The 121,896-nt window shown below is 40.7% G+C and overlaps 2 protein-coding genes across 6 annotated transcripts; both read left to right on the top strand.

Annotated features, from left to right (window-relative positions):
• Positions 1 to 5,916: 5,916 nt before the first annotated feature.
• On the top strand, positions 5,917 to 38,794 carry SEL1L (SEL1L adaptor subunit of SYVN1 ubiquitin ligase). Of its 2 annotated transcripts, none has more exons than XM_065685910.1 (21): positions 5,917 to 6,174; positions 13,368 to 13,405; positions 13,760 to 13,982; positions 16,692 to 16,859; positions 17,444 to 17,549; positions 18,929 to 19,091; positions 20,683 to 20,736; positions 20,833 to 20,892; positions 21,540 to 21,621; positions 21,940 to 22,094; positions 22,834 to 22,890; positions 23,950 to 24,018; positions 25,222 to 25,299; positions 26,023 to 26,085; positions 26,533 to 26,620; positions 26,894 to 27,042; positions 27,588 to 27,753; positions 29,369 to 29,440; positions 30,545 to 30,717; positions 34,261 to 34,389; positions 34,787 to 38,794. In XM_065685910.1, the coding sequence occupies exons 1-21, from the start codon at positions 6,102 to 6,104 to the stop codon at positions 34,988 to 34,990; spliced, it is 2,370 nt and encodes a 789-aa protein (XP_065541982.1). In that variant the 5' UTR covers positions 5,917 to 6,101; the 3' UTR covers positions 34,991 to 38,794. The 2 variants fall into 2 exon arrangements, with proteins under 2 accessions (XP_065541982.1, XP_065541981.1); XM_065685909.1 differs by having other exon boundaries at positions 5,957 to 6,174; positions 29,366 to 29,440.
• An 8,573-nt stretch (positions 38,795 to 47,367) lies between these two features.
• On the top strand, positions 47,368 to 120,341 carry STON2 (stonin 2). 4 transcript variants are annotated; one of them, XM_065685911.1, is made up of 7 exons: positions 47,372 to 47,561; positions 63,089 to 63,301; positions 63,716 to 63,970; positions 70,185 to 70,382; positions 107,380 to 109,215; positions 114,347 to 114,549; positions 115,830 to 120,341. In XM_065685911.1, the coding sequence occupies exons 2-7, from the start codon at positions 63,214 to 63,216 to the stop codon at positions 115,911 to 115,913; spliced, it is 2,664 nt and encodes an 887-aa protein (XP_065541983.1). In that variant the 5' UTR covers positions 47,372 to 47,561; positions 63,089 to 63,213; the 3' UTR covers positions 115,914 to 120,341. The 4 variants fall into 4 exon arrangements, with proteins under 4 accessions (XP_065541985.1, XP_065541986.1, XP_065541983.1 ...); XM_065685912.1 differs by lacking the exon at positions 47,372 to 47,561 and adding an exon at positions 48,153 to 48,210; XM_065685913.1 differs by lacking the exons at positions 114,347 to 114,549; positions 115,830 to 120,341 and adding an exon at positions 111,788 to 112,424 and having other exon boundaries at positions 47,368 to 47,561.
• The last annotated feature ends 1,555 nt before the right edge of the window (positions 120,342 to 121,896 follow it).

Genomic DNA, 121,896 nt, shown 5'->3' on the forward strand with positions numbered 1-121,896 from the left:
TTATGTAAAAATTTTGGTATCTTCATGGGAAGTGACAAATGCAAGGAAAGAGAGGGATAAGAATGGGAAGGAAAGAACAAAAATAGGACATTTGTCTGAGCCCTACACTTGATCAACACAGTGTATCCTGTCTTCTTATTAAATCCTTTTACTGACTTCACCTCTGTAATCTCACTCTACCCTACCAGACTGCTACAACATCCAACTGTCAGCAGCTGGAAAACAGACCATGGGTCACCAGGCCTGTAGATCCAGGTGCCAAGAACAGAGACACCAGAATACAACAGAGATCTGGGTGCAGCAGCTGGAGAAGGGACAATGCACCATTGGGAGTGGGTGTGTGCTGTGGGGGTATAAATGCCAGCAACTGGAACAGGGACTGTGGCTCACAGGGCCCATAAATACAAGTGCAGCAGCAGAAGAGACCAGGCTATTTCTCTTGGGAATTTAACTGTGTGTACACATGTGCATGCAAGTGTACACATACACATAATTTGCTTACAAACCTTAAACTGGACTAGCCAGTAAAAGACCTATATCTGGAAAGACCTGCATCTGGGTCTAGGTCAATAATTTGGTGGCCTTCTATGATGGGGCTACAGAATTGATGGACAAGGGTAAAGCAGTTGATGTCATCTACCTGGACTTGTGCAAAGCATTTGACACTGTCCCACACAACATCCTTCTCTCTAAATTGGAGAGATATCAATTTGATGGATGGACCACTCGGTGGATAAAGAACTGGCTGGATGGCCGCACACAAAGAGTTGTGGTCAATGGCTCAATGTCCGGCTGGAGACCGGTAACGAGTGGTGTCCCTCAGGGATCGGTGTTGGGACCGGTCTTGTTTAACATCTTCATCGCTGACATGGACAGTGGGATTGAGTGCGCCCTCAGCAAGTTTGCCAATGACACCAAGCTGTGTGGTCCAGTTGATATGCTGGAGGGAAGGGATGCCATCCAGAGGGACCTTGACACGCTTGTGAGGTGGGCTGATGCCAACCTTATGAAGTTCAACCATGACAAGCGCAAGGTCCTACACCTGGGTCGGAGCAATCCCAGGCACAGCTACAGATTGGGCAAAGGGATTCAGAGCGGCCCTGCAGAGAAGGACTTGGGGGTGCTGGTTGATGAGAAAATGAACATGAGCCGGCAGTGTGCGCTCGCAGCCCAGAAAGCCAACCATATCCTGGGCTGCATCAAAAGGAGTGTGACCAGCAGGTCGAAAGAGGTGATCCTGCCCCTCTACCCTGCTCTTGTGAGACCTCACCTGGAGTATTGTGTGCAGTTCTGGTGTCCTCAACATAAAAAGGACATGGAACTGCTGGAACAAGTCCAGAGGAGGGCCACGAGGATGATCAGGGGACTGGAGCACCTCCCATATGAAGACAGGCTGAGGAAGTTGGGGCTGTTCAGCCTGGAGAAGAGAAGGCTGCGTGGGGACCTAATAGCAGCCTTCCAGTATCTGAAGGGGGCCTATAGGGATGCTGGGGAGGGACTCTTCGTCAGGGACTGTAGTGACAGGACAAGGGGTAACGGGTTCAAACTTAAACAGGGGAAGTTTAGACTGGATATAAGGAGGAAATTCTTTCCTGTTAGGGTGGTGAGACACTGGAATCGGTTGCCCAGGGAGGTTGTGAGTGCTCCATCCCTGGCAGTGTTCAAGGCCAGGTTGGATGAAGCCTTGTGTGGGATGGTTTAGTGTGAGGTGTCCCTGCCCATGGCAGGGGGGTTGGAACTAGATGATCCTGAGGTCCTTTCCAACCCTAACTATTCTATGATTCTATAATAATAACCAGGTAAAGGACACGGCACTTGTGCATGGACATTAGATCACCACCTAGTGATCTGCTATTTGAGGGTTGCATGAGCAAAGGGTGTCTGTGAGAACAGTACATGAGTGTGTGCATCTGTTTTGCTACTGAACGTCAAGCCTACCTGGTAAGTAGGGAAAGCCCTGCATACTGGGTAAGGGCCAAGGGTCCAGGCACAGATAGCAGAGCCTACACTGACATTAGTAAGATCTGTGGTATATTTGGGAAGCTAGACTGCAAGAGCTGAGGTTTTCACTAATGAGTTTTAAACCGTCACAGCTGGCAAAGAGAAACAGGGCTGAGCTATTTGCATTTCTGTTTATGTGAATGCTAGTAGTTCACAACATTGGCGTATTACAGATTGTACCTCTACAATTTGTTCCTGGTCTAGACTGGATGACAGCTCTTAGAGCTACTTCCTTGTTCCTCTTGACTGGAATTCTCACGAAAGCCATGCCAACAACTTACTTTCTAACATGAAGTGGAAGAATGTTCCTTTCTTTCTCCACCACTGCTTCTTTTCCCCTCATTCCGTGCAACAGGGTACTTGAATATCACAGACCAGGTGATATTAAGCTTGGTAATTCTCATGTTTTCTCCCTCAGGTTGCTTAATTAACATTTGTATTGCATCTCTTACTTTGCCTATGGGTCTTGATAGAATCATAACCCTCCTACAGCCTTGAATACATGAATATGAGATTTAGGAATATTATTCTTCTTTTAATTTATCCTCAGAAATAAGTGCCCAGAAACTTCAAAAAAAAACAGTAAGTCAAAGAAAAACAAATTAAAAAAAAAAACAAAACAAACAAAAAAAAACACAAAAAAAAACAGAACAAAAAAACACAGCTAAAAAGCTATGATTATGATACTTAAAAAGTCTATATATTTTGCATTCTAATAAATAAATAAAGATAAATAAATAAAAAATCTGTCAGAAACCTAGTGTATTTTGGGACAGAAATCTTCCCTGAGAGGTGGCTGAAGTTTGCTTCTTTTCATTTTTTCAGAACAAGCTGAAAAAACTCTGAGAACATTCTGCAAGGCTGATTATTAAGAAACAGCTCTTCAAGATGTACAAAGTTTCATACTTCTCCCACAGTTTTGCATTAAAAAAAAAAAAAAAAAAGTCATACAAGAAAGTTTTCACAATCAGTGTAAAAACCAAAAGAGAAAGCTGTGTGATCAAATTACAAAAGCAAAAGCCAAGCATAAGAAATACCCTGAAAGTTATCACACATATCATTAAACTACTCAAAACGTAGCTCAGGTACTTTCATTCTCTTACCTGAAGAATGACTAATACTACATCATGCCATATAAATACTAGGCAGTATTTAAATAGGTCCAATTCAAATATCTCTTGAAACTCTAGATAACTCTTTGAGAAATTACACCTAAGTATACCTAAAACACAAAGGATGCAATCTGAGCCCTTATGGTTTGTCTGGTCACTTGGACACTCTGGCATAGAATAGAGAGGAGGAACACAGCTGTCCACCTAAGCTTCTATTCAAAGCTTCATAGGAGACAGTGTAAAACTTATTACAAAAAGTAATGGGAATTTTATGGCTGCTGCACACATAAATAGAAAGGCAGCAATAAATCTACCACACTCTTGGAGTGCAGCACATACTAAATTAATTTGAATTAACTCAGTCTGCAATATTATCTGATTTTTTTTATAGGGAAGGCAATTATGCAATTCAGAAAAAAAAAATCAAAAAACAAACCATTCCACCACTATTTTTTTCTTCTCATTCTTCCATTTCACGTAACACCCCCTCTTCCTCCAGCTTTAGATGTAGAATAAATTTGGTTAGAACCAACCTCTGGAGGTCACCTAGTCCAACCCCTGCTTACAGAAGGATTCGATCAGGATGAGAAGAAATTTGTTCCTTGAAGACTAGAACACCTGGCTGTGGATGGAGTTGACACACTTCACTTGTAAGAGAGAAACAACAGTATATTTATAGATACAAAACAATTTTGTGTCTATAACAGTAAGTTTAATAGTAAATGTGACAGTGTTTTAACAAGATTCGGTGGCAAGGTACACTTGATTATTTGCTGCATAGAGGACAGGGTCAGCTGAAACTACCAGAGAGACCTCCTGTTCTCATGCGGTTCAGAAAGGAGCCCCTTGCATTCTAAGCTCCTTCTCAGAGAGAAGTTTAAGTGCAGCTGGATCCAGACTTTGCCCCAAACTTTGCCCCAAACTTGGTCAACAACTTATGCCTAACGGATTATATGTTCACAATCAACCCTTTATATCACTTAGCTAAGATTTCTAAGTTTTGCACTTACTGGGTATCTGATGCAATAAGGAATCTCTCAGCCTCGGGGAATAACCTTGAGATACATCCCTACTCGAGAGATCCTGGCATGCAGCCCCCCCCGTGCGCAGCAGGACCCCCCGGCCGCGGCCCCTCCCCTCCAGTCCCGCTTCAGGCGGCAGCGCGTCCCGCCCCGCTCCGCCGCGGGCAGCGGAGTGCAGGGAGAGGCGGGCTTGGACACCATTCTGCTGAGCGCGGCAGAGGTTAAAGTGGCCTCAAGGCAGGGTAACGTACTTGGAAAGTCCCCTCAGTTCGTGCTGCCGCCGCTGACTGCGCCGTTACAGGTCCGCAGTAGCGAGGACAGCTTACTGGTACTTAAGCGTTCTCCCGATTAGGATCAGAACTACTTATGAGACCTGCCCGAGGCGCTCACACACCGTTCAGACGCCTCCCGGCAGAAAAACCCTCATCCAGCGCCGGTGGGTCCGCGTGTCCCTCGGCTCCTGCAGCTGCCCCCCATCGCACAGGCGAAATACAGCCGCTTGGTGGCGTGGCTGCTGCCGCCCCGCAGAGCCCCGGCTCTGGCGCTGCAAGGACGTGACGGCTCCACGCTGTGGAGGGCAAATCCACTTTACAATTCAGCACAGCGTTGCGCAATAGCACGGTCCGGTTACACACGCAGGCAGATTTACTGCCCAGTCGCCTTTCACTCCGCTACAGGTTGAGACTCTGGCTCTCCTTCCTAGTTTGCATTTTACTTGACCTACAGAATGATCATGGAATCATTGAATGACTTGGGATGGAAGGGACCTTAAAGATCAGTATACTTCCAGCCCCCTGCCATGGGTAGGGACACCTTCCAGTAACCAGGTTGCTCAAAACCCCATCCAACCTGACCCTGAACACTGCAAGGGATATGATTCTTAGGGTGCACCAGCGTTGTGTTCACAGTCCTCAATCCCCTCGCCAGAGCTAACACCTTTCTGAAATTGAAGTTCAGCCAATGGCAGCCTTTGAGCCTCACATGCTTCAGCTGTGTTGATTTAGGCATCTGATTCACTGCTGCCCCCCATACGTCTTATCAAGAAAGTGTGGCCTGGGATTCTCTTATTCGATATAGGGCTCCCTGTTGCAAACTGAAGCCACAAACCACACTTTTCCATTGGAGGGGGAAAAAAGGTTGACATAGAAGCCTAATGACAGAGAATAAAAACGTTGTAAGAAAAACAAGAAGCCGGCAAACTAAGCTAAACCCTCAAATTCCCTTTGCAGGTGCCCTGAAAAACCGGCTGGAGCTACTGTCTTGACTCCAGCTGTGCCTCAAGACACAGTCAGCCTAACGCAAAGGAAAGCCGGTCCCGCAGGCGCTTACTGCGTGCCTGTGGTGCTCCCTCCCCTCCGCCCTCAGCTACCGAGGCTTGTGGCGCTGCCCGGCCCCGCTGTTCCCCACAGCCCCAGTCGCGCACCGAAGGGCCACCTGCCCCTGCCCGCCCAGCCTCCGCGCTTCCAGCAGGAACGGCGCAACCGCCGCCAGACCCCGGCGCCCAGCTCGGACCTGCCGCCAGACCCGCAGTTTGGCGCGGGGGGTTGTGGGAAACGTAGTCCCTACCGCGCCTGCGGGCGCTAGCGCCGGAGACTCTCCGTGTCCTTCGCAAGGCACTGTGGGTGTTGTAGGAGCGGGCACGCGAGCCAATAGAAGCCGTCGTTTCCAAAGCGCTCACTTACGTAGGCAACACTAGCTGAGGGACGTGGTTTCCTTTTCTGCTATCATTGGCCAATAAGAGGGCGTGACAGGCGAGAAACTCCTTTCCCGAGCCAATCGGAGTGGGCCATGTAGAGCAGGCGGCTCCCCGAGAGGAGTGCGTGTGCCGCCGCTAGCAGCCGTAAGCTGTTCGTCAGCGCGGCCGGCAGATTGGTGCGGAGGGCCGGTGGGCGGGGCGAGGAGGCCGGAGTCCGGAGGCCGGAGAGAGGGCCCCTCGGCGTCGGTGGCCCTTCGGGAGCCCGGCGGGATGGGGCAGCTGGCGCGCCTGTCGCTGCTGCTGTGCCTCGTGGTGCTTTGGGCCGCAGGACTGGCCGCCACCGGTAAGTGCCGTGGTTCCGGCTTTCCGCGCCCCGCTCGGCCTGGGCGTTGCGTTGGCCTCGGCCCCCGTGGCCTGCTGCGGGGGAGCCGGCTGCGCGCTGCCGTGCGGTCTGTGGGGGTCGTGGTGCCGCCGCTGGGGCGCGGAGGCGGTGGCAGCGGGGGCGGGGTCCCCTGTGTCTTCGCTGGGGCTTTGGGGAATGAGGGGGCAGCTCTGTCCTGGCCAGGGCGCTGAGGCGGCGGAGGGGAGGAAGGGAGCTGAGTTCCTGTCAGCTGCTTGGCCGCGAATAGCCGGGCTGCCGGGGGGCGGCGGGCCCATAGTTCACCTTGTACCTGCTGTTTTCCGGGGGCTGCTCGATAGTTTAGCTTGGCCTCTGCCTTTAAACCGCTCGTTAGAAGCCTACTTTGTAATGGGTGGTCTGTTCAAAGCCTAAATGAGACTTTTTTTCCTTCACTAGTACACATTTTCTTGCTGAGGAGCTGATAATGCTGACGTTAGTGTTATCAGGATAGTTTTCTTACACGTATATAGAGAGAACATTTCTGGGGCCTGCATTATGTCGCAATAAAACCTTTTTTCCAGTTTCTTTTGTTGTTATGCAGCATGGCTTTTGTATGCTTCTCATGTGTTGTCACCTACTTCCTTTCCTGGGGTTCCTACCTCCCACACCCTTCTTTCCACCACGGGCTGGTGGGGGGGATGTGCAATGCATTTATTTATATAGTGTTTCTAAAGGCAAAAAGCACTCCTTTAATAGACAGCTTTATCCACTGATACTGGAGATGTACTTTTAGGCTGTCAGTGGTGTTTCAGGAAAGTAACTTACGGCTTTCTCTAGAGCTAAATTGTGTGGTTTGGGGTTCATTACTAGGAAGTTGAAATTTAAAGTTATGTTACTGAAGTTCAGATTCAGATTATGTAGTTCTGATATCAAGCACAGTTAAATGAGCTTTGTAGGTATTGCTACAAGCCAGCGGACTCTTGGCAAGGTCTGGAGAAGATACATGAGAGTTCTGTAAAGCCGGAGAGATGTACCTAGACTTCTAATGGCATGTTCTCGCAGATAGTGTATATAAAGAAAAAAGCTAAGGTGAAACGAGACTGTCAATGTTGGATGAATCATCTGCTGTGTACATGGAAGTATGGATGTTAGGTGTCAGAATTAAGGTCTGTTCAGGTGTGCACATATGCTGTGCAATTCTTCTTTTGACTGTTTGTCCAGTATCACAGAACTGCATGACTATGAAGTTCCAATAGCTTAATTCAGCCTTTCAAAACTGTATGCTTAGAATCAATTGAACTAATAACAATTAGTAGGCCCAAGAAAGCATATGGTATGGTATATGAAGGATTAGGAGCTGTGGCCAAACTTAAATCACTACTGTGGGGTAAACTGTTGATTAATAGCCAGAATTAATATGGAGAAGGTGTACAGAGTCCAGCTTTTGGCAGCAAATGGTAACAGAAGCATCTTTCTTGCTCAGATTTTTGTCAAGAATCATTCTGAAATAAAATAAGTCATCACATCGTCAGTGTTTGGATTTCCTACAGTAACACAACCCCTTTCTCCAGTCTGGTACAAGCTTAGAGGCTGTGTGTTAAATGCTTCCTTAAACACTTGTTCATTCCTAATGTCTGGTCTGGAAACAGAAATCTAGAATGCGAGTACGTTGAAGGGAGAAATTTTAAGAAGGATGAGTAAAAATGGTTTAAGTATTGCATTTCCTGACTTCAGAAGATGTTTTTAATGAGGATTTTTTTTTTTTTTTTTAACTGATGGGTCTTTTAACTATAGCTTTAAACCCTAATTCTGTACTCATAAACTTTGCTTAACTCAATTTATTGAGAGCTGGAGGTGAATGCAAGAAAACTCAGGCCAAAAGAAATGGGCACTATATTTTAAAGTTATGATATTATGCAGAAGTTGCACACTGGGGCCTGAGGAAAGAATATTAAGGAGTCTATGGGCAATTGTCAAAAGCAGCAAAAAAATGGTGACTGTGTGTGTGTTACAGATGAAGCTGCATATCTTCTACTTATCACAGCAGCGATGGCCTGCTGCTGCTTCTGTTGATTGTTCGTTGGGAACATTGAAAAAAACTTCTCATTTTTTCCTGATTGCTGATGCTGTTTGATTATTTTTTATTTTTCTCTTTTTCTCAGACAAAGTAGTAGAAATTCTGTCAATCTACCTGAAGAAAGCAGAAGTGATTCACATTCTGACTGTCCCTCACCTTCCATGGTTAACTTTAGTGATAGGCAGAGGTTTTCATACTGTCTCATTAACTGGTAGGACAAATGGGCAGTCACATACTTGTAGGAAGCTCTATACCTAGTCTCTCAAAAGACAAAGCTCAGTGACTTTCCCTGACCCTTCTGATTTTACTTACTTAAATGAAACATGTTCCCTAAACTTGTTGCCTGATAAGGGATCTCAGTTCCTACAGAGAAACTGCTGGAGAGTAAGCTTTGTAAATAGTTATCCAGCAATTGCAAGGGGACTGGAAAAAAAAGATTTGTATTCACTGTGAAGGTTGACCTATATCTTAAACATGAAGTTGCACTAAAATGAGTACACTGCACAGATTGTAGCTGGGAACAATTTACTTGCTGCCAAGGATATTTGAAATCAGTCTTGCTGAATAGATGCCACTTAAGGATTTTGCTTAACTCACTGCATGCTTTAGAGGTGTGCATAGTAGGAATAGCGTCTATGCTATGGAGTCTGTTTCTGTGCTGAATTTAAAGTTGAAAAAGTCATGAGAAGCGACCTCAGGTAATATTTTTCTTAAAATTTCTTTTTTTCCCGCAGGAATAGGATAAACAGCCTTTGCATTCTCTTTTGAAGTCTAACTAGTCAGTTTCACAAAAAGAACATTGAAAGAAATAACTAAAAGTGCCACAGAAATATCTCTGGATACTCTAAAGCAGTTGTTGCCAAGCCTTTTTTGCTCATATACCCTTCTCAGTAAAAATAAAAAAATAAAAATAAAAAAAAAATTAAGCACGCATCTTCAATGTTGAACTTATTAAAAAATTTATGTGTACTACCATACTAACGTATTATGCACATCATAAAACCTGAACAAAAACAGAAGTGAAAAAATGTGATAAAGCTGAAATGAACACTCTATTAAGAGAAGTTTTTATTAGTAGTACAAAAAGTATTTTCCTCCTGCATCCCCAATGGGTTGGTTAGCACACCCACTGGGATGTACATCACTTCAGACTCTTACCAGTTGCTTTGTTGTAATTGTGTTTGAAGTTTGAAGAGATTGGCAAAAACTGAAACTGACTACAGTGATAGGGCATTCATCAGAACTTTGGGAAATAGCCACGAAGCTTTTAAATGCAAGCTGCTGGCAATTTCCCAAAGGTGAGTGACCATTCTGACATTGAAGCTAATAGTATTTCTTGTCTGGTGGTAGCAGTCATTTTGATTTATAGATTGTCAGTTGATTTGGTCTTCTAATACTGCAAAACTTTGGAAATGTTGGGCTCCCTCAAGTGAGTGACATTCTTGCTGATTCACACTGTGTAGCTAGCTCTTCTTGTTTCTACCCCTCTCTCCATAGTGCGCTTTTGAAAATGGTAATTCTCACAAAATGATAGATCTTTATCCAGCATATGGTAGGATCTTTTTATCTAGCATAGACTGCCAGAGTACTTTGCTATATTTAAATTGACTAAGCACTGGTATTTCTAATTGAGGAAAAATGAATAAATTTTAAAACTGACTTTAAATATATATGAAGTCATGGATGGCTGAAACAAGTGTTTACTGCTCTGGAGTCCCAGCTGGGCATGAGAGCACCGAGTAATGTCTACAGCTCAGCAGTGTATGTAAGTGAAGCATTCCGTACAATGCTGGCAGCTGCCCATTTCAACCACAAGTGTTTTTGCCTACTTTTTGCTTTTAATATATTATTGCATCTCCCTAATTCATTTAACAAATGGTAGGATTAATTTCCAATTGGCCTTTTCAGAAGAGGTTTATAGAATTAGGCAGCCTTAGTAAGTCCCGAATTAAAAAAAAAAAAAAAAAAAAAAAAAGAAGTTACTAATTTTAATGTAACTGTGAAAACCAAACTAAACTATCAGCTTTAATCTCTGAAGCAGGTGTACAACCATAACATCTGTGACTTTGTTCAGTAGTTGAGCTTTGACTAGTAAACTGTTCCTAGGTCAAACTATGACCTTCCATAGATCTTTCATTAACACTTTCAGAACAGTTTTCTTAACTGTTTCTTAGAAGTAGGCACACTTCTATGAGTAGCGGGTATGTATTAGTCGGCACTTCTGCAAAATAACAAGGCTATAAATGATCCCTCCTCTAGTCACATTATCTGTCATCGCTGCAACCTCATCTGCCTAATTTAGAAGGAAGTCCCAGAGCTGAGAAGAGTTAAACTTATATTTTGTTGTTGCTTTAGTGCTGTTTTGGAACCACTGTTTTGAAAACAGTTCTTCAAGTACAACTTCTTAGGAACAAAGCTGGCTCCTTTAGAGAGAATTTAAATGATGCAATAGAAATGAAACAGGTTTATTTATTTTCAAGGAGGAAGAGCAAGCGTTTAATGAGCTCTACCTTGTGTTGCACAGATGTCTCTTACCTTTCAATTCAGTAAATCTTTTTCTTTCCATATGAGGTTACAATAAAATTGTTCTTTGATAAGTGTCCATAAATGGTATACCCTCTTTATATTTGACTTTGTGTGGTCATTTCTTGTAAAGTCAACCCTCCACAAATTGAAATCAGTTAATAAAGCCTTTACTAAGAAGTTAGAATGGTCTAGTGCTGTCAGTCACGTAGGCTGATTTTAAGCAGAGCAAACAAAACACCCTTGCTGGTATAGCTGTTAAAAACAACATGATGTTTGTTACTGCAGGAACAGGTATTGTGTAAGTGCTTTGTATATATTAATAGTAGCATACAAGCTACTTGGTAGGTTAACCCTGTTTTCGTTTTCTTCCACTCCAGAAGCATGTATGAATCTCTTGACAAGCTCTGGAGTTTGAAGTTGTAGGAGTGGCATTTGGTTTTAAGGTGGTAGCATGTAATTTGTAGGAAACAAGGTAAATGTGACTTTGTCTCATGGTTTCAAAATGCAAAGGACCAGCAAGTATCATAAATGCATATGTACTTTTACTGTATTAAAATAAACAACTGTTACATGGTGATCTGAAGTGTTGAAATTCAGTGATAGAACTTCCTATGACTTATCACAATCAGGCTTATCAGTTAGATTCCTCAAACTGATAAGCACTATGGTCTCTGCCAAAAAATGCAGCTGTTTTTCCCTTGTTTTTTCCTTATGCTGATTTTGATGTTTTTTCCAATCGTTGTGTGTTCTTATGCTGTCTTGGTTGCTACTTGCAGGGCCTGTTTCATCTGGAGTGACTTTTGCTGTCTCTGCTAGTTTTTCTGAAGGGCTCTACATGCATTCATTTTTGAACCTGTAGGTTACAGCTGCTTACCAACATCATCTGTTCTAGATACTTTGTGATCCTGTGTCTGCTGGCTGTCAAACTTTTTGAGCTTTACATACTCCTCATTATGTTCAACAGAATATCATCTCTTTGTCTCAGTTGCACTATCAAACTCATCACCTTACTTTTGCAGCTTCACTTGTAAGTCTTTGCATTCCTTCTTGATTTTTATTTTATGCTGGTTTAGCTTGAGTTTGATTCTCGTCTTTTTACTTGTTCTAATCAAAGGTTATATTTCAAATAACAATGTGGAAATCACTTTCTGGAACCTGACTTCCAAGATTAGCCCCAAATACACATGGTTGCACTGTTATAGTCTTCAGGACATGTACTGAGAGTGTCATGTCTGTAGCTTGTCACTTCAGAGATGATATGTCTCTGATAAGACACTTTATTTGCATGAGGATTAGAAGCGTGTAAAGCTTGCTGCCAAATGCTTATTGAAAGTTAGCAGAATTCTATAAACTTAATTTTGTTGGCATTCAGTATTTGTCTTTAATAGCTTACTGTAATGTATTAAATGGTGTATTTCATGTACAGGGCACTAACTTCTATCAGTTTTAAGTACTTTTCCTAGTCACAGTGCAGGTCTCCAGCCTTTCAGTGTCTTACCGCTGCTATAGGGCATTATACATCTCAGAGTCTGAGAAGGGGGTTTCTAAATGTAGTAGGAGTTAGTGACAGATTTGCTTAGTTATCTATTTATACTTTGAGCTTTTATTTTGGTTTAACTGAGTTGTGTACCAGAGGAAGGGAGGTCTGTAGCACTTTCTTTCAAATGTGTGTGGGTGAATGGTTGTTTATCTAAATGAGGTAATATCAGATACTGATGACTGAGAACAGTCATGTTATGGCAGTGATAAATTTAGAGGCTTTCAGTCAAGATGTGTATGAACCACGTTGTTTGAAGCACAGGGAGTAGCCCATTTAAGTTGCAGGAAGAAAGGAAATGAAACACAATTCTGCAAGCAAGTGGTAAAACTATCATAAATAAGATTTTCTGATTATCTCCTCCCTCCTTTTCACCTGTATTCCTTTACATCTCTGCCTAATAGCATTTCTTTCTTATTTAGCATTTTTTTCTCTTTCCAGTCTTTCTAGTCAAATATCATAGCCCATTCAGATAACGAAGATGACAGTTAAACAGGGCTTGCAGCTCTTGAATGATTGTCTTGAAGACAATCTAGTCTCTCACAGTTGTGGAGAGAGACCTCTATATAAAGGTTTGAATATGCTGGTCAGGCAAAATGAACTGGCTTTCTGTAAAGAACAGTGGTTAAATAGGGTGGTGTTAATGTAATTTTGTGGTCAGTACTGAAGCTGTTTATATTAAAGTTGATTTGGTGACTAGAAACCTTAAATTCCATTGATGCTTTTCAGTTGATTCATACCTCTTTACGTAGTTTAGTTGGACTGGATTGACTCAGGCTGTATATCAATCTAGAGGATTGATTCGGGTTTAAAAAAAAAAAATTCCACACTTTTTTCCAGTGTTGGATAAACAGTTGTGTTGGCATAACTTAAGGAAAAAGAGGATCATCTGTGAAACATTTGATTCCTCCTGACAACACTAATAGTCTTTCTGAAGTTCATTAGTCAACTTAGTACATTAGAGTATCTTAGAACCATGTACAATAATATAGCTAAATTTATTGTTAAGAAAATAATTAATGGAAAAGCTTTTCTGACTTATGCCATCTTTTCTAGATGAAGAGGGAAATCAGGATGAATCACTGGAGTCAAAGGTGAGGAAATAAGTTTCTAGTCATTCTGTTTTTCTTGTGGAGTGAGAGCAAAGATCTGAAATTGAGAACTATAATTTGATTCCTATAGTAAACTGTTCTGTAACTCTTGCTGTCTTATTAATTTATTCTGTGCATCATAAGAATTAATGTTGTGTTATGCTTGAATAATTTTTTTCCCTTCAAAGAACTGAAAGGGGTAGGTAGAGTTAATGAGAGCTGATAGAGGTAGCTCAACTTACTTTTTATGCTACTGTTTAATCTCTAGTATTTTAATAATATCTTTAAGAATAATGTGGGGTTTTCAGCTGCTGGTCAGTTTCTAATTGTCTAAATTATGTGGCTGCTTTCCTTCAGACTTTATCTGCAGAGGACCAAGTAAAGGACCATTCCACAGGAACTCGAGTGGTAGCAGGTCAGATCTTCCTCGAATCGGGGAAATCGGACTCTCAGTCAGAAGACGAAGAGAACTTTCACAGTCAAGAGGAGGAAAAAGAAAATTCACTAGAAGAATTGAACTCTCTAGAAATGTCAAATCTATTAAATAAAGACTTGGAAGAAGCTGAAGTACAGAGTCCAGGTAACTACTCATAGACTTTTGAACAAGTGGAAGTAAAGATGCATCTGAGTAACTTTGGCCTGTGAATAAATACTAAAATAGTTAATTTTGAACATAAAATAACTAGCGTCTTAACCTTTCTGGAATGGAATGGTAATTTCTGCCTTTTCCATTAGAAAATAACATCAAAAAGTTTTCAAGTATTCCGTGACTGAAATCTGAGTGGTTATTTTTAGATGCATTTGAAACAGTTTTCCATAATTCTTGTTTCCATCTTGTTGGAAAGCTTTAACTATCAAATGGAGAAAACTTGATTTCTTCAAATAAGACTCAAGTATGCATACTATGCTGTGTATACATATACCAGCTGTAGAAGGAGAAATTGCATCAGTGTTTCAGCCTCTAGGCTGTTTGCCTGGAGAGGCAGTTGAAGAGAAGGAATAAATAGTGATGCAAAGACAAGCTTCCTATAACAGCATCAGGAGCCTTAGGGCAATATCTAAATTGCATGTAGACTTCAGTAAACTTTTAAATATAGGTAAAACCTTATGTCCTTGTGTATAAATTCCCAGAAAATCCTAGTATTTCTTTTTTACTACTAATAAAAATATAAACTTGATATCATTTTTTTGATACGCAGTTAATATTAGGTGATAACTAAATGGTACAGTTGAGTACCCTAGCCTGTGTAGCAAAGACTTTTCCTTTTCACTTGTTCATAAAATGCAGATCATAGAATTGTAGAATAGTTAGGGTTGGAAGGTACCTTAAGATCATCTAGTTCCACCCCCCCTGCCATGGGCAGGGACACCTCACACTAAACCATGTTACCCAAGGCTCTGTCCAACCTGGCCTTGAACACCTCCAGGGATGGAGCATTCTCAGCTTCCCTGGGCAACCCATTCCAGTGCCTCACCATCCTCACAGTGAAGAATTTCTTCCTTATATCTGATCTAAGCTTCTGCTGTTTTAAGTTTTATCCCATTACACCTTGTCCTACCACTACAGTTCCTAATGAAGAGTCCCTCCTCAGCATCCTTATGGGGCCCCTTCAGATACTGGAAGGCTGCTATGATGTCTCCATGCAGCTGCCTTTTCTCCAGGCTGAGCAGCCCCAGCTTTCTCTGTCTTCATACAGGAGGTGCTCAGGATAGTTGAATTTAGAACCTTTAAAAAGGTGAGGAAGAAGGAGTGTTGCAGAGTAATTTCATAACTTTAATGTACAGCTAACTTTCATGCAAAGCACTATAAAAATATTTAATGTTCTATTACTCTCCATACAAGAGAACAAGGTACTGAACAATACAAGTAAAATTTCAGTTTCTCAAGTAATGTTAAAATCCTGGGCCTGGAGTTTGTTCAAATTGCAGTCTTAAGTGGTCCCATCAGCTGCAGTTATATGTACACTTAGCACGAGTTTGTGCATCACTCTGTGGTTAGCAGATACCTAAATTCATTCCAGGCTAATTGCATCTGGGTACATTATTTTTGAATGCAGCCTCTGAAAGTAACATTTTTCCTTCTGTGTTATGGGGTAATTAATTTGGAGTGGTGTGGTGAAACATCTGCCAAGGAACTGAATTACGAAGAGCAATTTGGAGGGCTAACTAATCCTGGAGACTTCCCTATGCTTCAAAAAATGAACATGAAATTTTATAATTAGTATGGTCTGTAGGCATTACAATTATAAACCTTGAAAAAAGAACTAGCTTTCTCTATAACCACAAGAATTACAAACTTAGCTTGGAAAAACACCGTATAATTGAATAATTAATATTCTTAATTTCATGACTTCGCAAATGTCTTCAAATGAAGCAGAACGCAACTGCTGTATTTAGCTTAGTGAAAGAGAAAAATCTTTATAAAATGCTAATTGAAATAATTTCTGTATCAAAAATTGAAGATAATTCTTAGTCTTCATAGAAGATTGATTTTTATTTTAAAATATTCCAGTATTAGAATCAGTAATCTTTGAAGTCCTAATGCATGACAAATAATAAATCATGCTGTTCAAAGTAATTTTGAATGCAACTTGAATATATTGGCGAAGTGAAATAAAGTTTTTAATGTAAGTATGCACAACAATAGAAAAATACTAGACTCACGACTTCATTTAAGTCTTGTCTTACAGTTGTATGTACAAAGTGTACTTCCTAGTGATATTCAAGTACTTTCAGTGTCACATTTGGCGATGTGAGTCGTTCTGTCAAGATTATGTCAAACCTTGGGGCTAAAAGGAATATATGTACTAGAATGCATTTTAAGGGTGGTCTTTTCATCAGGAAGGGAGTGCAGAGAAGACAAAGTGAAAGGAAGGGCAGTTTATTTTGGTAGGCAATAAAAATGTAACGGATTTGCCTTCTCCAGTCTCAACTAAAGTATTTTCTGTTGTGACGTGTCATGGCAGGGGGCTTGGAACTAGATGATCTTAAGGTCCTTTCCAGTCCTAACCATTCTATGATTTTTGTTGCTTAGAACTAAAGGATATAAGAAACTTACACTTTCTGTTTCATTTCCTAATTAAAAATAAGAATAATGTTCTTTTAAGTCCTGTTTAGAAGAATAATTGCTTTTCCAGGCTTTTGTAAATCACAAATTTTACTGAAAACTTTATTAAATGAAGTTCACAGAAATTGAAAACAATGTATGAGTGCTTTCCTGAATATAGTAGGTGACTTCAATTTGTGAAATAAAGGAAATCAGTCTTAATTCCTGAGTGTGTATTTGCAGTTTTGACAGCTATAGGAGGCACTGCAGATGGTGAACCTTGCCACTTCCCCTTTTTGTTTATGGAGAAGGAATATCCAGAGTGCACTGCAGATGGGAGGGAAGATGGCAGGCTTTGGTGTGCAACAACCTATGATTACAAGAAAGATCAAAAGTGGGGCTTCTGTGAAAGTAAGTAACTTGATGTCTTGTTCAAGTCCTTAATTGTTTTAGTCCTTTTCATGTTCTTTATTTCAGGGTCTAGAAGTCCCTGTCATATATTAATGTAGGCTTTATACTGTGAAATACAAGTAATTACAAAGGCAAAGTTCTCATGATGGAAGGTTATAATGCAAATGCCACTTCCCAGAACTATTTGGGAAATCTTGCAGTGGAGGCATCTACAAAACTCTTTATTTTCTGAGGCTGTCAGAGTATCACGGTTTGACAATGTTTCCCATTCTATACATTGACTTGCTGCATGAAGGCAACCCTTCTCTTAAAAACGCCCTCCTGAAGGAGGAAAATTTTTTTCCTTGCACAGCTTGTTGTAGAGCAATTAAAAGAATATTTTAACAGCGAATTTGTACATGGACGATCTCATGTGAGAAGGAGCTGTCTACCAAGATGCCCAACACACCTTTAGACAGCTGTTTGTAATCACTTTTGTCATTTAGTAGTCTTCAGAAACATACTTCTGGTTGTATTTTCCCTTTAGAAAGAACAGCTGTGTAATTGGAGCTCTTAAGATACCTTTTTTTTTTCCTCTTTTCTAGCTGAAGAACAGTCTAATAAGAGAAGGCAGATGCAAGAAGCTGAGGATGTTTATCAGACTGGAATGAAAATCCTTAATGAAAGTAGTAAAAAGGCTCAGAAGAAAGAGTAAGTCCACCTTCTCCACCCCAACAAGAAAAGAGTGACATAGCTGGTCACTGTAGCTTAACTGGAAAAGAACTTGAACGAGTTGCCCTTTATAGGACTTGGATCAAACTATGCAGTGTTAGTACTGAAAATAAATAGCAATTTCAGGGTATTTAGAAATAACAAATTTATGCCTGCTTTCCTCTGAATCCACTAAAAATTGTATAAGACTAATTTCTGAAGAATGAGTGTTATCAAAGCATTGACTTAATCCTTGTAGATGTGAAAAAAAAAGAATGAAACAAGTATTCTGCTCATTCTGGTCTGTTTTCTTTCTACTCTGTGTATATCCAATAACTGATGAAATAGTTTGTCAGCTTACCACTATAATTAAGAATAGCTATGTTAATTTAGAAACTCCTTGGTACTCAAGTTGGCAACTTCATCAGTAAGTAGTAACTTCAGGCTGCTGACTATTATGTGAGCACTATTACAATATTAAACTTCTTCATGGAGATAAGGAGTGTATTTCTACTTCATCTATCAGGGAAAGAGAAGCACAACTAGAAGTTGTCCATCACACCTTGGCAGAGACAAGTATCTGTCAGACTCTGACTGGTATTCTATTATATAAAATAGTATAGGAATTGTAAAACAATATTAGATCTTTGTTCTCTTGAACACTTCACCCTTTCTTAGAAGGTGAAGTTATGTGAGGAGCCAGGTGTGCCTCTGCTTGTTCTAAAGAAAGAAAACAAGTCTGAGAATAGAACAGAGATAAAGAAAAATCTTGGAATGCTCTCAAAGGTCCATGAGCATGCTTGACACTACTGTGTTATAATGTTTAAGGTTATAATTTTTTAAATTGCTGTGAAACCAGATGCTGTGAAATTATTTTAGAGGACTGCTGTAAGTTCTAAGGCTGAAATAAAGGGGAATTTCCAGAGAACTTTATCATTGTTAGAATGATTGTTTCATCACAAAATTGATTATGTATATAATTGCCTTGCACCCGGTCCTCACTGTAGTGTTCTCATTTGAATGATTTTGTTCTCAACAAATCAAAGAGACTCCGTAGACTTTAAGGCTTCTTTTTTCTGTTATGATGTGGAGCTCTCGGTGTAGTAGTCCTACATGATATCTAGTACAAGACTTAAAATTCTTGCTACAAAGACATGATCACTTTCGTAAGGAGTGAACATTAAAATCTAGTTTGTCCGTTAGATAAATCATATGAGTTGTTGCATAGGTTGACAGTTCAGAGCTGGAACAGAGGTAGATGTATTTGTAGAAAATAGAGGTTAAAACAGGGGAATAAAATGCCTCCCCAGAATCTTCAGGTCTATGAATGGAATCTGCTTCTTTGTCTTGAGGTGACTAAGAAATTCTTTTCTTTTAAGAGCGTATCAATATCTTCTGAAAGCAGCTGACATGAATCATACCAAGGCAATGGAGAAGGTGTCTTATGCTTTGTTGTTTGGGGATTACCTGAAGCAGAACATACAATCATCAAAAGAACTATTTGAAAAATTAACAGAAGAAGGTTCTCCTAAAGGACAAATGGTATGTATGTCCTTAGATTCTGCAGAAGTTCTTACAGGTTTATAAACTGTTTTATAGATTGTACTTACTGTAAGGTGATTTTATAGATTGTTATTGTGTCCAGAATAGAATGACAACAGTAAGTGGTATCTATTGCCTGGTTAAAAAATATAGCAGACAGTTCTGCTTTTTTAAATTGTTTGAGAACTTGCTGTAAAACATCTGATTCAGGGAATGTATTTTATTAATGCTTGCCTAAGCATTTCCTAACCCTGACTGCTTGTTGCTTTTATCTTTTCAAATGCCACCAGTGCTTTGCTTTGTTTCAGAGTTTCTGCTTTACTGGGCTTCTGCATGCTGCTAGCATTACTGAGGGTGCAGTAACAAATAGCACCTGCACCCTCAAGGTAAACACATGGAAACAGTTTTTCCCTTTTGAGTTAAAAAAAATCATTAAACGGCCATTTTATGGCTTATTATAATATAGTATAGTGGCAGTCTTGTCATTTAATTTATCTGTTCTGTCACTGACTAGATTGGGTGTATAAGTCAAAAAATGGGTAGATACAGGAGACTCCAGCCAACAAATCTCCTCTGAAACTGTGTTCTATTCTTGTGGTTTGTGTGGGGTGTTGTGGCTTTTCATATGCAATTTTATCTTTGACTGTAAGTAGATACACACACACACACACACACACACACACACACACACACACACACGTTTATAATCTAGGAAGTTACAAACTCCTAGGAATCTTGAAAGCTGTTTACTGGAATGGGACTCCCTTTGTCCATGTACCTTTGAACATCATAGAACTGTTCATATGTATTTGTACACATGTAATGTCTTAAATTGTGGATGTTACCAGTTTTAATGTCTCAATATCTGAATATACTTACTGTTCTTTTTTGTTTTGGAAGTGTCAGCTTCTTTAGGAATTAATCCTGTTTCTTTTAGATCTGTGGCTACAAAGTCTGCTGTTTCCTGTTTAATGTTGAAGTGCTGATTCAGCATAGAAAGCAGAAACTTGTTTTCTCTAGAGATTTTGTATCTTAATGAAGATCTTGACTTTTATTGGTCTAGAATTCAGTAGTGTCTGCATGAGGTGATTATTTTTGTGTGTGCACTTTCAGAATTATCTGGAATAGTCTTAGAACACTGTGAAATATAAACTGTTGTCTTCTGTGCTGGTAGTTTCTTTTCTGAGCAGCACAGCTGTAACAGGTGTTATAGATAGAGCAGTAATTATGTAAATTTTAAGAATAAAAATAGCTTGTGAAAAATCCTCAGCCAAACAGCTCTGTGCATTCTAACTGCTTATAGTCATAAATACAACTAACCCGTGGCAGAACGTGTGCAAATTACGGAATTCATCTGTGAGACAGTACATCAAACCATAAGACTTCTATGCTAGTGTCATAGGCAACTGAATAATTTAGGAACTTAATGTTTTAAAAGGGTCAGGAAAGGCACTAGATGCAGGAGGTACGAAAATGAAGGTAGAGCTTGTCATGTTCTTTGCAGCTTTGAATCATTGTTTGACTTTATACTTAAGTATTCCAGGAAAACTGGTTTCAAAGTATGTGCTGACCAACTTTATTTTATTTCTAGGCTCTTGGATTTCTATATGCATCTGGTCTAGGAGTCAATTCTAGTCAAGCTAAGGTAACATAGAAATTTTCAGCATGTGCTCTTTTATTTTATCTTGAAGGCAGATGTTATCTAAGTAACCTATGATTTTTTTTTTTTTTTTTGTTTAAGGCCCTGGTGTATTACACTTTTGGAGCTTTAGGAGGAAATCTAATTGCCCATATGATCTTAGTAAGTAAGATAGTTTATTAACTTTACACATGCACAAACATTTTTGTAATCTTAAGTTTTTAATGTAAGGTTTGCATTCATGTGAATACACTGTCCAGATGTTAGATCATGATGCTTGCATTGCGTGGGCAATAGTATCCTTCCTGTTATTCCTTGTTAACTTAAGGAAAAGTCTGCTTATTTTAAGCTGTATACCACTATGAATTTAAATGGACCATGTTTGCATCTCTTGACTTAAAGCAGGAGTGTCAGATTTTTATAGGCTAATAAGAACTAATAAGCCAGAAATATTTACAAAAGATCTTTATAAGATCTTCTATATAATTATGTATATTAATATAATTAGTATTGTGAGATTTAACAATAATGTGTAATGTGTAAGTAAAAGGCTTTAGGTTTTCATCTGTAAGTATCATTCTGCTTATTTGCTCTATCCTGAATGATATCTGAAGTATATTGGCTATGCTTAAACTTTAATTATATCGGTCAGTTGCTTTTAATGCAGACACAATGGACTCGTGGCTTTTGTTTTGCCTATTATTGTGTCATCAAATCTTGCTCAGGTGAGGTGAAAAAAGTTAGTAACCTGGCAAGCAGTATGTTGTCAAATAACCGGCAGTCCCGTATTTTTATATTTTCCTTTCTAGGGTTACCGGTACTGGGTTGGGATAGGAGTCCTTCCAAGTTGTGAATCTGCTCTCACTCACTACCGACTTGTAGCTAATCACGGTAAAAGCTTGTTACTCTGCTAACGTTCTCGACTTCATCTGTATTTTTATATCGTTCACCTAGAAGATACTATAAGTACTGTCAACACTGATAGTATAAAAATAGAGAATTCCTGCTATTAAACAAGTTATCTGTTTGGCTCTGTGTCATGATATGCTATTTTAATCTCTTGTCTATTGAAATGTCTTTAATTACTTTGACATTCTCTAAGAATTAATTACACGTAACAGTTTGAAGCTCTGTAGAGATCTGTTTTTACTAAGTAGGAGTGTAATATTTGTATTGAACAAAACTGAAAATTTCTTACCTGTTTTCCAGTTGCTAGTGACATTTCTTTGACTGGTGGCACAGTAGTTCAGCGAATTCGCTTAGCAGATGAAGTAGAAAATCCAGGAATGGCAAGTGGCATGCTAGAAGACGATTTGATTCAGTACTACCAGTTTTTAGCAGAGAAAGGAGATGTACAAGCACAGGTAAGATTAAGTTCACATGATGACATGTAGAGGTTGTCAAGAATTACAAAAACCGCTTTATGAAATATGGAAAGTCATTGGAGCTTTAGTTTTTTTTTTCTTCCTCCTACGTCAACCTGTTTGCTATTTCCTGTTTTTATGAGAAGAGGCTTATATCTTAGTGTGTTTAAGGTAGAGCTTGGACTCTTTGTGGAAAATAAATTCAAGACATTACAGCTTCAGTATCTTGGGAAAAAGAATATTGGCTTTCACTAGAAATCAGCCAGAGTAGTTTAAAGTGTTTAGGTTAAGTAGTTTAGGTGTTGTGGAGGAAGAACTGTCCCTGTCAGGGGACCTCAATTTCTTGCTGTATCTGTTCTTACATGTCTTCTGCGTGCTGCAGGCTGGCCCTCTTCTAGACACAATGCAGAAGGGGAGGACACTAATGCAGGCAAATTGTCACAGTTGAAGTTGCTCATATATGACTTAAGAATTAGGTAGACAGAATTCAAATAAACTATAATTATTTTGTTATCTAGTTGTGTCACTTTTATCTTGGCTAAATGTCTGCTTAGGCTAATGTGGAAAAATAGGGCTCTACTGTAGTTAATGAAGCAAATCTGTGCCTTCAGACTTTGTGGCATTTTTAAGACTGATACAGTTTGTCATTATGCATTTAATTAGCTCACTGGTATCTGAATTAATGGAAAAGAAAATCCCTGAAGAAAAGTTAATTATTTGCAATGTAAATTTATTTTAGGTTGGCCTTGGACAGTTGCACTTACACGGTGGAAGAGGAGTAGAGCAAAATCATCAGGTACCCTTTCTGTATATCTTTTATGCATATTACCCATGGTGGAGAGCAAAAAAGTATAGCTGAGACCACAGTGAAGCAGAAGTGTTTTAAGCACCACTGTAAGGTATTTAATGATTTCAGAAGTCTTTTTTTATAAAATTTAATTCATTCAATAAAATTTAATCTTTATATGACTAATATATAGAGCTGATTTTCTTACACAATCAGTTTTAGACTAATAATCTTAGAAATGAGGAAGTCAGAAATGAAGACCAGGTTTTCATCAAGTACTACTTGAAACTGGCTGAGCTTTTGTACATGTAGTAGAATCTCCATGACACATTGTGTGTGCATTAGCGATGATAGACTAGTTTGTGGTTTGCAAGAAAAATTTGCTTCTATAGGTTAAACAGTGCAACTTTCAATACTAAGGGTATTAAGTGTGCATGGAAAACAACTTTTGCTGATGTTGGCCAATCTACATACTGCTTATAGAAGTTAAAATAGTTAACCTTTTCTTAAAGTATGCATTGAAAAAATGGAGAACTGAGGATGTGCAGTCCTAATAATTATTGCAAACTCTGCTACCAACTAGAAATTATTTAATGGTCATAGCATTAAAAATATCTTAAAACGATTGCTCTAGGAGAGTTCAGAGATTGTCAGTGGGTCAGAATTAGTATAACCAATCTCTGTGTAAAACTGAATAGGAACTGGCAGATCTGTCCTCTTCTAAACAAGGTTTTGGAGCTACAATAAGGAAACAAGATTTATCTGTGTAGCTTGTGCATAGTGGCAGTTGTGGGAGTTTTTGGGTGTTGTGGTGTTGGTTTGTTGGGTTGTTGGGTTTTTTTTGGCTGGTTTTTTTTTTTGTTTGTTTTAGGTTTTGTGTTGTTGTTTTTCTCCTCTGCTAAATATTGTAAGTGGGGAACCCTGTTACATATATTAAATTAGGTGGGATCCATAACTCTTGTCCCCAGAAGAACCTGGTAACTTGGCAAACAGCTTCTGCTCCATTTGCAAGAAAAGGTACTCAAATCATAGTTATGGTGCCTAAAATTCTTGTTTTCTTCTTTACAGCGAGCATTTGAGTACTTCAATCAAGCAGCTAATGCTGGCAATTCTCATGCCATGGCTTTTCTAGGAAAGGTAAGATGAACACTCTCAAAAGCAAGCAAATTGTCTTTCAATGAAAAATAACAAATATTTCCTACTTTCTGATATCAGGCAATATGAAACTTAAATGCTGGATTTGAAGCATTTCTATTCTGCTATGGGTTTGAATTTTCTTGTTAGTCTGGTATGTCTAGTCTAATTTTTCTATTTTAGGATTTTTTGTCTTTTCTAAATGGTGCTTGAACTAGATTTAAAAAAAAAAATCAAATAGTGAAATGCCTAAATGTCAATTTCTGTGGTAGAGTTCAAAATTCAGAGTAGGCCTCTGTGCCCTCCAGTGTGTGGGACAAAAGTTTGTCAAAATTTTGTTTATTGGGAAATAAAAAGTTCAGGTAGGAAAGGGGAAAGCCATCTGTATTCTTACTCGTTGTAGAAAACTGAGGCACCTCAGTCAGTTGTCAATGGGTCTTCATGTACTCTGAACCAAAGCTTGAGTCTGTCTCCAAGGTGGGCCATTGTTTCAGTTTTCTCAGATTTAAGTCCTTATTTAATATAAAACATGATAGACAAGCTGGTATTTAGGTCACTTGCCTAAGATCTAGGTTGCAGGATAGCTTCACCCTCTGAGGAGCTAAATCCTTATTACTCTGTTTGAGTACACTTTAAGGTTAGGCTGCAGCAAGCAGCAGCTCTAGCTCATCTTGAGGCTGTCACTGCAGTAGAGATGGAAAATTCATGTCCTTGAGCATGAAAAAAATAACATAATATGCTGGTCAAGGCACCCAACAGAAGGAATTGCATGTTTCTGCTTTCCCTACTGCTTGAGTGGTTTGTATCTAATAAATGCTGAAAATGAACAGGGTTTAGTAACTAATTTTTGCTTTGTTTTCAAGAGTTATTTTAACTGCCAGTGTAGTTTGACTTCTACTCATCTCACAAAATTTTTGCTTGTGTTCTTTACTGCACACTGGTAGAACTCAAAGATGAAGGGTATTATAATGAAAACTTTCTAATTTTATGGGAAATTCATTCTCCATTTTGACAGTTAAACCCTCTGAATCTGAATTTTGCAGTATACATATGTGTTTTCTGCTTCTGGGCAAGTTCTTTAATGACTCTTCAGTAATGCAGTAGTCAGACTAGTCTAATACCTCATGCGCAAAGTGAAGATGGTTCATGATCTCCATGCTAAACTGACTTCTTCAGTTGTTCTTCAGTAACACCTTTCCCTTTCAGATGTATTCAGAAGGAAGTGATGTTGTACCTCAGAGCAATGAAACAGCTCTTCAGTATTTCAAGAAAGCTGCTGATATGGTATGATTATCTTTAAGCTAGAAATACAGCATACATACTAAAAAGCTGATTAGCTCAGAAATGATGCAAATGCTTCTTTTTGTGCACTTCTGCATGCATATATCTACTCCCAACTTCTTTCCCAGATTAACCATAATTAAACCATTCTTGTCTGAATATGTCAGAAACTGCCTCCATTTGGTGGTCATGGTGGTTAATGAAGCTGTGTTCAGTACAAGGAGTCTAACTCTCATGAGTGTATGAAATACTGACCACCTATCTAGCCTGACATTCTGTTAAGTGTTAGTTTTCATTAATCTGAAGCTGTATTGTCACAGCTGCTTTTAAATTGAAATGGGCTCCCAGATTTCCTGTAGTTGTTTTGGGAGCTTCTGTAGCATCTGGAACATTCTCAAAATTCAAAAAAATGAAGAAGAATAAGCTATTAATGCCCCACCTTTCTGTGAGTGGGTTACACATTTCGTATGACAGTTTGAAAGTGCACAGTAGACCTTGATAACTAGTGTTGAAAGTTTTCCTTTTTCCTTTCAATTACCTGTGTAGTTACTGCATAAAAGTTACCAAAGATGCTATTTTCTGCCTACATAACTGTTACTGACTAGGAGCAAAGTTAAAGCAAATACACCTTAAGCACTGCTTGTTTTAATGATTTTAAAGGTAAATTTGAAAGATGCAGCTGTAGGTTTTGTCTTTATTTGCAGAAGTATTTTCCTGTGTTTTCAGGGTAACCCAGTTGGACAGAGTGGATTAGGAATGGCTTACCTTTACGGAAGAGGTGTTCCAGTGGTAAGTCATCCTTGACTGGAGGAACACTTTGAAATTTTTAATTAGTCCATGCTCCTTGTAGCTTATCCCATGAGAAGGTTTCTTGTCAAAAGTTTTATATTTAGCTATGTGAACGGATACTCAAAAGTTGTGTTAGCCCAAAGCTGAGAAAGTAAGTTAAATAATTGTTCTAGAAACAGAACAGGGCACCCGTTCTGTGACATGTAACTATTGATAGCAATTCTATATGCCAGTTTTGAGATAACTACAGACTTGAGACATGTCAATATCATTGTAGGTGTTTCATTTTTTGTTTCCAAATTTTGACCAGATGAATAGAACATATTGCTGTAATTTTTTTCTGTAATACAGATCTGTCCTTACATATGCGTACACGCCTATTGTCTGTCTTTATGTAAATTGTGGTGTGTTGCAAGGCTCTAATGAGTGGACCAAATCTTCCTGCAGAACTATGAGCTAGCACTGAAGTATTTCCAGAAGGCTGCAGAACAGGGATGGGTTGATGGACAGCTTCAACTGGGTTCTATGTATTACAGTAAGTGGCATCGAAGTGATGGTTTGCCAGGTCTGAGCATCTGCCCTTTCAGTAACTGTTCACTAGGTGGCATTAGAAGTGTGTGTGTGTATGTGTGTGTGTGGTTACAGCCTGTAGTGTGGGCTAACTAGATTGACTTTATATTTTATTGTTTTTTCCTAACACTTTCACATTATTTTTCTTTAATAATTTTAAAGACTAAGTACATACTGTATTTCATACAATTTTGCTTTTCAAGAGGAATTAATAGCAATGACTTAATCTTCATTTTAGATGGCATTGGAGTAAAGAGAGACTACAAACAAGCCTTGAAGTATTTCAACTTGGCCTCCCAGGGTGGTCATATTCTTGCATTTTATAATCTGGCTCAGATGCATGCTACTGGCACTGGAGTGATGCGATCCTGTCATACTGCTGTTGAGGTAAGGTCATCCATTTATAGGGGTCAAATAATACTGGCTTGAAGTAAGTTGGATATAACCACATTAGCTTATGTAGCAAGTCTGTCTTGGCTAAAATCCACTGGTGACTGCAGAGCCAGGGCTAGCAAAAGGCGAAGTGATATATTGTTATCAAAGTCCTATGTATCTCACAAGAAAAATCTTTATTTCCATATATTGTTATGGCAAGTTTGTATTTGTTTTATTAACTTTGAAGAAAATCAAAAGAATGTAATATGAAGTAAATATCAGTAAGTACCGAATTCTTCATTTAAGCATGTGTTTAACAGAAAAGCTCATCTTAATAATTCTCAGTAAGCATCTGAATCTTGGCATGTGTTTGCTTAGTAACCTGTATCTTGAAGTAAGCCTGTCTTAAGCAGTGAATTAATCTATCAAGTTTTTCTTGAGAAATGTGAATATTTTGAACAGGCACTTGAATGTTAAAGGTTGACCTCTTGTAAAACCTACATTTCTGAAGTTCCTAACAACCAGTCTTCTCCCCAATTTGTTTTATTCCCCTGCAGTTGTTTAAGAACGTATGCGAACGGGGGCGTTGGTCTGAAAGACTTATGACTGCCTACAACAGCTATAAAGATGGTGATTCAAATTCTGCTGTGGTTCAGTATCTTCTTCTGGCAGAACAAGGCTATGAAGTTGCACAAAGCAATGCTGCTTTCATATTTGACCAGAGTAAGGACCTGAATCTACTGAATTTTTTCTGGAGTTGGCCTTCAGTAGCCCATTTAGTAGAATGCTAGGATGCTTGATGATACAATTACTCTAGTTCAGTTAGAACTTCAGTGAGATTGTTGTCCTCTTGCCTGCTCTTCACACTGGAAAGCAGTCAGTTTTAATTTTTACCTCTAAGGACAGCTTTATGGCCTAAAAGTTAGAATACACTTACATTCTGACTTACAGGATTTAAAAATGGGATAGGGAGAGAATGTTTTAGAAGCTTGCACAGTGCTGAAAAGTCTCTTCCCTGGATTTCCTAAACATACCTGAACATTTTATTTTTAAATCTGTGAAGTAGGAAAAGTAGGAATTGCATTAGTTTTACCTTTGGCCTTTACTGTGCCTTATCTACAAGCTTTGGTTTTCTTTGTTCTTTATCTTGCAATGTCTTTTCCCAGCACTCTTCCCTCCCCCTCTCCCCAGAAGTTTTTTGTAACTTTACTCGTACTGCTCTTGAAACCAGGATGAAGAGCTGGGCAGTTGGTTCTTAGACTTGAAAAAACTTGTCCTAGATCTCTTAATGCAAACTAGGTGGCTAGAACTTGGATTTCTTAGAGTTTGAGGTCATGGGGAAACAATGGAAGTACATGTGACATCTTGCTAGAAACTACAAAACCCACTATTTTAAACTTTCTGGATCCCAAATCCAGAAATTTAGGACTCCTATTACCATCTTTAGGGCTTTGTATCTTAATACAAAAATTAGCCTATTGGCCACCAGTATCTGTTTTAACACCTTAATTTCCTGTTAATGTTTTTCAGAAGTGCCTAGTGACTCACCTTTAGATAAGTTACATCAATGATGTCTTGACTGGGAGTGCATACTTGCAAAGAAATAACCTTTCCCTGAGTTAAAATCTGATTTGTGATTACTCAGATATATCTGCATCTTGACTGGAGATGAATTTAAAATTATTTTATACACTTTATGCAGAAAATATATATGTCAACTGTGAGATCGTATAGCTGAAACCATACTTAACAAGACATGAAAAAGAGTTTATCCTATAAACTGTCTGAACTCTTGATACTTAAGCAACTCTCAGTTTATGATGTGAACAAGTAAAATAACTTCTGAAGTACCTGTAGTGCTGTTGTGTAGAATATTCACTCACTGGCTGGATAAAGAGTTTAAGCCTTTGTTTTACTTGATTGGTCTTGGGGTTTAGATGGTCAAACTATAGGTTATACTTTAGCCTTGTATTTGAGTGCACTTTTCTCAGAGCCCAAATTGTGTGCTCTTGAGACTTGCATCTTCTGGCATTCCTCAAGTATGCTCAGAATCAACTACAGGAATGGGAGAGAAACTTGGTAAGGAATATTTCAGGGTGAAATAATACAATTTGTTCCTAGCTCTTCTGTGAGCAGATACATGGAAAGACCATATAAATGAAAGTGTTTTTTATAGGTGTCAGATGGGTTGAATCTTGTTTGTGCTATACCACAGATGACTTAAAGTTTTTAATACATTTCAGCGGATTGACTATAAGCTTAGGGTTTGGGGTTTTTTTGTGGTATTGTGTACATATACCATGCTCCTATTTAACTGAATTACTTTCTCCTCTAGAAGAAGCTAGCATAGTAGAAGAAAATGAAACCTATCCTCGAGCTTTGCTTCACTGGAATAGAGCAGCTTCTCAAGGTATATCCGTACCTCACAGTTCCAATTATTTTATTTTTAGTAGAGCCGTTAATGTTTGTTTTCATGTTTTTTATGAAACGGAGGGAGGGAAAGCTTACCTCCTTCAGTTCAACATTAGTTGTATTTGACATAGTGTAGTTGCTGTTCTTTGTTCCACTCTCAGCTATAATGCCATTGCAGTATGCATGCAGTCTGAGCTGTTCTGAGATCCTGAAGATTTAAAGGTCTAAAACACAGCTGTACAATGTGTTTCTTTTGCTGTTCCATACAGAATTATAGAGCAGTGTTAAACAGCATTAGAAATGTTTACACTGATTTTTCTAAAAATAAATCCACTTGGAAAATAGATACAAAAGTACTCTTCAGGATTTTGGTACTTGTCATATGTAATTTCTTACTCAAAGCTCAGTCATGAAGAACACAGTCTTGATATCCAACAAACCGAAGTTTAAACTCTGGTGCTTGTTATCCTATCCTAAAATAAGCAAAATTAAACTTAATCATGAAGTATCTCAGTGTGAGGTCTCTAACTTCCATACAGGTGCATCTTCATTAATGTCAGTCTACTGGCTTTTTACTTATGAGCAAGTGCATCATGTTAATGGAGCCGAAGAATTTTGTCTGAAATTCTTCAGACCGACTTGGCTTTTAGTAGAAAGTTAGAAATTGAGATAATGGAATGGTTAAGTATTTAATTACCAAATGATGATGAGAGACTTTATTTTTCAAGTTTTAAGTGCCTCTGTTTCAAAAACAAAGACCGAGCCCTTACTGACCACATAGTTAATCAAGTTTTTCTGTAATAAGTGACTATGAAAAACATGACATAGCTTTTCAACTGATGCCACTAAATAGCAGTAAAAATATTGGTAGGGTTACTGGGGAAAAGACTTCCCTGAAAATAGAAATTAGTTGTGTTTTGGTTAGCTAAAACAAAAATAAACAACCCAACAAAAACAAACTGTCTGTGGGAGAGGGAAAAGGGAGACAATTCATGGAAACTGTAAAAAGTAATACTAAAGCCCTTATTGCAGCTTCCTGTGAAACTAACAAGGCTTTCTTTGCCTACCTCTCTGATCTTTTTTGTTGTTTCTTGATTTATAGGATATACTGTTGCAAGAATTAAACTTGGAGATTACCATTTTTATGGGTTTGGTACTGATGTTGATTATGAAACTGCATTTATTCATTATCGACTGGCATCAGAGCAACAGCACAGTGCTCAAGCAATGTTTAATCTGGGCTACATGCATGAGAAGGGGTTGGGCATCAAGCAGGTGAGTAAGCTGTAGGCTGATAGTCTGCTTTTTTACAGCGCATTTACTAATATTAGATTAAGTCCATAACCGCTACTGGGCTTTGTGCACTGTATAACCGCTTAGTAGGAATTAGCATATCTCCAGATATGTTGTCCTGTAGCAAATGGATAAGTATGTCCACTTCACACTTGCCTATGTGAAGAAATGAGGGAAAAAAACTATTTGCCCAAGATTGTGAGGATTGGCAAAAAGAGTGTCGTATGCTTGAGTAATGTTTTCCAGACTTTGAAGTGTAATGAAATGATTGCAGATAATTTCCAGGTTCAGAGTATTTGGCACAAGATTGTTGTCATCCTCCAAAACACTGGATAATTTGTTCTTTACCATGACATTTTGAAAACAAGTTCTGTGCATCTTCAAGTAATAAGCCATAAGCACAAACAACAACATGGTTATTAGCTATGGTTTTTCAAATGAGGCTAGACCACAGTTTGCTTTGCAAAGTACATTGCCTAAAAGAAAGCAGTATATCTGGTTCTCTTAGGAAGCCTTGCTTTGCTGTCCAAGAGTTAAGTGAAAATAGTGCAATCCAGAGCAATACGTTCTTGTATGTGTCAAAATAATGTAATTAATAATTGCATACTAATTTTGAGCAGCCTACCTTAATGTTCAACTAAGGCATGCAATTTATGTGTTAATTTAGCAGTATCTTCTGTGTTACCTGAAACTGCAAAAAATGGTCTCATTTTCCTTATTTTCAGTGAGCTTCAACTTTTTTTGTGTGTGTATGTACCTTTTAATTGTTTGTCTGTTGGAAGACCCATTTTTGTTGGTTTCCCCTAAATTCATGGCAAAAGGTCAGAACAGTGAAGGGCAAGTCTTAAGGTCAATATTGTTACTTTGGGAGCACCAAGCAATCAACATCTGAAAACTGCTTACTGACCTAGCTGTAAAAGTGACAATACAGTACACAAACAGCATTATTTCTAAAGCTTATCTTCTGTTTTTATTTTAGGACTCTTTTCTAAAAGCAACAGTGCTATGGTTTTTCTTTAAATAAAAAACCCTTTCAGGCATGGACTTTTTTAATTTCTTTTGCTTCTGCCTTGAAAACAGCCCAATTTAGAGCACATAATGAAATTTTGAAAATACTGTAACATCACGTTCAGTTCAGCTGTGAAGAATTTGAGAAACCTGAGTCCTGGTGCTGTATTTGTGTATTCTCCAACCTGAAGCAGAGATGGCTACACATAGATAGCTGAAATGAGTACACAAAGGCTCATGATGAGCATGTGTGCAGCCTTGCTTTATGCAGATGAATAATACCCTCTCATACAGATCCACTGTTGACGGAAGAGTTAAACCAAAATGACGATAGTTAATGCAAATATGGGAAAGAACCACTGAGAATGTTTAAGCAAGGAAGTTCTATGTATAAAACCAGACTTGGTAATTCTGGGTATATAAAGTCTTCACTTGCTGCATCCTAAAACTCTACAACTGTAAGATGAGAGGATGGAGATTTAGGGCTGACTAAATAAGACTAGGGCTGGGCTTAGGATGTTCTGAAAAAGGCTAGGACTGAATTTTGAATGAAGCAAAAGAATATTTGGCTTCTTTTTCCCAGAATGGGCACTGTTGAATTTTGAGCACCAAATGACTGACAGTTTAAAAAAAAAATCATGCTTCCTGATATAGCAGATGATATGTACCACTGAAGTCTGTTCTTCCACTAGAGGCCTCTGGAAAGGACATACAAAGATATTTTAGCACTATGGTATCTAACAAATTGGGATTTAGTTGGTCAAAGACAGGGGTGTGTACTCTTACTTCCTCCCCACCTGTGTCCCCATCATTAAGACTACAGGCCCTCTAAAGTTAGGGAGAATGATTGAATAAGGTGGCCTGCACAATTTCCATTCAGGTCACTGTTCATTCTGGTTAATCCTGAATCAATATGGTATTTTTTTACTGGGTTTTGTTTGGTTGTTTTTTTCCCAAACAGCTTTTACTTTATTCTTCTTTACTTATTTAATAAGTAGTCTTTCTTACATACAGCATTCTATGCTGTATTTCCTATACATAGTTGGTTTTCAGACTCATACTGGGTCAGTGCCAAATATTAAGCCCTTTCAGAAACCTCACACGGGTACACTGTTACACACTTTTCATACATTGAAATCTTTGATTTGAGTAGATTCATAGATTCTGTAGATCTTCATAGTTTCAATCTATGAAAAGTGTGTAGCAGTGTACATGTGTGAGATTTCAGGCTATCCAGTTCCTGAGCGTGCATGTCAGAATGAAGACTGTTTCCATATACTGCTCAAAATAAGAACAAATTAATTTTCTCCTGGTCTTCTCTCAAGATTTGGCATGGTATTTCAGTGCCATTTGTGTGTTAAAGCTCAGGTTCCGGCAGTACTCGCTCTCAAGTGAGAGTGAAGAATGTATAAGCAGAATGAAGCGCTTGCTAATTAGAAATTAAAATAAGCCATGATTCTGCTTCTACGCTGATACTACCACAATATGAAGAAGATAAGGAAACTCTTTTAAACAGTTGTACAGAACACAGACTTTACAGGCTCAAGGATTATTCAGTTGTTTCATTAAATTAAAATGCTAAAATTGTGAGCTAGTACATCTCATTCATATAATGTGATTTTCATACTATTACTTCCATATGTTATGGAACCAAGCTTTACTGTCTCAATGAACAGAAAATCTTTATGGTATTTCATAATCACAATAAAATTATCAAATGAACATGTGGCATGAAGTCCTGTAGATTTCTGTTAAGTGTCCAACTTGGAACACTTCTAGAGGCCTTACACAGGCCTGCCCTTCACATCACTGAGTGAACATAAGCAGTTTATATCCAGGTATCATAACATTGTGCAGTATGTGTCAGAAGCGAAGCCAATAAAACAGCCCCAAAAAAGGAAAGTTAAACTGTTCAGGTACATGTATTCCTTGTTCTTCCTACAGTTACCTTCTTGTTCCAGCTAACAAAAAAGAGAACAATAATTTAAGCTCTTCCTAACGTTTGTGCTCATGCTTTTGCCAGGCTGCCCTCAGTAATGCAGGTTATGTCCATTTTGGGTAAGGAGCGAAATCTAATTTAGGAATACACGCAGAAATGGGTAGAAGCTGCGCTATGCAGCAGGCATACTTTGGTATAACTGGGATGGGTTGCTGCTGTGTACTCTTTCATGGCTTGTGCTTTCTTAGTCTTTCATGTTTGGTGTGGTGTTGGAGATGATACAATGTACCAGAGTTACCTAAATATGTGCTTTAATTTACAGTGCCTGGGTTGAATATGTAAATACTAATCTCTTTGTCAGCTTCAATTCTAGCATCAGCTCAAAACTTCCCTTTACTTGTCTAGTCAAAGGTGAACATACCTCAAAAAAAGGTGTAATTTTACTGAATGGATGTTTAACTTGACTGAAAACCTTGCACTCAAATGACAGTGTATAGTAGCTTATAGTAAAAGTTCTATATTTTATGGTTTATTTTTCGAGTTCTTCAAAATTGAGCTTTGTATTTTCTTAACTTTAGGATCTTCATCTTGCAAAACGCTTCTATGACATGGCAGCTGAAGCAAGCCCAGATGCTCAGGTTCCTGTCTTCCTAGCGCTTTGCAAACTTAGAGTGATTTATTCCTTGCAGTATGTACGAGAAATCAATGTAAGTTATGCAGAATAAAAAAAAAAAGCATCAAATCTGTTTTCCGTTTTAAAAGAAGCTTGACTTGTAATGTTACTTAAATAGAAGTATAACTTGAGCCTTATGAAAACTTTAGATGTGTTTTGTGTTCTTGTTTGCTAAGAACGCTACTGAACCTGTGATGCCTATTTCTTATTTGTGCAACTGTACGAAACTGAAATGTGCACAGCTGTTCTTCCCTTGACAGAAATTTCCCTAACCTGTTTCACTGGTCTTATCTGTGACTATCTGCTGTCAAAGTTAAGCAGATAGCAACTGGTACTTGTACCTGTAAAAAATGTTACAAGTCAAATTTAAAATCAAAGTAACTTCCCATTCCTGCTCTTTGACATGATGATGTGGACTTCTTGTTTCCTAGATAAGAGAGGTATTCTCACATGTTGATATGGACCAGCTGCTGGGGCCTGAGTGGGATCTTTACCTTATGACCATCATCGCCTTGCTTCTGGGAACAATTATAGCTTACAGACAAAGGCAACATCAGGCAATTCCCAGACCAGCAGGACTGCGGCCAGCTGTGCCTCAACAAGAGCCACCACCAGAGCATCAACCACCACAATAGCAACAAAAGCCTCAGTGAAAGAACTGGATTTTTCCAAAAGGAACAATTTTCATTGTGATTTAGGACTTTGGATCAATGGTCCCTCCCCCAAAAGAGGCGCAAAGAAGTTGAGGAAAACAAAAAAAGTCTGAAAGCTGCTTAGAATGTTGCCTTTTTTCAGGGATAAGAAAATTCTATTGAAACTGATTTGAATGTTATTTCAGTGCCAATGGAATAACACTATGGCTTTTTTTCATGGAAACACAAGAGTGCTACTACAAAATTGTTGCCTGCTGTATCTAGTTCCTCTTTATTCAAAGTCCTTTTCATCTCTTAGAGATAGCAGAAGGCTAGCAATGGAAGGCTTTTGTGTGCTTGATAGCAGTTGCCCTCTATAAAAGTAAGAACAATTTTATGGCCAATTCAAGTCCCTAGAAGCTGAATGACACTGAAACTCTAAAAATACTAGAGCTGTATAAATTTATATTCTGAGCGCCATCCCAAGCATTTCTACAATCCTTATTTCATTTTCTTAATATTTCTACACTTTGGTCTTTTATGCTGCCATGGGTGGTTTAACATGGATTATTTATAAATTCTGTAAAACTAGCCAGCAAACATACCACTCTCTATTTGTGCTTTTTTGTTTTGAGTATTTTCCTCTGTTCCCCTTAGACTAGACTAGACAGTTCTCAGCAGACAGTATGTAGCCCAGGAGGCAGACTGGGACAGATTGGGTCTGTAAAGCTCATCAGTTGAGAACTATCCACATGGTGCCCAGATCTTGCATCCTTCTAGAACTTTTTTGGAGCCTGTGTACTTGGCAATACTTTATAACATAAAACCAAATTGGTAGTGTTCCTAAACTATTTAAATTTACTCTTAGAAAGAGGCTGAGTCTAGGTTGCAGAAAGCACCAGTATTATTGTGGACACTGAAGAAAGGACAGAGCCATAAATCTCAGTGAGTTAGCTTACGTTTTTGTTTGGTTTTAGAGGTGGAAGTTTTGTATTTAATTTTCAGCAATCCTGTAAGTGATCTTCACTGCAACAAGTTAAAATATGGTATCTCATGAATGCATCTGTTTAATGCATCTACAAAAAAGGGCCCCAAAGATCTTTACTAAATGCCAGTGATGCTACTCCAAAGCTTGGCTGACTGATAAAAATTGTATGTTGGATTACATCAATTCTCTGGCTGTCTCTAACCTCTCTTGTACCTGGCATACATGAGAAAGTCAAAATAACATTTGGCTGTGCCATCTGGAGGACCCATTCTAACAAGAAAACCCAAAGAGAAAGATGACTAATGGTTTATGGCTTTCTGATACCACCAGGTCATTGCAGAGGCCTTTTAATGAATGTAAAGAACGTGACCTGTGGACTGATGTTTTTGGACTGCAAGTGGAATCTTCACTTAGTAAGGATTTTCATCGAATTATAATTTCAGGATTTGGGGGTGGGAAGCAGTGGGGAGTAGCTTAGAGGCAAAAAAGGAAGCTTCTGTTCTTCTTTACCAATGGCAGTGAAATACTTTTTTCTGTACTAGCATTAAATCCTCTAGTGTCTTAAAGCTGAATGAAATACAGTTGAAAATGAGGAGGCTTTAGCTGCTTTATGAAAAAACCTGTTGTGCTTAAAGGGTTAAGGGCTTCTTTTCATGCAAATTTTTTTCCAGTAGATTGGCAGCAACATATCATTTCTCTTTATTCAGAGTTGAGATTTTGTTATGGTTTCATACTTAGTACATTTGCAAGGAGACCATTGCACAACAGAGCTGTAGTTTGGGAAAGGAGATTAGCAATACACCTTTTTGTAAACTGAAATGTCATGGATGACTAGTATTAAAGTATAGGTAGAACTTCTCAGTACTTCAGAATGCTTATGCTGGTCACATGAAGACAAATATTTCATTTTAGTTTAGAGGGTTGCAGCATGTGATAAAGAATGTCTTGTTCAGTGTTAATCATCATTAGCAAATGGAACAGTATTGAACTTTGGTGTCTAAAGTGTACAGCACTCCCCAGGTGCATTTCTAAAATGTGTGATTTCTGAACACTCCCTGTGAAGTATTTTTGCCTCTGTCACTTAATAGCTTTTTTTTTTTTTTTTAGCTTGGCATGAATAAATTAAAGATTATATGGAAAATGTTTTTCAGTTAAATAACATTGGTTCATTGGTATTGGTCTCTTAGGACATTTAACAGTTTTGTTACTGCATTATTAAAATGTTTTGGTGGTTTGATCTACTAGAACTAAATTCTACAGGCTCTGTCCTATTTGCATGAGAATCTCTCATCATTGCTGCTATGTGACAGTCTTATAGCTGACTTTCAGTGAACCTGATGCATTTTTACATCCCAAGAAATCGGCAGAAGAAAATGATTGAAGATCAGCAAGTTATTTCACTTTAAAGAACTGCCTTTTGAAGAAGCAATAAGGAAGTCTTTCTCCTGCTTTTTTCCCTTCCACCAAATTATTACCACTAATTTTTCAGATGACATTCATTTGAATGAAGTGGTAGTAGTAGAAAGGTACTTACCATAAGTAATGGTGAGTTAACTCAGGGATTAAAGAAATTAATAAATTCAGATTGGTTATCTCCAACATGAATTATGTTTTTGTGACAATCCCTTGCTACTCTGTTCTGAAACTTGCATTTGAGGGTAGTTAACTTTTACTAGCAATATATTTCTTGTTGTGCACTCAATTAAGCAGCTTTTTTCCTGAAGGAGCTGGGTTGCTCAGTTTACTGCAGTGAAGAACTTGTTCCCTTTTGGTTGCACACAGGTTGTCTTGCAGTTTATATGCAGAAGTATTTTAGAAGGGAAACTTAAGCCTTTCTGGTTATGTTCAGCATGCTTTGAATGGAAAAATTGTATTCTTTGTAGTAATGTAGGCCAAAGCCTACCTATTAGACTGTCTTAGACACATGCTTTTCTTTCTTGGCACAGAGAATGAAACAGTTACAGAGCAGTAACTGCTGTCGGTGGGAGTTTTATATGTACGACAACTGTGGAAAGATATGGGGAAAATCTCGTTCTGCATCTCAAATTATTAATCAGACACACTTGCTGGTTGAAAAAACACTGAACTGTTGAGAAAACAGGATTGTAGTTGATCATTCTGAAACCTGTCCCAGAGCTGTCTGCTGAAATATGTCTGTTTTTTTGGGTTTTTCTTTATATTGTCCATCATGGCACAATGCAACAGAAGATAAGGCTTCTGATACAAACATCCCAATAAAGCTGTTATGAGACAGTTTTACTCAGTTTTTAGTCATCTTCCATAAGTCAGCTGCTCTTAAGAAAAAACAAAACCAAAAACACCCAGCTATCAGATGTTATTCTTTTTGTAGAACATTAAAACGTGGATTGTGAAAGGACTTTTAAGACTATGCATTATCTAATTTACACCTATTGTATGCTAGTTTTGGCCTGTAAAAGGGGAATACACTATAAAAGGGGAACACATTCACCTCTGTAAGTTGCTTCCTTTTTCGATAGGCAACAATGAACTGAAATTCTATTTTTGTTTCAGAGAATATTAAACTAAAAAGATTTAGTTTGATTTGAACTACTGCAAATGCATATGGCAAATAGGAACTATTGGGGGGAGGCCTTTGTTTTTATCAGCTGCAGTTCTTTAAAGGGTCTTGTAGGAGTTTTGTAAATTTATTTTGTATTTAAAATCAGTATAAAGGCTGGTCAAATGTAATATATTTGTGTAAACAAATTCTGTTAATAGAAAGATGTACAGATTCATTTTGTACTGTATCTTTAATCTTGTGAAATAAAGATACCACCTGTGTGGTTACCCTCAGTGTTCACAGTGGTTATGATAACAAAGGATGTCAATTGTTAGTCTTGTGTACTGATATATGCCACTGCTAAATACATCCTGGATTCCTTTAAGGATACTCACATTTCTATTCCTCTTCAAAGATAAAATAAATCTGTTAATTTTGGAGGTGCACAAAAAGGAGAATAGAAAATTATGCATTCTATCTTCAGTTGTGCTAGAAACTTGCCCTCTGTATATGTGTGCATGTGTGACCCTTTCTAAATGTGTACGGTGTCCATACTGTATGTGGCAGACCCAGAGCTGCTGTGTGGTTTGAGAACAGTGACCAGTATCCTTAGGATTACTATTGCATTTTCAGTCGTAATACAGGGAAAATACAGCCACTAGAAACAGTTCCCAGGGGAGGCACTACTCCAAGTAGACACGTTTGCTCACTTTTTAGGTCTTTTTCAACCTACTCATCACTTCGCACTCCCTCGTAAATTCATTATGTTGGTTTGCTTTCCAATGTGCTTATTAATTTGGAAGAAAGCAGTTAGGGAGAAGGAAAGTATGGAGGGTGAAGGAGCGAGGATAACAGCTGCAGAAGGCATCAATAGGTGAACAGCCTAAGTTACTTAGTTTTCTGAAGTATCTGGAGGCTCCCTGCCTTGTCAACTGTTGCCAAAGTACTTGTTCCAGGCAGGAAACAACTGCTGGTGCTAAAACCAGCCTGGGTCTGACTGATGTAGCTAAAGCTTAGCCAGACCATCCCCACCTTGCCAAAGAGCCTGTGGCTTGACATGCAATGTGTTCAAGGTCAGAAGGGTAGATACCCTATTTTGCTTGTAGCCTGTATCAACAGGGAGTTGTTTTCTGCAGTGGGCACCGAGTAATGAGTATATACATAGCTGTGAAAGGGGGGGGAGTGTTGGATTTGTCTGCTTTGGGGGGTTTTGTCTTTGAATTTTTTTTTTTTGGGGGGGGGAGGAAGAGGGGGGGTGTTTGTTTTTTTAATAAAGAGCCACTGAATAATGCTCATCAAAAAACAGTATATTTGGTTTGGTTTTCTGGCTTGGTTGGTTTTTATGCTGCTTTCCTCTCAGTCTAAAACACTTCTAGTAAAATGAAAATAGAAAGTGTAGTTTGTAAACCTGTGATGCCTGATCTATTAGAATGTGTTATTTGGTATAATGCCAAAATGTTCTTCCTCATCTTTAAATGATCATTTGCTTAATGGCATTTCCGAATCCTGATTTCACTTCCTATGTTTATAAAGAATTATTGAGGAAGAAGTCACTCTAGTCTATTTGTTGAAAAAAAAACCCACCAAAAATCGTGAGACTGTATATGACTTCTTCTGAAGCGAAGTTGAAGGAGGTGTACCGTTATTCCAGGTAATACTTAGAATCATAGAATAGTTAGGGTTGGAAAGGACCTCAAGATCATCTAGTTCCAACCCCCCTGCCATGGGCAGGGATACCTCACCCTAAACCACATCACCCAAGGCTCTGTCCAACCTGGCCTTGAACGCCGCCAGGGATGGAGCATTCACAACCTCCCTGGGCAACCAATTCCAGTGCCTTAGCACCCTTACAGTAAAGAACTTCTTCCTTATATCCAATCTAAACTTCCCCTGTTTAAGTTTTAACCTGTTGTCCTATGACTACAGTCCCTAATGAAGAGTCCCTCCCCAGCACTTCTATAGCCCCCTTTCAGATACTGGAAGGCTGCTATGATGTCTCCATGCAGTCTTGTCTTCTCCAAGCTGAACAGCCCCAAATTCCTCAGCCTGACTTCATACGGGAGGTGCTCCAGTCCCCTGATCATCCTCATGGCCCTTCTCTGGACTTATTCCAACAGTTCCATGTCCTTTTTATGTTGAGGACACCAGAACTGCACACAATACTCCAGGTGAAGTCACACAAGAGCAGAGCAGAGTAGAGGGGCAGGATCACCTCCTTGGACCTGCTGGTCACACTCTTTTTGATGCAGCCCAGGATACGGTTGGCTTTCTGGGCTGTGAGCGCACACTGAAGCTGGCTCATGTTCATTTTTCTCATGAGCCAACACCCTCAAGTCCTTCTCTGCAGGGCCACTCTGAATCTCTTCTTTGCCCAGTCTGTAGCTGTGCCTGGGATTGCTCCGACCCAGGAGTAGGACCTTGCACTTGTCATGGTTACTGTGACATCTAGTCTTAACTTTCATTTTCAGAAAGAAAAGTAAGCGGTTGTGGAGCACTGTTGTAGTTGTATTTCAGGTAGGAAAAGGTGAATGTGAGTTAACATCCACAGCACAGTAGCTGAATTCTGTAGTGAGTTTCAGGCAATGTTTTTACCCAAAAACGTATCAGTGCCACTGCCAATTTTTCTGGTAAGCTTTTCTGAGTGCATCAGTATTTCAGGCAGACCTTCACTTTAAGGGGTAGGTTGTTCGCATTTTTATTTCTTAGCTACCCAGCTTCTGGGGCTTTCCACATAACAGGGGCTTGCAATTCCAGATTTTTGAAAATAACTTGGAAGAAGATTAATTTTTGTGTCAGGAAACACTTTATTCTGTTATTCCAATTATATCAGGCATTTTCTGTATTCGCTTATTTTTTTGTTTCTGTGCTTGTTTTTCTTCATCCTTCCTCCTAAACATGGGCATAAACTGCACTGTAGAATTAAATGTTCCTGTTCCCATCTGTTATTTATGAATGTGACTCTATTTCTGCACAATATTCATGCAAATTTTGTTCTCTTTTTGTTGCTTCTAATTACTTGCTTTTGCAGGCAGAAAAATTTGTGCCTGGTGTGTGTGTTTTCAGCCACAATGGGGCAGTAGATATCAAATGGTGACTCAAATGGAGTTGTTAAAAGTATTTCAGGCCTCAGCGATCATGAAAGAAATAACCCAGTTTCAGCCATTGTTACATTGTGGGAGCACATGTGTATGTGCACACACATGCATACGTACTGCAAGAGAAAAGACTGGTTGCAGGAGCTTCAGAAACTTACTGAAATTAAATAATTCAGTGCTCTTATTTCTCATAGTTGCAGAGCAAAAGTCCAAAATTAAAAATCACTGTAGTTTCTGGAAAGACCCTGTAAAGAATTACCTGCCCTGGACTGGTAAAGGGTTTTTAATATGTATGTCCATCAGCTTGCTGCCATCCTGGTCTGTCTTGCAACATCTTTTAGAATATTCTGTACAGATAAAATATGTACTAGTTGGGCATAGCTTCCAGGATGGTGGCTCTTTCACAAAGTTAAACCCAGATTTTCTTAGACTACAAACTCCCACTAAAGTAAGTGAAAGTGTTTAGCAACAGGTGACGACGAGTCTTTTAAAATCACACTTTCAGGGAGACCATCTGATGAAACATTTGAGCTATCCAAGTAATTGGAAATTTGTATTTTACAATATTTTACAGTATTCCTTTCTGTGGAATCTTAAAGTTGGTAGGCTCTGGACTTTGCTATATACTGACATTCCATTAATGGCATTGGAGGTGCTTGTAAATAAGATTTTTTCATTATTATTATTTGGAAGGTTTCCCCAGATCTATTTGACAATGATGTTAGAGGAAAAGCTTGCTTGCATTACTAGTATTAAAAATGGATGTGTGAAAACAAAAAAATCGAATACACTTCAAGTCATTATTATAGCTGATATCAAAACTGTGGCACATTTCAGATTAAGGCTTTGGATTATAAATAGGATATTCCTTAGAGAATCATCCAACTCTGAATTTTTAGACTAATGTCCTGAAAATCTACATGTTTGATAAGTTTTTCCAGTAGTTGATTACCTTTGTTACTGATGCTGTGAAATCAAGAGGACTTGAATTAATTCTTTTCCAGTTGTATTTATTTCCATCTCTAGTTTTCTTTATATTGTTTGTAGGATAGGACAGTCCTAATAGCAAGAACAGCCACACCAAAATATGCATACCAAAATGATATATATTGCAGATTCCAGAGTGTAATGTTAAATATGCATTTGTAACTGGGTAACTAAATGATTTTATATATTTTACAAATAATTTTGAATCTGACTTGATTGTCAAAATCTGGGAAACATTGCACAAAAGGGAGGTGGCTATAGTAAAAGAATTTAGCCCAAGTGAGATAAATGTGATCTCACTGCAAGCAGCTGTGTTGGCTTTTTCTGCCCCTTTCCTAAACAAACAGCCTTAATGAGTTTCCTACTAGAAGTCTGATCTTTGTGGAAGGCAAAGGGTGCAAGTAGGTAAGAAGTTTTCAAAAGAGAGAAGGAAAGAGGGGTTTCTTCATGAAGGTTTTCTCTATCAACTAACAAATGATTTTAGCAAATGCTGTACAGTAACTATGTTAGCCTACTCTGTTATCTTGTGTATTCAGTTGAAAGCTCCATAGAGATACAAAAAAAACATATTTACTTTGCACGTGTAACATTTCTTTCTGTTGCTGTTTTGGTTTGGGGCCTAATTATTACACTGAGTTTGCAGGCTCTCAAAAGTTTGTGTTTCACTATGTTTGTCATTCTTAGTTCAGGTCCAAAAGATGGATTGATGGGAAATACTTTTAACTGTTTCTGGCGATACTAGTTCAGCATCATAAAACAGAGCTTTTATAAAGAGTTGGCAAATAATCCCTTGCCTGAGAACTGAAGAACTCTTTGGTAAATACTGAAAATGAACAAAGGTAACCTAAAAATAAATCCCCTTTTCAAGTCTCATTAGCTCTCTCTTTGGTACTGTGAAAGGTGCTAGAAAAATAGATAGACTGTCAGTTCAAAAAGCTATTCCTTATCCAAATACAAATAAAATATGTTTCCACTATCTCCTCTGGATTTCTAGATGTTAAATCATAGACTTTTTGCAGCTACAGAAAAGGAAGTTTTCAAGTTACATAAATGAACATGTTAAACCTTTCTTTATCTCTCCCTGTGCTGCTTATATTAAGTATTTGGTACTTCCAGATTTCTCCACTAACCATAACACTCCTAGCACTGCTATTCTGCAAACACTTCACTTGGTCAAATCACAGGCAGAACATGCTCTGCAGCTACCGAATGGTTTGGTTTGCTGTTACATGGCAAAGCACAGGTCTGGACACTTGAGCAATTGCTGTCCTTGGGGAAAATACCCAGCCTATGAATAGGAAAGATTGACAGCCGACCATGCTGGAAACAGTGCCTTTGTCCCAGAGCTATGGATTTTAAACTAATCTTGCCATAACTGAGACCTACAGTTACATAAATCTCTCCTGAAATACGGTCTTTCAGGCTTGGCTGTATTGGCTGAAGCAAAAGCTGTTCATGTGCATCTGCATATGTACAAGGTAAGGAAGCTAAGCAAACGATCCTTTGTCACAACACACTTATTTTCTCTTACTGTTCTTTGTGTTTTGTCAATATCGACCCATGGGCTGAGGATCATACATGAACTGTAAGGCTGTACTTAGTGATATGGTATAAAGTATGTGAAGTACAGACTTCGCTGTGGAAGCAGGTCCAGATGAGTAAAAAATTCTGGAAGTGCTTCTGTACACTTCTGAATGGGGTCTCTGTTGGGATACCACCAAGGTTTAATCACACTTCCTCACTTCATTTAATACAATGAAGCATATTGAATTCTGTTAACTGATGAATTCAATTAAGTCTAAAGTAAAGCTTGCTTGTGAATTGTTGTTCTGTATCGGAACAAAAGCATAATTAAGAGTTTTCCAAGAAGAATTATTAATAAATTTTCTTTATAATGAAATATTAACGTTTAAAACCCTAATTATCTGTCAGGTTGAAAGAACAAAAAATCAGGTGATGAGTTAGAACTAGGATTGTCTAGCCTTTAGTTATTAAGTACATATGTTTATAGTTATAATGTCACATGCTCTGATCCTGTAGAGTCTCATCATAAATACATGTTCAACATAGGTCAGAATGTCAGCAACAGAATATTGTATTTTTATGGTTAATATGCAACATTATGTCATTCTAGAAAATGGAAGGATATAATTGTTGTTCAAAGCCAAATTATTTGAAGTAGGCAAATCAGACTCTGGAGTGTGTGTGATTTCACCACCACCACTCTTTCATTGGAGGGAGAGGAGGGGGAGGGTTCAAGAAGAGTATCCTAATTTCCCTTGCTATTATATGAGTGTTTTCAACCAGAAATTAAATGCATAGCTATTTGAATGTAGTTTAAAATATTACATCAGGGACCTACAATGACCACCTAGTCCAACTGCCTTACCACTTCCTGGCTAAACACAGGAACACAGAGCTCTGTGGCTTCAATTTAGAGAAGGCTTGAAAACATAAGAAACCTGTAGCAGGTATGTTACCTCCAAGTCCTTCCATTATAGATCTTACTCATAAAAGTATTTTGGAAACAAAAAAAGTAAAAATTTCTTACAAGTCCAAGTAGCATAATGGTATTAAACATAGCTGTCTGATACTGTGGTAATGGTGTAATAACTTTGATGGAATGAGTAGTTGAAGAGAACCAAATGTCCTAAATCATCTCCTTCTCTCCCCCCCACTCCCATATTTAAAAGGATGTTGAATGCAGGAACTTCAATTTATTTGATATCAGAAAAAGTAATCAGTGCTAGAGCCAGATTAAACCTGTTAATATACATAAAAGAGGGAAAAGTGCTAAAAAAGCAGTACATTATATGACAGCCTTCTTCCTTTAATGTCTTTTTAAATGAAGAAACACGACTTTCCTCAACCTTTATCTAAAGGCTATCAGTAAACACACTTGAGAGTGAAAAGGACAGCAAAGTTGGAAAACATAACCTGTATTTCTAGTAGTGGGTCTTAATTACAACCTGACTGATGAAATTTCATGCTGTGTGCTTTTAGCAGTGCAAGATATGGCAACTATTGCAGCCATTGGACTGTTCCTGGCAGCATTTGTAGCTGCATTTGTGACTACAGGCTCACAGTACTGTTGGGCAAAGTTACTCTGTAATGGCTGATCCTGATGCTGCTAGTCAGAAACAAATGAGGAAAAAAGAAGAAATGGGGTTCAGGACTTGACCAAAACCAGGAAAGGATTGATGGTCCTAGAGTGTTTCAGGTCAGGATCTCTCCCATGCTGGTACGTCAGCAGCTGGTGATGTTATTCTGGACCCTGTATTTATTAAAGATGGAGGAGATAGAGGGAAATGCCTGGAAAGTTAATCTGTATTTCTTTCGTCCCATAAATTAATTACGAGTAGAAACAAAGGACACCAGTTGTACCTGAGCAGAACTATCTTGTGTCCTTGTTGTAGTTAACCTTTACACATGTAAATGAGCATGGCTACCAGCCTTAACTTCTCATAGCAAAGTGGGCTATATATGCAAATAAACACGGGGTGGTTTTACACTTCTGGGTAAGACTATGCACGATGTACGAATAGTTTAACAATGTCCGAGTTGCATATTATTTTCTCTCAACCACCTCTAGCTGGCACTCTTGTCAGCGTTTTGTGCCAGAGGGTATCCCCACTTCTACCACGGGTGCTTCGGTTTCTGAGTGGCGTGTTTCGTTTGAGTGGCGTGTTTTAACGCATGTCCCCAGAGTAGTATGTACCAGTAGTAAACCTTCAAGCCTCTTTGAAAGCTCCTGCGAGACACAATCAAGTGAAGCAGTGCTGCTAAACTGCCAAGCAGAACACCAGTTATCATAACTGTGTGGTTATTCGGCACTTTTCACCTGAGACTTCCCCAGTGTTTTACATGAGCACCTAAAAAACTGATAGTTCACCCAGAGAAGAGTTATATTTCTGTAATATTTTTTTTACAGTGATCCCCCACTACTAATTAAGGCTCTTATGATAATGTTGACTGCAGTTCTGGAATCATGGAATGGTTAGAGTCAGAAAGGACTTTAAGATGTTCTAGTGCATCTAATGAAGGTTATTAATCTTTCTCAGTTTGCAACGTTCAGATTTGTAGGAAGCTCTCTGGTGACTTTTGTTGCTTCCTCAGCTCCCCAGAGTCATCCTCCGAATCCACCAGTGAGTGTGCTCGCATTTGTGTGGGGTTTTGGCACACATGCTCATCATCCATAACCTGCCTTTCATTGGAAGCTTTGAAATTGTAGTAGGGTTACAAATTAAAGCCTCCATAATGACATTTGCATATACAAATTGCAACCTGAAATCTTTCAAGACACAAATAATAGTTTAGCTATATGTTATTATGTCTGTAATGCTACTACCACTTGCCAGCTTAAAACCAACTTGGTTCACAGATGTTGCTGTTCACTTGATTAGTCCTGACTGGTACAAATCATGGGGCTATTTGCTGATCTGTGTAATTCATCGTCTAACAAAAGACTAGAGAGACACGTCTGTTAATTTGCATTAGAAGCGGGTACACAAAGCCATTACTTACAAATAACTACTGTCGTATTTAAGCATGCCAGTGGAACGAGCCCGAGCAGAATGAGGTTTCTGTGTTGTATTTTTCGTATTTACACGTTCGGGTTTTGCATTTCTGCAAGAGCGAGCGGCTGCCGGTCAGGCAGCAACGCGCGTCGGCTCTTGACTCGTGTTTAACAGCAGGCCATGCACCTCTTTATCGTGGACCCGTTCCGGGAAGAAGGATACGACCGCCTGCTCCAGCCCTCCCACCGCCGAGGGCTGCACCGGCCGCCCGCCGAGTCCCGCCCGGCCTCTCGGGCCGCCCTGGCCAATGCGGCTCCGCTGCCCCCCGCGTCGCCGGGGAGCGCCCAATGGTGTCGGCCCTGCGCTGCCGCTGCCCGGGGGCGGGACGAGACGGGGCTCCGCCGGCGCAGCTCGGCGCTGCCCGTACCGTGCCCCGCGGAGCGCTGCGCTGTCCCCGCAGCCGCAGGTGGGTCTGCGCGGGTAGTGGGGAGCCGTGGGGCGGGGGTGCGCGCCCCACCTGATAGCCAGGGACGGGCGCAGCGGCTCCGGTTCGTCGGAGCGCCGGGGCAGGCGGAGGAGTCCCGGGCACCGGAGCAGGGGAAACCTAAACAGAAGGCAGGTGGCGGAGCCGGGGCTGCCGCTTTATCCCGCTGTACTTCAGAGAGGGGCTGGCCTCCGCTGCGCGCCCGGTGGAGCCCAAGTTCGCCTGCGTGCCCCAGCCCCTTGCCCCGGCCGGGGCTCACGGCTCCGCTCGCGGACCTGACCGGCAGGACTGTGCATCTGAGTGCCCGCGTGTCCCCCTCCCGCGGATCTCACACCCGCCTCATGGCTGTTTTCGAGGAAGACTGTGATAAGCAGCTTAGCAACCCCCAGCCATCCGCTCCCAAATCAGGGCTGTCCTCTAGGGTCTGTACTAATGCACGCTGTGTTTCCATGCAAGCCCTAGCAACTCATTATTCCGCGTCTGCAGAAGGGTTAATGAGTCATTAACAGCGGCATGTGGAAGCTGCATGTATCCACCTACCCCTCAGCTGCTCCATGCAATTACTCATGTTTTGGATTTTTCCTTGCTTGAGTCTACTGAACTGTGCTGCTTTTGAAACATTTTTCTGCGGGTAAGATACTGCAAAGCAATGAAAAATCACCCCTCATCTTCCTGTCGTCTCGTTTGAATACACTAGGTAAATTATAGGTTTTAAAAGCTCAAATTAGATATTTCCATGCCAAGTGGATTTTTATGTTGATATATGACCAGACAGCCCCCTCTCTACATGTTTGCCAAGTTCATGTTTCCTTCTGTATCCTTTCTGTACTGCAGCTCCACTTTTCTGTCTTGATTTTTGTTAATAGTTTTGTTGACTAACTGGCTGTAATCAGACTCGAATGACTTTTCTCTCTCTCCCCTTCTCCTTCTTCTCCTCCTCACCCCCCCCCCCCCCCCCCCCCCCTTAATCCTTTCTGAGACTTCAGTTTTTCAGAACGAAGCAGGTTGAAAAACAGCTCCAGTGCTGGGCTAGGTCAGGCGATGCCTTACAGCTCACATCTTCCCATGCCTGGTTGTGCCTTTTGATGGGAATTATCCTTGGAGTAACTTCACTGTATCGGTTTGAGGGCATTTTTAGTATCGTCAAGGCACAAATTTGTCAGACGTTGGCATTTCTTTACTTGTGAATCAGCAATGAATCATTCTTGTCTCCTGTGAAACGTGCATTTTGTAAACTTACTAGTTTGGGCAAGTAAATTTCGAACTACAGGTTGATTGCAAGATGCCTGTGTACAGTAATTGTGGCATGTGATTTCTTGGTTTATTTCCTCTGCCAAGGACTGAAATGTCCCTGGTGTTACACAGGCAGGTGAGCTCTATGCTTTGCCTTAACGTTTTTCCAGGTAAGCAGGTTTATGTTAGTAAACGGAGTTTGTGTTATCCCAGAAAAGCTTGATGAGCAGTGTCCCCTTCTCCAGTGAAATGTGTTACATGGGATTATGCAACATTTACGACTTCCCTAAATACTTAGTTTCTAAAATGGCTGGGTTTTCTGTTCTCCAAGGATTTTCAGATTTGATTGATTGTGATATAAAGTAATATTTGCTGTGAATTACATTTAATCTGCTATATCATGCTTTTGTCGGGGAAGTCTTTGACTTTTTCTGTATAACATGAAAGGTTTTTCATGACACTCCTGTGGAGGTCTGAAGTACAAAGTAGCAGTAACTCCCCAGCAGATCCCACATACTGTTTTCCTTAGGTATTGGAATACAGCTGGCAGCTTTAGTGATCGCTACTCTTTTATAGCTGTAGCTTTTAAATTATTTTCAAAATATGAATGCCATCAGCAGGCATTCATATTAAACTTTCCAATAAGAGGAAAGGTCAAGGGTTTTTTTCTCTCATATGTTGCACTGTATCTCAGTTCTGACTAGTTGTACTGTCTTATAATTCATGTCCTTAATTATCATTAAGGATTTAACAGCATACCTTGGTCTTTAACTACAGATCTCTCCTTTACGTGAGTTCTTTGGATCCCTCATTACACAGTGTTATAATTAATACTCTGCTGTGTGGTTGGTTTAGATAACAGTCCAAGGGGCGCAAGGTAAAAAAGCAACAGTTACTTCTTAGTAGTGGCGAGCTCCCCATCTCAAGTCATAGCTTGTGCTACCTTGCCAGCTGTCTCCATAGGAACTAGCAGCTGGTACAGCTCCCTGGTTGAGAAACCCAGACGGTGTGTGGGTTAACACCATACTGTGAGGGGGCTAAATTGTGAAGTCCTTAATTTTCAGCTAGCCCAAGTCTGGCATCAGCAAATGAAGATGAGAAGTGGTATCTCTGTGTGTTACAACTCTCTCAAGGTGTTCTGCTCTGCAAGGCTTCTGCCCCTGTTGTAGAACAGGGGACTTTTCCACTCAGCAAAGCAGTTGCCAAGGATGGTTTCAGCTACAAGGTTGTAGCTTGTGGGTTCTCCTGCTCTGACACTTTGCTCCTGGTTGTACCCTTTCTTCATGCAGCTTTTAATCCAAGTATTGCACAAAGGCTTTCTGAGAAGCCCCTGTCATGGTCTTTGCCACTAAACTAGCAGAATAAATGAATCCCAGATAGGGATTCCCTCTTAACTTCTGCCATCAATTTTCACTGTCTTTTAAATATGCAAATAAGGTGAATGGTGTGGAAGGTCCTATTTCTTTCATAACTTCAGGGTGTAAAATTTCAGAGATTGACACTGAAAAAGACCTGAGAGAATGGAGTCCCATGGAGATACCAGGGGATAAGCATCAGTGCTCCAGGATTCCCTTCTTTTCTGGAAAACTATGGATGCAAATACATTAGTGCATTAGTTAAAGCAGGAATGGACTTTTGAAATTATTGTCCTGATCATCCACACTTACTGCACTTCAGTTTGCATCTCAGAGCAAGTAAACTGATTTTGTTTGGGATAAAACTGTGTCAGAGCTACTCCAGGAGCTCACTTAATGTACTCCAAGTACTAACGCAAATTGAGCCTACAGGATCAGGCAGGAGATAATTGTAAGTAAAAGCCCCAACAAAAAAAGTAGTGTGAAAGCTGTGCCCTCGATGCCAAGTATCTCACCCTATAGCTCTACACCTACCTGTAAGGTTTTACATGGCTTGTTAGTGTAGACTTAGGATATAACATCTTGAACAACTTACTATCAATTTTTTGAATGTGACATAATCTTTAGTGTATATTTACAGAAAAAAAAAATACAAGGAAAAATGTAAATGTCGTATAATGTTAAAAAAGTTAAGACTTCAATGCATGGGTCCCTTAAATAACGATAGAAACAACTAATGCTTTGTTAATAGAAAATAATCTTAAAAGGAGTAGCTTACTAAAATGTGTATGTTTCTTAAACATCAGTTCTACAGAGAAACAGTTGGTGAAAGGCAGCCATGAAATTAAAGGCCTTTTGCTCTCACCCATCTCCAAAATCCTTCCATTGGTACTTTCCTGACAGCAAATGTTTTCTGAAATGTTGAAAGTATTTCCTCAGCAGTGATATATTGAGGTTTATCACTCCACTGCACTGAAGTGTCTAGAAATATGTGTAAGACTTTGTTGAAGTTTACATTTTTATGTATTGGAAGAGGTCATGCTCCAGGAACGTCTTGATTAGTTGTACTTCAAGTCAGCACCTTGTGATTTCATCTTGTGTGGCTGAGGGGCATTCATCTGAAATGAGAAATAACTCTCTGAGCAGCAAACCACTGCCGAGTGCCTCTTGTTCATTCTTTGCAGAGGAAGGCAGTTGTTCTGTGTTTGATGCTGACAAGGTGGGATAGGCAGATTGCAGTCGTACTGATACGTTTGATTGTATAATGTCATTTATCTTGAATATTAAATGTGTTTTTTAAGCTTTGTTACAGACATTCCCCTCTGGGAAGACAGAACAAAGTGAAACTCCTAGGAAAGAGTCCTGAAAGAAATAAATAGCAGCCTTAGAAGTAATGAAGGAGGGAGCCAAGTAGCATAGGAAAATAACCTGAAAATGGTGTGTGTGTGGGTGTGTGGGTGTGGGTGTGTGTGTGTGCTGGTTATTTAGTTATAACAGTAAATACTGGCATAGACACTGTGTGACCAGGAGTGTGTACTGTAGAGTTTGGGGAATTAGACTCCCTGGAAGAGGGGGAGGATGTACACTAACACAGTGTATCAATGAAAGGGGAAATAAGAGTATTGTATTTTTGGCTGTGATTTGGTTGCCTTAATTTGGGTGTGAAGAAGACATGCAAGCCTAAGTTAATTGCTGTAGCCTTTCTGGAGGGGGGTTTACCTCCTTCAAAAATAGATCAGAGGAAGGATCCTCTGGAGGTGTTGTGTTCCTTCTGTTGACTATAAACAGAGCATCAGGTGACTATCTCAGATGTCTAACTGGGTGTCTGGAGTTAAACGAGATGTGATCCATCTTGCCTTATTAAGGCAACTAAACTACATGTCTTACACAATTCCTTCAGCTTGAAACAGAGGACAGAACTGACCAGTATCCTTCAGGATCCTAGAAAGGAACTCTAGTAGTACAGAACTACCCTAATGTGCAAAGAGCAGGCGGTGTGTTCTGGAGCTGAGAATTGGAGCAGAGCTCCTGGTCCAAGGGCAGCAGACCTGCCTGGTGAGCTGGAGAGAAAGGATATCTTTTTGCTGAGCTGTGTTCTTGTTTCATTATGGTCTTTTAGGCCAAGTTTTAGTTGGCATTTACAAGCATGAATATTTATAGCAACTAATTCTCTTTGTGGGCTCTTGGGCTTGCCAGCTGTGAATTGAAATGAAAGAATTATCTTTACTTTTGAAAAAGGGGGTGAGTATACGATATAGTAATTTTGTTCTCTTGCTATCTGAAGCAGGGGCCTCTTGCGAACAGAAGGTAGCATTTTGCAGAACTGCATGGTGGTTTTGTGGTTGTGTGGGTGATGGAAATGCATGGAAAAAGTACTACTAAGTGTTTTTGAAAAGAAAAAGTATTACTAACTGCATAACTGGAACCTGAGCTGGTCAAGCTCCACAGCACAAGCCCAGTTTATTTTCTAATAAAGTAGTTTCAATCGAACAGCTGTAGGGAAGTATTTGGCCTATAGAGTTTAATGGTTAGTGGTTTAATTGCTAGCTGCTCCTGATGACAGACACTACCAGAAATGCTTCTTTCTCTCTGATCTATGTTGTTTCCAGTTCACTGGATTTCAAATACTTACCTGGCTAAAAAGTTTATCCTAGTTATAAAAATTATATATATAGCGCTAACTTCAACTGTGTGCTCCTAAATCTCATTCCAAATTACAAGGTACGTGAGTTCAGCATGAGGAGAAAGATCTCAGCTGATAGGTGCATGGATTTGCCAGAATCTCAAATGTCACTGAAGGGGATAAAACTGAGGTAAAATAAGTTCCACAGATCAGTGCTTTTCCCTTCTAAATAACTCGTGTCTGTCTTCTGCAGTCTAGTTGTCCAATCTCTCTGCATGGAAGCAGATGTGTTAGTTTACTGCACTATGTGCACGCTCAGAGTGTAGCACCAGCATTCGCTTTTTCCCCAAAAAACTGCAAATTGTCCCTCTATTCAATCCAGGCTATTGATTTGAGTATGTTTGGACCTAAGACTGATCAATGGTGGGCACAGACCTTTGGGAGCTGCATTAAGGTCTTCAGTGATACCGAAACAGGCACTAACTTTGAAGTGAATATCCCTTCTTTTCAGGAAGGTTGTCTTGAAAAAAGCTGTAATTCTTGTAATTCTGCTGATTTTGGTAGTTTGTAACATGCTTTTGTTTATTTATGTGAATTATGCCAGTGTCAAATCTGCAACTCTGCCAGCAAGTCATGAGTGCAACTTCAGCCTTGGTAGCAGAAACAGAGTCTCAGTCCCCTTGAGGGTCTAGGCCTTTGTGAGAGGGAGGTAAATATCTCTAACACTTTAAAATCCACTTGTCTGCATCCCATTTCCAAAACGTGTCCACTGGGTAAGGCAGTCTTTGCCAAAGGTTAGCTGGGCTCAAATTCCCTAGAGCTGGCAAGAGAGCAGTAACGCTGCATTAACGTTGCCTTGAACTGGTATTTCCACATATCTTAACGCTGTGCAACTGAGATGTATCGTGGGCTGAGGAGCAGGATAACCGTGGTCGCTTATGGCTACACAAGGTTGGGTGGGGAAGTGAGGTGATCTGACTGCGTTACTTCCACTTGTAGAGCAGGCTCAGTGAGCAGCCATGCTGTCGCACGCACAGCACTGCTGCTAGTGTTACTTGAGAGGGATTGCGTAGAGGAGGATATCCAGATTCCAGATTTTTTAAAGAAAAAAGGCCTTGCTGTTGTACCGGAGTGCCCAGGATCCATCCCTGTGTCTGCAGTGCTTTATGTTCATTTTTCAACCAAGTAAGTGGTCTTTGTAAAGTTCTCTCTGCTTTGTTTTCCTGACTAGACTACAGAGGGAATTCCAAGGCAACCCTAACCATATCTTACGCTTCTGGGGGCTTGGGTGGGAAGGGGGTGTTGGGGTTGGGGTCATCTTGGTAGTTTTAGGTTTTGTGGGGTTTTGTACACTATTGTTCTACTAAAGCATGTGGATAACACAAAACAGGTGATGCATAAGCCATAAGGTGATGCCTTCCTTCAAAGAAAATTACCTTTGGGTTACACAATATCTGAGAGCACCCAGCAATGTAACATGGATTAAATTCTTGTCTAAAAATTCGGGAGTCAGGGTGTTGTGTTAACGAAGCCCAGCTGAGAGCCGAGTATGTTTATGACTTCACTTGTCTTACCATGTGAGTTTCGTCTTTTAGTTTCCACATGCAGAAGCTGAAAACGTAGGCAACTAAAGCACGTTATGGGATACCCAGAATGGCTGGTCACCTAGTGCAGTTACATTTTAAAAGATTTACAGATAAAACAAATGCCTGTTATTTGAAACTGAAGAGTTAGTTGTATGAAAAGAATAGTGAAATATCTCACTAGGGTTGGTTTGGTTTTTTGTTTTCTTTTATTAGAGGATTGATTTGGAGTGGGCAGCTAAATCACTCCATATCCTCAAAACACGAAATTTTGAAAGATTATATCACATTCCTGTTTCTGTGTGAAAACTATTTGTTTTCATGTACCTATAAAGAACAGTTTGTTTAGTTTTAGATTCTCTGTACCATGTGCAAGTACATGCACCTTATATATACACCATATACAGTGCTTGCGTACCACTGTCTCAAGCATGGGAGCTGCCATTACAGAAGCTTACCCATCAGTTTTTGTTTTTTAGCTCCCTGCTGTTCCAGTTTTGACAGTTTACTTTGACAGTAGTGCCCCAACCATTGAGTGATTAGCTGTTGTCCATGGTTTGGGTTTTGGCTTTTATTTTCTTCTTAATCATTCTGGTTTACGATCTGCTGGTGGATAGCCTCACAAATGCATTGGTGCAGTGGCTGTTTGTTTGAGCCATTCCAAGGACTGTGAAACCAGGGACTGTGCCACACACTGTGGGAGCGAATTTGTATGAATTTCAATGTATAATATTGTGTTTTTGTCAACACCCTAAATGCTTCATAACTGGGCATTTGTGTCAGATTAAAAGATGAGCATCTCATGAAATGTTGGTATTAACTATAGGATGCTTTTGAGTGTGAGGTGCAACTGGTCCTTCTTCCTGTTGTTGATACTCAGACTTGCAATGGCTCCTCTTCTAGCTTCCTCAGCAAAATACCAAGTGTAATAAAATATGAGTGATTTGCTGCCTCCATATGCCACAGGGGTCTGCTTCTCACAGCGTACCCCTGCAGCGCTTACACGATCTCATGCGGATAGATGGCAACGTATCCTGGATTCCTCTTCTGCAATGCACAAGCTTGCCTGCTGTCTCACAGGCATAGCTAACTATCAAATGGGTAGTACCATAACGATGAGCAGCTGCTGCTCACCGATGCAGATGATGCCAAATTGTTGGTAGTTAGAAAGCAGAGTATTCTGAACTTCTTTATCAGCAATGGACTCTACCCTATTGCACCAGGAAATTTAAATTCCATTTAACTTTAAAGTCCCTTTAAATTCAATCTTTGCTCAGACATGTTTGTTTCCTAGAGTTGCTTTTCATTCTCTTGAAACAGGAGTAGTCATGCTAACCGAACAGCACCGTCAAGTCTAATGGGCCTATATTTAGAATGTCTAAAATAGAGAGTGACAACAAACGTGATATTTGTGGGTTGCCCTGAAGGGCTGCAGTGACCTGGCATCACACGAAGTTGCACAATCTCAATTGACTCTCCAGGCACTGGAAATGAGGAAAGACCAGTTGGATCATCCATGGAATTTTCTGCCAGGGCAGGCTTATTCCCTGTGATACCTCTTCCAGAGTGTTGTTATTTGTCTGGCTTTAAATAATCATGCAGGACTTCCTTAAGCTGAGAGACAGCCGCAATTTGTAAGGTTGCCTTTATATATAAAAATCAAAAGGGATCTCCCTTGTAATAAAAATCCCTTTATAAACTCTTTTCCCTGGAAAGGGACAAGCTGCTGGTACAACTTAGAAGTTATAAAAGATGTTACATAGAAGTGCAGTTATATAGAAGTTATTTTTATATATATAGTTGTTAGTTATATGGAAGTAACAGAGAAGGCTTGAGCTGGAGATGGCTTTCTCACTCAGTATTCCTAATCTTTGTTTCCAGCCAACATTCAGCACAGGGAAGCTTCTTTGCTTTCTTTCATGACTGCATCGCTTCCTCAATGGTCCTTGTCTTCCTGATGCTTTCACAGTTGGATTCTGCGTTTTTCCCTTACTCTGAATCTGTTCTCCTGTTCACAGCTCAGCTAGATGAATGCCCATCCTCTCTGCAGCCATACAGCCTCCAGTGAAGCATCTCTGTTTATAGAATCCAGTTTCTCCCTTGTCTTGAATGTGGCTAGTGTCTGAGGGCTTGACTTCTTTCTTTCTTTTTCTTTCCTGTTCGTGGTTTTTTTTTGTGTCTTTTTTTTTTTTTTTTTTTTTCTTCCCCTAGCTTTCTCAGTCTAAAATTACTTTAACTGATACTGGTTAATGGCAACTAATTATACCCACCGTTTTCAGGGAAGATTTGTCACCTAACTTCTAGAATGATCTTTGTTGCAATTGAGAAGATGAAGCCCTGTTTTCATGTGTGCAATTGAAACTAGTCTTGAGGCACAGGAAGAGTTATGCTGTCTCTCCTTTTATTAATGGAGGCAGGATCAGGATTTGAGTTTACCAGTATTCACTGTGCAAGCAGTGATTTGTTGCAATGCATATAGGCAATGCTGGAATGTTAGTACCTGGCAGGCAGAACAGGGTGGCATTTCATACAAGCCAGGATGTGTGTTTACTAGAAGAGTGTATAACATCCAGCAGAATATTCCGGCGAACTTATGATTGCTTACTCACCTCCCTGTTTATTCTGTCATTAGTCCTAGTTTAGAAGAAGGATAGGTACAGGCAGGGCTCTGTGATCTGTGGTCACCTCTTGATGGCTGTTTTCAGTGAGGTCAGGCCTCAATGACATAGTTGGTTCAAGGGTGGTTAATTGTAGAACATAATGGCTTTTATGTGAATGAGATAACTTGAATACCACACCTTGATAATCATCACAGCAGCAAGTAAAGTACCATAGCTTTTGGAGGGTTTGGTAAGTGGGATACATCTGGGTGTAGCTTGTCTATGCTCAGTTTAGACAAGAACATATGAAAGCATCAATATCGCACATGTGAGGCAGGGTGCTCAGTGGAAGCTTTCTTCTGTTAACTTCTTCTTGTATTATTCACTTTTTCATGTTTGAAAGAAGAAACCAGTTTTTAAGCCCAGTGTCCTTCCCATAGTATGGTTTGGAGCATCACTTATTATAGCATTATGTTGTGCAATAGTTGTGAATACTGCAAATTCACCATCCTGAAGCAGACAAAATGTGACATGTAATGGTCAGGTGTGGAAGTCTGGGATGGAGGTGCTGGTTTGGAGTTCTGCCTTGTGAAGGCCTTAAGAAGAGAAGGAAGAGCGGTGAGGACCGTGCACTCACCCTTTCATCAGACGATGTTACCAACCTCTCCCTGGTTGCTGCACTTAGATTTCTTGTTGCCTCCTGTTATCGCCAACAGAGCTTTGTTGACCAAAGAAGTATGTGATCTGTAAAGTTATTCTGAATTAGTCTAGCCTTGGGGAAGGCAAACCCTTAAATTAGTGTTTTGCTTACTTTATTTCCGTATTTGTGTAATACTAACTGGGGCGGGGGGGGGGGGGGGGGGGGGAGGGAAATCCCAGATTTTACAGATGCAAATGTTCTGCTAAACAAATTGGCATGTTGCTTCTTTCCTGTGATCTTGTACCAATCTAGTTTTAATGTGCTACCATGTTGCTCTATATGGTAAGAGAATTTGCTGATCTTTACCTCAGATTCTTGTTTGAGTTGGAAAGCTAGCAGTTTGGGAAATTATCCCTCAGGTTTTAATGCAATTACATGACTGGAGGCTTCAGTTACACTTTGAACGCATCATGGACTTGCAGTGAGCTATATTTAAAGTCCTGAAATGTAGAGCTTCTACTTTGCCAGTGTGACTGGGGATGTGAACCATCACTGCCAAACATTCTGTCTGGCTTGCTCCCTTGGTTTCTGCCTGCTTCTGATTCCTACATTCTTTCTGATTTCTAATTGTTGCTCTTCTATGATGCCTTTCTACATTTCTGAAGTTCTTGGGAGTGCAAGGAGTAGAAGAAGACGTTGTACCATTTTCTTCCAGTATCAGATCTTGAAGCCCACTAAACAGTATCTTGTCTAACTGGCCCTTGTTATGATGCATCCAGAAGCCATGAAGTATTTTGAAGGCATGGTGTTGGCAGAAGAAGAGAGACCATTGCCTTCTTAACTGCCTGGTATTGCCTGCAGGAGAACATCTTAGGTGTTTTTTTTTCTCTCTGGAAAACAGAGGAGCTTCTGTGGCAGATAAATTGTGGTGTAGAGAAAACAGCAGCTGTTGACCTTTCAGATATTAGCCTTGACGCAAATATTCCTGAGGGAGATGCTTACGACTTTCTTGCCAACGTGTTCTCTACAAGCTTTCTTGTATTACTGTTAGGAAATGTGAGCTTACAACAAAGCTGTGTATTTGTAGGACATGGTTTTATGCTTTGTGGCTGGGTTCTTGTGGTGCATAGAAAATAAGGGCATTCCAGGTCAACTCAGCTTTAACACTGCTTCTGTTGCTTACTTGCAGTGTGGATTTAGGCAGATCATATCTATTGGAATAATTTGTTATGGTCATTAATTAGTGTGGCTGCACTGGATCCCATGCTCAGGGACACCCCCACTGCTTTTCTGTTGTCCAACATATCGGATGGCTCTAGTCACATTCAGTACTACACTCTGCCTCACTCCGTTTCTGTCTAAACTTGCTAGGGGACAACAGTAATGACCTGCCTTGCAATGGCACAAAGTGGATTTGACCAAGCTCAGAGGACAGAGTTCTATCAAGGCCCTTGTTACCATTCACTTAGGTATAATCTGTAATGGGAAAAGCCATCCCTACTTCCAGAGAGGCTGCAGGAGTTTCACAAGGGACATCCATTTGGCTCCCTTTGAGCCCTAATTCTTCCTTAGATATTGAGAGCTTCCGTATGAGTGTTATATGTACCAATTGGTAACTGAGCTGCTTAAGCAACATTTGAAGTCATGGGGCATGTATGAATTAGAGTAACTAAAACTGGGAGAAGTTCTGAAACCTGGTGTTCTGAAACCGAAGAAATTTTCTTAGGGCAATTTAAAATCTCTATACATGAAGAAAATACGATTGGCATATTAAGAATACAATAATTGATTAACAAAATATGACTTTATTCCTGTCATTATATAGGTAATTAATACGGTAAGTTTACCTCAGGCATTTAGGCAGAGACTGGTATTTTCAGTAATAATAATGAAATCCAATTCCTTTATTTCACTGGGCATCTCAAATTTTGGTGCTTGGGTTTTTCATTTGGTTGGGGAGGTTGTTTTGGTTGGTTGGGTTTTTTTTCCTCTGTCATTTATACTGGATTTTGGTTCTGCTGTGGCACCCTGAAGTACTCAGGACTTCCTTTTGACGCTTGAGAACAGATTTTCAATGCGGAGCTTGTTTATTATTCAGGTCATGATGTACTGATGGTCAGTCCTTGTAACAGGCCAAGCTGAGCTCTCTCACACTTGGAAATTTGCCCAAGGCAGCAATCATTCCTCATGTTCATGCTACTGGATTGTTTTGTCTGTACAGGTTTGCCAAACGTGGTCAAGATAAAATGACATATTTTTCCTTGAGACTTTCCTGATGGTAGTGAAACTTTATTTTTACAACAAAAGCCATGGTCAGAGTCTTTCCTTTCTTTACTGTCCATTTGGCTTAGTTTCTTTTTCTGCTATGGGGAATTTAACAGCTTGTCTAGTTGTTTTCCCTTCCATGGTCTCTGTTCCAGAGTTCGGGGATTCCAAGTGAGGGAAAACAAGAGACAAATAGAGAACTCGCAACTCGTTTATTAATGTAGGAAAATATAAAAATAGTAAAGGATACTTGTGATGTCTGGTTATCTTACCAACCCCAAGGACTCTGTGAAGACAATCAGGAAACCAGCTCCGAGAATCATCATTGCAGTGTGAGGTGGCAAGCTCAACCATAACGGGTATCCACACGGAGGCAATCTTGACCTGGGTGGTATGAGGGTCTGCCTCCCCCACATCACATGAGGCTCGTGCTTTTATACTGACAAAAATGCACACTCATTCTGATGCAGGGGGCCAGCCTATGTCAGAAGAAGTGGCCAGCAATATCTAGAAAGGTCTCCAAGGGTCAAGACTTTTCCGGGGAGTTCTAAAGCGAAACTGTCAGGGTACGAACCAAAGCCGAACTGTCTGGGGAGGAGCCAAAGCAGACAAACAGTACTTTTCTATCTTTGTGTGTTTCACCACGGACCATTATCTATTGTCCCTGACACAGTCTCCCACAATAACCAAATACAAAGTACAATCACCAGTTAATGTTTAGGTCCCTGGGTTTGTAAGAGAATATATAAGCAAGAAAAACAGTATCACTGTATGGATTATGGGATTTTTTTCAGTGGTGCTGCCATGTAAGTTATGTGTCGTCTTAATTTATTTTCATCCTAACACATGCATTCTCAGAGTGCCTCTATTCTGAGAATCTCTGACATTATGATATACTCAGGCTGACTTTCCTCTCTTTCAGGCTGCTTGTCAGAAAACTGTGATAACTCTAAGTCAACACGATTCCCTTTACCAAACTGGGAAGTCTGTAGAAAATTCCAGCTGTGGGGAATTTGCATAGGTGGATTCCATGATGAACTGCACAGTACTCTGTTGCTTTTCTGGACTCTAAGTGCTCACTATCCTTTTTAAGGTTTTTTAAGTTTTGCTGTCTGGTACTGAGTGGATTTAGAAAAGTCTGCTTGTCACAGGGCAGCAGGGTAAAAGAGCAAAATCATCCTAAAATGATGGTGTAAAACTCCCGCATACCTGCACAGCTGAAGTAGTCTGTTTTCTTGCTTCTTTCATGCCTCTGCTGGAGTCTCTGTGCATTAAGGGCAAGGTAAACTGTGTTCTTTTCTAATTTCCTGCCATTTCAATCTTCTGTCAGGATTCATCCAGGAGAAAGGAGAGGTCAGGATTCATTTGTTTGGGAAGAGGAGACTCAATTACAGATATTTAAACAAACCCAAAACATGCAGCTTAACTAGTCACACAAGGAAAGCAAGATGCCGAGATCATCCTCTCCTTTGCTCATATGGTGTCCAGGTGACCCTAAACATCTGATTATTCTTCTTTTCTTAGCTTGCTTCTATGTTTAGCTTTGTAGTTTCTATTAATAGCATCCAGAATACTAGTAAGAGAATGGATGTTGTGCAAGGCAGGCAGAGGTGTCTGCTCACACTGCGTGAAGGCAGGCATCCTGCCATGGGAGCAGAGGAAAAGTGTTTTGGAGTCAAGTGCAGCTGTTCCTCCAGCATTAGGGAATTGGTCGTGGAATAAGGGAAAGATATGCAGGGTGACTGACCGTGGGGTGCCATAGGCTCCGGAAAGCCTATGGAGAGGGGATCAATCATCTGACAAATTGCACTTAACCATCAAGATTCTCTTCAGGAATAATTTTTTGTGTGTGTGTGTTTGCAGGAAACTGTAAATTTTGTGCTCAGTTCTGCTTGAAAAGATTCCTTTTCAGACAATGAACATGGACCCATGAAGTCTCTGAGTGTCAGGCTGGTTTGTGATTTCCAAACTTCTGAAGTTTTCAGCTCTTTTCATGCAGCTTTTATTTGCTGACCTGCCTTTGGAAGACTAATAATCATACTGGAAGCTATTTAATGGCAGACTTCCTGCTGTAGATGCTTAGAGTGAAGGCATTTAAATTTCAGTCTGCTCTTTGGACCTAAATATTGTTAATGTAGGGTAAAGAGAAGACTCAGTGAAGTATCTGTTCTTGTACATCAACTTGAAGTTTCACCAAAAGAAACCCTTTAGTTAGGTGAGAGACAGCAGTCCAAGAGATGCCACTTAAAGCTTTTTAGAATAGCCAAGTCTGAGTTTTAGTGTTTTCAAGTACTTGAGTACCATGGCAACAAGAGCTTCAATGCTTGAGATAATTGGGTACCTAATTCGCATGCTTCCCTAGGAGGAGGCAATAGTCCTCTGAGAGTTTTGAAGTGGTCTGCAAATCCGAGGCAGTCATGGGTGCTTGTCAGAGAATTTCTCTCCCTGGACCTAACCTCAGGTACTAGCCAACAACCAGAGCCTTCTGCATTGGCGCATTCCATCTAGCAGATTCCCAGATCTGTGTGCGGTACATCCTATTGGAGTGCATACTAATTAAAAGTTGCTGCGCCTGTGAAAACATTTGTTGGGCTACAGTAAAATCATGCTTAACTCCAAACAACATCAAATATATTGTTTTTTAAAATTGCAAAGTTCCAGTCTAGCAGCAGAGTTGAAATTTCAGCTGGCTGAGAGGGCATATATTCATACCCAGACCATGATGAGAATGATGGGCAACCCATCGTAATCCCAGAACCAGCTACATATATCTTATTGATAATGAGACCTGCAGCTTATTGCTTGCTCTTAAGAGGGATCAGACATTGTAAGCAGCAAGATGAGCAAGGACATGCTGACATCTTGGAATTGGAGTTAAGTTCCATCATAATCAAAGTTTGCTAACCCTGGGAGAGTCTTATCACCTTTCATGCTGGGTTTATGAGAGGGATGGCTGCCTGGGCAAGGAATAAACCATTGGTTTTGCGATTGACAATTTTAACATGAGGATGTTTGAAGATCCTCAGATGTTTTAATTAAGGAGTTGCTCAAGTGTCTCTCTAGACACAGGAGACATTCCTGTCTCAAAGTCAGTAGTACTTTGACAGTACTGTGCCTGCCATACATAAATTGGTACACAAATTCATTACAGTGGTGCTTATTTCTCCCATTTAATAAAAGACATAAATTATTCCTTTCCTATCTTAACAGCGCTTGATCAGAAAAGAAAGTGCAAAGGAGGTCTTCCCCTCTATTGGCTCATCTTCACTGTGCCTCTCTCTCATTCTGATTCCTCCCTATGATCCCCAAGTGAAGATGAGTAGCCTGCTGCGAATATGACTTCTCTGACTAGTGTCATCGCCTCCCACCAGTCTGAGTGGGTGTCCTTCAGTGATGAGCTGCTCCTTCCTGTTAGCCCACGAGGTAAGCTGTCTTATTGTCTTTGAACATTGTGAGACTTTGTTTGAATTAGATCATCTACTGTCAGATATCTGGCATCACAGAGCTTGCCTTCTGAGTGGAAGCAGTATGTGCAGAGGTTGAATTATCTCCTGCTACCCTTGCATAATAGGAGAAATTGGGCCAAAGTATTAAATACTCTTCTAATGTGAGACTTCCTTAGCGTAGATCTATTACAGGGGTTGGATCTGTCCTTTGGGATACAGAGGAAGTCTCACCTTTTGTAATCAAGAGCAAAACTATGCCCAGCATTAGTCTAAAAACTACATTTGGTGAAAGACATTTCCTGCCTACATTTGATGGCAAATTCAGGTATTTCAATAAAAAACAATGAAGTGATGGTGAGTTCTACCAATTCTATTTTTGTCTCTCTTTTAGGTAGGACTGAGGAGCCTCTGGAGAAATGTTTTTCTTCGTCAGACACCTCCTCAGAAGAGAACCACAATGCGGATGGAGAATTTCAAGACCTCTCCCACACACAACAGGAAAATGCAGCTGACCAACCCAAGGTGGATTCTGCTGTGCTTGGGAACCATATGTGTCCCAGCACTGATTTGTCATCATCCATCAGTACTTGGGTTCAGTTTGAAGATGCACCATGGACCAGTGCTCCATCGAACCATGCACAAGCAGGTAAGGCAAATGCATGAAAAGGTCCCTTCCAGTAACATAACAGAATACACCGAGAGCCTACAGGATTTTTTTCCTTGCTCTTTCATTTCTCAGAGGTTGAACTTTGACCAGTTTGTACTGTACTTTGACACAAGTAATGTTACCAGGGTTTCAAAAAGGGCTCATAATTTTGTCCTGGGTTGAACTAGCAGCATTTTCTTTTTGTAAAGAAAATGAAAGATTTCTGTGTTTCATGCCACTTATGCCTTGACCCTGGAGAAATGCGTTCATGGGGAAACAATATAGTGGTGTTTTCAGGAGTGACATTTCTTATGTACAGGTATCTAAAAAGTCTGAGCCGTGTTTGCCTCTGTAATCTGGAACTGAGGGAATGGTGATCACTGCCCTTTGTAGTCTTAGTGTTTATCTGCTTATATCCCTGTATGGCTTTTGCTGGAAGCTTAGTCAGACCAACAACTAGTGTGCCAGTGCCCATAAGTACTTTCTGCTGTCTTTTGGTGCTGTGATTTAGCAGGTGGAGAATTGCGAAGACAACAGAAGTCGACTCTAATTCCAGGACTGCATGCACTTTTCAAATGTAAAAGTCCATTCTGACACAGATCAAAGGTGCATGCAAAGCCTCTGGCTTGCCTTCTCAGCTTTTGCTAACTGATATGGCTATATAAGCTTCCAGCTTTCATGTATGAACAAACTTCTGGCCCTCCATGCAGAAGGCTCTGGAGCAATTGCCCGAGTAAACATTAGTTTACTTTCTCATGTTTAACTTGCGATTCTCTCTTAATTCCACTTTGTTCCTGATGTTTATTAAAGCAGTTTAAAAGAGTTACAGCTTTACTCTGATCACTGGGTCCACCAAATACTCCCTGTAATGAGAATAATGCTTCTGTCAGAAAACTTAGATTGGCAGCTTTGTGTTGGGTTTTGGGTAAAACCCGGTAGTTTTCCATCTGCTCTTTTTATGGATGCTATAGACTAGTCTGAGACAGTGGCTAGACTTTTGTGCAGGAGAGGTGGGTGAATCTTCAGGAAAAAAGAAGTTTAAGTTTTGCTTAAGACCTTCCTATCTTTATATTATTTGTTGGTTATTAGATGTAAATACTTACTGATCATGGTGGTGAGGAGAGAAGGAAGAGCACCAGTAAGTGCAAACCTGTAAAACTGAGGTGGTCTTCCTCCCTATTATTTAATTTCATGGTTAGATGATCCTTACCCCTACTCGTACAGCCACATACTTTTTCAAATGGAGCTGTTGGTTGCTCTGACACTGTTTCCTTCCTAATGTTGCAATGTCCTTCTTGAATGGAAAACTGTGAAGTGCACCTTCTTATTAAGCTTAAAAAAAAAAAAAAACAACAAATTCTTTGCTCAGCTTAAATAAAGCCATAACAAAGAGTCTTCCATAAAACTAGTCTCATCATGTATTACTTGATTTCCCATCCTAAAAGGGATGTGGTCCAGGCTTAGGCTTAGGATATGTACTTGGCAAAAGCACTGATTCTTGGTTTGTGTTTTCAGTCACAGGGGACACTAGGTTGTAGACAAAGGTCTAGGATATCCTAGATATCACCTCTTTCGGTGATCAGAGTATTTTCCAAAAACATTAAGGTTTTGAAGGCGGCACCCATTTGCACTCCTGTAAAGGCTTGTCCCAAGTGATTCTTGCCACTGGGGGGGTATCTACACACAAATGTTTAGCATCTGACTGAGATTCGTGGAGGAGGATGGTTCCCCTGGCCGTCACATCAGGAGGTACTCCATGTAATCCTTCTCTGGAAAGCTGTTATTCTTTAACTGTATAGAACCCCTAAGGAAGTGGTGTGGATATTTTAAAATCTTTCTTCGTGAGCTAGTCCCACTCCTGTTCTGGACCCTGTATTATAAATGGCCTGGACACTGCAGTTGACAGCCTCTAAAGGGAAGGTCATGGGGCAGAAGAGATCACAGGTGTTTGCTTCTGGCCCACTACTCTGAGCTCTGAGGGGCATTTGACAGCAAGAGGTAGGATAAACTTCAGCCTTCAGTTGTTCTCAGTTAATCTGCAGGTCACGTCTTCTTTCTATGGGCGGCAGCAAAGCTGGAGACTTTGTGTTATAACCAGGATATGCTGACAGGCTCAGTGGAAACCCTGTGGTGACAGCAATTACTCATTTCTAGTAGCGAACAGCCCACATAAGAACAATAGGAAATAGCCAGATGGGGGGGGGGGGGGGGGGGTTATAAAGGCCAAGTATGGACAGATGGATTGGTGTGAGAAGGATGGAGACATTTGAAATCTGTTTCCTGTGCAGGCAGCTGTGAAGAGCAACATCGTGAAGGTTCAGCACCCCCAGTCGCATTCCTGTCCCAGCTCCAGCACTGTTAGGAAGTTGTCTGTCTGTCCATGCAGAAGCAGCTGCACAGCTGACTAGATAATTGCCCAGCCTGATGGCCAGGCTGCCTAGAAACACGTTTTGAGAAGGGCTTGTGATGTGGCATTTCCAGAGTGCCATGAGAGCGGGGAGGATGGGCTCTAGGAGGGAGAGATGCAGTCAGACCTTAGGGCTACAGGATTTTTGCACGTGTTCCCCTGAAAGCAATTTTTTACCCCAAAGTGCTCAGTCTGAAAAAATAGTAATTTAAAGACAACTGCCACGTAGTGGTTATCATATAGGAAATACACTTTAAAGAAAACCAAGGCTGATGCTGGACCCTTGTTGTCCCTGGAAAAGTGAAGACACAATGAGGGGAGCAGAAATTAGGGGGACTTATAGCAAGAAACAAGGTTGAAAACACAGGCAAAGAATTTGGTAGGTGAGAAGAACAGTCAAAAGCTGAGGTTTTGAGAAATGAAAAATGCCCATTGTGAGTTTCTTAGTGGAAATTATCTTTTTTTTTTAGGACATTGTTGTAAACCATTCTACTAGGTTCAGGCAGACTAAACGCTAGGCAAAATCTTTCTTTCAAAATATTTCTGCTTTTCAGGTTTATGCATAGACAACTCACAGTTGCCAAATCCACGGGGTTTCTCCCTGGGAAGCGGTAACTCTTGGGCAAAGCCACAGAAATATTTACTTGCAGAAATGATGCATTGTGGCACCTTCTTCCCCATTTTCCTTCTTCTGGGGAAAGTCAAAATTTGATTTTTCTCATGGTTACTATCAGGCTAGTCCAACTGATACTGCAGAAGTGAAAAATTAGAGTTTTAGGCTCACCCAAATGCTTGCAACACAAACATGACACAATCTGTAAATGATCACAGCCAGCTGGTGACACGACATTTGCATTTGTTACACAATAGGCCTCCAGCTCTCGATCTCATATGCTACCGGTGTTAGCTCTGTGCTCTTGAATTCAATGAGGTATTCAGCAAAGGACCAAAACTAGAGCAAGGCAAGACCTGTTACATCATCTGATTCACACGCCACACACACCACCCCCCCACTTCTTCCAAGAGCTTTGTCTGGTTTTAAATGGCTCGAGTAACTTGGACTCCTACCACGTCCCTGGAGAGGCTATCCCACACTAAGGCAAATCTCAATTTAACCACCTAGTGCTGTTTTGTATGCAAATAGGAAGTACATGCAACACAAGATCAGCTGCCTAAAACTAGACCAGCTCCAATGCTGTCCTAAAGTCAGAAAATTGGAGATGCTATGTGGTAGGAATGAAATGGATGCTAACAAGGTTGATTGTAATACGGTGTAGGGATCAAGGAATGAGTCCTCAAAACATCAAAGAAGAATGAATGCTTACAGGTAAATCTGCGTGCTAAAAGCCAATCCATCATATTAGGAACAAACATTTCAAGAAAATTAAAATGCACACAGAAGTAAACATTTTTCAGTTTGGAAAGAGCCGACAGGTTGATTTTCAGTTTCCTATGCATGCTACAGGATTGGCATATTAGGGGAAGTTCTGGCAGTGGTCTTTCATTCTAAACTGATTTCCAAGAAATTTCTGCAGCGGAAAGGCTGTGAATCTGCATCTATTGACATTAGAGACCAGATTCCAATTTTCTAGAAAAAAAAAAAAAACAACCTACTTTATTTATGAGTTTGGTTTCAGTGCTTCCAGGAATTTGAAGAGCAGCAGGAGCACCTGAAGAGGGACATGAACATGTAGATGTTTACTTTTGCTTGTCGTACTTTTCGAGATCGATAGATTTTTGGTTGGCTCAGCATAGGGGAAAATGCACTTTTACTAGTTCCAGAGGTTAGTGTTGGGGGAACCTTGAGCAATGCTAGGTGGAAGCTGACTATAGTAATATTTTAAAGAATATCTGTTGCAGAAAAGCTCTCTGTGGTTACGGGTTTCCAAAGTACAAGTTTCATTCTTTAGAAAGATCAAATAATCATATTCGTCCAAAGTGGCACAACTTACCTGGAATAACTTTAATTTTCCCTTATATAGAAATATCCTGCAACGCTATTACAGTCAGTCTCCCTCTTAGACAAAAATTGGTTTTGGAAAGCATGTCAAGTTGACAGTATATGAGTTAATAAATCTTACACGTTTCTAAATTAGCTTATGTTTTTCATGTTGCTGTGTCTGACTTTAAGAAATGCAAAAAATCTAAGATCTTTTTTATAAAATAATTCCACAATTTCTAGTGTTCCATGTAGAAAACATAGTTAAAATCCTTGGCTCTTGCTATTGGTTTGCATATGGAGCTCAGCTTTTCAGCTGGTCCTCTATGCCCAAATAAAGCACTCTGTCTGTCAAAGCAATTTCAGGTGAACTTTTAAGGATGGCTTGCAGATGCCTCATGCTATGTTTAACAAAAGGCCTAAGAGTGGGACTGACAGATCATAATCGTACATTTGCCATTGTTTCTCTACAGGCATCAAACGCAACACAGTGTAGAATTACTGAAGGGACAAGTGGGGGGTTTTGGTCATGTCACTAACACAACTGTCAACACGTGCAGTAAGGAGTCAGATCTCCTGACTTTCAGCTCCTCATCCTTAGGATGAAGATTCTACTTGAAAACAGCTCAGTACAGCTCACAGCTGTACAGATAAAATACATTAGTGTGTGCTTACCTGAGAGTCACAGTGCAGCTATATAAAATAAATTTGCACTTTTCAACTGGCAAGGCAGGAAGCACTGTTTGGATATTCCCTCTGTACACACAGCAAGGTTTCCATAGTGTCCCATCACACCACTTGGAAGGAGCAGAGAGAGAGAAATAATCTTAAACATTATTTTGCCATTTTCTTCCAAAGTATCTCTCAAAGTAATAAGGAATAAGGGTTGTTTATGTATTACATGCTGCGAAGAGAACCTCTGTGTCAGTAGTAATTCTATAACTGCAAGATTTGGATTGTGTTGAGATCTTTGTTGGTTTAAAAGCTGAGCATAGATGTACCTAACTCAAAAACCAGTTACTATGCTGACACCGAATTAGGATTAGTCTCTACCAGTACACCTTTCCTTAATTCAGCAAGACTGTTTTTACCACTTTTTTTTTTTTATTTATTTCCTCATTACAGTCACCCATTGTTACGAACATTTATGTGATGTTGTGGGCAAAGAATATGCAATACAGAGAGTATACAGTAAGAATTCATAGTAGTGGATGTATAAGATTGTGTTCTGAACTCTGGGTGATGGTTAGGCAGGACTTAAGTCTTTGACATGCGAGTGTGGCAAGTACAACAGGATGTTTGGCCTACGCTGAGCAGAAATGTTATGCAGTTAATTCAGATTGCATCACTCCATCCTGCATGTTCAGAAACAAAAGCCATTTCTAGTACCCATCAATAGGTCAATTTCAGTTTATTTTTATACTCTCCTCCCATGTGGAGCATTCCTGAGATGACAACTACATTTGAGTGGGTGTCACAGATAGGGAATGCTTAATTACATTATTTATAAAAAGCTGTGGTACTATAAAAACTCCACTGTGTTGCACAACACAGATATTCAGATCTTAGCAGCAGCAGCAGCAGGAACATGAAATCTTCTTGGTTTGAAAAGTCACAGCTTCTGCAGTAGTTGAACAACAGGAAAACATACAGCAGCCAGCAGTACGGGATCTAAGGCAGACAGCTGAATAGTGCCAGAGGGTAGCAGCGCAGGCACTAGTTGAGTTGCTGTGTGTTTGTTATAAAGTAACTGTTGCTGTGGATGTTGGAGTTTATGTTTACAGAGTTTCGGTACACTGATATAGAGTGATCTTGGAAGATTGCCCTGTAAGTCTCTAACCAATACCTGTTTGTTTTCTGCAATCCAGTATCTCCATCAAAAGCACCCAGCTGGACTTGCCCCTCCTCCAGCTCTTCTGAGAAGCAAGCACATGCCTCTGAGAGCAGCTGGACAACCAACTCCGAGGACACCAGCAGCCCAAGCATTGCTCCCTCCTACACAGATCTGCAGTCAATCAACACTGAGGACTTGACCAGTGGAAGAACATCTGCAGCAGACTCAGCTGGTAAGAAAGAAGCCTTCAAGCTTCCATCTCAAATCTTTTTTGATGCTGCTCAAACTCAGTGCTTAGAAGTGATCTACAGGGAATGGATCCGGAGCAGTACAAACTCCAGGATTAGGCAGACTAACAGTTTGTTCTAGTCCAATTCACAAAAGAATCACATCTGGATTTGGCACACCCTGTAGTATCTACAGGCTCCCAAACAGCCAAGTGTAACTATGTACCTGTTGGTGGACTTGAGTTTGGAGCACTTCTGGTTTTCCCATTCCACTTAAGCTGATCTAAGGGCTGGTTCTCAGTATTTTGTGGGAGAAGCTGCATGCCCTTCCTAAATTTCTATGCAGAAATTTTCCTAGCTTGCCAGTGAATGCAGCTGAGGCAGGTCCACATGCCCCTCTTTCAGAGAGTGCCAAGACATATATCCAGGCTGCTGGTTGCATTCTTTGCACTGTGCTTTGCACTGTTGCTATAAAGTAATGCAGAGACAGTGTAGGAGATGACAGAGGGTGGTTCAGTAGTAGATTTAGATCATTTTAGGATCCTTTATCTGGCCGTGTAGGGAACTATTCAGATGGTATCCTGAATGTGGAAAAATGTGCTGCATGGCATTGTAGCTCATTGCTCCTCAGTTATTCTCTGGAAGAGGAGAAACAGAGTGGTGTAACCTGGGTCGTGCAGCATTGGGATGACAGGAATTCCTGAATAACAAAGCAAACTTTCACAGACCATGAAAAGAGCTGGCATGTCAGGACACAAAAAAGACACAAATATACAGCTCCAGGAGGAAGCACCTGCAGTATGTTGGAAGCTGTTCACCCCAAGCTGAGGAAGGTCAGTAGCTACCCAGTTTGGTGATGAAAATTGATTCACTGGTGTCATGATAGCTCACACTTGTTTCTCTCAGTGAATGTCACAGTATGTGTGAAATAAGATCTGTTTTGGGAGAATGGATTTCCTAAGCCCCACTGAGGTCACACATCCCTTCCATAAGAAACATATATGTACATCATGTGAAAATAATATTATGGTTCAGTGAAACTGGGTTGGATGTCAAGGAAGGTTCATAAATAGCAGCATGGTAGGTACTGGCTGGGTGCTTAAGAAAAAGGATTTGTGGAGAAATAGTGTTTACTTTGGATAAGTAAAGACCTTTCCTTCTTTGAACTATAGTTACTACAGTCAGTCTGACCGTTTTTGTTTTAGAATACTCTGCTTGTCTGTACCTTCAAGTTTGGAAAGCACTGGTAGAAAGACAGAATAGGCAAGCTATCATTGTGTGCCAGCTATTTGGATGCCAGCGTGGGCATCAGTTCTGTTCTGATGAGGTCATGTCTATTAGGGTGAAATGTAAGCATTTTCATTTGGAGCATGTGCCGGATATTGCTGTCTTCTTGATTTGTTTTAAGTTGCCAGAAGGTGGATGTTGTCACTGGGGCTGCCTCCATGTGAGCGAGGGAAATGAGGGATGCCCAGCTCATATGACTTTGACTCATACAGAGAGACGAAAGGCAAAAGTGTGTTGTGTATCGCTGACATACATACAGAATTATGTGCTATATAGGGCCAAAAGATAAGTTGATACTTAAATAAAAGCTTTGTGTGTAACCTTCTTACTCCATTTTTTTCACCAATCTCAAACTGTTAACAAATTAGCAAAGCAGCTACAAAACAAAAAAATAAATATTCCAATCACCTATAGATTTTCAAAAGTAAAAAAGGTAGGTAATATAGGCAAGATGGCTGTGTCATTAGCTAAAACATAAGATACACTACCTTAGTGGTATAGGAAACTGAAGTAAGAAACACACTGAGTCTTCCTACCACCAGGTATGGAATTTGCAAATGGGAAGCATGAACAAAGCACATATGTTTGTTCCTGTTCGTGGGATGGCTCCCAGGCCCACCCCTGGAGGTGCCTGCTGGCATCAGGCAAGGTTTGTGGAGGTGAAGGAGCTGAGGACCTGGTGGCAGTTCTGGCTGCTTTTCTGTTGTTCACCCACCCTCACAGTGTGTAAATGGACAAAAATGCATAATCATGTTCTTCTTTCCTCTCCAGAAATTCAGTTATTGAAACCTGACTTGATTCAAGCACTTGATTTGCATTTCTCTTCTCCAAAGACTCTCTGCCTCAGTCTGGAGGGGAGTTTCATTGCCTTGATGCAGCCTTCAAATAACATGTGTTTTTTCCATGAAGGAAAAGAGAGGAATCCTTGTGCTCTACATGGTGGTGAAGTCATGTTGCATGTTAACCAGTATCTTGACGTGAAGGTCAAGCTTGATGGAGGGGAACAAAATCTGATTCATTTCACTGCTAAAAAATGCACTGGAAATAAAAAATCAAATTTTGATCTACTTAGATCAAAATTCTACTTAGACCTGATTCTATACTGTTACGGGTTTAGTGTTGTTTCAAGTGAGAAAATACTTGGTGAGAAGAGCAAACTGCTTGGTAGTCAGACACTGAGTAAAATAACTATTTTTAGCCCTGGTGAATTTTTATTGCCTGAACAGCATAGAAGAGAATCCAGGATATTCTGTTCCATAACTTCACTACTTGTCTGTAATTTATTCTGCATGCAAAATGTGTAAGCATCAGGCTGCCTGTCAAAGGTCAGGGTTTGGAGTTTGGTGCAAGAGCAGATGAGAGCCTGAGGTGGATCTGACTGCGGGCATGGACAGAGCCAAGCTCCGTTGTTGAGAATGTGCATCTTGGTGTCCAGAGCTGATAGGCTCCAAGCAGGTGGAAAGGCTGGGAATCGACTTTCTCACAACTGACACAGAATTCAAGTGTAAAACAATTCCATGGGCTTGAGCTTTATCTAGTGCATGTGTTTACATAAGATATGACTTAGGAGGTGATACCTGAGAAAGATGGTAGGGGCCTGAATGATCCAAATCTGAGAGTTTATCCTCACTATGGCAGGGGACTGCAGAAAGCCTCCCCAGTGGTGGGGTCAGGGTAAGCTCAATGATGTCTTGTAAAGGCAGCAGAGTTCGCAGTGGTGAAGGTAAACATTACACAAGCAGATCTGAGAAAGATTTGCTTTTCAAAGTGCATCTGGAAGATGCTACGCTTATATTGCCTGTGCTGGTTTGAATTCTGGCATCAAGAAGGAAGCCTTTTATGTTATCTTTGTCACTGTCAGCATGGGGGGCTATTTTGGTCTGCAGCAGCTAACCAATAAATTTGGGTCAAGTAGTAGCAGATTGCCCATTTAACATGAGCATATTTATATGGTTATAACAACAAGCACTTTACAGCAGCTGGGGTTTCACACTGTGCGTGAAGCTATATTCAGTGCTGGTGAAGTGGCCCATTGCCTCAGAGCTTCCCATCACGCATGGCCGTGTTGCTCAGCTTGGGTCAATGAGCATGGAAAAGAAGCAGGAACTTTTGGCATTTGTGCTGTATTCTGCAAGTTAAGTAACACAGGACATCTCTGTTACTGGTTGCAAGTATTTATTCATTCAGAAGCAGATGCCTGTCTCAGCTTTCAAAAAAGGCCAAGTATCTACATGTCAAAGGAGCAAGCGAGAGGCCTTCTTCTAGCTGTGATTATAGCTCTGGAAGCACAGGGATCTGTTCTGAGGTTGTGTACAAATACCTCACAGCTTGATTTGGATTTCTGTATTTCACCATTCATTCTAAAATAATGTTTATTTATCTAATTTTAATAGAACATATGAGCTATCTGTATTATATAATAATGCTCTGTGTGTTTGTATGTGTATCAAAAGCTGATTAAGTTTGCAGTTGTAAGATCCCTGATAGCTATTTTAGGTGTGTTGTTGCTAGCTCTGTTGCTGTTTCTGTTGTGATTTGTATCTTAGCAGAGCTGCAGCTACACCATATTTGATGCTGATGGCTCAGTTTGCTGACCAGTTGTTCTGTTGGCATTCTTCTGAAGTTCTGGGACTACTGGGATACTGAGGAAATGATTTTGCTATTATTTTCTGAGAACATCTGCATTTTTGGAGATGGAAGGTTGTATGTGTGACCCCTAACTGCTCAAAATCCAGAAAGTTAATAAATAGCACAAGGAATGAGTTCTGAGAATGTTGTTGTTTTCAAAGTTAACTGCGTGGTTTAAGGGGGTTCTGCTGCTTCTATTTTAAAACTTGGAGATTACAGTTCTGGCAGGCTTGGCTCCAGCTGTTTCTTGGAGGTAATGGAGGGCAAGTACTAACTTTTCAAACTTTTTCCCAGTGCTTTTCTGCAGAAGTTCTCTTACAAATAGGTGTGGTTTTTTTCTGTAACTGGAGCCAGCTAGATACTGAGCCCTGTCTGATGACTGACTGCAAGAGTGGTGTTCTGTAGGTTTCAAACAAGCAGCTTTGAACAGAATATACAGCTGTGCAATGTATTTGCACTGAAGGCCAGAAACAGGCTGCATCTGAAGACATTCCATGTTAATTACCACAGCAAAGGGGAAAAGAGCATATGCTGATGTTACCACCTTTCTCCCAGAACTGCGCTCTGGTTATGCTGTGTAACTATTAACCAACTTGTTCTGGTCTCCCAGTCTCAGACACATGAAAACATTTGTATGTGTGAGCCTGCCAAAGGCAGCTGGAGAGACTGCAGAGGGGAGCATCAAACCCGTGCTTCAAGGAACAGGAGACCTCAGAATACCATGAGCAAATAGCAGTTAGTGTGTTCTTGCACAACTCCAACCTGTGAGGGCTAAATTCAGCATCAGAGGCAGAGGGTTTTTTTTTTCATCCTTATGTCCAGTATTAGCCACCAGCTGGCAATTCAGGAGTCTTGTATCATACTTCTTGTCCCATATTTTTCTAAAGGCATTTCTGACTTCTTTAGGGTTAGTGCATCACCAGGGCAGAACTGGGAAGCTAGGTCTAGATAATTCATAGCAATAGAAAATTTTTGATCCCAACTCAGACCTGTGTACTGGAAATCAGCTGTTCTTTGACACTTCATGGCCACTCTGAGAAATCAACAGTATCTCGGTGACCTCTGCAGCAGCGTTGAATCCTCATCCTGTTTTGCAGTGGGGGAGCTTGGAGCTCAGTTTTGCAGGTTGGACCTACGTGAAGTAGAAATGGTCTTTGCCGTGTAGTCTGTCAGTCTTGCCCTCTGAAGCAGCTGAAGCCTGCAGGTACAAACCATGGACCAGAGTCGCTGTCTCAGTCCCTCCTTATGGCAGGAAGAAAAGGCACAGAAAATCTTTCAGGAGGAGGCGAGAAGTGCTAAAATGAGAGAATAGCAGGTACAATAATAAGCAAAAGGGTTTTTCTATCTATTTAGTACAGAGGATTGCAAACTAAGCTTGCTTGGCAGTCATCTGATTAATACAATTTAAGGTCAGAAGCAAGGCCTATGATATCATTATTATCATCTAATCTGGCCTTCTGCATGTCTCAGGCCAAAGAACCTCACCCAGTCATTTCTGCACCAAACCCATAACTTCAGTTTGAGATATAGCATATCCTGAGCAAATATGTCCATAGTATTTTTCTGATTTAACAGTAGCTGCAGCAAAATTTGCCCCTCTTCAGCAGTCTCCACCCCTTCACAACTTCAGTTTTGAAAAAGACTGTCCTAGTGATAACACTCAAAGCAGAACTGAGATATCACTGCCAGCTCTCGTGTGCTCAGCTGAGGCTAAATGAAGTCTCCTAACCTCGAAAGGTTCAGTATCTGCCTTGTCTGTGCCCCAGAAAACAGCACTGATTAGTTACTTTCTTTATTACCCTGCCTCCTAAGGGAGAGTGACTAAAGGTGATGTAGGACTGTCAGGTTGGTGCTTTTTCTTCAGGAATTATGAAGAATTTCAGGGTCTAGGAGGGGGGATATAACATTGTTCTAATAACTAGAAAGGAGTTAGAAAACAGCTCAAAGAGGTCTGATCCTTTGAATTCTTGCTAGGCAGAGTCTTAACCTGTTCACTCCTGTGAATTTAACAGGTCTTCCTTGCTCCTGCACATACTGAGAGCACCAGGTAAAAGAGTGTAAAGTGTGATAAAGGAAGAGGTAGTGTGAGAGGAGAAAGAGGTAACATGAAAGAACTGGGTCTGATTTTCAATATTGCTTATAAATATTTTAATTAAAAATATTTTTATTTTAAAAATACTTATTTTCTAAAAATTGTAATTTTGCTGTTTAATTGAGTGTTTTCTTGCTTGTGTCAAAGCATAGAGTCGACTCTGATGTCATCTGTGTCCATTGGACCTGCGCTGCAGACAACTAAAGGTTCAAGTGCTGAGTTTTCTCCTTATGGCTATTCTGAAGTATAGGCTACTGTAACTGGATTCGTAGCAGAGTTATTCATTGTTATAAAAGAACCAAGTGCTGAGCCTACATGGTGTTCTTGATGAATTTCACTCTTTCGACACCTATTCACTGATGGTTTTGTATAGTCAGATCAGCTGAAAGGAAGGCAAACAGAATTCCAGCCCCAGTCACGGGACTGGCATGATGATCTTCCTTTAGGTAGGCAATATCCCAAGAGAATAGATGTGGTTAGATGCCTTGCAGTTTGTTTCATGTCAGTGAGACAGACTAGGTGGTTTGAAGCCCTCTCTTTGTGTTTGTAAGGCTGTGATTCCTCAGCCATGGTGTTTACATTGGCTCTAGTTGCTGTTTAATGCAGTGCAGAAAGCCACATGCCTATGTGATAAGCCAGAGAGGGGAGTTCAATAGGAGATTTTGCAGCTGGGCAGGACATTTCAGTTTGAAGCTTAATTGGAGATAGAGCACTTAAGTGCAATAGCTATTCATGATTGCCCTGTTGAAAGAGGAAAGACTAGGTTTGTTTGGAGCAATACTGCAGGAAGCCAAAAAGCTTCTGAATGAAGGAAGAGCACCAAGGCACCGCATATCCAGGTCTTTCAAAGTGGCAGTCTTCAGAGTCATTATCTCACCATTTGCCTTCTGCTCCTGGCAACATGCTGCCATACCAATGACAGGAGGAAAAAATGATCTGTATCTAGTAGTGGTGCAGCATTGTCCCAGCTTTGTGCTGCATGGTGATATAGCTGGTGCCCCAGAGAGCTGGCTGCACCCCAGAGAACCTGATTCTGCAGCTCTCAGTGGGGTTCACCAGGTGGAGAAATTACCACCTGAAGACTGCATTTTCCATTGTCAATTCTACATGGCAGAGAAGTAAGCAAGGTTTCAGCAGTAGTACTAATTAACAGGAGCTGTAAATCATTTTGTGTTCTCTTAATTAGAATTTCCTGTCTGAATACCAAGGGGTTGAATAGAATTGGCGGTGTAAAACAGCAGGTGAAAAGGCAGGCAGGAGCAGACAGCAAGTAAGAATGAGAAATTTCATGATGCCCAAATGCATGGAATTGCTTATTTCTCCCTTACTATGATGTCATCTGCAACTTAAGAAAGGCTCAGGGGACCACTGGACTACACAGCACAGGAACCGGAGGAAAGGATGAATGCCTTTAGAGGATCAATTATAGAGTCATCCTCTATCCTTGTTGGATAAAATGGGGAGCAGGTTTGTTAAAAACAAGAAGAATGTATGAATCATTTAAGCAAAACTTCCAGCTTCTGAGTTGTCAGTTTATGTTTTCTGGCCACTTAGAAACTTTATATGATTATTTTTTATGTCCATTTTTGTTAAAACTTCTGCCTCTTTTGTTCTTTTTTTTTCAGCCCCAGTGCTAGGGAAAAAGAAATAAACAGAGTTGGATGAGAGTACTGTAGGGAGGTCGCTGATGCTCGACATCTCTATTTGCTAGCTGATCTACCCTTGATCAAACCTAATAATGCCGGAGCACAGATAAGACATGAATCTTGCATAATGAGCTTGTTCATCTGTTATTAGAAGAAATTTGGTCTTAATTGCCCTTATGTTTGACAGATGAGACTGAAATCCTCTGCCTAATCTTAGAACAGATATAAACTGGTATTTGCATTGTGACCATGCTTGTTACGCAAGATGACGAGGAGACTTCACACTACTTTCTTCATTCTGATCTTGGTTACCAAAAATGAGGGTTGTGATTCAGCATTTTGTGACATGGAAGCCAGTCTAATTTACTTGTTGTAAACTCCTCACTGGTATTGCAGTAAATGTTGTGGAGACTGATTTGAACTATTAACTTAGGATTCAATATTTAAAACCTATTTAAAGCACTCAGCACCTGTCATGAAGGAGCCCACATCCGGGTTTGGCATCTAACACTGCTTCCAAAATACTCAGGTCTTAGCTGTCCCTATCATGGTGTGGCAAGATTTTCAAATAGTTGCAGTTCAGTTGCTCCTCTCCAAACCTATTTATTTAGTTTAGTGCCTAAAAGGAGAGTAGCGATCCGATCAATATATGACCTTTAGCTCTGTGTCCCCATGCACATGACAGGCTTTGTAGAAATTATGCCATTTAAGTGTAGACTTTGGTCACCAATTTGTTGAAGCTGGTATATTTTCACATGCAGGCATTTCAGAAAGCTTTAAAAATTATTTACTTCAGATGATAGTAATGGAAGCTATTTCCCAGGATACTGGTGTAAATGTATTCATGACTACTTCCTATCCACATGCTCCTGTGCCAACATTGTCTTTCAAATAGCTTTTTGCCCTCTGCAGTGTAAGCCCTTTAATATATTTATACAGTGTGATTATATCTCTCTGTGTTTTCATTTGCTAAACTGAATGAGACAAGTTTTTTAGTATTCTGGTTCTCTACTCTCCTCCACATCTTAGCAAGCTCTTCTCAGTTCATGTTCCTGTTTGAATTAATCTTTCTTGGATGTGGTGACCAAAACTGTGCACAGGCTGAGATCTCACCATAGCCTGATATCAAGATATTACTGTATCCCCATCTTCTGCGATTTTCTCCTGGATACACCCCAGCATCTTCTTTCCTTTTATGCTGGTGCATGAGGCAAGTACCCTTTCACTATATTCAGATTGTCTGTCTATATCCTAGATCACGTTCATACATAATTGAAGAGTTCCTTCATTATAACAGATGTATCTGTCCTGAAATGCCTGGTTGTAAACTTTGTATTGTTAAATTTAATCTCGTTTCTGTTACTCCAGTCCTCAAGATGAACTACTCCTTTCGGTATGATGTTCAAATCTTCCTTTATATGCCCAGTTCCCCATAATTGTGTGCATTCAGCAAATACCCTTAGCACGTTCATTCCTGTGCCGTGATCATTATTTAAAAATATGGATGAATATAGTCTTAATCATGTAGTCTTAATCAAAAAATTCTACTTGTGGCTGCTGTAGCCTAATATTTCTCTTAAAACTCAATGGCCATCTTCCTTTTAGCTTGGTTTTTACTTCTGTCTTAATACTGGTATTGGTCTCTAATTTAACTCCTTCACAGGTGGCACCATATTAAATGCTTTTTTTAATACAGACAGGCTTTTTTTTTTTTTTTTTCCTAGATTGTGTTGTCAATTAAATCTGTTAGGTTTGGTTGGAACAAACTGCCTCTTCTCAAGCTGGCTTCCATCCCCTTTTTTATCTTCTGCTTTTCACTTTTCTTTTCCAAAGTCTTGCATAATATTGTAGTCAGATTCAGCCTTGTATTTTTTGAAGTAATTTTTACCCCTCAGTAATAGAGTTACTTTATGTGCTCTTCTCTGGTTGTGTGGTACCAACCCTGTCTCAACCAATTCCTTTAAAGTCCTTGTGTTGAAAACTGTAATTACATGTGTCAGGAAGGGAGCTTATCAAACCTCCTGATCTGAGCATAGTAACCTCTCCAAAATGTTTTCTTGCCTTATTAATGTTAATTTCCATTTCCACTCCCTCCTTTTCGTTATCTAGCCTGCCTCCTGCGCACTTATCACTACATTCTGTATCATTATTCTTATTAAAGAGCAGTGGCAAAGTATTCATTAGCTTTGGCACAGTGTCTAGATGTGTTAATGTTTAATTATCACCACAGCCCCGCTTCCTTGCTCTTTCTATATGCACATATGAGGTTTGCTTTAGCTCCAGTATGTAACATAACCACCAGAGATTATTTCCGAGAAAGTTAGGCCCCATTGAGACCTGGCTTTCAGGGTTGACTAGTCCTATGTTGGCTTTATTGAGCTTTTATCTTCAGTAAGTGTAGGGAAGAATCGAACAGTGAGACTGACAAAATAAATAATCTCTGTAAGAAAGAGAAATATCCCTCCTTTTGGTGCCTTAAATGTTAGACCAGGGATGAAGCTAAACCTGCTTTGAAAATCAAAATATTAGGGTAGGATCCTTTCCTGTTAGGTTTACATGCTGATTAGAGCATGCATAACTAAAGTAACATTTGGGAGTGAAGGGAAGAAGGGAATCTTCAGCACTCACATTAGTACAGTGGCACAACCGTATTGCCACATGCTGTGCACTCTGGTCAGGTAGGGAACATGGGGAGAGGAGCTGGAGCTGGGCAGGAGTGTCCAACAGTGGGGAGAGGCGCCCTGTGCAGATAAGGAGCCTGATGTGCCAGTGAGCTGTGGATGTGGTCAGGAGTCCCTTTTCTCTCTTTCTCTGCTTCTTATCCCCTCCTGCTTCACCATGCCTGAGGATACAGGACCTGTCTCTGCAGCATCGCATGCTTGGCTCCTCATAGTAGAGGGTGGGAGCAGGAGAGTAGCTGGGCCAGGGCCTGTTTCCACTGCAGGGAGGGGAGAAGCAAGGCTAATGAAGATGAGAAAAGCAGGAACCAGAGGCTTTCTGGTCCTCCTGCTGTTAAGAATGTGGGAACTTTTGTTTGCAGGAGAACTTTCCACACCTTAGGCAGGACTGGGGCAAGCACCAGAGGTCTGTGGCAGGTCAGCATCAGCCGTGGGAGGCAGAGCAAACAGTGTCTGCCTTTGGCACAGGGCAGCCAGCAACCTGCCATGTGTTGGCAGTCCAGTACTGTTGGCTGATATTTGGTTTTTGCTCTTTGCTGGCTTTACATACGCAGACCAAACATGCACACTGGCACTTAGAAGAGACATAAACTTCGCTGAGCATAGAAGATTGTGACGGTGTAACTGCCTGTAGGAATCTCCTCACTGGTTGAAGTCTTGGTGTGGATACCATTTCAGAAGGTAGGTGCCTCTTACAGACAACTTTGGCTCTAGCCCTAGGGTTTGTTGCTCATTTTCACAAACAAGGTAAATTCAAAGTGCAGTTTCCAGAAAGATCCTAAGGCAGATTTTGGAGCAATAGAATAATTTAGTATATGAGCAGCATAAACAGAAATTAACACTTGGGTGTCTTCAATGCTCCATACCAAAAGTGACAAGAGTAGGACAAGAGGAAATTGGTGGTTACTGGCAAAGGGTAACTCATAAAATGAACCCACAGAAGTAGGTGTTTCAGCAAGTAGCTGCTTTGATTATTATCTGAAAGGCAGATAATGTGTAAGCTTAGACTTGCCCCTTTCCCAGGTTTCAGGTTATGTTATAATAGACCTTTAAAAGCCTTGGCTTTCTGGCAACATGAAGGGGCCAGCTCTCCACAGGAGCACTGATATGGCCAGAGGGAGCAGCTATATTCAGACTGATTTGGCAGATCTGTGAGTCTTCTGAAGAGATGGTATATATGCCATAGTCTCAACAATTGCAGCTGTCTGATAGTAGTTAGCATAATCTGTACAACTGTCTGTACAATTCTGTCTCTACACAAAGAAATGTACCTAGCACAGGCAGCAGCCAAGCTTTAGGCCAGTCTCCAGATTTTTATTGTAATTATATCCCACATTTAAAATTCATCTTTTTCTGAATTTTTTTAATGTGGTTGCATAATGGTGAGTGTGGTGCTGAGATATACATGCTCTTACAAGAAATGTGTGGTAAGAAGAGTATCTGTTTTGAATGAAGTGAAATAAATTCATGTTCTTGCATAAGCACCAAGAAGATTCTTGATTCTCTTCTTCAAAACGTGCAGACTGTTTCATCTCCTGAGATGCCCAACAGAGATGTTCTTTCAGTGCAAAAAGCACAAGGATTTCAATGTGGTTGTACCAGCTATGTTCCACCTCCACTGAACATGCATTTGTATGTTTTGCGGTAGGCATGAGTCCTTGGGAGGGGTCAGGATGGAATGGGAGCACACGCCAGCACACATGGCACAGAGGGGCACATGGTCCATCTGGCAGGGCAGACAACTGGAGGGTGTTAGTGCATATGACACGCCAGCCTCATTGCTTCGCTGCACTTCAGGGCAGAACAGCAAGTTGGCTCTGGAAGTGGGACGCAAGGTTGGCCCAGGGCGTTTAGCTGTGCCTCCTCTGCGGCAGGCCCTTCGCCAGCCAGCCCAAGTTAGGGTCTGGGTGGGAAGTCTTACACAAAAGAAATAGGGGGCTTTACTGGAGGCTTTGCTTTCATGAACCCATCACTGCTCCTTCCTCAGATTGATTTGTTTGTTCAGGCTCGGTTGCCTCCAGCAACACATTATTAGTGTGAACTATGGTGTATCCTGGGAGACCTGCAGGATTCCTTGCAAACCTTTTGAGTTCTTTGTTTCCAAGGAGGGAGATACAGAAAGGCATTTCACTTTGTTGACGCAGTTGCATGTACATTGTTACCCTTCTTTGAATGTTGGTGTGTCTCTAGCAGTTGCTGTAGCTGGACTTCACAGTCTTCATCTTGCTTCTTTGTCTCAGTCAGTAGAATATACTTTTCTTGGTAAAGCCACCAAGCTGTACTGATTTAAAGGCTGTACTTGAGACCATGCTTAGCTGACAAGGTTTAAGCAGGGCTGTGCACTTGTTATCTCTGTACACACAGGTCAGTCCTTGCTGGTAGTAGACTTCAGGCTTTCAGGGTAAATCTGGCCTTAAGGTAAATACAGATTGCATCTTTCATTAGCAGCTTTCTGCTTGCTTTAGCATGGCTACAAAAGCAGCAAAGACAGTGCAGTGGATCAGCAATAAGGGTGTGTACAAAGGGCTCTGTGAAGACCATAGATCTCTGCCACTGCAGATTCTTTAGTACAAACAAGCGTACCCCACGATGTGGTTAAACCCTGCAGGTATGCTTTCAGTCTCTGCTTGGTTTGGAATTACAGGACTCAGTGATTCTCCTCAGAAATCTGCTTCAGCTCCCTTGGCTGTTCTGTGTCCTGGGCTTGGAGGGACAGGCCTATATGTCACAGCATCATTAAAACGCCATGGAAAGCACTTGATTTCTTAATTAGTCACATACGTGTCCAGAGATGGACAGTGTCAGATGAACCAATTCAGAAAGGTCAAGGCAGGTTAGCTGAGAGAGGTCAGTGCTTCAGTACTTAAGGTATCAACACCAGATGGCATCTTAATAACAGAGCAGAGGCAAGGCACGTGAGTGTTCCCAGGAGAGTGATGCTGGTAATGGGGGGGCTATAGGGAGGGGGTTAAGAACATACAGAGAAGGTGCCTTGAGTGTGATCCACTTTCACCACAGAACACAGCCAGCTTATCTTGTGCATCTGATCTACCCAAGTATGAACTAATGGAGCAAACAGGTGTAAAAGGAGAAGTGGTTTGCCTGAGCCAGTAGCCCCTTGTCTGCTGGACAAAAGGAAAAGCAGGTCAATAGGAATCAGCACATCCCTTATCAGATTGCAGGGAGAGGAGTTGTTCTTCAGCAAGCAAAGCATTTGGGATTAACTCGTTAATTCCCGGGGCTTGCTTCTGAGATCTCAATTTAAACAGCATGGGACCAGGTCCCATCAGGCTTCTCCTCCCAGACCTGGAGACCCAGCTCAAGTGCCTCTTGATTTCTTTGTTCCAGGAAAGTAGTGAGGAGGAAGGAAATATGAGGACAGATGGCTAGGCTACACGTTTTCTGCACTTGAATTCTTTCTTGCTATGTTAAGTAGGGAATAGCCTTAATTCACACGCACTAGCCCATCCCCTACTTTACAGAGAAGTTTCAGGGTGGCTCTTAAGCCTCCTGGCTTCCAGTACATTTTGAAGATAAAAGGGAGCCAGCAAAGGCTTCCTGGTGAAAGGCAGCTGTATTTCAGGTGTGATAATTGTGAATGATACTGCCTTCTTACTTGCTTTTGCAGTTTTAAGGAGAAGAAGCTCTTTTTCACTTGCTGATTTTTGTACACTTCTAGAAAGACTTTGTATTCTTTCTCAGAGGTGACTGTTAATTCATAATACAAAGGTTATACTTCCATTAGTGAAGTCCATGCAGTGCCCTGGGGTCATTTTGGTTGGAAGCTGCCATATTGTATGTAGGTAATACCATAACTGAGGTCATTCTTTTCCTCCACAATTGCCAGCCTTACATGTTTACTAGATTTTTAACAAAGCACTCTTAATACGCTTTCTGAACAGCCCAACAGCCTGTCTGTTGTACAGACTGCACTGAAACACCATCTTAACAAAGCTGGGTAAAGCTTCTGTGTGGGCTTCATCCAAATTTGTAGTGCTGTCCAGGATTTATTTTCCTGTGTTACAGGACTTTCATACACCTATGATGCAGAAACATTCTGGGCAGAGACACAATTTTGCATTCAGTTGCTGAACTCTCTAAAATGCATCACCGAGCTCTAAGAAATGTTCTTTTATCCATAAGGTCCCTTTTCCCTTCTTCCATATCAGGATTTTTTCTTTTTCTGTCCATTTTTCCTCTTTGGGGTGCTGCATCACTTCTATTCCTTTCCAATTTAAGATAACTTAGGTGCTTAAGAAGTGCGATGCAGGCGGCTTCAACTTGTTCCTCGCGGGTGAATCTGCTGCATCTTGTCTTCTGCCAATAAAGGTAAAAAAGGTAAAGGGGCTGCCATTCCCCTTTACTTGGCAGAAGATCCCTCTGTATGCAAAACAACTTCTTCATATTAAGAACTTAAATTGCTATTTCTTGACTGGATAATTACAGTAGCACTGTTGCAAGGTAATGGAGTAATAGTACTCTTTGAGAAAATGCTTCCAATTCTAGCAGTAGCTAATGCTAAACTGAACTGTCCTGCAGTGTCATTTAAATTTCTTCAGTGATATTTTTTGCACCTTACGGTAATATAAAACTGCAGTGTTTTTTCCAGCCATTTTCTCTTTCTATATTGTGCTCTAGGACTTCGAGTCTTGTATCTGGATTTCTACTGTTGCATAAGAAAAGTGTGTTATCTTTAAAATTCAATTTTCTGGGTGAAAATTTGATGGATATTTTAATTTTTCAAAATTCATTAAATCATTCCCATCCCTCCCCTACCCCACCACCCCAAAATAAATTTTTATTTCCTATACTCTAACACCATGACTTTAGTCCCGCTTAATTTAGCATAAATGGGGAAAATGCCACTCAAATCAGTGAACAAGTTCTGAAGGCAACTGATTACTACACTTAACAGTATAATCACCTACGGTGCCTCATGCAGCATGCTAGAGAGCCACATAACACGGGCAGATTTGCTAGAGTCTCACCAAGCCTGTCACATACCCAAATGAAAGTGTAAAAATAAGTTCTTGTGCTATTTTTAATCTAACTGCATAGTAATTGTCTGGAGGTACATATTCCTCACAAATTTTCCTCAAAAATTTAAGAATGTAGCACTCCCTTTTTATTCCTTTAGTTTTATTGTTTTAAAAAGCCTTCAACTCAGAAAATCACAAGTGTTTGGAAAATGCTATATTCTACATTTTTTCATATAATTGGAGTTGTCTTTACAATGTGTTTAACAAAGTTAGTTTCCATGTTGGCTATGTACAACCAAAAGGGAAGATGTTTAAAAAGAGGAAAACATGATAGTGGATATATAGCAATATTTAAGGTCTCCAAGCTGTATGCTGAATCTGCCAGTATAGTTTATTTTAAAGTAAATTTCAAGTTAACAAGTGTACAAAATGGTGAACAAGCAATGAAAATACGAATCCCGTTGGAAAAGAACTGCTAGAATCACTAAGGCAATGAAGTATGGCTACAGCATGTGCATTATTGTTTCACTGTCCTCTGTGATGAATAGCAGGTCTGTTGATAATTCTCTTTATTAAGCACTATAAGGATAAAGTCATTTTTAATTCCTGTGATGAGGTAAGATGGTGGGAACAGTGAAGGTCCTCCAACATAATATTCTATTCTGGTTTCTCCCGCAGAAGTTTGAGTACAAAGGCTGCCTTTATCAACTGCATATTTATTTTCCTCAGCTTCTCATACTTTATAATTTGGCTGTGAATTTTAAAGAGCATTAAACAGAACACAGATTAGAAATTAGCATCCTTTGTGTCCTATTGAAAGCAGAGCAGCCTCTCCTCCTTAGGCACTGCAAAGTTCTTTGCTAATAAGGCTGACTGAAGAAGTCTTCATTCAGCTTCATGTTGCTGGGCTGGAGAATTTATTTGGCCCCATCATCCATTAAGACCATGACCTGGACAAATCAGCCGTGATGCCTCAGATATGAAAAGCCTTTGTTTGGCTTCTCGCATTCTTAACACAATTAGTAGCTCTGCAGCTCATCTCCTTGGGCAAGGTGGGATCATGCCATCCCTTGGTGCAACTACTGCTCGCGGGGTGATCGCTTGGAGCATCTCTCAAGTGATTCAGTAGCATGTGATTTTAGCCATGTAACTCCCTATCCCTTGGAAGTGAGTGGCCGATGAGTATAAACCTAGTAACACCCAGCTGTCCTAGTCACTCTGCAGTGTCTGCTGGCAACCTGTTAGGAAATGTAATAGATAAAATTTCCTCTAAATTAACGTAAAGAAACTTGGTTATGCAATATATCTGTCATTAGGGTGACTGAGGCTTTTCTCAACCTTCAAACATTGTGGTCGGATGTTCACCACCTCTTTTTTATGACCAGGAGTAAGTTACAATAGATGTGGCTTCTGTGTACCATTGCAGACTACACAAGAGTTTTTGATTTAAAAATCACCTTCCAGTTATTACAAATAATACCAAAAAAAGCAGGCAGCTTTCTGTAATAGTCATTAAAGCCTTAGGTGTTGTTTCACAAATATGTTATTTCTTGAGCATGTCAGAGTTTGCTTTGCTCCAGAACAATGAAAGGCCGGAGTTCTAAATTATCTTTCTTCATCATAAATCCTGAGGATGATGCATTTGCTTTGGCACTGGTTTTGCTGCTGCTTCAGATTAGCTCTCTGTTCTTTCAGTGTTACTCTACGGGTCCATTCATTAGGGTCAGGAGTTAAGATTTCAGGTTTCTTCCCCCAGGCACTGGATGAAGCCTTTCCCTTTTCTGTGCCTTGAAGTCACAAGGCAGTGAAAACATGCAGCAAGTGAGGCAGGGTGCTCCCTCATTCTGTGTGTGTATGCATTTATGTATGTGTGTGTGCATGTATACATGCTTTTATTTATAGGTTCTTGCAAGACATCAAACCAAAATCTAACCCATGTTTTCTGTTGGAAGGGAAGGCTGAGCATCACACAAACCCAACCCAGTGGCTGTTGAATTGGATAGAGCTTAATGTTGCTGTTAACACCCTTGTCCAAACCCTGTCTTTCTGGCCCACCTCACCACCCTTTATGCACACAGATCCAGGAGTCCTTGCCCCACAGCACAGATTGCTTTACAGCACCAGGAGAAATGTTTTCTGTCAGGTGGCATCCAACCAGTGTATGAAGAAAATAACATGCTCAGGCTCTTCTAAACCAGCCTCGTCTTTGAGGGTGACAGAGCTCCTGACTGTAACTTGGGAGTCGGAGAAGGGCTTGGTTACATGTGACCTATCATCCGAAGGGATCTGTTTCTAACCACAGCAAGGTTAGTGTGGATTTGAATGGCAGGCACAGTTGGGGCACCCTTGGGGGTGAAGGAGGCATCTCTGAGAGTCCCAGGATGAGAACTGGACCAGCTAGGCAGTGGTCTGTGGCCTGTGAACTTCTCTACACACTCTTCTTCTCACAGACCTTAAATGCTTACTGGCAAAATAGCACTTCAACCATATGGAAACATGTAACAAGCAGAAACCCATCTGATACCATGTCTCCGAGCTCCTGGGTATTAGTGGGTTTGCCTATTCGTATTTTCAGTCATGAGAAGCTGAATTTAGCTCTGACTACTTGCCTAGATTAAGCCATGTATTATTATATAGTTGAGGATTATCTGGCTGTTCCTCACAGTGTATCTTGATGCCTTTTGTTCCTTATGTGCTGTTTTACTTTGAATATATGCTGGCCTAAAACATCTTGTCTTGCCAGCATGGTACTTCAGAAACCTGTTCTGGGCCACTGAGCTTTAATTTTGTCATCTTCTCCCAAGAAAAGGATCCTGGGATAGCTTCTGTTCAGAAGTTGCTGAAAGACAAATTATAAACACAAGCCAAATGTGCCTGACGGGGGGTTGGGTTCAGCTGAGTTGCACAGGCTGGGCTTGGTTCCTTCTCTTTCTCAACTGCTACAGGATGAACACAGGCCAGCAGCAACAAGATACTGCTTAAGGGCAAATCCGTATCTGTTATTAATGCTTTAAATGCCTCAGGAAACAGAGTTAAAACAGACTTTCATCCAGGTTTCATATTTTGTAAAGGCAAATATGAATAAAGCCTGGTGAGGTGTGATGAAAAATAGACCTTGTTATGGATAACTGGGAATGCTTAGAGACTTTTGCTCTCTACTGATATCCATTAGGCTATCAAACAGGCCCCAGTAGTAAAAGCTCCAACTATCTACAACAGTAGCAGCCAAGGAAGTGTCAAACATGAAAAGGACAGTCTTGGAAGGGATGAACCAGACACCTGATACTGATCAGCTGCTTTTAGTTTTTCTGCAAGGGGTTCTTGGGAAAGTTTTGTGGCCGTACTGGTTTTGACAGAACTTCCGTTAAGGTCCAAGGTGGTGTTTTGACAGGCTCGACCTAAACTAGCAATAGCCTGGTGGGTAGGGTTCCTTTCGAAGATGAAGGACACAAAGCTCAAGTTGAGCTCATGTATAAACAAGAATACAGCTGAACCTAGGTTTCTCACAGCCAAGCAGAAAGCCTGAGTCACCAGCCTAGCAGTCATTTTGGACTGAGTTTATCCTGATTTTTCACAAAGGCTGTTGAGAGTCTTTGAGGCGTTCAGCTTAGAGATAACAGCAGCACTTTAGTACCTGTATGTTTTGGAAAGGAGAATTCTTTCCTCCCTCTCTCTCCTCCCCAGATCTGATTCTGCTCCTAATTTGAGTTAATTGATGTGCACATTTTTAAAGTGCTTTTTTATCAGGCAGAGGGTCATGGGACTAACACCACGTGAGGGAAAATACCCTCTGTTTCCTGAGAAACAAGTTTGCTTCAGTATGTCCACAACATCCCAGCACCCCATGCAGGGCTCTGTTGTGGTGGCCAGATTAATTATGGACTTTAATTGGGAACAAGAAACAAAGGAGGGAGTCTAAGGGAAGATGACTTCATCTCCCTGCTCATCTTACATTGCTGTTTCACACAAAAAGTTTGAGGCAACAGACAGAACAGCAGACAAAATTATCTACATAAAGGTTTCCCTCAGCCGAGGAGAGGGAGGATGAAATGAGAAAAGAGCCATTGTTCATCTGGAAAGTCACAAGAGCAGGTCTGAGTTTTCATCTTTTCCAGCCAGCATGTTTGTTTAAGCCTTACACCTTTAAAAGTTTTTGTTCAAGCAGTTTGCCCTTGGGCTAATTTCTCCCTCTCCTTCTGCCCTAGCCTCAACTTGCTGCAAGCCTGGGAATTTTTGGCCTCTGTGAAACAAAAAGTGCTTTTTCTTACACTGTTAGAGAAAGCCGTACCTGCTATATGAAGCTGTTACAACAAAGTGCAGGAGGGAGATGAGCAGTGACAGCGTTGCATAAGGGACACCTTTGTGGCTGGCAGACCTGGGGATATTAGAAGACTAATGTTCCACCTCTGCCATTAATTGTCTTATTTCAAATGGGTAGTATAAACTCAGATTTGCAAAGGCCCAGATGGAGGGCCGGGTACACGGGGGGACAGTGTGTGGCCACTCTTAATATGGGGATTTTTTTTCCTCAGAAGAGGCATCTAACCACTGATTCCGCACCCTCACCGCCAACACAAGCATACCGCGTCAGTGAGGCAGTCGTGTCTCTTCTGCATGCTGGCAGGCACCAGTTTTGCTGCATGCTGTTCTGAACCTTTCCTACCTGATACACTCCTGTACAACACATTTGTCCCTACAGTACCTGGTCATTCATTCCATCATCTAGTCCCCACTTCATCATTTAATTCACACTCAGCTATAGACCAAAACTCAGAAAATCATAGCGTGGTCTTTCCTCGTTGATTCTACACCCTGTCATTCTCCACCATTCAAACCATAAAGCCATTTACCTTCTGCAGTTAATTCAGTGTACTTAAAATTATATATTTAATATATAAATCTATACTGATTTATATTAATGTTTAAATGTCAAACCAATAATTTATTTGTGAGCCAAATACTTCCTGGCATGATTTCCAAATTATCCAGATAACCTTGCCTTCAAACAACCTGTTTGTTTTCCTTAGTGTGTCAAAATCCCAGATACATTTTGTTTCTCCATAGTAACCACTAAAGGGAAATGAGAAAAACCTGAGTAACCCTAGAAATGTCACAACGGAGCAGAAGGATGCTGGCTGTTTCTCAGAGGCACAGACAGTTTGTTCCTGTGGTTCAGCCTTACATCCAAACTGCTTGGGGCAGGGGTGAGGCAAGGGCAAAAACGACATAGGCTAAAATGGGACATTTGGGAAGACCCAGAAGTATATTTGGCAGGTGGAGCGCTCTGTGTTGGTGATATTGGCTGTTTGGTGGGTAGGTTAGGTTTCCTTCTTTCATTTGGCTTTTACGGGAAAAACTGACAATAGCTTCCTGGATCGTGAATTCAAATCCCCTGCTATCACAAATAGACATATCCTGTTATTACCATCATAAATTTATGTTGTTTGGTCTTTAAAACTAGGATTTTTATGCCTTTTATTTCCCTTCTGTAAGACTGCACTACAATCTCATTTACTTCCAATGATCAGAAACCGCCCTCAAATTTCTGTCCTTTAGTTTGAAAGAGACATAGGAAAATATTTCCAAGGAGGTGAAAATCTAGAGAATAAAAATGTTTGCCGTCTTTAAAATGTGGCAAGTACTTTGCACCTAAAAGTTACCTTTGTATTTACCCAATCTGAAGTAGAGCCAAAACAGTTCCCCTGAGGGGACAAAAGAAGATCCCAGTCCTAAAACCATCTGGTATGTGAAGAGTTAACTGGACACAGTGATTCAGCTGATGACAAGGGAGCAGCCTGCTGCCTTTCTTGCAAGGTGATCAGCTGGAACGTTTTGGGGTTTGATTTGTTTTAGCTTTGCCCCCAGAAGGTCGGTTTTACACGAAAGAGGAAAAAGCAAAACTTAGTTTATTTGTTTGGCAGGGTTTAACGTGAGGTCTCGTGCCCGTTCAGCCTGCTGCTCCCGGCCTTTCTGTCTGCCCCCACCTTCTGCTTTCCCGGGAGTGCCAGATCTGAACATAACCTGCACATTTCTCCATCTCTATGCCCTGCCCACCCTGCGGAGTGTCGCGGGGCTGATTGGCAGGCGGGGAGCCACGGCTCCTGCTCCAGCACGCAGGGTGCATACCTCCCTGCTCGGCTCCCACAGAGGCAGCCATGGACAAACCCGGGCAGAGGCAGCCAGCCCGATCGACGCGCCTGCAGCTGGCGCTGCCAAACTGAAGTTATCTGAGCCCCGGGTAAGTGCAGCAAGGAGAGAATCCATTCAGTCCATTCATCCGAGCACTCTGGATGTAGTATCGGTGGGAGGAGGAGCATCTAAACTTCATTTAGAAGAAAGGTACTCTAACAGCAGGGGCGGTAAGCGGCGGGGCAGGGTGGGAATATGGGAGGATGGCTGATAAATGAACTACAGAGAGAGAAGACTGGGAAAGACATTAACTTCCTTCCCATGAAGTCCAATGAAGTCCAAGGGAACCTTGAACACCGTACCAGTAGCTTGGGAAAGTTTTACTTACAGGAAGAGTTTGATACTGTGAACACTGGTAGGATGAGGCAGAGGGCTGGCTTTTGGTCCTTCAGGAACAAGTAGTTAAAAAGGGGATTTCAGATTGTATGTATACAACTAAATCAGCGTGTAATGCCTTCCTGCACCTTATTCCTAGTGCCTGCTGCATTGGTACAAAAGCACCGTGTTTTAAAGCTGAGGAGGATGTGGGGGAGGAGGGCTGCTTGGTTCATGAACTTTTGTGGGAGGTTATTTCTTTTCTGATCCCACAAGGAAAAGTAGGCTGCTTCCTTGTTGATAAAAGCTTCTGTGTAGTATAAGAAGATAAACCGAAACACAAAAAAAGAGCTGTGTGAATTTTCTCCAAATATTGCTGACGGGATAATGGAAATCTCCGTCTGTGCCTGCTGAGGTGTTCAAGAAGGGGAAGGTTTGGAAGCAGGTTTTGCTGTGAGATTAACAGCTCTGAGCTGCTCTGTATAGAATTTCAGTGGGTGAGTGAGCAATTCAGATTCCTCAAGCGCTGCATTGTTAGGGGACTTCAGTGTTTCGGTGTTTGTTGAAAACACAAGAAATGCATTGCCATCGTGTATGCAGGAATAAGCAGCTGGATTTACACATAAGCACATAATCTGGAACTGAGTTCTGCAGTGCAGAAATCAAAATTCAGCTATGTTGTGGTCTACAAGAGAGGATAATTTGATACAACTTTTTTTCTTCCTCTGTTATTTTTAAGCAGCAGTTTCTACTGCAGTATTATTATGTGTAGGAGCATGTAGGTCTGAGCACTCTGAGATCAGGTTGTGTGAGGACATCTTCACAGATATATCTGGCATCCTGAATACTGGCCTGGCTTTCTTTGTAACTTTTACTTTCCATTCTTTACAGCCAATTCTGAAATGCTCAATTTGACCGCAACTCTCCATACTTAATCTAGTTACATTAATGTTTTTCTGTGAGGGAGCAGCACTAAAATCCAGGCAGCTATTTCAAAATTCATCACACAACAGGAAAGTGAGATGGAGCTACTTAAATAACCATTGCTGGGTTTTTTTCCCATACAGATTAAAAGGTCAAAAAGATTTAAATTGATCATGTAATTGGAGCTTCTGCATATCAAAAGCCATAGCACACCCCTGACTTAGTCCCTGTGAGAACTTAAGTCTTACCTGCCCTAAAGCACTCCCATGTCATGGGATTTCACTGCACAGAGTTTTTGGTAAATCAGTTCCATGGTTAATTGCTTTTGCTATTAAAACTCTGCATGATTTCTAATCTCAATTTCTCTGTGTTGTGTTCCAACTATCACATATCACTTATTAAATCACAGCAATTTTTCTTTCATAATTTTCTGTGTAGGAGCTTACAGACTGATTGTTCCTGAATCTCCTGCAGAGCAGATTAAATAGAGCTTTTGTGTTTTGCTGTGTGGTAGGTTTTTTATTCCTTTATAGCTGCTGTGGATCTTTTCTGAACCCTCCTCAGTTTTTCTACTTCCCTGAATTCTGGACAGAAGATCAGGTTGTAGTGGTCCACCAGGAACCAGGCCACCTACATACGCAAGTGGAATGACTTCCCTTCTGCTTCATGTTTCTCTCTTTCTTAACACTATGTCAGTTTTTTAGCCTTAGAATTGCACTAGAGGTGATAATAATCCAAATCTTTTCCAGAATCACTGCCTCTAAAGGTGCCCTCCATCCCATACAATTGCCCGGCTTCCCCCGACCCTCCTTACCTGAGTGAACTCCATGCACATTTTCCCAAAGTACATACTACTGAACACACCATTCACAGTAAAACACATTTACAGATGACAGTAAAAGAAATGTACAGAATTATTTCCATCTAAAAGTAGCTCTTATTAGCTCAGTGTAGCAAGAGAGGCTCCCTTTTGTCTCTTCAGCAAAATTGCTGCTCACAAATACAGGAATTCTGCTTTACATCTCTTATCTGCCTCATCATGCAGAGTGCAGACAGCCTAACCAGCCCAGGAGCGTCTTCACCGAGTACTGCAATCTGCTTGGCATCTGGCCATCCAGAGGCAGATATGGCTATCTGCTTTCCCGGTGGTCCCTTGCTAGGAAATGAATGAAGTAAGGTAGAGGAAAAGAATCAACCTGATCTTTCTCCTTTCCAGATTTAAGCCAAATTCCAGAGCTTTTCCAAAGCCAGAAGTTGTTCAGTTGAGCTTAGCTTATTGTCCGTTTGCAGCTGCCTCAGCATGTACAGGTTCCAGCTGGGACTAACAGAGAATCATTGAAATGTTGTCAGGAATGCTGATCCAGGAGACTTTCTGTCCTGACCTGAAGTTCAGATAACTCTCATGAGAGCTCCTGTTCTCAAGGGATGTTCAGTCTGCTTTGCAGGCCAGAAAGATGATAAAGAAACGCTCTGACTTCCGTGTATTTATATGAACATAGTTTACAAACTCTTGGAGTGGGCAGCTGCTGCAGGCAGATCCTTGATCCTCCAACCAAATCAAAAATAAGGCGGCTCTTGGCTGAAAAGGGAATTGCTTTGTCTGCTGAACGTTGTTCCCTCCATTTCTGTACCCTGGCATTACAGTAGTGAGAAGTAAAGTAAAAGGCTAACAGTTGATCTTTTCTCTTTACTTTTTTTCTATCAAAGATCATTTAAAAAATGTTTTGCCTATCACAAAAGTAACCAGGAGCTTTCAGTTTGAACAGCGAGTCTTAGGTGCGGAGTGTATAAACGTGTATACCCCAGAACTGCATGTATGTAAAGAGACTCGATGCTGAGAGCCAAAAGTTAGTTTAAACACACAGGATTCCAGTAGTTCCTCCTCCTACCTCGACTCTTGAATTTACAGAGGGTAATGCTACCAATGCTATCTATATTTATTCTTTGTGCTTGGGAAGTGTTTGCCATTTCCATTAAATGACTTGCTAATGGTTCACACTGTAACATGCTGTGTGGGAGAAAGAGATAAAATATGCAGGATTAGTTCTTGCTGTATGTTTAAGCTGCAAAACCACCTCTTAGCATCCCTGCTGAGCCAAAGCATCCTGGAAAATGACTGCAACTGAGCACAGTCGTGTTTTCTCCAGCATTTCTGGTGGGCTCAGATGGATGCCAGTTCCAGGCACATTAGGGTTTTAACCTGTTTGGTGCTTGTTGTTTTGGTCTATTTCAATTCTGTAGTGAGCAAAAAGGCTTGTCTGGACTAGCAGATGCTCCAGAGGAGCGCCCTGCGTGAAAGTTAACCTGCACCCTGCGCACTTGGACCGCGTTTGCCACTGCCTCCCCCATTCAGGGAGACGCCGCTTACCCCAGTGCAGCAATCCTGCCCCTTCCCTCGCAGGCAGAGGGCAGGCAGGGGTTAACATTCCTTCCTGTTCATTCATGCCTGCCCGTCGCCCGTGGCCAGGCAGGGAGGGCGCAGCCCCAGCGAGGCAGCCTGTCCCGGAGACAAAAGGCATGGCACAAAGAAAAGACTAAACAGGGATAAAAGTTTAAAGAGGGGGGACATCAACCACTTAATTTATGTTTTAACTATAGGGCTGAGAGAAGAGAAATAATTCTGGCTTCTCCTAAATGATAGTTCTCACAGGAGGAGATGAGACATAATTAGGTTTTGCTGGGATTCGGTAATTGCTTCCTGATGCCTGATGAAGCTATTTCCAAGGAACCTGGCTCACCCGCAGGAGCGTGTGGCACAGTTTTTACCCCAGCATAGTCGGGTTACTGCCATCTGACAGCTGCTTGGACCCGATAATAAAAGAGTTGGGTTTGAATTTGCTTTATGGGTGAACCAACTTTCATATCCAGAATCATCAGCACGGTTGACCCCAGGGGAGATTTTTTTTCAGAGCTCAAGCACAGATTTCACCGCGTGTTAAGTAGATATCTTGTTTTCTGAGGTCGCCCCCTTATGTTGTGGTGCACAGATGATGGGGAAATTTAGCGGGGAGGATCTGAGTTAGTTGCTGAGTTAGTAAATACAGGATTTAATCTTCCAAGCTGTCAGCATTTCTAGGACATTATTAATTCTGGTTCAAATAAACACACTCCCAGTACATTCTCTTTCCTTGTCCCAAGCAGAAACATGCTTTCGTTAAGCCAGAGTGAGTGCAGAATTCTCCTTCATGAATTCAAGCGCTCATATGCATACCAAATCCTACAAGAAATGCCATTTCACATGAGATGTTAAATTCAAAGCTTCCCATGAGGTGCATGTTCTTGTCCACATGACTGGTCTTTTTATCTCCACCGTTTGACCTTGAGGTGACCTCAGTGAGTGGTATCAACCTGCAGACCTGGGAGATGCAGCACAAGAGATCAGATTGCGTCATGTTTCTAAGCCCCTGTAAATATTTCTGCTAGACTTGTTAACCTAGTAGGCCGCTGGTGGTACATTTTCATCTGACACCTACTTCTGATTCTTTGTGAGAAGTTTATTCACTGTATCCAAGTAAACCAGTGGAGGAAAAAAAATCACATTTCCATGATGTACTGAAACACCTCTGCAACATTATCTCACAAAGAAAAAAAACCTTTGTTCCAGGGAAGTGATCAACTAATTTCTTGACATTTTCTAATATAATGCGTGAATATAAATGTAATATAAACAAATAGAATGAGGCAGTCATTCTTGTCCATAGCAGTGTTGTTCTTGGGCAAATCCTGTCAAATCTCCTCCAGTAGTCAGTGCCACTATATAGTAAGATACCGCTTTAGGGTGCTTTAGTTACCTGTTAAGTGTTTGTTGCCCATTCATTTATTGAATGTCCATTTCATCCCTTTATAGGAATACATTAATAATTATTTTTTCCTTTTATAGTCTGGGTAGCTTTCTTTTTAAGTTCAGTAAAGTCCTCGTATTATCTTATTATCCCACGTTCCTCGGTTCTGTAATCCCTGTTGTTTCCTTCAGGCAGACCTCAGTTCTTTCAGGGCTCTTCTGCAAAATCTCACATGGCCCTTCAGAAAGCCTTGCTTTGTTTACAGGGCACAGCAGCTGTGGAGGCCCTGTTGTTTTCCTTCACATCAGTCACATTCTGTGCTCAGCTCTTGTCCCTCAGCTGCCACCAAACCAGCTATGCAGTTTGGCAATACAGGCAGTAAGGTTTCTTATCACACTGTCAATCTCCTTTTTGTTTTTTTTCCTCATCTAATCTTGTCCTATACCCTGAAGACCTGCTAGGTCTCATCCGCTATTCAAGAATGCAGAAGTTTATTTCCACTTAGCTTTCTGTGGTGTATTTCATACATTTAATTTCATTTCATTGCCCTCACACTATCAGAGCCCCATCCCATCTAGCCCCTGTACCCTGCCTGATTCCTAGTAACTGCTGCCCCAGGACAGAAACTTTCAGGATTCCTTGTTCATCATTTTTAAAGCTGACAACTTATTCTCTCATGTATATATGTATATGTGTGTGTGTATACAGTAAGGGGCTCACTAACTGGTATGGTTGACATTTGGGGGGTCTCTTGTTTACTTTTCCACAGGATTATTTTAATGTTTTCCATAACTTTTTTCTATCTTACAAAGAAAAAGGGGTGACTTTGCAAAGTCGCTTAGCTGAATTCCTACCCCTTTGCACCCCCATCAAAAGAATGGGGAGCATCATATGGGAAAGAAAGAGGACATACAGCAAAGACTAGGTGGTGATTGGGGGAGCTAAAACTTAACAGTAAGAAATCAGCGTGGCTGAGAAGTTATGCAGGAGTAGTGTAAGGGAATTTGGACAGTGTTTTGCCCCCAGGCACAATAGTAACTTAGAGGGATGGGAAGATGGGAAGTTACAGTCTGCGCATAAGGGGAGGAAGTAAAGGTTTCCTCTTCACTTCTCATCACAAAGTGCTGTGACAACATCATGAGTTACTTCTTTCCATTCTTCATGCGAGCCTGTTTTGGTCAAACTCCCACATATAACAGTGAGACCTGTGGCTTTCTGTTCACTGTAATCACACCAGCATGGCCCAAGGCAGAGAGGAAGAAATTGCTTGTTGGATCATTTCTGTTTGGCTTCTGCTGTGGAATGACCCTGAATAATTCTGTGTAACATGGTAGCTCCACACACACATACAAAAAGGAAAAACAAAACTCGAAATGACATAAGATAGATAACAGCCCAGTATTTGGTTCTGTTGATTTCCTGCAATTGTGAATAGCTGCACAACAGCTGGGCTTTTATGGTGGGAGCCTGGGCTGAAGGAAGGGCTGCACTAAGGGAGTCCCAGACCTGGAACAGATGAGCATGCAAAGGGAGAAATGGCCTCATCAATCAGAGCAATATGTTGTAAAACAAGCCATTCTCTCATAACAGCCTCCAGGGCTGGTCAGCAGCTGCCTTGAGGTTGGAGATGAGATGCTGATAGCACCATGGGATAATAACAAGACTCAGACTGGGTCAGAGGGCCATACAGCAAGATCAGTTACCTAAAATGTGGTTGGATGAACAGACTGACAAGTTTTCTATTTTCCGACATCCTCATGAGTCCTTCTGTTGTATGCATGTGAAGGGTGAGCTAGGTTAGCTCCCTTAGTCTCCAAAGTTGGTTGAAGTTGTGCTTGTCAGACTGGCAGGGCCAATACAGCTGTGCTTTTAGAAACACTGTCCAAGACAGCCCATGTAATGTCACTATAGTTTTCCTGGATGGGCAAAAACTAAGAACAGTGTCACCGTAAAGGAGGCTGAAGTTTGGTTACCACCAGTGGGAATGTTTCTTCTTACTATGTCCTATCTGTGTAAACCATCTTGCTCGGAACACATCTTTAAAGGCCTCAAGCGGTGAAAAACAGCAGGGCAGCACCCTGACTCAACCCTGCAACCACTTTAGCAACAGCATAATATGGATTTTGAAGGTCTTCGTGCCCTTACAATCCCAGGGTGAGGAGCAACTGTATGCTCACCTTACACTTCTGGAAGAACTCCCAAATCTCTTTCCATTTTATAAATGTTCTCCAGCTGACCTTGCTACTCAATCTTGGTGCTACAAGCTTTTCTTTGTCCCAGTCCTTGCTGTTTATTTGAAGCAAAATCAGGCATTAAACACTTGTGGTTTTTTCTAACAAAATAATAGGGATATTTTCTGTATTTTGTCTTTGTATAAGAACATGTCTCCTTGATAATATTTTTTGGTGTTCCAACATTGTGCAAGACAGATGCATTAAAAAATTACTGACTCTTAAATCATTCATTCATATGACAGTTTTCGTTGAGAGCTGGAGAAATATATTCTTTCTGTGATCGGTTTTGCCAGTTAATATCAGGTCAGTCTTGGCAGAGGGAACCATGCCATACACTCTCTCTCTCTCTTTAGAAAAAACAGTATTTGTCATACTTGGATCTCAGACAATTGCTGAATGGCACTAGGGGCATTTTTGGCTTACCTCCAATATTTTTGGTGGAATCTTTCTTGCTTGTAAATAATGTGGACAGCGCTCTGTTTCTCAGCATATGGGAGGAACAAACAGTAAGACGCAGATGCCCAGCATTTCTCCTTGCAGTTTACAGCCAATCCTGTACTTAAGCATCCAGTCTTAGCTGTTTACTGCAGCTTCTCCACCTTTCTAATTGTTCTCCTCTCGATACACCTACCTGCAAGTAGCCAGTGCACAAGGACATTCCTTGGCACACACGAGTTACGTTCTGCTCAGCCAAGGGCCACAGCTTCTACTATCTCCAAGTAGTTCCCTTGCTTATTCCATTTACCTTGTGTGGTCCCTAGAAAGCCCACAAGCTGTCACATGAGTTATCATAGCCTATTCATCAAATTGACTTGACAACAGCCATTAGCATTTTCCATTACATTAGTGGTTTTGCTTTGCTACAGAGAGAAAACTTGAGGAGCAGAGGGCATAAATTGCTAGCTGAAGGTCACTTAGACAATCACAGAGTTCATATCAGCACCTGAGCCTTTTGCAATCCATTCCTATGTCATATCCTTTGCATCATGCTGCTTCTCAAGCACCTGTAATTATTATTTGTTGAGGATGGGGGTGTTGCTTTGGCAGGCCAGTTGGGTCAGGCATCACACTTAGGTCAGGCTGTCCTTTCTGTTTTCTCACACTGTTTCTAGCCAATTGCCTTTGGTCCTTTGTATTATGTGTCGAATATCCCCCCAGGAATGAAAAAAAAGAAGCCATATTCACCTACACATGGCTTTGTTCTAGCTCCTCTCAGCTCTGCATTGAGCACCTCCCCTGTTAATTCATGAAACTTCACTGTAGCCTGTAGCTCTCATATGCTCTGAGTCGAGAAGGACTGACCAAACTGACTACCCTCATGCAGTTACATGGTCTTCTCTGCACTGTTTCTGTTTAAACAGAAAATGTTTCTATAAGAAACTACAGGGTTGGAAAGAATTATCATAAGCTTCAGGCAAAAGTGGAGCACTGTTAGCTTCTGTAATTTACAAATATGTATCAGCTGTGTTGTCTTTAGAACAAAACTGTCTTTACAGTTCATCAGGTAATTAAATGATTCAATATGTAGGTGAAGTTGCAGTTTTCACAGAGCTTTACATTAGAAATTGGGAAATGAGTCATTGGGGTTTTTTTTAATAATAGCAGTGGCATAACTTGTAAACAATTTTGCTGTTGCTCAGGGTAAAGGTAGTGTATAAATATGACTTAACCTGAGATATGCAGACAAGTCTGGCAGACAGGATGTGAGCTGCTGACTTGATATGTTATAAAACTTGATCCTGGGATCAATACTGCAGCTGTCTTTTGAATCCATAACTTGATGCATAAGACCATAGTGAGCTGCTCTGCAGTCAAAGGCTATGCTGCTTAATGGGATCCCAAATTCTGAGAGCATCCAGTACCTGGCACATTTCCACCTACAGTCTGGCACCGCGAATCTCAGGTGTATTCCACATGGTACTATCTCAAGCACTGAAGACAAAACTTAAGAGGTCCAAACCAGTGCATCACCTTGTTTGTAAAATTATGGCAGGATGAAGTAGAGTATTGTCTCTGTACGAGAGATTTATGTAACCACTAGTATCAGCTCCTCCAAGATGAAGTGGGATTGTCTTTGCATTTGTAGGATTTGCTGCAGATTTATTCTGCTTGCCAGAATAAATTCCTAAGATATCCTGGGCTAGCAGGAGCTTCTCTCTTTCCTTATTCATTTTCAGAATATTTCTTCACGAGCTCTGTGGTCTTGTCTCAATGGCAGTTCTGCTACTGAAGGATATGCTGTATGTACAGCTGAGTAAAATCAGGGATGGAAGCAGATCTCTGCATAGAAGCAAGGTCCAAAGTCCATTCAGTCAGACTGAGTGTGTTTATCTTTGTTACTGTACTTTGAAAGGAACTGCTTCTGAAAAATGCTATGTGCATGTCTTCCGTTGTTCTTGTTTGCTCGTTGTTCTTTCAGGTGAAAGATGAAGCAGAGAGATTCAGAGAACCTGTCATTCTCTTGATCCCTCTGCTGGAACAGGTTCAGCTTTGTGTTTCCTAGCTCTTCTCTGTCACCTCACACACAAGCTTTGTCTAGCCTAGCCAAACTGGGAGCGTAAGTACTCCGATGGTAGTAATAATGGCTAAGGCTAGGGTGTAGTCATAGTCTGGGTCACCTCTGGACTGAGCGTACCTTGCTGAGAACAAAGTTAGATGACACATTGGTAAAAATATGTCAGTGGTATCTATGCTGTGTCTTCAGGGATAGAAACAAAGTTGCTTTGTAATGAATCATGTAAGTATGATTAGTTGATATGGTGTTTACTTTATGAGTCTATTATGTTTGTTTAATAGAAATAAGTTCTAAGGAAAAGCAAGCAGTTTCTAATGCTTTCTCTACCGCTTACGTGAAATCTGTTCACAGTCTGGCTTAAATGATTCTTAATTATAAAACAGTATTATTATGTCACATGTATATTGTGAATTCTTTGAGCAGGCATAGAGTTGTCCAAAGCTTGTAAAAATCTTGAAGACTTCTTCTAATTGCATCAGTCTTAATGTACCACCTTCTGGCCAGCTAATGGAAGCACATGAACTGATACTCAGGTAGAACGCTTGTTTTCTAGATCTGTGACTTTCAACTGGGTTTAAATCAAAACAACCTTCTTTCTGTAATAGTCTGGGGACCCGTTCACTATCATTGTTTTACACAGACGTTTGTAAGTATGTTCCAAGAGCAAAACGTGTTTACTTCAATTTCTTTGTAAAGTAGCATTTACTGAAAAAGAAAAATCAACACAGGAAAACAAAACAAAACAAAAAAAGCAAGAAAGCTGGGTTAAAGTGATAAACAGTGCTTTTTCTTAGAGTACCTAATGCCTTCTAACTATCACTAGGAGAGTTTTATTCCCTTTTAACGTTCCTTATTGCCTCTAACTTCTTGCCACATAATTCCTACCTGGCAGTAAGATCTGGCAGTTTCTTCAGGACACTAACAACCTTGCCCATGACTTTCATGAGCTATCTGTAATTTGTAATCTACTGTTCAGATGATAAATTGTTATTAAATGGGGTCCCAGGAATATATATCTATCTTTTGCTGTAATGTTTTGGTGATTTCTGGATAGGTTATGAGTTTGTTCGTGACTGTAACTCTAAGAGTATTAGTAGACTAACTGCTAAGTGTTTACAAACTAAAACCTAAGCAGTATATTTGGGAAACACTTTTTCTGAAAATGGTTATCTGCTGTAGGAATCTAATTTACCAATTTTGTGCATGAAGTGTGTTACAGATGCTTGGTATTGTTTTAAGACTAGCCCAGCCTGCTGCACAGCACAGACTGCAGAACACGTAAGAAACTTTTGCAAAGCTATAGCTGCAGCCAAGAGCAGACGGCGTAGCTGAGATCAGTACAAGGAAAAGGGGACTTAACAGTGCATAGATTATGAGTTGCTGCAATGTTGTTTCAGTTATTCCATACCACATCTGAAATGTTTTATTTTTTTTCATGACCCAGTTTTAACTACTCAGTAAACATAACACAATAAAAATACTGGGTATTGTTAAATTTAATCATGCAGGAAATTTCTAAGTTACAAACAAATTTTGTTATCTTGAGCATTTTCTGAAGGAATAATGACAGGGCTCTGACTGAATTACAGTCATTGTTTAATTAGTTTGTCCAGTTGAATAAAGGAAAACAGGTGAAACAAAAAAATGCACTCAAGTAGCATCATAGCTTGTTGCAATGAGACTTCAGCTGCAACTACCACTGTTCTAATGAGTAGTCCAATACCAGCTTCTTAATGGTCAGACTCAGATTTTGGGAAGATGTTCTCTTCCCTCTCCAAGCAGCGAGATGCAGCATGAGTAAAGGAGGTGGAAAATAATTCAGGGCAACAAAGCACAGTAAGCATAAATGCCTGAAATACAGTTGTTCTGCCTTCCCATAAATACATACATTTGTGTAGATACAGAATGATAAGAAAATCTCAAAATATCAAAAACTAAAGTCCACAAAACCTTCTAGAGTCCTTTAAGTTGGTAGATGGAGCACAGTCCTTTTTAACATTGTTCTTGCAGTATGAGGACTGCTGCAATCTAGCTGTGTGGGGCTAAGTCATAATTTGCTTGTATTTCATCTTCAGTTTAGCATCTGTATGAAGGCTTACACTTAAAAAGAAATACAAGAGTTTTTATAAAGTTTAGAGACTCATGGGTATAAATTAACTGAACGTAAATGAAATTCATTGTATTTAAATAGAGATGGAAGCTCAGTGATATAACTTCTTTGTAACTTCAGATTATTTAACTTCTTTCAACAATTAAACTTCTTTTGGGACTTGTGATGAATTTGCAGTAGTTAACCAAGCAACAGGCATAATATTTAACTAGTCATTAACCCACTGCTGGGAATAGACTATATAGTACTGCAGATTTGGGATAAAACTGTACTAGGTTTAATCAGGCCACTGATTTACATGGCCTAAATTTAGACACCTAAGTTCAAAGAAATGTAGTGACAGGATATGACAGAGTATGATCACCTGAAAAGTTACTGAAGTATGAATCCTTTCAATGTGATCTGAGAAACTTGCCAAGTAGGAGGAGAAGAAGTAAGAAAGAATCGTAGAGATTGGGTTTGTTACCTCAGTCTTTCATCTTGCACCTTCTCCTGATGGTTACTTAGTCTGTGATGATTTTGTAATGTTTCTTAGCTGTGCCATAAGGTATGAAGTTATAAACATAGCTTTTGTATTAACAGTTCGACACTAGGGAAACTGGATTGCTGTTAATTTTTGTATATGGTGTGTTCAGCTGCAGGAGTAGAGTGTGTGAGCATTCACCCCTTCCACACATCAGATCTTGCAGACAGTCAGTATATGCAGGAATGCTTACAAATCTATGTTCCAGTCTCTGTCAATGCCCTTTAGCATGATAATACCTGGTGGTTTTGGCCAAAATACTTTAAAAAAAAAATGAAAAGATGAGAACCAAAGCCTCCTTTCCTCGTAGTGAGTCACAAGAGGCTGATCATAGTGAGATGTTCTATGTCCATTATAACAATGCTGGTTTTCAGTTTTATCATACTGAAATGATTGATTAACTGTTTTGCTACTGAACCCTTGTAAAACCAACAAAACATGAAGAGGTCTGTGGACACAAAAAAAACCCATTACAATGCAGGCTGGCATTTTATTGTTCACTGTGGACTTAAGTTTCCCAGTTATTTAATGGCTTGGTAATTATACTGAGACATGTACCTAGTAAGGTACAGCCAGTCCTGGTTGCAGGCACCACCTATGTGGGGGAATGAATGCAGAGATGCATAGCTGTTTGGGTTGCCTGAGGCTGCTTGTCCAGGTCTCACACTGCTGGTGTCACCGGGAAAGGAAACAGAGCTAGTCACCTTCACCTTGGTAGATCTGCTCCTGTGTTTTGTAGCTGGCTGGAGCAACCTGTCAGGTTGGACTCTGGCAAGAACAGACAATTAAAGGGTGTTTTAATTTTGCAAAGAAAACACTTATCCAAGTCATTTACTTAAGAAAGCAAAGTCAGTCAATCAAAAGGAAAAAAAACAAGTGTTTTGGTTTGATCACATCTTTTTTTATGCAGATCTAGTCTTAGTCAGGAGTCACTCTGGGTTGAAGATAGCACCCCCTCAGCAACCAATCCTCATGATTTATTTTGTAGGAAGGAATTTTGAAAGCAGTTAGAAAAACAAGTAGTTCATCTAGGAAATCACTTTCTTAAGTGTCCTCTCCCAGACCTACTGGGATGCTGCCAAATGGAAGGACATTCACATTTTAAACTTTATCACCCGTGTTCAGGAATTCATAAAAAGTCAAGAAGGGAAAATCTGAAGTAATTGTCTAAGACATCCTGCAGCCATGACAAGATTTTTCACCATGCTATATTTGCCTTTGCAGCAGAGGTTCCAATATTTCTCTTGGGAAACACATTATTTCATCTAGGTCTCAGGAGCTTTCTTTGGATGCTTAGCTGCATTAGCATATTGTTATTTTTAAACTGCCTATTAGCCATTCTCTTACAGACAGAGCTAAAAACCTGTCTTTCCTAGAACCACCTCTGTATTCTTCAAACATTTGTAAACCCAACCATATGGTTCTTTGGCAGCAGAATAATGTGCTTTTGATTTTAGTTTGAGAAAGAAGGATTATTTCACTTCCCAGATTTGTCACTTCCACATATCAAATCAACTAACAGTTTACCGATTTTGTTTAGAAAATAAAATTACACAAATGATCACACACGTGAAACCATCTTCTTGTAGTGCTTCTGCTGTATTTCTGGGTATCTGAGTCAAAACAAGCATTTTATAAAACTTGTTCAGTTTAGAAAGAAATTCTTCAGGTGATTTCTGTGTTTTTCACATAGACTTTCAAGGAGGTCTTCTCGTCTGCCTCTATTTATTATTTTACTGCTCATTTGTGGATTCCCATTTGATTTCTGTAGTTTGAAAGCTAACATATAGGAAAGGGGAAAATTATAATTGCAGGCAGGGAAAAGGTGGTCCACTCTTAAGAAATGCTGGTCTTATAAACACAGGACTTCTAGAAGTCCTAAAAAAAATGGGGAATGTTTTCCCAGAAATACCAGAAAATCAAAGACTTTTACCACATCTTTTCATTGCCTTTGCTGTGCTTCAGAGGATGACATGCTTGCTAACCAAAGTACTGGAAAAGCATGAGACAACATAGAAAGGTATTGTTATGGACCTGAGGATCAGAACAATGTCAGATTATTCTTGGTGGGGTTTTTATTACTTTCTCTCTTAGGGTGATAATAAGATGGTTTGGATGAATGCACTTTTATTCATTAGCTCAGTGGGAAGAAAAGCCTTTAATTTCTGAACTCTGAGAATGTATGCTCATTTTGGAAAACACCTTATTACCACTGCAGCTATCTCCACCAGGAAGAGCTGGAATTGAAATAGCACAGTAAGATGCAAGCTTCTGGGAAGTGTCTTGGCAGAGCCCGAGATTAGGAAAATAGTGGTCAAAGATGCCATGTCCTGACAGAGGATGGAGACAGCTTCCACAAGTTACAAGAAATGTTTTTCTGCATGCTAGCGTACATCCCTAGATCACCGCTTCCCTGAGAGATTCTTCAAAGACATCCAAAGACTGGCAGACTCTTTCCCCCTGGGTAACCCAAAGAGTCTCTTTGCTGAACACATCTGGGCAAAAATGCCACCTACATGCCCTTTATGGTGTCTTCACCATATCCCCATGTGCTTTTGTGTTAACAGCAAATGTGCAGACAAATATGTAGAGACAAAGGGCAGAAGAGCTCTTCCTCAGTGTTCATTCCCTCCCCTACTGTATTCTTCTCCAGAGCAAAGAGTATGGGGACAGAAAGGGAAAAAATGAGAGCAAGAGTGAGAGGGAACAAATGGCAGAAGGTAAATGGAGAGAAGAAATGCAGCCTGAAAGCTTAGAGAGGGAAGTTTTAAAAAAAAATCACTGCAACATGTGGGCTAAGTTTCTTTTTTTTCAAGTCATTGTGTTGGAATGAGAGCAGTACAATCATTGCTTTAATTCCTTTTCTATTTTTTACTGCATTCCTTTCCTGTGTTCAGCTGTCTATTTCTTTGTTAATTCTGGACAGACTCTTGAGCATTTTAGCCAAGTCTTCTGATTATCTTTCTTGCCCAGAATATGAAAATGCCTTTGTTGAGCATGCAAACTGTTGTGCAGACTGTAGTTTTCTGTACTTGAAGAGAACTAGGTAACTTCAGAGTAATTAGCTGAAATTTCCTCCCCTCCCCTCTTTTTTTTAAAGACAATTCCTCATCTCTCCAGGAAGATGAAGAGATAGATATGGAGGCTGTCAACTGGCAGCTGAACAACACCTCCATGAATGGGCATTCATCTACCCCAACCACAGTTCGCTTTCCCAGCTGGGTGACTTTTGATGACAATGAAGTCAGTTTTTCACCACCAAACCTTTCTCCCTTGAAAACAGACACCCCACCTGCAGAAACACAGACTCCAGATGTTAACTTTAACCTCACTACGTCCTTTAAGAAAAGAGAACGTCCTAAAAGCACACTGGGGGACCTCTCCAAAATTCAAAAACTTGATCTCTCCTCCTTAACCAAGTTGCCTTCTGTTGAAACACCACCATGGAGTGCTACTAATCCCTTCTTGGATGAATCTCTGCGAGATGTCCAACCTTCACCGATCAACCCATTCAGCTCATTCTTTGAGGAGCGAGACAGGCGTTCCAAAAGCTCTTCTGTCTCCAGTGCTCCAGGCAAAAGCCAAAGAGACTCTCTCATTATTCTTCATCAAGAGTCTGATATCATCAGTTTCCATGAGGCAAGCAAAAATATAACCCACACAGATGCTGTAGAGCAGCTCAAGCAACTTCAGATTGGAGACCCAGATCATGTGAGCACCCCTACCCTGCCTGATGATGACCCCATGGTGCCATATGATCTGGATGCAGCCTTTTTTAATCTGGCACCAGCTCAGCCAAGGGATGGATGGCCAATGATGCTCAGGATCCCAGAGAAGAAGAATATTATGTCATCCAGGCACTGGGGACCAATATATGTCAAGCTGACTGACAGTGGATGTATACAGCTTTATTATGAGAAAGGACTGGAGAAACCTTTCCGGGAGTTCAAACTTGAAATCAATCATGAGATTTCAGAGCGCAAACTCCAGAACTATGATGAGAATGGAAGGATACACAGTGTGCGGTTGGACCGCACAACCTACAAGGAGAAAAAGAAGTATCAGCCTAAGCCAGCCATTGCTCACACAGCAGAGAGAGAGCAAATTATCAAACTTGGGACTACAGATTATGAAGACTTCCTTAGCTTCATCAGTGCTGTGCAAGACACACTGATGAACTTGCCAGCTTCATCAACAGATCTGAGCACGGTAGGACTGAACTATCAGGAAGAAGAAATCACAGTTGATGTCAGGGATGAGTTTCATGGCATCTTGGCCAAAGGGGACGGTGTGATTCTCCAGCACAGTGTGTTGACCCATATCTATGTTCTCAGCTTCCTTTCTGGCCTGGCAGAATGCAGACTGGGCCTTAATGATATCCTGATCAAAGGGAATGAAATAGTTGCAAGGCAGGATATTATGCCCACTACTACCACTAAGTGGATTAAATTATACAGCTGTCGGTTCCATTCGTGTGTGGATGAAGATGTGTTTAATAACTCCCGTATTATCCTGTTCAACCCCTTGGATGCCTGCCGGTTTGAACTGATGCGATTCAGAACTGTCTTTGCTGAGAAAACTTTGCCTTTTACTCTGAGGACAGCTGCCAGCATCAATGGTGCTGAGGTGGAGGTGCAGAGCTGGCTGATGATGTCCACTGGGTTCTCTTCCAACCGTGACCCTTTAACTCAGGTCCCTTGTGAAAACGTGATGATCCGCTATCCAGTGCCAAACAAGTGGGTAAAGAACTTCCGCAGGGAGAGCGTCCTGGGGGAGAAATCTTTGAAAGCCAAGGTGAACAAGGGGGCCACTTTTGGATCAGCCAGTCTGTCTGGTTCTGAGCCAGTAATGAGAGTAACGTTGGGAACTGCCAAATACGAGCATGCCTTTAATTCCATCGTATGGAGGATAAACCGACTGCCTGACAAAAACTCAGGTAAGTGGTGTATATTGTCTCTTCAGGCCTAAACTAGGAGTTATGTATTTCGGAAGATAAAGAACATTGGGCTTACATGATGAGGGAAAAATCACCTTCTGTAGTATACCAAAAGACATCAGTTAGTTGCATGAAGCATTTGTCTGAACTTTAATTGCAGTAGCTTTATGTATCCTACAAACATTGCTAATGATAAAACAGGTTTAGGTTTTCCAGATTCAAAAATATGCCTTCTGCTTTGCTTTTATGAGTACATTATGGGACTTAGGCATCAAACATCTCTGTGTGCTTAGCACTGTTACTGAAAGCAGGGCTTTTTCAGGTAACTTGCAAAGGCAGTATACTATACTACAGCACTGAATCACAGAACCACGTAAATTGCTGTAGTTCACCCAGCACATGTGATTTCTTTTCCATGCATTGCCAAGCATACTGGGCCAGTGCTATATATTTCAATGCCTATACCACAGCTAATGCCTAGAAAGTATCTGGAACGGGGATTATAAGAGGACAGAAAATATTGTGCAACCATTTAAAAAAAAGACATTTCCAAGCACCGGTTTGTGGCTGTGTTTCTGTAACCAGTGAAGACAGCTTCAACCTGAAGAGGGAATACCAGCACAAACCCCACAATTCTTTGTATTTCTAGTAACATATTCAAAGTTAAACATTCAAATATTATGGGCAAACTACTGTTCCCTTTGGCCATCACTGCCAGTCATTCCACTTCCTGCCTTTCATCTGCAGTGTGCAATAAAGCTAGACAACTCAAGTTTACTTTTATTCATAGTGAATTCTGCTTCTGAATTTCTCTGATCTAGACTAGGTTTTTACAAACATGGACTTTTTAGTATTAATGTATTAATGCTGTAGTAATGCAGCTGGGTGACTGGGAGGGTTTCTGTATTCAGTATTCCCTGAAGGCAAGTTCAGTACCAGATTTGGCAATTTTAAGGACATATGTTTTTCCCAAGTTTAAGCTATAGTGTCAGCAGAACAGTGATCCAAGTCTTCTAATCTGTTGGACCACATTTCAGCCCAAGGACACCACTTTACACCATAGGTTACAAATTTGGAGGGGTACTGCTAACAAAAGTGAAGGCTCCATGTTGTCTGTAGTATGGGACATATGAAGAGAGAGCTTGGGAACTCAAGAGAAATATGGCAAGGCAAAATTAACCTCAGGCTGTTTATGAGCAGTAACATGCTTGTGAGGAAAATCTCACTATGCCATCTGCATGCTGTGAAATTGGGCCTTCTGTGGCATCTTCTCTCCAAAAATCTCAGTATACCATACAGACATTACAGCTGAGGAAACGAAAGCCCCCAGACTTTAACATAATCACAGAACATGCCAGTAGCAAACCCAGAGAAGAGGCAGAACTCCAGGTTCTACTGCCTCCTACAATGTGATGCTTCCTTACCCGTCACTACTTTGGGGGAGATGTTGATCTATGCCTCTTGTGTGCTTGATCTTGTCTCTCTGAGTGTGAGGCTCTATTATATATCCCCGTGTCAGGAGGAAATACATCACAGACTTAGTGCTGCTGTTGGAGCCCTGCCACAGAGCATCTATCCATCATTGTCACTATGCAGAACTCAGGGCAGTTAGTATTTGTTTACATCCTGAGAGGAAGAGAGTGTCGTCACCCCTCCGGTCAGGTCAGATGTAATTTCAGGGAAAGGAAAGGCCATGCAAGCACTGTCTTGGCCAGGACACATGAGTTATGTGAGAGGGAGGGAAGCCAAAAATTATGATAGGGCAGGCCAAATGTAGTTTAAATCTGACCTTGCCTCTCAGGGACTGTTTACATTTCTTGATGGCACTTGTCCCATGGTTTTCCCTACTCAAAATACATGGCAAGCAATGAGGGATATAAATGGTACTGAAAAGCACTGATTCCTGATCCTTAGTTTTTCCTGATGGACCACATACTCTTCTGACCATACAATACTAATGTGTGATCTACTCCCAACCTTGTGTATGGTTGGCTGTATCCAGCCCTACCTACAAGTCGTATAATAACTCACCTCCACCTATTTGCAAAAGCCCATATAAATGATCCTGTTCTCAAGCACTAAGTAGAAAATAAGGCCAGTACCTCATCTATACGAGAGTAGAGCTGGTCCCTCCCAAAGATCGCTGCTTGCATTCAGGTTGTAGTATCCTAGCTCCCAAACTATTTCAGTAGCTTTGCTGTCTTATCCAAATGTTTTCTCTTTGTGCTCTCTAATGGGATGGAGCCCTTTGCACTCTCACTTTAGGAACTTTTTACCTGTTCTGTCTGTAGCCAAAGTGGCTGCTTATGACTGGACACTTAAGAGCATATGACAAAAGAAGGAGAGTGTGTACTCTGACTGTGATTTAACATAAGAAAAAGCTAGGGACTGGATTCTGCTAACCACATTGCTAAAATCCTTTCCAAAATAGCTTGTCAATCTTTATTGCCCTGCTCATATTCGCAATTAATGTGATCAAAGCAGTTGATAAAGAAAGCTTATTTACAGGCTCTGCAGAGCTTCAGTTGCAGCTGGCTGGGCTCCACATGTTTGGGTTTTTTTAATCCACCAGCAGAATATTAGGAAAACATCCATCTGGTCTTCAATCATGGGAAAATGCGCCTCCAGCGAAGCAGGGATGTAGTCTATGTGCAGAACCTTGGATATGGATATCTGGACTTTGCTTTACTTTGGCTGTGGATCCAGGCACCTGGTATACTTTCTGAAGTAAATTAAATCCTTTAATCCAAACTTGTTGGGATATCAGAGTCATTTGGAACAGATTCTCTCCAATCACAGTAACCCATGCATATATATGAATTATATTACGAGATCCTTGATTGTCAGACTGAAATGTTAATAGCTTAAGGCAGCAGAAGCTGCAAAGCAAAAGCAGTCTGTTGACTGATTTTACTAAAAACTGTACCTGTCCATTAGAGAAAGAGCTCTTAATGAGCCTGTTGAACAGAGTCTAGAGAAGTTGTGCCTTATGTGCCTCACTGGTGGACACTCATGTGCTGCATATTTTTTGCTATAGCTTTGTTGAAGGACTTGCTTTGTTAATCACTTCACCATGATGTGCTGGTTTAAATGAATAACTTCCATATTTTGTTTGAGTGTTGTGCATGGTCTTTTCTGTTAGTGGGCAAAACTACTGGAAGAAATTAAATTATTGGAAAATTGCATTGTAAGTTGCATTGTATTAATATTTTTCTTCCTTTTCCCCCCTTTATTCCCCCCCCCTTTTTTTTTGAGCCTGTGAATGTCCGCCAACATGTGCGTTAGAAAAGTGGTTGCTAGTTTCATGTGCCCAGTTGAAATTATGAAGAGCTTAAAAGCTCAGATGTCCAAAGCAGCCATCACACAGTGTGCTCAAGGCTTGTTAAACACTTCCCAGTGCTGCTTTCACATGTGTCCATCCCAAAAGCAACTGAGCATATGCCAGCTCAGGAGTGTAGCAGTGCAAGCTGAACACCTTGTAGCCAGGACAGTGGCTTGCACCAGTGCTGTGTCGCCACTCCTTCAGCCTGCTGTGGACCTCCACTGCAACCCAGGCAGCCTGAAGGAGGGAGCAGCCCACTGCAATCTAGAGGAGAAGAAAAGCATAACAAAGCAGATGAGCAGGAAGGACTGCAATGAGTCTGCTGAGCCTGGCATAGGGTGAGTGAAGAGATATGATCAAATGGGGGGCCCGAGGCTGGGAGCTGGCTGCCAGCACTGAGTGCTGAACACAGAAATTTTGAGCCGGGAATGACTCATTTTTAGGCATCTCCATAATGCAGTACCACAGAGCAGTGGTTACCAGGTGTGTGCAGCAGCACCCGAGCGTCCCATGGCAGGGGCTGGAGTGCGCTGCCACCACAGGTGTGTCCACCACAGCCGAGCCCAAGAACTGGCCAGACGCAAAAGCCTTGCAGTGCTAGAGGCACAGTGATTTCCCCAGGAGCAGTGGGGCTGCCAGTGGCCCATGGTGTGTGGCATCATCTTTGAGGTCTGCTGTGTGCCACTGATTTTACACAGGGAAAGCGTGCTCCAGGTATAAAAAGCCAGGATGTGCTGTCATAGGGAGCTCCCGGCTCGCTCTAGAACCAGAGTCAGCACTCTGCTTGGGATAATTAATCCTGATAAAAGCCCTGGTGATGCATTTTAATGCTTGCAGAACTCAAGCTTTTATGTCTGTTTGATAACTGGACCCACTCATTCATAACCTGGCTCCAGCTGTGGTGCTGTGTATCAGTCCTGTCTCTGCTGAACTGCATAGCCTCTCCTTGGATTTGTTGCAGGGACGTAAGTTGTTAAACCTTCCACTTGTGAGGAAACTCTGGATCCCTTCAATCAGAAAAGCCCAAAGTGGCTTTGAAGGCTTTCTTTCTCATTTTGTAGACACAAAAAATAAGGTGCAGATCTTAAATGACTCACTCAAGAGGTTAGGGAGTTGGCTGCAGTCAGAAACAAAACCAGTCTAGTTTGACTAGCACACCTGACTTCAATTTTTAAACATCACTGCTGTCCAGCAAAACCCAGGAGGGAAAATAGTAACAAAGGTTATCATTTACAGATGACAGAGCTAAATGTGATTCTTTCTTCTCCTTGCAATCTTTAATGACTAGCCACCTTGTTGTGGGGTAAAGAATAAACAGTTACTTCCAAGCTATGCATGAACTTACTTTTTGAACCCAGGAAAGTTATTTAACATTATCCAGTATATTTTCTTTTGCTAAAAATGAGGATAACAGTTTCAAACAAATGTGAAATATCTGCGAAATCCCACCTTTCCTCATTACCAATACAGACATTTCAGAAGGATATGCCACAATGCGCTTAACATGTTACATGCACTGGGGGAATCAGAAGAGGGGCAATACCTTTACCCTACTGTGCTTGATTTACATCTTGTATTTTCACCCGCTAAAAGAAAACCAGAGTGATTGGCAATCCTTTTTGCAGTTTTGTTTAATTCCTCTGGAAATTCCTACAGCATTGAAACAGGTAAGGTACTGTCACGTGGTGTGAACTAGTTCACCCAGGCAGATTCGCAGTTTCATGTAGTTTCATGGTGTTGCTCTTCCTAAATGTTGCTTTTTGTGATGCATCCAACACAACTTTCATGTCTCTTTGCTCTTTTTTCCAGCTTCTGGTCATCCTCACAGCTTCTTCTGTCACCTAGAGCTTGGCTCTGACCGGGAAGTGCCTTCCAGTTTTGTCCGCTACGTAGATGTAGAATTTGACATGCCCACCACTTCTGCCTCTAAAGCCACTGTTCGGTCCATCTCTGTAGAGGACAAGGCCAATGTGAGGAAGTGGGTCAACTATTCAGCACACTACAGTTACAAGGTAAAACTGAGTATGTGGCAATCACTGTGGTTACTTTGCATACTTAATTGTCTTGAAAACTGTAGGCAGACAAATACCATGGGCAGATGCGGTGGGAATTTGTCACACACTAGGCTCTGTGCAGTAGCAACCCATGTGCAGCCTATTGATTCATGGTGAAAAAGCAGATTATCCCTCAGCAAAGATGGAATAATCTTGCTTGCAGTTGCTTTGTGGAAACGCATACTCATGGCTACTGGAGACTAGCTGATACAGTAAAAGTGTGAACAGGAAGTTTTTCTGCTTTTCATAGCAGCTACAGTGGGAGTGCTACAGCACATAAAAGGATCACCTTATTTCTCTGCTTAGATATTTCTTCTTCCTGCTTGCCCTAAGGAGAGGAGCAGATGGGGAAATGCACTACATATATACCTGCCAAGAATCTCAGTATGCCAAAATTTGCGTGTTAGCTGATCATTCAGCAGAGAAATTGGCATCCTACCTGCCTTCTTTAAGAGCAGAGATGAGAGATAATGAAAAGATTCTCACGGCAAATATTTTTAATGGTAATAGGTTTTTTAGTAGCCTTTTAAATTCTCTGGAGAAGGTATTTGCTCTTCCTAAGCATTCCTCTGAAGAACTGGGCATTGTATCATTCCTGAGTTTTCAGAGGTGTTGAAATTTAGAACACAAATGTAGATCACCTTGGCCCCATCACAGTTCAAATTGGCATCTGTAGCCCAAAGCACCTGAGCCTGAGGATGGCAGGAATGTGCCGATGTCTGGTTTAGTGTTAGGCAGTCCTGCGAGGAGCAGGGAATTTGACTCGATGATCCTTACAGGTCCCTACCAACTCAAGATCTTCTATGATTCTGTGATTCTGTGCATTTTGAAGATTAAGCTCTTGCTTTACACATTAGAGTTTAAAATTTAGGCTGGTCATCTTCTGTCACTTACGAAGCCAGCTGTCGTCTGCAGATTTTGTTCTGGGTTTGGATTCAAAGTACAACTAGAGATGGTAATTAATATAAAATCACATGAGACCAGTTCTCTGCATGACTTTTTCCTCTTCTGGAAAAGATGTCATGACACTGTTGAATTGTAACACTGTTTGGATTAGATTTACACACTTAGAGTAAATAAAATCCAGCTTTCCCTCAGTCTATTTCTCTTCAAAGAACTCTCATTTTACCAAGAGTTTCTTTACCTTAGTGGAACATGGACCGCCATTAAGAAAGATTTTGTTATTCGTTTGGTTTCCTTTCTCATTACCAATATTCTCCCCCTTTCTCCTCTGCCAGGTCGAGATAGAGCGGAAAAAAAGCTTGAATGAGGATCTGAAGGGAGAAAATACAGCAGATGTCAATGAATGTGCTACGCAGTGAAGGAAGACCAGTCTGCAAGTCACAAGAGGGGTGGTCAAATTAAAAAACCTGGAAGAAAGAACTTGCAGGGATTTGCTATTTTTCTTTTGAAAAGTATGCAGTACTACTCTCAAAATAATGCTCTGAAGAGTACTATTTTTCCATGTGATGATCCTTACTTCGAGAAGAAGCTTGTATGTGGTTTGTTTGGAGTGGACCCATGGAACAATTTAAGTACATTTGGGGGATAGACAGAATGACTTGTATTACAGTCAAGCCCGCATTTTCTTTCTCTTCACCATTTAGTTTCTGCACTGAAGTATGGTCTGACAAGCATCACAGTCAAACCAGAAAGCAGCCTTTATCTCACTTACAATCTTGCCCTCCTACATTAAGCGTTTTTTTTTTTTTTTGTTATTGTTGTATGCCTGTTGGTTTGGTCATTGGCAGATTCACTTCCTTCTGAGCTGTCAAATAAAACCCAGGCAGCATCAAGTGAAAAATGATGTAAAATCTCATTTCTGAAGTGATCAACAGAGTGAAAACCCCGAGCATCATTCTGAAGAATCAACAAACTCTGCATCTTAAACATAGTAAATGGTCAAGCACATGAACTACAGACAGGACAGCTAATCATGTAGCTGTTCTTCTATTCACCCCTTGCTGTCTCATCCCTGAATGACAACGTCATTGTGCACATTTTCATGGGTCCGCACAAGTTACAAGAAAGTCTCTGCAATTTCTTAAAAATTTTTGTTTGTTAGTCTGTTCTATTATCTTGACTGAACATGGTAATGGCTGCTAGTAACAGGGAATGTGTCTTATTATAGAGGTGATACAGGAGGGACTTGGCTAAGATTAGATCATTCCTGCCTAGAAAGATATTTAAGGGAGAAACACTAGGGTTTGGGTTTGGGGTTTTTTATGTTTTCTGGGGTGGGAAAGGTGGGTGGTTATTGAAAATGTCAGAACAAAATTACTTTGACAATGTTGTTTGCCTTCCTGAAAATCCTTGGAAGTCTGTCCAGCACAATATCACTTTCATGTTCTATCTTGAACCTACAACAGAAGTAACTTGTATCTTTATAAAACCCCCACTAACTGGCACCTAAAATCTCATTTCAAAAATTAATAACAAGCTTCTATCATGGAGATTTTTTTTATCTCCATTTAGCTGAAGGTAACAGCAAGTCTTAAAAACTTATTTCTAAATAAAAATGCAGAAGGCAAAATTCTCATTCACGTTCATATAAATTTTAGAGAAAACAGTGTTCAAAGTACCCAATTTTTGTAGCTGTTTCGCTGGCTTGTGTAATATTTCATGTTGAGGTAATTTTAAATATAAAAAGAAAAAAATTATTAAATGATTTATCTTTTGAAAGGTTACTGCTGACTTTAAAATCACACATTCAGAAAGCCTTGGCAGTGTAATTTAAAATCATGATGAATGAAAATGCAAGCTTTTCTATAAATTTGTAGATTTATTTGACATTTAATATAACAGAAAATTAATACATTCTGAATTTGCTACTTTCACTGTGACTCCTCTAAAAATCACTACAATGTTAAAATCCCAAATGAAACTTTTAGCCTAAAACCGATAGTGGTAGAATTTAAAACAAATTATTATCGAGAACTTATAAATGCCTTTTTGTATGCACTTACATTTCAATCCTAGGTCAACTTAGTGACATATATTTACACAGGTGCACCTCTGTAAAGACATAAAGTCTCAGTCCTTCTAGGACTTTATAATAAGCATGTAATATTCTACTGCAGGTAGTTCTACTGAAGCCCAGGGAGCTGCCCAGAGCACACCAGTTAGTACTAAACATTTGCAGCATCTGTCTATAAATGGAAGAATACCATCAACTTTTATGAACCATTTTGGTATCAGTGGAGTAAAATTCCTGATAAAGTGCAAAGAATTATTTATTAAAATGATAACTGTTATAGGTTGTGAAATACCTGAGAGCACAGTGCTGAATTCATGTTGCAGGCTGACTGTGGTGAGTTGCATGGCAACTCCTATGTAAGATTCACTCTTCTTTTCAAAGAACTTCTGGCTGTTTTTCCTGTTTTTCACTGTAGCTCCTAGTTTCTGAAAAGGACCAGCAAGAAATCAAACAAAACCAAGCTGAAGGAGTGCTGAGATGTTGCTGTGGAAGTGCAGGAATGTTTTGTGAAAGAAAGTCAGGAGATTTCCTACTCTGATCTGCTGGCTCAGTGTCTGAATATTTGCCTATTGTCCCCCAGCCCTTGAAAACACAAATAAGTAATAACAAATAAACAATGTTGAACTCCTTGAAGAGGGGAGAGAATCAAAGGAATATCATTTCCCTCTCTGAATTCTTAAACTATTCAGTCTTTATCATACTCAGCCACAGGATATTTCATGCCCACAAAACTGAAAGATGAACATATCAGAAGCTTCTGGATTTACTTAATTTCTCCACCTTTTCATCACTGACTTATTTTTTTTTTTTTATTCAAACTAATGAATGAAAGAAAGAGTATGAGCCTGTCTCTGATCTCTCTCATGTAGTTGGTAGTACAAGAGAAGTATCTCTTCCAGTCCTTCCATGGAGTTATGCAGGCAAAACTGGAAAAGTGTTCTGGTTTATAAAAAAGTTATTTTAATCCATTCCAATCACTGAAGAACAATTTTCTGATGGACCTGCCGCTGAATTTTCAAGAGCTTAGGATGAATACCTTGGCCAGAGTTTCAAAAGGTCTTATTTCCCAGTGAAGCACTGAGGTGGTCTGATTTTTCAAACGAGCACTAACAGCCAAAATCTTTAGAAAACCTAGTGCTGGTATCACCAGGTGTCACCACTGAATTCCTTTTTCAGTCCAGCACCATTATAAGCGTTGAGCATTTGAACACCGGGATCCTAAGTGCCCTTTTTGAGGCTTCTACTGTTCTTGCTTGATTAAACAGTGCCAATTTTTCAGTGTTAGATACTGTCATGTATGAATGTTACGTACATGAACCATATACTCTTCATCCATGGGGTGACATCAGTAATTCGGACAGACTGCTGATGAGAGTAAGGGGAAAAGATCTGAGAGGTTTGTCAGTTTTAGAGGAGAAATAATATAGAAACAAGCTATGCTTGTAGTGGGAATGATTTTTTTCTTTTTTTTATCTTGGGGAAAAATCTCTTTGAATAGTTTCAATGTAATGCTCCTTTTGAAAAAGATATCATCACTGTCCTTTGGTGCATTTGAAAGCTTTGTAGTACTCCATGCAGGAAATGTGCCTTCAAGGTAAGCACCCATTTACTCCCTGAAGCTATTGCCACTTTCAGCTTTCTTTCTGTTTTTCATGACGGTTTTGTTTCATTTTTGACTGTGGTAAGACTTTAAGTATTGCAGGGAATTTTGTCTAGAAAAATAAACAGTCTTTAATCACAGGAGGTAAAGATGAACAACACCTCTGGGCAGCTGAGCTTATTTTAGTGAATGCTTCTTACATTTATTAACTATGGACACCCTCCTAGCAAAGGAAAATGGACAAATTCAGCTGAGAAATACTGTAACTGACTGGTGTTATTTTTGTCCTTTATTTTATTTAGACTCAAATTTAGTCATCCTATGAAAGATATAGTAGTATCATAAGAGACTGCAGAAATAATTTAACTTTTCTGGTGGGTGGCTGGCATATTTACTTGATAGGACATCCAAGACCTGTTGGTCTACATGTCCATATGACATAGTAGCTGCTAAAACTCCCTCTTGATCATTCACCTCCCAGGACAGAGAGCAATTGCATGAAAGCAAGAGGAAAAAGTGTATAAAGCTCAGCCTGGAGGTACTTGCTCTGTTGCTTGCATTAAATTCTCAGTAATTTCCTTAGCCCTTGAATGCACACAAACTAATCAAGCCCTTGACAGGTCACCTCTGTTCCAGAAGGTGAAAAATTCCTTTCAGTGACTCTTTGCAGCTTGTGTCTAGAGCTGTACCCATGTCCAGAAGTAGCCAGCACAAGAATTTGCAGCACACAGAGATCACTTATGGATGAAGTATTTACCTTGTTCTGCCACTAAAGTTCAATCTACACGACGAGCTGTCTGAGATTTTGTGTGGTAACAGGCAAAGCTGTTCCTATTTTTCCTGTTTTGTTCAGCCACCCACACATCCATCCATCCATCCATCCATCCATCCATCCATCCATCCATCCTCCCATCCCCCCATCCATCCTACCCTCCCTCCATCTCTCTCCTATACTGGCAGTTCATTCTTTGCACTATTGACATTGATTGGTTTGATGATTATTTTGTAACATGTTCCTACCTTTTTTTTGTTTTTGTAAAATAAGAAAGTCTATACACTGGCTAACTTTGTAGAAGTGTTTTGTTTTGTTTTATCTTTTTATTTTATCAGGTGAAATGGGATGTCATATTTTGTTTGAACTATGGGAAAACTTAAATAAATGTTAAAATGAAACATCTTGTCCACATTTTCACTGTCAAATTGAAGTTGTATGTACTGAATAATCTGGTAAGTCAGCAGTATTAAATTCAGAAGAGGAAAAGGGAATGTTTTGAATCATAGAATCATAGAATAAAGGAATTTAAGATCATCTAGTTCCAACTCCCTGCCGTGGGCAGGGACACCTCACACTAAACCATGTCACACAAGGCTCTGTCCTGCCTGGCCTTGAACACCACCAGGGATGGGGCATTCACAGCTTCCTTGGGCAACCCATTCCAGTGCCTCACCACCCTCACAGTAAAGAACTTCTTCCTTATATTCAACCTAAACTTCCCCTCTTTAAGTCTGAACCTGTTACCCTTTGTCCTATCACTACAGTCCCTAATGAAGAGTCCCTCCCCAGCATCCTTATAGGCCCCCCTTCAGATACTGGAAGGCTGCTATGAGATCCCCACGCAGCCTTCTCTACTCCAGGCTGAACAGACCCAACTTTCTCAGCCTGCCTTCATACGGGAGGTGCTCCAGTCCCCTGATCATCCTCGTGGCCCTCCTCTGGACTTGTTCCAGCAGTTCCATGTCCTTTTTATGTTGAGGACACCAGAACTGCACACATTACTCCAAGTGAGGTCTCACGAAAGCAGAGTAGAGGGGCAGGATCACCTCCTTGGACCTGCTGGTCATGCTCCTTTTGATGCAGCCCAGGATACGGTTGGCTTTCTGGGCTGTGAGCACACACTGAAGCTGGCTCATGTTCAGTTTCTGCTCTGAATCTCTTCTCTGCCCAACCTGTAGCTGTGCCTGGGATTGCTCCAACCCAGGTGTAGGACCTTGCACTTGTCATGGTTGAACTTCATAAGGTTGGCATCAGCCCACCTCACCAGCGTGTTGAGGTCCCTCTGGATGGCATTCCTTTCCTCCAGCATATCAACCGGACCACACAGCTCGTTGTCATCTGCAAACTTGCTGAGGGTGCACTCAATCCCACTGTCCATGTCACCAGAAAAGGTGTTGAACAAGACCGGTCCCAACACTGATCCCTGAGGGACACCACTCGTTACTGGTCTCCAGCTGGACACTGAGCCATTGACCACAACTCTTTGTATGCGGCCATCCAGCCAGTTCTTTATCCAGAGTGGTCCACCTATCAAATTGATGTCTCTCCAATTTAGAGACAAGGATGTTGTGTGGGACAGTGTCGAACGCTTTGCACAAGTCCAGGTAGATGACATCAACTGCACTACCCCTGTCCATCAGTTCTATAGCCCCATTATGGAATGCTGCCAAATTGGTCAGGCAGGATTTCCCCTCAGTGAAGCCATGCTGGCTGTCACCAAGCACCTTGTTGTTTTTCATGTGCCTTAGCATGCCTTCCAGGAGAACGTGCTCCAAGATTTTGCCAGGCACAGAGGTGAGACTGACTGGTCTGTAATTTCCTGGGTAATGGCATAAAGGATGTAATTGGAAGTAACGGTACTATATAGAGAAAAGAGATTATATCATTTGATCATCCACATTGAATGATAGACTTGCAAAGGAAATGGAGCTTGAGCCACATAACAGATGTGGA

This window comes from Lathamus discolor, chromosome 6, assembly GCF_037157495.1.
Source record: "Lathamus discolor isolate bLatDis1 chromosome 6, bLatDis1.hap1, whole genome shotgun sequence".
NCBI lineage: Eukaryota > Metazoa > Chordata > Aves > Psittaciformes > Psittacidae > Lathamus > Lathamus discolor.

Coding starts and splice junctions, on each gene's coding strand:
- STON2 (XM_065685911.1), top strand. CDS start 63,214: ATGACTTCTCTGACTAGTGTCATCGCCTCCCACCAGTCTGAGTGGGTG. Junction 63,302..63,715: donor CCTTCCTGTTAGCCCACGAG/GTAAGCTGTCTT, acceptor TCTCTCTTTTAG/GTAGGACTGAGGAGCCTCTG. Junction 70,383..107,379: donor ATCTGCAGCAGACTCAGCTG/GTAAGAAAGAAG, acceptor TTTTTTTTAAAG/ACAATTCCTCATCTCTCCAG.
- SEL1L (XM_065685909.1), top strand. CDS start 6,102: ATGGGGCAGCTGGCGCGCCTGTCGCTGCTGCTGTGCCTCGTGGTGCTT. Junction 22,891..23,949: donor GAGTAGAGCAAAATCATCAG/GTACCCTTTCTG, acceptor TCTTCTTTACAG/CGAGCATTTGAGTACTTCAA. Junction 29,441..30,544: donor GAATAGAGCAGCTTCTCAAG/GTATATCCGTAC, acceptor CTTGATTTATAG/GATATACTGTTGCAAGAATT.